Raw genomic sequence first — 119,803 nt, forward strand, 5'->3', positions numbered from 1 at the left:
ACAATTTGTTGTCGAGCGCAAATTATAGCGCTGCGAGTCAAAGCGGTAATTACTATTTTATGTAAGTGCGCGGGTTGCTCAAGTAATTCAAATTAAATGTGCTGCATTTGATTGTCTAACAGCAAATATAAATTTATTACCTCTGCCAAATGTCAAATTAATTGCTGCAATACCAAACCTTACAGTCTGCCCTCGCTGGCTAGAGTGCAGTTAATAAATTGCTGGGCAGCAGTAGCAACAGCACTGTGCACCAGTGCTGCCAGAATCTGCTAAGCTAAAATTGCTAGATTTGGTAAAAATAGTTGCTAAAAGTTTAACTAGTCTGCGATATTTTTGTTGCTTTGGCTTATCATAATAGTAGCTAGAAACAAGCTAAAATGAAAAGTTTTGAAGCGATATATTTCAAACAATAGCAAACTACGAATTTTTCGCTGTGATATAAAATATGTCTTGTCTTTTTAAACTTGTACGCACATACAAAAATCAAAGAGGCCGCCAATGTAATTTAAGGCAGCGCCGCCATCTTGGTTTTCACGCTCTCAGATGTCAAAGCGCTCTGAGCGAATAAAGGCATGAAGCGAAGCCTACTTTGGCAAGTAAAACAAAGACAGCAAGAGCTGTATACGATCAGCTGCTTATCTGTTCTTACACATGCGCACTTCCGAAACTCAAAGAGGCCGCCAACCAGTGTTGCCAGAATCTCCTAAGCAAACAAAATTGCTAGAAGCTGAGTTAAGTACAAGTTCCGATGTCTATTTAATCGTAAATAAAAAATATCTTCTCTTTTAAATGGTTGCTAAATTTGCTAATTTGTAGCTAATAGCATGGCAAATCTTCTTGACTGTTGCCAGAATTAGCAACTTAATTGCTAAACTGGCAGCACTGCTGAGCACTTTCGCTTTCAGTTAACTAATGCGAGAGGCGATAATCGAATTGGTGCTTGCCAGCGCTACAACAAATTATGCCAAGTGTGGCAGCTGTCATAATTTATTGGCTGAGCGCAATTAAAACATGCACATGGCATAATTTAGCGGCGTTAAAACTGTCGCAGGATCAACAGTCCACACACACACAGGCTAACACACATGTGAGCATAAATTGCAAACAGAAGCTGGGTCAACAAAATGGTCGAGGTGATAATTTGCAATTAGGTTTTGGGAGCTGTGGCAAAAAACGTGCTTGCACTCATACAAATTGCAGCTAAATTTTCAACGGTTGCAAGCCCTGTGGCTGTGGCCTTGTTGGTCAGCCACGTTAACAGAGCCAGAGCCAGAGCCAGAGCTATGGCCAGCGCGACAAATCGTTTGACTATGCTGGTCGTGTGTCGACGCCTATGCCTCTGTGTTTTGGCCCTGTCTTTAAACAGTTTTTTGGCCGACGTCATTACGTTAAATATTTTATGCGCCATTAAAAGTTTTTCTGCAAATTTTATGGCCGCTTTGCATATAAACATAATAAAAAGGAGTGTACCCAGAGCCGCCGCGCGGCAAGTTGGCGCTGCCTTCGACGCTGACGCTGACGCTGTGTCACGACTTGTGCAAATGACTGAGCCATCACCCAGGCAGCTCATAAAATATGCTTATATGCACACAAGCGTCTACCAATACATATGCATACTTCAATATACTTGTATATGTCTATTCAAAGTATTTTTGCCGACAACAAAGCGAAATGTTCAAAGTTTTCTTGAGTAGAAAAGAAGGCACGCAAGCCACGAAATAAGCACATCAAGCATATAACGGAAGCTGTCGATGGCTTTGTAACATTGTCAAAGCCAATAAACGCTTACAATAACAGTTCCAGGGCAGCAGCAACAATGAGGCCATGCAGAGCCCAATTGGTTGGCTAATATAATACACATGATGTGCTATTGTGTTGTGTGTTGCAAACTTATTTTAATGTTTGGCAGCCGAACAGACACAAATTAATTAAGCTGCTGTCAGATGTCAGCTGCCAGCTGTGTGGCAAAGTTTATTGTTTAAAATTCAAGTGTATTTCGCATTCGGCTTGTGCTTAATGTCATAAAAATTATTTTATATGCGTTTTGTTTGACGCCTTAAAAAAGTCAAAGATCTAACGCTAATTTTAAGCGCCTCTTAGGCTTACCACACACACCCATACACATGCCCCCATGCTGTGTGTTGAATTTCAATGCATACTCTTAGGCTCTACAATGCGGGACAGCAAAATAACATTCGTTTACCATTTCACATTTCACAAGGCCATCAGCTATACTTTTTTTTTTTGAAGTAGCTGTCTATGAGTTGTGGGGGAGATGCTGCTTAGGGCGGGTTGGTGCCTCACTAGGAATCACATGCGATTGGCATTTGACGCCAAAAATGCTGACGATGACGAGTTTTCTTGCTGCTGAGTTTTTTGTTTCAATTTTTGTTTGCTTGCTTTTGTTTTTTGCAGCACTTGCAAGTGGATTTATTTTGCAATGCCCCAACGGAATTTTAATGGATCGCTGACGCACCGCAGCTCTCCGCGCACGTGTCCTTAAAGCAGGCGCCTGTTTAAAATTTCACTCATGCGATGGCGCTGACGCTGGCGCTGGCGACTAAGGCGACTGCCGGCATTGCGTGAGCATTTGCGCTGCGTTCATTTCTTTTGTCGCGACATGTCGCAACGCGTCTCGTCTTGTTACGACTTGTTTCGTCTCCTTTTTGTGTGTGTGGCCTACGCTCGTCAGCATTTTGCAGCTGCTCGTGTTTGCTTTTTGTTAATTCGGCGCGGCGCTTCCTGTTTTTATTTTTTTTATTTACATTTCACTTTGGGCGCATAAAATGCTAAATTTAATTAGTCGTCTAGGTAAAAATGACATTTGAAATTACAAACAAAAAGAGCACTTGACAAAACTTCAGCTTGTTGGGAATGCTCTTCTAAAATTAATAAGCTAAAACGTTATTTTCATATCAAAAATTTACAAGTATTGAGTAAAGCAATAAATAACAAAGTTTAAAAAATTATAATTAAATTTAATTTTGTAGTAGAGCATTTATATTTCATTAGCAAATTATCTTTTAACATTTGTGTTGGCTTTCTTACAAATTTTAATTACCTGCACCTGCATTTCGCACAGATAAAATATATATAAAAATATATTTTAACATTTTTATGCGCTCATTAAACAGTTAGCTTACAAATTTTAATGACGGCTTAGCATTTTAGCAGCTTAACATAAGCGATAGCAAAAGACAATTATATTACACTAAACTTTAAAGAAACTGTACTAGGTGCATAGATATATTTTTTAAACAAATGCAGCAATCAATAAGTTAAAAACAGATACATCGAGTTTTGCGAAATATAAATACACTTTGTTGACAAGGTATCCGCAAAAACACAAAACCATCACTCACAAACAGCATACACCCAACAAAACAGCTAAGCGTCACAGCTCGTTTTCGCTGTAGCGTCACACGACGGCGCCGCTTCGTCGCAGCGAACGTTGTAGCCGTCAGCACGTGCACTCCCCTTCTATATTGAAAATTGAAAATTAAAAATATCCTAAGTTATTTGACCGATCGTTTTGAAAACTTGCACAATCTTCGAAAAGACTAGCAAATTTGTATTTTATTCAGATTTTTAAAAGAATTTCTAAATGCATTATATATTGTTTTTTTTGATTTGCGGGGAGGGGGGAGAAATAAAAAAAAAAATAAAAAATAAAAGCGTTCGGTTTGATAAGACACTATATATTACCAAATTGGTGCTCTATCTCTTAAAGAGTGCTGAGAAACATTGCTCAAACCATCCGACGACAGACGAGACAGACTGAACAGACGACATGGCTATAATCGACTCAGCTCGTCGAGCTGATTCAAGAATATATATACTTTAAATGGTCTGCCACGCCTCCTTCTCCCTGTTAAATATTTGAGCAACATCATAATACCCTTTTTCCATTTTTACAAAAAATGTCAAAAGTGTAATAAAAAACAATACATCGAGTTGCGATAAATAGTAATATTTTGGTGCTGGGCGCTTGGCAATTTAGCTTTACATATTGCTAGATATTTTTTCAAACTTCACACACACACACACGCACACACATGCACTCACATATGACATTGAGGCTTGAGCACCTGTTCAGCTAGCCTCAGAGCGCCCAGTAGCCACCCACCTCATTTTTCACTCCAACATCCATCACACATGTAGTTAAGCGCACCTAAATACATTTTTGCTAGAATAAACAAGCAACCTTGGGATGTTTACCATAAAAAGTAGGTAAACTTGAGTGCAAAAATTGCGTATGGAGCGAGTGAGTTAGCGAGCTCCCACACACACACATACAGCAAATGGTAAAATAAATGCACATAAAAATGTGAAAACGAATGCCAAGAGAGCGAGAGTGAGGCAGAGTGAGCTCTGACTGAATGAAATGAAATAAAAATAACAAGCAGCAAGAAAGAAAATGAACATAAGTTAAACAGAACGCACAGAGTACATAAACCGAACACTAAAGGGCTGCAGTAAGCATGCAGAGACGGGGGGGCTGTGGGCGGTGGGCGGGACCTTGCGGTCCAACGTCGAACACATTACAAGCAAAAGCACTTTTGACAAAAGCAGGCGCCAGCGAAAATAAACAAACAAATAACAAACGAAACAAAGACAAAATAGACAAGGCAAAGACGCAAGCGAAAGAGAAACGCGAGTGTGAGTGCGAGGCGTAGATTGTGTGGCAGATAGGCTGGTGCGTGTAAGCTAAAGGATTTCAAGGACCACAACATTAAGCAACAAGAATATAAAGAACTTGTGCATCAACAATACCAAAGGCAAATGGCAAAGCAGTTGAGCAGCGCGGCTTGAGAGCCAAGCACCGACCCCGGATGTCATTAAGGTGCCTGCCTATGTATGTGTATGTGTGTGTGCAGTGGAAATGAACTGCAACGCGTAAAGGAGAAGCAACAAATGCACGACTGAATGCTTCGTTGCGAAGACTGAACGCCAGCGGGGCGTGATGAGCAAAGAAACCAATTTGCCAGAGCAGTTAAACGGCAGTTCCTTGAAAACACAGTAAGGTCAACAAGAAGCGCACAGCGCAAAGAACTTGCTAAGAGAAAAATTCCAGAGAAGCCGAAATCAATTAAACCGCTGCTGTTGCCATTAGCATGCACGTCGAATATTAAAATATAGTCAAAACATAGCCAACAGCAATTGAACATTGATCGTAACAAATATAAAATAACGCAAGTAGCGCAAAAATTGAAACAGAAAAATTTTGTGTTACTATTGCATGCAAAAAAAATCTGAATAATCGGTCAATATAATCTTTATTAGATAGATTGGCAAGTAATATAAATAAATAAATAAATAAACAAACGAATTAGCTACAAAAAACTTGTATAAAATTATATTTGTGTGGTGAAACTGAAAACATTTAATATGTTTTCAAATAAGCACAACATTTATAAACATGCGCGATGGTAATATCAAGTATATGTAAAAATCAACAGAGCTAAAGCAACACACTGTTCATGGTTGAATCATTTTTGTATGAAAACAAAATATTGGAAAGGGCCAAGAGCCAAGTATAAAAATATTTGTATATACTTTGTATATGCTGTATAAATAAGACATTAAAATAATTAAACAGAGATAAAAATCAGTTTTAGAAATAAGCAATACATAAACCATTACGTTTATGTGCTTATATTGTTACTAAAATAAAAGTTATTATTAGGTTTACGCTAAAAGCCAACATGAAGCTGTTGCTTGATTTATATTTTCTATAACTGCTAGGCACATTTCTAAGGACTTTAACGATTTTCTAAGACTATTACTTAAGAGCTTTCCATTTGCAGAAGTTCATATTACCGACTTGGCCAGCGCTATCAACGAGCCCGTAAAGCGTAGAATCTGAAAAGGAAACTTCTTTGTTATAAAAACAATGCAAGGCAATTGAGAGCAAACTCCACCGAAGTAAGTGTAGGCAATGAGGGCGAGAAGAATGGTATCTTGATGACAAGCACACTCTGGGCACGAGCTACAAGCAGCAGCGTCATCTTCTGTATGCGCACACTATGAGCATACCAAGGGCTGTTGGCGGCGTGCACAGCCAGGTCCATGCACTGCCGATAATAGGAAACAATTAAGCTGTGTGTTTGGACCAAAACAGAGAGAGAACTTACCGCTTCAGTAATAAAAGTGCCGCCAATGCAGTACATAAAGATTTCCACAAGCACAGCGAGCGTATAGACGACATAGACGATGATGCCAACGCCAGAGAACTGAAAGATAAAAACGCTTAGACAACGTTTAAATAGAAGCAAACAAAAACAAGCAAACCATGAGCATGTCCACAATGCTAGTGCCAATAATCAAGCTGGAGGTAATAAAGTGGCCCAAGGTAATTTCGACCATGACACCAGACAAACGCTCTGTTAACTCGGCTACTTCATTGTGACGATCTATTAAGCGCTCCAGCTCGCGCACAACGCGCGCCTCTTCCTCCGGTGTGGCTTGTTGCTCAACAGGCTGCGAGCTTAGCAGCTCAACAACATCGACGCGTATGCCGCGCAGCAGCACCGACAGATATAGACAGAAGCCTAGAAACAGCCCATCACCACCGACATAACAAGAGACTGTGATGTAGCCATGCCAATGCACCAGCGCATAGATGAAAGGATAAATGGGCAGACGCAGCAGCGGCGCTGGAAACCTAAGAAGCAAATGTAAATGCTGCACTTTTTGAAGTTAAGTTAACTGACATCATTTTAAATGGCGTCTCGTAGATCCAGTTCTGGCCATTGGAGATGCGCAGCAGCGAGTCCCACATATGCCGTATAGTGTACGCCGTGCTCGTCCAAGTGCCAAACCAAAGCAGCAGCCAAGTCAAGCGCGTAGCCCAAGTAAAGCAAAGCCGTTTGTATTGCTGCTTGTTGGCCGAGCACTGCTGCTCGTTAAGCACTCGCACGCGTTTGATCAGCCAATCAAACTCCTCGCGATAATACCAAATGCACACCATTTTCAGCAGCGAGAGTATGCTCGAAGCCACTGGACACAATGCATCCAGTGCTGTAAATATATTTATTGGTATAAAGTGTATGCCATAACGCGCTTCGGCATAGCAGCCATAGGTCAATATAAAGAAGTTAACAAAGCTCCAGGCTCTGACTTTAAAGCTGCGCTCCTGCTCCGGATAAAAGCCTATCAAGCTAAGTCCAAATTTAGGCAGCAGGAAATAGTTTTTATCCAAAGGATAGGAGCTCTCTAGGAAGCGCGGCCACATGTCTACAGTTACTATTTGTGCTTATGCTGTTTACTTCGGCTTTTATAGCTGCCTAAACAGGCATTTTACATAATTGATAACCACTGTTAGTCCTTGCTTGGAGTTCAATAAGTTTATCAAGTTAGTCAGTCCATTACACAGGCGTGGGCGTGGTCAAAGCTCACGCTTGTAATTAAAACTCAATCAGTTTTGTTATCTAAGCCAGCTGGCAGTAAATATTCAATTAACTGCCAGTTTGGCCGTCAAATTGCCAAAGCAATTATTCATTAAATGAAAAATATTATAGAATTTTTATAGAATTTATAGAATTTTTGTTTATTTTCAACAAAGTTTATTCAAAAGTAAATAGTTTTTGCCTATCACACTAAAGTAAAATAAGTCATAGAACATCTTCAATTGCAAATCAGAGCTGCAATTTCAATAGCAAATTTCAAGGACAAAAAACTTTCCAATCAATATAAGCATTTAATTTAATTTATTATTATAATTAAGCTTAATTTGCGTTCTTTCTCTCACACACATTCGTTTAGCTTTTGCTTATTAGAAGCCAAAGCAAACTGACATTTTCGACTGCTGCAAGTGTTGCCAAGAAGATTGCACTTTGAATAAATATTTCATAAGTTGTTGCCTGCTTATGTGCGCATGTGTATGTGTTTGTCTGCCTGTGCATGTGTGTGCGTGTGTGTTGGCATGATTATGCAAGCTGCAGTTATTTGGTGAATGTGAGCAGACCAATAAATTAATTTAGCTGCAACGCTGGCACCCAGACAGAGAAGGGGGCGAAGCGGGTTGGCATTCCAGCTAACCAGCATTGCTGCCATGCCCCAAAGGCGTTGCAGGCTGCTAACAAGACAGCGATACTACAAATGTAAGAGTCAGAGCAGAAGGAGTGAAGTGTGCTGTGTGTGGAAAAGTGAAACAGAGCCTAGGCTGTTTGCTTGGCCTAGACACTAGCGTGCCGTCCTAGCTTAGCTGGACGGACCTGCTTTTTGCATAATTGATGGCTGCAGGTGTATTTGCTCTCAAATGAGGCATGTTAAACACATGCCTTTGACACGTACACACACACATACACATAAATACTCGATTCTATAGAACTAGAGCTTAGCCTAATGTTTAGCACATAAAGCAATCAATTTTTTGTTGTCAGCTAGGCAAGTTGATAAAATATAAATAAAAATTAAATTATACACAAATTTGCTTGCTCTTACACTCAACTGTTTAGTGAAGCAAAACGTAACTGACATAAATTTGTTGCGTATATAAATATCATTTAAAGTATATACTAAAATATTTTACACTAGCACCTGCATTCCAAGGACTTTGCGTCCAAACGTCCAAAACACACAACAAAGGCCATTTTTTTATTATTCGTGCCGTCCCGCACAAATGCGGCGCGCGTTCGTCTATTCAAATTGAAAAATTTACGTGTAAAAAATGCAAATTTATGCCATAAACACAATGAGTTTAATGTGCCTGATGCCAAGCCTTACCAGCCTAAAGGCCAACAACGTAAATAGGCACAGCAGCAGCAGCAGCAAAAAAGAAAAAAGGTGAAGAGCCAAACCTATGAGCTCCAGAGCTGGCCCATTGATGACTCGATTTGTAGGCCAAGCTGAAATAAAAAAATATATATGGATGTATAACCAACAGTTGCCAACTGGAAATTGGTGGTGAGGGGTAAACGTAGTTGGAAATTCTATTGACAAAATTATTGAACACGATGTGTGGGCGTTTGCTCGCATTATGCTTTAGGCTTTGGGGGCGTACACAGTTAGTTTGTCAAATGAATTTTTAATTGAAACTAAAACGGTTGTGCACAAAGCGAAAATTTAAACACAAGTTTAAATTGTTCAAATGTGATTTATAAACTGAAAAAGAGAATGTACAAATTGTTTACTTTAAAAGCAACTGATTTGCAGTATGATAAATAACTAAATACAACTAAATTCATTACAGCTGTATAAAAAATTATCAGAATATCACATAAACATTCGAATTATTTGTAATATATTATTATATATCAATCAATATATTATGAAATATTTATGAGCCACTGCTCAACTGAATTACGCCCAAGCAATAAACTTTGAAGCCACTAGCTCGAGACTATCAATGATGTATGTAATATTAAACTTATAATCATTTGCCTTTAATTTACGTAAGTTATCGTTATTTTTATGAAATATAAAATCAGCGAAAGATAACTTTCAACAACTGTAACTTGTGTGCAAATTACAATCGTAAATATATCATGTCTTAGCGTTGGCAGCTGATATGTCACGCACACATTTACAACACACACACACACACAATTAGACTTAATGGGCATACACAATTTATTATCTACCTCAAACTTATTGCTGGACCGAACGAGCTGAGCTTGAACTGAATGCATTTGTACGCCTTTGTGCTGGCGATAAACTTAATTTGAATAATAAATTACGTTGATATTTAATCAGCGCCAGTGCTCAGCGATAAAATGCAATGGCCTTTGGGACACACACTTGTGTCAGCCTGACATACAAACAGTCAATCATACATATACACATATATATATTGTATATAGCATGTGACATGCAGCTGATAATGGATAAGGCTGTGAGAGAGTGTCCTTTTGCCGCGAAGCTCTGGCACGCGCTGCCCATAAACTGCATAAAGTCATTATCGTTAAGCGGAATTTGTGTTAATCAGATAACAAAATTATGAACAATTAAGTCATTGCATGCGAATTGAAAATTTAAACGTACTCAGGCATCCTGACTGCAGTCGTCTGGCCATTAATGATGGCCATAACAATAGCTCAACGTTGACGGACACTGAAAGGCAAAGAGCAAACGCCTTGCTTTCACAATAACAAATGTAAATTAATGCTATAAACAATGTGTGTCATATTTTATTGAATGCGGCACATTAATGAATCGAAAGGCAGCAGCTACTGCTCTTACATTTATTCAAAATTAAATTTCGATTGCTCAACTGCCTTTTTACAACTAAAACAATATGCAATTGACAAATGCACAACAGAGTTATTAAAAGTCAAGTGTTGGCGATTACAGCCACAATTTGAAAACTCTCGCATAACACACAACGTGCCACACGCTCGGAAAAGTATGCAACATATGTTTGTGCTGCATATGTTTGATATGCATTTCATTAAATAAACAAAACTAAATGGCAAATGGCAGCCAACAGAAAATATACATATACAAACATGTAGAACCCACTTAGTTAAACAGTTCAAACTACAGACCAAGGTCGGGCGGCGACGCCTACAAAGGGAAGCGGACACAACTTAAGAGAGCGCGCGTTTTCTGACTGTTGCTGCACCATTTATCGTCGTATTGTATTTGTATATTCTGTACGCGTATATGATCTAATCTACTCTTACGACAATCGAGCAGTAAGCAACTTGCACTCGCGAGGCCATTGAACAGCGGTGTGAAGATAGAATATAAACTAATAAACTAAAAGTGAGAATCGGTTAGACGCAGAGACGAGCGTACAAAGTAAATACCAATATAAAGCTCTAGAGCGAGTTTAAATCGCATTCCATCTTGAAATGGTAACAAACTTAGCATGAGCTGATACTAGAACATGTCTTTGTAATTCATAATTGTCATAAAGACAATTTCTAGTGAAAACTTGTTGAGAGCCAGAGTGAGCAGAAGCTTAAAACTGCTAACACATATTCATCCGCTTGGTCATATAATTTAACAGCGACTCACACTAAAGTAATCTAGCACAATATTCCTCTAATAAGGAATATCTCACACAAGCAAGAGATCCACATGAAGAAAATCTGTTATAAGCAACTTCTTAATATCATGTGCTCAAACATTGAAGAGTGAGACACTTATTAGGTCTATTAAGATACGAACAGCATGCAAGAATAGCTGTCATAATATCTTGAATCATGAGCTTTTGAGATCACAATAACTAGTAATCTATAATGCGGACTAGTGCCTATGAGTAACGAGTGTCTTATATATAGCAAACTTTACAATTTATGTAAAAAATACTAGCAAAAACGGTGATATTAAATGAATAGTTGCCAAATTATGTAACATAGGGATGAAGATAGGCGTGGCAGAACCCTATAAAGTATATATATTCTGTGATCAGCTCGACGAGCGAGTCGAAATAAAAACACCTGCTCCGACCTGTCGTCTGCCGGCCGTCCGCCTCCCTCGTCCGTCACTTGATTCCTTCGACGCGCCGCGCAACTATATTAGAGCGAGTCACACCATATTGTAATACTTTATGTGGGGCGCCTTATTAGTCGAGTACATTCATCTCTTGCTTAATCTGTTATTTCCTTTCGTGCAAGTATCCTTTTCCCGCCGCGCTGACCAAATCGATATAAAAGAATCTATCTATATATATCGAGACCATGGAACAGCATAAATCGGCTAAAAGTGCGTGAATAATACTATCACAAAACTCTGACATATGGTCCAATGTGTGTTCTGACGGTGAGTGATATACACTATCAAAACATCAAAAAATCTTTAGAATTATTTTACATTGTCACATTTTCAATATTAGACATGCTGTGGTAGGTTAACATCTCGACTCAGCCGACTAACATAACCGTGCCCGACGCACGCCGCTCGCCTGTGCTGCACGTCAACCATAGCGAATAAACCGACCTGCGACGCCGTCCGCTGTTTTGTTTATGTGTTATGTGAGTGCATGTGCTGGTGCTGCTGATGCCCTAGTAACCAGTGTGTATTTGAAATATCGGGCTGCGTCCCAACTTAACATGACACAAATTGTTAAATTTACAAAGTCTAATTCTAAATTTAGAAGCAATCAAATTTGCATTACTGTAAATAAGCAATTCAAATGAGTTGCCAGCCTGGTCAGATAGCAGACCTCCAAACACGGCAATTAATTGCATTTAATGGCAAACGTAGTTAGAGCCCCAGACGAGAAAGAGCGGTAGGGTGCTGAAGCGCTTTAAGCAGATTTTTGCTTGCTTTCCACTGTGTGTGAGTTTGTCATGTGTTGCAAAATGTTGACAATGAAAATGATTATAGGTTTAGTGTGTGTGACGGGGAGGGGAGGCGGAGGCTAATAGAGGCAGGGAGCTGAGAAACGATGTCGTCTGCTGTTCGAAATTGCTGCGACGTGTAAATGTCGCTAATGTCGCCATGGAGGACGAGTATGGGAACAAGGACGTGGCTGTAGCTTTTGCCTAGATGACGTCGCCCGACGTTTTTGTTGCTATATCCTGGCCAGGTGTTTGAAGCTGTTGACATTGCTAAAAGCCAAACACCCACACATATATGTACATATATAGAGACACAAACGCATAGCTAGCCAGCATTACAGCACACATCGTTGGTCATAAGGTTAAGCTGTTTTCATAACACTCATACGCACACAGAAACAGACACACACACACATACGCAAGCAAGCGAGTAAAAAGTGCTGCAAATTAGATTTTTATGTTAATTAAAATGACACGCACATGTTGCAAATGCTCATTCAGAATGCCCTGCAAGCGGCTTTACAACATTTTCTGTCGCGCACAATGAAGCGCTTGCCCTAGATACTTAAACTCACATACGACAATCGCGAGCAGCTGTTGCCATCGCAGCTCAAAGCTGCTTTAACTCAAAGCAGCATCAAGTAACAATAATTGAAATACCCAAGTGGTCAACAGTCAGATCATATATTAGTGAACAGGATGATTGTTGCGTACGCAGCTTTTCTTTAATTTAGTGAACTGGATGACAGTTGCGTGCGCAGTTGAGTGTCATCAGTGCACTTAAGCTGAATGGCGATCTCTACATACGAACAGCTGTTTTCTGTTAGCACCCACCATTATTAAATTTACTGAGCGCCATGACACTTTTCATGCTTCATATTTATTGACAGTAACGATAAGCGCATGCGAATGAAGTATCAATCGAACTAAGCTTTCAATATGCTTTACCTAAAACGTTTCCATAATATGCTTAAATAACAAATCGTACCACACACACAGTAAAAACAATTTTCCATGCACACACTTACGCAGAGAAGTTGCCTCCATCAGCAGCAGCAGTAGCAATCCAAACACGCTCACTGTGTAAAAAGCAAGACAATTGCGATAAATGCGAGTGGAAATCAATGAAACTTTGCAATGCGCGTTGTGTGCATATTTTGCGAACACAACCTAGAGAGTGTAGAGAATAAAGATTGTCTGTCTGCTCGTCTGCCCGTCTGTCTGTGTGTGCTTTTTGACTACTTGCACACACATGCACACACACACACAGATAAGATAGATGGCAAGCAGTTTCAACATTTTGCGTGATAAATAAAATGTTTAAGCACACATTTCAAGCTATTGTGTAGATTCAACTCGGAAAGTGCATTTTTACTACAGTACGTGATGACAACGTAACTGAACGTAGCAGTAGCAGTAGCAGCAATTGCATGTTCTATTAAAGTTGCTACGTCTTGCAGGCCGTATGTGTTGAAAGATGTTTAATATTGATACGAAAAACTTGTCTGTAATTTAATATTTAAATACTTAAATGATGCTACAGGGCATTTGTTGCTCTTGTTTATTATCAAGTCATCTTGCCACACACATACATACTCAACACACTTGCATGCTCGTTTTGCAACGCTAATGAGCAAAATAATTAATGATGCCTTAGCGCTCTCTTCTGGGTGCTGTCGAAAATATTTTCCATGCCATTTGGCAAAACTTTCACTTGATGACTTGAAGTAGTTTTGCCCATACCCATACATACACACACACACACACACACACACACACACACATCTCTCTCTAACCCCGCTGCCTTAATAAGTAGTTAATTTCATAGTTTTGCAAACAGTTGCTGCTCTTGCGCGCACTTCCCGTTCCACGGCTTCTTGCTACATGTTTGCAACATAAAAGTTACAAAACAACATTGCAAACATGCCGTGCTGCTTACTCTACCATACCATCCTATATATAGAGGAATGTGTGTGGGTGTGTTACAGTTTTAGTCATTTTCATTTCATTATGAAGCGTATTGTTTTTTAAAAACTAGCAACATGCATCTAACTTTGCTGCATATGCAGCTTTCAACTTAATTTACGTTTTATAACTTTTGCAATAATTACAAGTTGCGTGCTTCTCTGACGAGAGCTTTATGTTTAGCTCAGGTATCAGGTTTTTAATATTTTCATATTAATTTTGTTTTTAGCAACAGTTTTTGCCGTCGCAAAAGTTTTATAGCACCCAATTACAGTTAACTGAACAACATGCTACAGTCAAAGCAGTAAGCGTGCGGAGTACGCTCTAAAAATTAAACAATTACGAATAAAGAATGAAAATTAAATGCTTAGATATAAGCGCATTTTGAATTGCGAGGCAGAGCGAGACACTACACGAACGTAAGTAAGTCAGCTTATAAATGATTAGCTAGTTAGCAGAGCTTATCACACATACAACTAAAAGATGGCAGTCATATATCAGGCAGACGCACATACTTAAGATCTGCTGAGATTTGCTTAAAGACTAGACAACACTGCGTATGCTTAACGCCAAGCTCTGGCAACGTAATCGCAACATGACAACAAGTAATGAGCTTTACCCACACCCACAGCCCATTCACACGGCTGCTGCTGGTGTCGCTCGTATTTGTTATTTTTGACATGGCTGCTGGGGAAAGGTGTGCGCTCGTTTCTTCTTAAATCATAGCCAAAGTAAACGCAGCACACACTTGGATTGGGATTGGGGATTGGGGATTGGGATTGAGACTGAGACTGGCACTGGGATTGCTGGCACGGGGATAAGCATCTGCACTTCATTTTTGCACTTTACGCCATGCCACTTGCAAGTCCTGCGCTACAATTTTATTACAAGCAACTTAAAACTCATCCGTATTCCTTGGCGCTCTCGTTTTCGCACTCTCTCTCTCTGTCTCCCTTACTCATGCTAAAGCTGACAACTTTGTTCTTGCGCTTGTTGGCAGTATCATGCTTGCGGCGCTTTCTTATTCTTATTCTTATTTATTTGCAATTGCAATAAGGACAGCGACGAGCTCCATCGTCGTCGTCATCATCATCCGGGCGCTCAGAGAGAGAGAACAACGACAACGACTCCTGTTCATCCTGCTGGTATTTATTCAAGTGTAAGCATCAAGCCTGTGCCGACGAATGCGATTTAAACTACTTACACACACACACATTTTCAATGGGCAAAGTTGCAAAGTGCCAAGTCCATTACGAGTTTTGTCCAGGATAACGCCAGCGCCCAAGACTCTTATGGCATTATGCCGCCTGTCTGCCAATCGGCATTAAAATCACAAAACACCATACGCCAGAGCTAAGCTACTCGCTCTCTTTCTACGGCCACCTGCCGACATTCTCGCAATCCTTTTGCTAAGTAATCTAAAAAGCAGTGCGATGATTGAAAACTTGCAAATGTAAGCTTGACAGAAAACAAATAACATTAAGCATTATTTGTGTACATAAAAATTAAGTCAAATATACAATAACTTCTTATAAAGTTAGATTTTTTGCACAACTTCATTGGCAGCCCTCGCTTAAGCAGCTGAAGTGGCCAGCGGCACTCAAAGAAAAATTGCAGCTAAATTGCAATAGCTCAACTGACTGCATGATTGACTCCCCTGACAAACTGACTAACTGTCTAATAGCCTGACGAACTGTCAGCCAGTGGCCTCTAATGATAAATAGCAGTCTCTACACACAGGTCGCCACTTGAAGATTTATGTGGCGCATCAATTGATGAGAGGGCGCACGCGGAGGCGACTCACTCATATCCACCCATTTGTTCACTACGTAATTTATAAATGAAGTATGCCTCGTCGCGAGCTGAAGCTTGGGCTGAGGCTGGGTGGGCACTTGAAATGTGCACCTGGCAGGCGACTAGAAAGTTTTTGTGCTAAAAGCTTAACGAACGTCTTGAGATTTGCAGTCACTTGATAGAGAGAGAGAGAGATAGAGAGAGAGAGAGCTCTGATTCATAATAAGTTACACTTGACATTTGAGTTGGCTTTAGCTTGAGTTGGGTCAGACTAAGGTCAAAAAGAATTGCATGTAAAATGAATTTAAAAAGCTTTAAATTTTGTTATAAATGTCTTTTGTTAATCGCTTTGCATATTAGTACAAAATTATGCTCAAACTCTGACACAATTTATTGCTTAAATATGTTTAAAATAAAGCGAGCTTAAATATAACGAGCTGCCAAATCGCAGTCTGGCAACTAAAAATTAAATTAAATGCAATGAACCATTAAAAGGCATATAATCATTGATCTTTTAATCAATTTACCGAGGCCAATAAAAACTGAACTGAAGGCACAAGCCAAAACGGATAGGGGCCATAAAACACTGAGCTCCCAAGTTTGCCGTTGGCTTCGCTGCAGATTAGTAAACTTTTAAATGCTTTTAATGCGGTTTTTATGACCACGTTGTCGGCCAGGTAGAAAGCAAAAGCGGACATTACAACGAAACGAAACGAATCCTAACCTAACGTTATGTTACGTATGAGTAATGAGAGTTTAGTGCCGCCGCATTGATTTTTAAGTTTACCTTTTACCTTCGACTCTGTCCAGCAGCAACTTAATTACGTGCGGGGTTAGGTGCCTGTCAAGATTGCAGCTGCAAACTTTGCCAACTTGCCGTACTCTCTTTCTCATATTTTTTAGTCCTATTTTTACAGTCGAGTATTGTTATGACATGTACCCGCGATAAGCAAAATGTCAGAGCAAGGGTCAAAGTTGCAGAGTACGACGATTGCAGTAGCAGCAGCAGCAGCAGCAGCCTTCTTGACTTGACTGCTGTCGCCCTCATTTGTCATTTAAATTGGAAAGGCCAAGCGCAAGTAAAAATAAAACTGCAAACACTTTATGTGCGCTCTATTGGCCTCACAGCTTCCATATTTGCATGCTTACTCTTTTTTTATTTTTATTATTTTGTGCTCTTTTTTGGTTTTTATCTTTGGGCGGCCCGCCTTACGTTTTGGGTTTCGGTTCCTGTTTTTGTTTCTGCAGCAGCCACGAACCGAAAAAGTTGAAGTGAAAAAGTTAAGCAATTAACAGGCTGATAACTTTCGGGCCTGTTCTCAATGCCGGCAGCCCCTCATCTCGTAGTCAAACGCATCTCGGGCCTGCCTCAAATCCCCGGCTAAGAGTTTTATGGCCAAAGGGTCGTTTTAGCCTACACATCAAGTGCAGAGTCCTATCCCCAATTGCTAAGCATCCCTTATTCGCCTCGCTACTTGCTTTTTATATGCTCATATGACATAATTGCGGCACGTAATTGGCCTGACAATTGCGGCAAGTACTTCCAAATGCTTCACTGCCCGCTTAAGTATGCTATGAAAATTGTTTGCTAGAGTCACAGTTCGCTTTTGTTGTTTAGCAATCATTCGTGTATACAACAAACTCCACACTCCAGCTGACAATTCAAATTGAGAATAGCTTTAAAAAATGCATATATATATATATATATATATATATTATATATTTTATATTTGTTAAATTGAAATTGAAGCATTGAAAGCATTGAATACTTTTGCCATTAAGCAAATATCTATTTATCTTAATTAGATTTCGCAAGCCTTGTCTGTTTAATTTCCAAGGCTAAGCCGCTGACCTTCAGTAACACATAATTGCTGAAATGTATCATAAACAGCTTATCTGACATTTTACACATTTTACTTTATTACTCAAGACAGAACGGCACAAGTCGCATTTTAAATATGCTAGCCAAATGTTAATTAAAAGCAGCTGTAAGTCGTATAAATTTGTAACTCACGATGTGTAAATTTAAATTTATGTAAAAATTGCTATTTTAGCAACATAAATATTCAAATGCAGCTTAGCTGTGCGCTGACAAGATGATAATGCCAGCTTGCAGTGTATATATAAACTTATATATAGAAAGTAGGAAAAAGAAAAACTGTCACTGCGTATCGTCGTGCTGGCCAAAAGCTGACAGGAATAAAGTGAAGTTGGTCATAAATTTTGGCTGTTACGCCAAGATGACTTCATAAAGCGACAATACGCAAAGCATAATGCTGAATGCACTGCTACTGCTGTGGGTGGTACATGGGTGGTGGGGCTCGGCTCAGTCTAGGAGCGCTGCTGGGCGCCGCAATGCAGAGCGGCAGGCAGGCAGGCAGGCAACAACAACAAAAATTGTTGTGTTTTGTGTCTGCTTGGCATTGTCGTTCCAGACGACGCTGATTTATGCATCGCAAAGCAGAGAAGAGCATCAGCTCAAGCAACGTGGCGGGGTGAGTGGGGGGATCTACTGCTAGATTGGGGCATGGCTGCTGTCTGGTGCCGTGTTTCGTGTATCGCGTATTTTTCGATTGCAATATTTTTGGCTGAACGCTTCTTGTGTGTGTGCTGCAGCGCAGCTTATTTTTACTTTGAAGACAAATATTGAACGTTCAGTTCACAGTGGCTCGGCCCCAGCTGAAGCCCAACTCCTCCTCGACTCTGTCTTCTGCAGTTGTTAGTCTCAACTCCAATGTACGCATGAAAGCATTGCAAGTCAGCAGTGAGAGCAGCAAACGAAAGCAGCGCAGAGAAATTGCGAAAGCAAAACGAACAGCAGCAGCAGCAAAGCGACCAACAACAAAGCGTTCATCCAAAAAAGATAGCAGCGGAAGTTGAAAAAAATTTAAAAATCATAATTTTCCAGCCACGAATTCTTAATACTCTAGTACAGCATATAGTTTGTTTAAAATTTGTATTAATTTAAATGCAATTTAAATTTTATCAGCACAACATTTTGGTACTTATCAACTCACTTTTTAAATCAAAAAAGAATGCAGCAATTTTTGCTAGGCAAAAAAATAAACATAAAGAAATCAGTAAATAAAAAAATTAATTATACTATATTTAGTTTTATATAAATATGAACTTAATTGAAATAAAAACTATAAGCACACACATTGCATTTAATTAAAATTTCAATTTCATATTTCAGCCAACAGTTTCGCTGATTAAGCCCACTGCAAGTGTAGAAAATTAAATATATATATGTAACATATGTGTGTGTGTGTGTGCCAAGGCCGCTGTAAGAGCCAAAGGAAAACGGAAGAGCAAGCAAAGAAGCGAGGGCTTACAAGCGCATTTCGATTATTGTTGATGTAATCATAATTTTTCATTTCGAAAGTAAACGATAGGGCTCCTCCCCACGCCCTCCGCCCCACTTGCCAACGCCGCCATTATAACATAAAGAATCGCCGAGAATTAAACGAAGTTTTTCATTTATTTACGCGAAACGCACGCTTTGCTTTTTAAACGGCGCGTCGATGATTAACGCAAGCAAACAGAGAACGAGAGCCAAGATAGCAAGGGACAATAACAACATCAACAAGCAGTGAAGCTATTGCAGCCCTGTCTGATGACTGACGACAGCGACGGCAGGGGATCAACAGAGATCCGGTAGCTCTACGCTGAGATTTCAGTCAAGGGATCCAGCATTGCGGTTGAAAGCCGCGGCTCCGACGTCTGTCTTGCATCATTAATTACAATTTGAGCTGCATACACACACGCCCGCGCCCTCTACGTTGCCAATTCGGGAGCCAGTCAAGGTGGAAATGGCAATGGCGGAAAAAAGGCGTTACATGCGCGAAAAAAAAACCAAATGGAAGCATCGTTCACAAACAGAGAGGCAGAGGCAGAGGCAGCACTGACATTTTAATTGCACTGTGTAATTTTCTTAATTAATCAACAAGCTCTTTTTGGTTTATTTTAAAGCAATCAAGTGTACCTTGAGCATTGATTTATGAAACAAGAAATATTTTATTATTTTTATTGATAATATAAAATCAACTGTCTACTAATTTAGCTAAACAGTAATTGAAACCGTTGAGGCCTTATGTGTGTAACGGTAATTACAAATACACACACACACACATTTGTAGCTGTGTAAACGTTAATTTTAATGCATATAGTCCTGCCGTGGTCAGCCGTTTGTTGCTTATCTCCAATAAAGCGAATATTATCTACGATAATGAGCAACGTAATTATGAGCTATGCAAATGAACTAATATAACACAGCAACATGTACATTTGTACACATGTACGTATGAGTAATGTTTGTGAGTGTGTGTGTGTGTGAGCAGTGGCTAAGTGTTAAAGCAATTACATTTGATAGCTTACCGACACTAATTTAAATAAACTTGACGCGTTACAAATCACTGCAAGCTTTTTTTCGTACGTTACGTATACGTAACAGAAATAATTGTATATAGAAGTAACAAATGCACACTGTCCTTGCATTTAATTGACAGTTGGAAAAAGAAATGCGAGCTTGGTAATATCAACTGGTAATTTGTTAGTTGCATGCAAACTTAACCTTAGAAAAGAGAGAAGTCAGCTTGCTTTGACTTCTTTGACTTTGAAATGCACTTTGTTTTAGCAACGACTCGTTATTGAGCAAGATTTAATGATAGATTTGATTTACAAGCTTATAATGTAACCTACATTTACTCAACTGCAGCATTTCCTTTTCTTAAATGCAAAAGTTAATAAGCCCATCATCAACCTGCTGCACTTTAATTGGCGATTTAATAGCCACTACAGAGAGATTCAACGCTTGCCTAAACTGTGTGACACTTTTAGAGTTTGTTTGCTCTCACTGCTGTCTTGGCTCGAATGTGAAAATGTGTACATTTCAATCTGTAAGGCTGTTCGTCGCAATGACAAGCTCATTACAACGGACTTGTCACCCACTGTAATTTGCAGTTCAATTACCTCACTAATATATTGTAGACACCCTACTCCTGACTTGGTACGTAGTAATTCGAATCCGTTAATTATTTTGACAGTCTTCTACCGGTGACAATGCTGTTATGCGTTAGTAACTACATAGACATACAATGCCGGGCATTTAAATAAGAACAATGATTGCTTGACTAAATTGTATTTTTATTTCATATTTTAAAATATAATATAAAATATAATAAGCTTTTAGCAAACAAAAACAATAAATAAATTCGATTATAAGTGATTTGAACAATTTTTAGAAGCAAACAAAATATATACAAGACATTAGCTTGTTATTAGACATTTATATTATTTTTAGGTTAGCCCTCTTCACATGCATGCCATTGTACGTGGGCCAATTCGAGCAGGTCAGTGTCCGTGTCCGTGGGCACATCAAACATGTATGAGTCGCCTCTCGTCTGTCTATCTTGATCCCTGACTCCGTCGACGTCTCGCATCACGTTGCTGTAAATGTAATTTGTGTAGCCATTTTGTCGAGCCACTGATTATGCCAACGAAATGGACGTGTCAACTTGCTTCCCACACCACCGCAACACCAAGCCGCGGTCCAATAAGCTACTCTATGGATTTCTGGTTATATACTTATCAACATCAACTTGAGTTTATTCATTGGAGAGAGGGGGCGGCTTACAACTATCTACAGAGTACAGAGCTGCGATGCGTCAGCAGTAATTCCACGAGTAGCCAGCATAATACCAGAACGTAGGCTGATATCGTGCACAACAACATCAGAGAGCACCTACGCCCCCAACGCCACCACTAGATATTACCCACGAGCTTGCCAGCACTAGCGCTGGCATTGAGAAAATCGCGACGTAGTGCGTTCCAATTGGGAGCAGCGTCGTCCTTAAGCAGCGTCCAGTTGGGCGAGGGCGCATCTGGTGAAAGCCAATTAAAGTCGGCGACGTCTGTGTAGTTGTTGTGCGCCTTGTTTAACCCGGACTGCGCATAGTCTGCCTCCAGCTCAGCATAGTCGTAGTTATACTCACCAATGCTGAACTGACGGCAATCTTCAATTATGGCACGGCAGGTGACGTGCAAATAAATACGCACATCCTTTGAGGAATGCAGACGCGCTTGCTGGCATGCCACAGCCAGAGTGCAGCTTTCCAGCTGCTCGCCAAAGAACGAACGCGACACGGGACCACAGAGCAGCGTGCATTGACTGGCGTTGGATATCTGCACAGAGCCAGGATGACCCTGCAGCTCCACGAAACATTTGTGTACATTGGAAATAGTTATATCCTGGCCATTAACCTGTTCGGCTGTCAGCAATATATGTGCATTTCGCCGATTGGCAATGGTCCAGCTAAAGTTACTTTGCTTCACGGACTTCTCGGGCGTATCCAGCTTGGCAATAGTTGGCGGCTGCTTAACCACCAGTTTTTTGGCACTAAAGCCGAACTTCTTTTTGGGCATGAGTCGCTGCCGAGCCTCATCATTAGCTGTGGTCAGCGCATTGAGCATGTTTTGGCACGATTTTATTTTAAAATCCGACAGAAACATGGTGGAGCTGGTTAAATACCGTTGCAGCTCTTGTATTTGCATTGTTATGTCTGCAAAATGCTTGCTGAGATCAGGTAATGGTGCATCGCCACTGTCCAGATGCACTGTATTGATGCGCTGTTCGACTTCGTAGGCGCGCTGGCCAAACGATTGTGCAAAGTAGTCCACGCCCTCATTCTGTACCGACTCCTTATTCCGTTGCTCCAGTTTGACATCCAAATAATTCTGGCGATCCTTGTTGCGCTTGTTCAAGCGCTCCAGCACAAAGTCTTTGCGCAAAGCTCCATCAATCATATCCTCGTTTTGTTGAGGTTCCATTTTTATGTGGGGGCTGTAAGCAAAAATGGTTAAAAATCAATGCAAGCTATTGACAATAAAATTATGCGTCATGCCATGGATTTATTCGCCTACTGCTGTAGCAAATGTAACAAAGCTAGCTAATTTAACTAAATATTAGCAGCAGTTGCATTTACTAAAGCAAGTTATTGCAAAATTAGGCAATTGTTATAAACGTTCAACAAACTTTTTACAGCTGCGTTTATAAATTTTACTTACAGCTTACACGAGTACTACAATTTCAGTTCGATGCTTTGTTTTTAATTTTCCACTTGTAAATATTTTGGGTTTTATGATTTCAATTGCTTTGTAAGTTTTACATATAATTTTTAGTTTATGTTTATTTTGTTTTGTTTTTTATGCGCATGCTGATTCAATGACATGCCACTGTTAAAACTCTAAAGTACACTGTTAGTTAACAGCGTAAACGCCTGAACAGCTGTTAGCAATTGCCAATCACGTGTTAACGTTAGCAAACTTATCGACAGGTAAGTGAAATTTGAATTTGAATTTAATGCAGCTCTTCTCTTATTTCTTCTTCATCTGCATCTTCATCGCTAGCTGTTGCTGTAGTCGTGGTGGTCATTGATATAGTGCTGGCTGCTGTAGCAGTTGTCGTTGAGTTGCCATGACGTCCTGAATTCCAAATCAAGTCAAAATCCAAGTCGCACTCTTTGGCTATCTTTTGCACTAGATCTCGGTCTATCAAAGCAGTGGCGCTCCAGGCAGGCTCCTTGACTGCCAACTCTTTTAGTGCACGTCCAGCTTCAGGATATTGCTTGGTATACACCAAAGCACGCACCAGCATGGCTAGTACATGACTGTGACGTATGGGCGGCAGCTCTGGCTTAACTATAAACAAAAAGAAAATATAGTCACTTACTTGCCTGTAGCACCTAAAATGGACTTACTCAATATGTTGCGGCAACCACCAATTACAGCCTGATTATCACCAGCACGTAGAGCCTGCTGCACTTCTAGAATACTTCTCACATCGCCAATGGTGCGTTGGAGTGTATTGTAGGCATGATGGGCATGGCTAAGCTGTTCCAAACATTTGGCTGCCTGTTGCATGGCCTCTAAAGCCTTTTCATAATCCTGATACTCTTCAATCTCCAGCTGCGCGCAGATGGCATAAAAGTTAGCCAACGAGTCAAACGCCTGTGCCTTGCTATAGAAACTAACAATATGCTTAAGCACTTGAGGATCACGTTGCCAGTCCAATGCCTGTAAGTAATTGGCAGCCATTATATAAATCTCACGCTGCCGTGACATGTTGGCAAAGAAAATGATTTTCTCCGTATTGCCCGACTTGAGCAACGACTTCATGGCGCGCAGCTTATCGCCAGCTTGTGTAAACTTTTTGGTTGCACTGTGGTAGTCGCCTTGCTGTTGCAGCAGTTCACCCAGTTGCACAAGCATACGCGAGCGCTTTTCCGGCTCAAAGTCCGCTTTGTCTGGTGTAAGCAGCTCGGCCAGCTGCTCGGTGACAGGCACACCCTGCTCCAAACAGATATTCAAAGCACGTTCCAGCTGCTTTGTCTTGGCCAGCAGCTGAACTGCCTTCTGATGCTGCTCAATGCTGCTAAAGAAATCCGCACAACGATGAATAAGTTCCACATCTGATTCAGCGCTCAGCTCCGTGGCAATAATCTCTAAGATGTCCGGCTGCTGAGATTCAAAAGCCATTTCCAGCGCCTTGTGTAACATGCCAGCGCGATGATAAAGTTCCACTGCCTGCTTGAAGCAGCCGCACTCCTCGAAATACGCAGCTGCTATAGCTTTGTCACGACTTCTCGCGCTGCTGGCCACCGTCCAGAGCTCCTTCTGCAAATCATTCTCCTTGCAAATGCGTATAGCATTGCTAAACGTTTGCGCGCGTGTATAAAACATTATGGCCTCCTGATGCTTGCCCAGCTGCTCATAGTGCCGTCCCAGATGATAGCAGGCGGCGCGATCGCCCGACTGACGCGCCAATGCATCCGCCTTGGCAATTTGTCCCAGATAGCAAAGAATCTTGACCTGCGAGAAGCAATCTTCAGCCTTGCTATAGACCGCCAAGGCAGCCTCCATGTCACCGGAGCTCTCCACATACTGAGCCCACCATCGCAGCAGCTGCGGATTACTGCTGGATTGTATATAACGCTTCATGGCCACTGGCTGCTCCAGCAGCAGTTGCGTTATATGCTGCACAGGATTTTGTGTTTGCTCCAAGCAGGCCAAAGCGCCTTTGATATCGCCGGATTGACGCAGTGCCTGCGCCTGTTGATAATACGCATGCTTCAGATGTATGCGATCCTCAGACTCAGCCAGCTGCAAAGCCTCATCCATTTGACCCGTTGACTGTAGCAGTTTGTTCAACAAGTCATAACGGTGACAGTTGCGATAAAGTTTCTTAGCCTGATCTAGCATGCCCAGCTCTATGGCCAAGACAGCCAGCTTAGCTTCTGGCTCCAAGTCCTCATCCTGCATAGCCTGACGTAAGGCGCGCACGGAACGCGCCTGCTGCAGCTGTCCCAGACACACCTTGGCCACGTCCAAACGCTGCGTATGCACACACATCTTGGCCAGATTCGTCCAGATAGTCTTGCTTTGTATAGCGCGCACACAGCGAAAGGCCAAATCCATTTGTCCCTCGGCCACATGCAGACTAAAGTTTAGCACCTGCCGCCGTGTGTTGGCATCACAATCCTTTAGATCCACGAAATCCTGCAGTGGTTGCTCCCGGAGCGTTTGCTGCTGCAGCAGCAACACGCTGGGTACACAAAGATTCAACAATTGCGCTGCTGCCGGCAACGGTTGTGTTTCCAGCAGCTGCAGCTTGCAGGGCGCTTGCTCCGTATAGAACATCAACAGCACCCTGGAGTCGACATAGTGACTGGGTTGACGCTGCTTGGGCTGCGATGGTAGCGCCAACATGGATTTGAGTTCAACGGCTAGCAAACGTGGCTCCTCGTTGTCCCAGCAGAGACGCACAGCCAGGCAGGATTTGCTGTTGGCTGGCGCTGCCTCCGACAATTCGTAGTCATAAAGCTGCTGACGCTCAAAGTTCCAGCAATAAATGCGCGCACTAGGCGTATAATTGCTATTGGCTATGACCAAGACCAAGTGGCTGCCCAGGCTGTTGCACTTGACCATTATGAATTCGCCAAAGTCATCAAAGATTTCATGACCACTCTTCGCTGGAAACAGCAACTTGGGCTCATGCCGGCTCACATCATAGACCTTGACATATCCCTGCATGGTGAAGACTGACAGATAACAGCTGCTCAAATCCATGCCTATAATCTTGCCTTCGTGATCGTTGCCTTGAAGCCGATGCAGCACCACGCCGCCCACGGAGTAGACCACAATGTCGCTGGCATTAAGACAAAAGATTTGCTGGTTTTGAATGCACAAGGACAGACATTCGGCAGGAAATGTTTGCAGCAGTTTCAGCTGCAGCGCTGGCGTTGCTTTAGCGTCTACACCAGATGCCTCAATAAGCTCATCAAATTCATCCAGCTGCGGCTCCAGTTTCTGCAAACTATAGCTGGATATCATGCGTCCATTGCTCACCACCAGGCATAGATCATTGAGCGCCATGGCGCTGACAGCAAAGTCCGTTTGTATGCGACTGACACGTCCGCTGCAGTGCGTCAGCTGCACGCTATTGGCAGTACTTTGCACAGCCCACAGCTGTCGCGTATGACAGGCCAACAGTGGCTGCTCCTTTAGCATAAAGACGCTTGACAAACAGTTGACCAGTATACAAGGCTTGGCCAGCTCATTGTAGCCCCAGGTGCAGCTCTTTATGGCTCCTTGGCGTGACAGCGAGGAAATGTTGCCCAGCTGCCAGGCTTCCTCAGGAGCAGCTACAAAGCAGCTTACCGCACGCTTCCAGGTATAAAGATTACCCAGATTGGTAGCTGCACATAAAGTTTGATTGCTGCTGCTGTAGGCCAGGCAGCTGAAAATCTCTTGGCGACTTTTGTTGTTGCTGCTGCTGCTGTTGCTGGTGCTTGGCTGGCTAAAAAAGTTGCTGCTGTTTGTGCTAGCGGTAGCCACAGCGCTGCCTACTGCATCCATCTTTAACAAGTAGTTATCGCTGCGTTCTATGTCCCAAATGCGCACACTCAAATCGCCTGTGATAATGGCCAAACTGTTGCCTGCCCAAGCAATAGCCCCCAGTTTGCCATTGCCGCGTCCGCTAAGCTTCACACGCTCCAGCTCTGTCAAAATGCCTGTCGATTCAACCAGATATAGCGTTATGGTAAGATCATCCAGCAAACACATTACTGCATCCCTAAAGTGTAATAAATTCTTTAAACATCAGCTTATACTCCCAGTCGTAACTTACTTCTTGGGATGCCAAAGCATCTGCACTATAGCCGCCTGTTGTGGTCCGCTCTTGAGTACTTCGGTGCAAGCTCCGCTCTGGTTAATATAATAGGCCACGCCCGTCTGCGTGCAGGCGTAAAAGCAATGATTATCCTTTACACCAGAATGTCCACGTGCCGCTGTGCGTGGCCGCCAATTGGTTAGAGTATCCAACGCCTGCTCATCGCCAGCTACAGCTGCCTTGGCCAAGCTGGCCATCTCCTCACGCACTTCGCTCTCCACAGTGCGGCGAAAGCAGATTAAGAGCAGCACCTCGCGCAAGTCATGCGAAAACATGGTCAGAAACTGATACTGTCCATCACAGCGCCAGCCTGTAACCAAGCCATTTGCATCTGCAGTAACCATGCGACCGCCCTGCTCGCTAAACTCCAAAAGCAATATGGCCGCCTTATGTGGACCGCTGACGCTGGCAAACTCACGATGTCCAGCAAACCAGACATGTATATCGCCGTGCTCCCAGCCAGTAGCCAGCAACGCCTTCTCTGGATGCCAACAGAGCGCAGTTGCCTGCGAGCTTGCATGCACGGGATATGTCACATCGCGTTGAGGTTCACCCTAAAAGACAATATTAGTATTTACACCACTTAATTTGACACCACTTACTGTATCCGCAAAGATTGTAACGCTGCCACCACGCTCTTGGCTGTATGAAGCCACTGCGAAAAGAGGCTCATTAGGATGCCAGCTGCTAATCGTGCTCACTGCATCCGAGTCCAAAAACTCGATTTTTGTATCAAAATATAGTGTCATGTTATCAAGAATGCATAAAAACAGCGACTGGCGGAAAAGTTAGCCATAACAAACAAATGTGTTGCCATGGTTAACAATTGTATATGTTTTTACTAAACATATGTAAAAAACCGTTACATTATTTTGCCTGTTATTACTTATCGATCTACGATTAATTTCTTGTATGCCTAAACATTTTGCTAGCAAATAAAATAGATATTTATTTATTACATTAATTTATTTATTTTATATAAAACTATTAATTGATTAAGCAGTAGCTTGTTTTGCTATTCAAAAGATCCACTAATTATCATGATGAAACCACAATAAGTGATACACAGAAGAAGCTATATACTCTTCTTCAAGAGACAATCCCAATGCATAATAATGCTGCCATAGCTCTCTGCCGTGCTTAAAACGCACACATGAAATACACTTTAGAGAGATTAACAAAGTTGTAGTGAAAAAAAATAGTATATGAATGTCACAGCAAAAATAAGCACATACAAATATCTCTAGATTTTATAATAGTAAATCTAGATATAGAGAGATAGCGCAAGTAAAGATTGGTATAAGAAATATAGCAATTTCAAGAATTCGTGCTATGCCATAAGACTGAATTCAAGTGTGGCAGACACGCTGTGCTTAGCACACGAGCTGAACTGAATCACAATTGTAATGGTAGGCTCGTGCTTGTATAATGGATCAGTCACGACACACCATCAACACATTTCTATTTGCTAAATTTTAAATTTACATCAACTAGCACAAACGCACTTTGATAGTATACATAACAAAACCACCAGGGCACGATTCAGTGCTCTATATCGTGAACGTCTTGCAACATCATGTGCCGCTAGCACAAGTCTTATCAACAGAAATATCTAATTTCTAACATTTTCGATATGCCTCATAAATATAACTATTGTGTTATTATGGTGTTTGTTGTTCTTTCTTCTTCAAATTAAGTTTGGCTTCATGGGCGTATTTGGTGGCTGCTGAAAGATCTCAGCCTCTCACTAGGAAAAAGCGGTCGCTAATATTAGTCTTGTCTTGCTGTTGTTTCTATCTTCTTAATGCCTGCCCATTATTGTTGGCGCATTCAGATTATATTGTGATAGATTATTTAAGCTGTGCTCGTCTATAACTCAGCAGTACCAGGAATTGGCTATCTCGCTAGACTGCTTAAGTTTCCCTGTCATCGGCTGAGTGGCGTTTTGCCATTTCCAATTTGCTGGTTAGTTCTTTTCCATTCTGATTTAATGGATCATGCTGTTAGCTCTCTGTATCTACGCTTGGTCAATATTCGCCTAGACCGTCAGCTAACTGTAAAATCAAAGATATGGCAGTGGACGGAGCCGGAACGTACTTCACACAGGTCTGGCCACACACACAGAGTGGCAGACAAAGCTATACCATGCTCTCTCTTGCTCGCAAAATTGGTGTGGCTACTTTAACGTGGTGTGCCCTACAATGGTCAGACCAGATCTTCTTTTTAGCACAGCACCAAATATAAAATATGCCTCAAGTACAAGTATTATCTCTTAATTAAGCAGATAAACAATTTTATCTTGATGTCCTTCGTCATATGCCTAGAAAGTGGTGAACTGTATTTGACATAATCTCACACGCTTCAACTTGTCCACTCAGGTGGCACGGCGATTAGTGTGTAGTTTGTGTTTGATCGCTGCGTGAATCATAGGATAGCGCCGGACTACTCTTCGTACCGTCACATTGTCGCTGTGCTAGCTTTGCTACTGCGCTCCTTGAACTTACGCCTGTGGATTGCTCTCACACTCCCGCTAGGAGGGTTCGTAAAGAATGGAACTATAAATATATTCTGTTTAGACATCGATATTATTGTTTATTTTGCAAATCTCTCAATATAAAATGTTAAACGTTCACAAATTAGTGTAATCGAATCCAGATAAATTTATAGTATTGATAAAAGGGCTTTAACAATGGCTATGTATTGTCTACGATTCGTTTTGAAAATGCACAAAGTTTCCAAATTAGTTGGCAGCGCTCTAGTAGGAGCAGCAGTCCGCAGCGGGAGTCTAAAGCTGTTGGCAGATGCGCCTGACACTATTGTGGTGGCCGAGCTATTTTTGAATACGTGAACCCAGCTGGCTCAAATTTGGGGTATTTGATGGGTGCGTCATTTGTGGGCGTAACGCGTCTTTGCTTGGAGCTGGTCACTCTAATAGATATAAGATTGCTGGTTTTATTGTTTGTGCTGTAGTGCAGGCGCCTTAGACATATGGGCTTGGCTGCTGTTATGTCTCCTCGCTCAACAAGGCCTGGTTTTGGCTCGTGATTGCACCTTATAGATTGGCGACTTTAAGCCTTGTGCAGGTTGCTGCTGGTTTCGGTTTTAGAGACCACGCTCGAATGAACTCTGAGATTTATGATAGAGAGACTGCAAAAAATCGTTCGCTCTAAGAGCACGAGACACTTGACGTCCATAGATGTGAATAGCTGCTGCTGGGCAGGCTTAGCTTGTGGCTGCTGTTGTTGCTGTGCAGGCTTGGCTTGTGGCTGCTGCTGTTGTTGTTGCTGCGCAGGCTTAGCTTGTGGCTGCTGTTGTTGTTGCTGCTGCTGGGCAGGCTTAGCTTGTGGCTGTTGTTTGGGTTTTTGTGCAGCATCTGGTTTCTTTGCATTGGCATTGGGAGCAGCTGCCGACTTAGGCGCTTGACCTGCGGGCTTAACTTGTTGTGGTTCAGCAACTGGCGCCGCTGGCTGTTGAGTCGGTTGTGCTGCAGGCATTTCTTCTAGTTTTTTCTCGGGCACAACTAGAGCTTCCTTTTGTGGCGGATTGGCCGGCTCAGCTGCTGGTGCCGCTTGTTTTGGTGGTGTCTTTTGCTTTGGTGCCGCCTGCTTTGGTGGCGTCTTTTGCTTGGGCGATGCCTGCTTTGGCTGTGGAGCTGCATCCAGTTTTTGCTCAATGGGCTTTGCTTCCTCTGGAGTTACTGGAGCAGTAGCAGCAACTGGTGTTGCCTCCTGCTTGGCAACAATAGCCTCTTTAACTTCGATTGGTGCAGCTGGCGGCGCAGCTGCTGGTAAAACGATCGCTTGTGCTGGCGTCTCTTTTTTTGGTTCTACGATCGCCTGCGGGGCTGGAGCTTGTGCAGGCTTGGGTGGCGACTGTTCTTTTTGCGCTGGAGCTACTGGCTCTGCTGACTTGGGAGGATCAGCAGCCACTATTTGCGCCAAGGTTTGGCCTCCAGCAATAGGTGCTCCCCAAGCGACGGGTGGTGCACTGGGCATAGCTACAGCTTTAGTGTCAACTGGTTTTGGTTGCTCCACAGGTTTTGCTTGCTCGATGGGCTTCGCTTGTTCCACTGGCTTTACTTCTACCACTGGCTTGGGTTGCTCCATTGCTTTCGGTTGCTCCACAGGTTTTGCTTGCTCGATGAGCTTCGGCTGTTGCTGTTGTTTGGATTGTTCCTGTTGCTTGGGTTGTTCCTTCTGTTTGTTTTGCTCTTTTGGTTTCTGTTGCTCCGCAGGCTTCTTTTGTTCCACTTGCTTGGGTTGCTCTTGCTGTTTAGACTGCTCGACAGGTTTTGCCTGCTCCACAGGTTTCGGCTGCTCCACAAGCTTTGGTGCCTCTACGGGTTTGGCTTGCGCCGCTTGATTTTGCTGCTTCACTTCAGGCTTGATCTCGTCCTGTTTTGTCTGCTCATTGTCATTCTTTTTACCTTGTTGTTTCTTCTGTTCTTGTGGCTGCTTAGTCTTTTGCTGATTTTCATTCTGTTTCGTTTGCTGCTCCTGTTTTTTATTTTGCTTGTTCTCCTGTTTGTTAGCTTTCTTGGTATTCTGTTGCTGCTCTGGTTTTTTGTTGCCTTTGAGCTGTTCCTGCTGCTTGTTGGCCTCCTGCTTGGCTACCTCATCAAAGTCACCCACCAGCGCCGGCACATCATCATCGTCATCGGCACCATTCTCTTGCGCCTTTTGATTGTTGGACATGGCGCTGGCATAGGCACGCAGTTGCACTACAGTCTCCTGCCCCAGCTGGGGCAGTATGTCTGGCAGCATTTCAACAACCTTCTTGGTTTCGCCATGACCAGTCACAGCAAAAGTGTTGGCCGACAGCGAAGCCTGCGCCTTGGGATTGTTAAAGTGGATGACCGTAAGATCATCTTTTATAATGTTGACCTCTTCAATGCCGGGTATGGTGCTCACAGAGAGTTTCTTTAGCGAGCTCTGCAGCTTCTTATCATCGGTGGCCGCCGTCTGGTGCATGACCTTCTTTTTACGACGGGGCGTGCCCTTGCCGCCAATGCGCACCTGCGCCTGCAAACGTTTCAGTTTCTCCACATTCATATTCGCTACAAAAAAAGCAGAAAAATAATTAATTATATATGTATATTAGATTACATAAAATCGGCAAGCAAGAAATTACCTCAGCTACGTTGTGACGATGTGCAACTCCACGGGCGAAATGGCAAAATGCGAGCTGCAGCAGTTGAGGCAAACGATCCACACACACCGAAACATAGGCAGCGCTGCTTTTATTAATATAACGCCTCTGCCTGCTTTATTTTTGTGTTTTGGTCTTTTTTGCATTTTTCGCCTCGCAAAACAAATAAAAATGTCCCGCAGAATTTTAAAAATAGATACGCCTCAGCTTCTGCTGCGTGTTTGTTTGAAAGTTTCTATTGCTGCTCGGCGTGTGGCGACTAAAGACGTTGCCACAGCGGCTGTTGAACTGTAACACGCGGAACAAAAATAGATACAAATCATATAAAAACTTGCCACACACTAAATGTGAAGCTTGCACCATTAAGTATATACATATAATATATATATGTACCAAGCATGACGCATAATTCAAGAGATACTTGCAAACATATGCATAATATATACTTATGCTAGTACAGTAAGCGCCAAACTGCTAGTGTCGCAAAAGTTCTTAGGATTGTAAATATAAACATTTTTCGTTTGTTAAATTTATCATAAGACTTATATACATATAGTTAAATATATATCTATATACAATTGTATACCTAGCAGCTACCTAAACTATGAATACATTGCTCTCTTTAGTGATAAACCAATCAAAAATTTCTTATAATAAACATACATATGTACATACATACGTATTAAATGTAGCCAAAGTCAAAGCAGCTTCTCATCTTTTGTCAGATCTGTAGCAAATTTGTAAACATTTTGCAATTCTGTATTGCCGCATATTTTGTGAATTTGTTTATGCATTTGCAGCTCATGCTGTATGTGTTGTTCCAATGATGTGAACTTTTTCTGTTCGGCCTCTAGCTCTTCCAGCATAGCCATGTTCTACAAATAAATATTATATATATACATATATAAATATTATCAAAAAAGCAGGCATTAGAATTAATATTTTTATAGCTTACCTGACTGAAGCGCTCTTTTAATTGCTGCAGCTCTGTCGATTTGTCCTGTTCCTGAGCGCTGCTTATTTTCTTCTCCACATCAAAATCTTTTATTTGCAGCACATGCGGCGGCACAGTAAAGGTGCGCTTGTCCAGTTTCCGCAGAGCATGGAGTTTAGGTTTGCAACACTTCAGCATTAGGCGCATCACTTCGTCCCTTTGTTGCATCAACAGCGCAGACGTAGCTGGCGTTTCAATTTTCTTTATTGTTGAGTCCACGGCACGACCAATAAGTGTTTGCACCAGCATTTCGCCTGGTAAAAAGAACAAAACAAATTAACGACACTGCAACGCAAAATAAACACAAACTGCTGCTTACGTTCAGCGGAAATTTGCTCGGACGTAAAGTTGAACAAATCCAAGCTGTATGCCAGCTGATTTAAGTCCATAATTTAAATAAAATTTCACAATTTCAGACTGTAAACAAAAGGACGCTAACAAATAATGCGGGTACGGTAAAAATTCAATTTATAATTAATCGAAGCGATAAGTCTGTTGTTATCGATTATTTACTGCGCAATATAAATAACTGTTACAGTCAAAACTAAGAATTAAATGACTTTATTATTTTTTAACATTTATAGTTTCAACAATTTAATGGCAAATAGAGACGCTTGCTTATCATTTAACAAAGCTATTTAAAAGAGATAAGCGGCACTCGATAGGTCAAGCAAGAAAATAGTGTGACCAGCGACAAGCAAAAAAATCAAAACAGTTCCGCTTTATAATTGTCACAAATGTTACTTCGAAAATGTTGCTACTCTGGCTCTTGGGCCATACGACGTGCATTTGCCACAAAGCAAGCACAAATATTGGTTCATCCAGAAATTAAATATGCGCTGGAGCAAAAGCATCCCATTGTGGCATTGGAATCGACAATAATCACGCATGGCATGCCGCTGCCTGAGAACGTGGAAACAGCGCTGCAAGTGGAGCAACAGGTGCGATCCCAAGGTGCTCTGCCGGCTACCATAGGCATCATAGACGGTTGCATTAAGGTGGGACTGACCAAAGAGGAGCTTACGGAGCTGGCACACAAACCGCGCGAGCATGTGATAAAATGTTCGCGCCGTGATCTGCCATATGTGGTGGCGAAGGCACAAAGCGGTGGCACTACAGTAGCAGCGACTATGTTGATAGCCGAACGTGTAGGCATCAAAATATTTGCCACTGGTGGCATAGGCGGTGTGCATCGCGAGGGGCATGTGACGCTTGATATATCAGCGGATCTTGTCGAGCTGGGACGCACGCCGGTAGCGGTCGTTTGCAGCGGAGTAAAGTCTATATTGGACATACCACGTACGCTGGAGGTTTTGGAGACGCAAGGCGTATGTGTAGCCAGCTACGATAGTCCGGGCGGCGTCTTTCCGGATTTCTATACGCGCAACAGTGGTTGCAAGGTTCCATATGAGCTGGCTAATCCAACAGAAGCTGCAGAGCTGTTGCAGGCCTGGCATGCGCTGCAGTTGCGAAGTGGCGTGCTCATCGGCGTGCCCATACCTGCAGAATATGCGGCGGATAAACACGCTATAGAGGCGGCTATAAAGGAAGCAAATTACGAGGCGCAGGCGCAAGGCATAAGCGGCAAGGAGGTGACTCCTTTTTTGCTGGCACGCATAGCCAAGTTAACCAAAGGACGCAGCTTGCAGTCGAATATAGCGTTGATTAAAAATAATGCTAAGGTGGCAGCGGAAATTGCTTGTGCGCTGGCCAAGATACAGCAGAAAGGACCAGGCAAAGCTGCCAACCGTACTACAAGCACAAAATCACAGCCTGTCGTTGTGGGTGCTTCAATATTAGATCTCAGCTTTAAGCTTAAAGAATCACGCGAGCTGCAGCTAGATGGTGCCACTTATTCCTCCGTCACGCAGCAAACACCTGGCGGCGTGGGACGGAATCTAGCCGAGGGCATTTACAAGCTTTATGGCAGTTGTCAGCTCATTTCCGCCGTGGGCAATGATCAGATGGGACAAATGCTACAGCAACTCATGCCTCAAGCATTGCAGCGCAGTTTTATAGTCGATGACTCCAGTTCCACGTCATTATGCTCTGTAATCTTTGATCACTATGGCGATTGTAAGCTTATATTGGGCAATATGGAGGTGCATGCTAGCATCACACCCGAGCAGCTGCTGGCACGCCAGGAGCTCATCAGCCAAGCCCCGCTGCTAATTATGGACAGCAACATTTCGGAGCAAAGCATGGCCTGCCTTTTGGAACTGGCACAGCGCTATAAGCTGCCTGTGTTCTTTGAGCCCACAGACATGTTTATTGCCGGCAAGCCCTTTCAGCTGCAGCCAGCGCTTACGCAGCAAATACGTTTGATTAGTCCCAATTTGCAAGAGCTGCGAACTATTGCGGCCAGCATAATGGGTCAGCAGTTGTCGTTGCCTTTAGAGTCGCAGTCGAAAGTGACGCAAGCCAAGTTGCTGCTGGAGCAAATACAAAGCCACTTTAACTGCATTATTGTCACTTTGGGCAATGAGGGCGTGCTGCTTAGCTGTCGCAGAGATGCTTTGGACGATGCGCGTCAGCTGTTGGAGCTCACACCCAGTCAAGAGCACACCGTACGCTTCTATGCTGCGCCCGAGGTGCACAACATAGTAAACGTCTCCGGTGCCGGCGATAGTTTTTGTGCTGGCTTCATCACCGCACTATTGAAGCATCATACGCTGGATGAATCTGTCGCTGCAGGCTTTGTAGCTGCCGAACGTGCTTTGCTCTCTGACTCTGCCGTGCCGCAGACGTATTTCCGTAATGCCGACGACTTTGAACACAACTTGAGACAAACTTTAAAGACGCTCCAGCAAAGCATTTAATCATTGTTTACTAATCAGGGGTTTTCACTTATTTTTATATATACGTTATACTAAAGCCATGTACATAGTAAGATGCAATGCATCAATGCGCCCAGCTGCAATGTTAACAATAAATGTGTGTTTACAATTTTATTATTTATATTTATTAAATATTGCATTTAAAAACTTACAGTTTAATGACCTTATCCTTGCCAGCGGAGGCCACACGGGAACCATCTGGCGCCCAGTCCACACCAAAGACTTCGTCAGCATGTCCAGGCAGCTCCTGTGCCAACTTTTTGGTTTGCACGCTCCAAACTAAGAAATATATAAAATAATAATATTATGGAATTAAATACAATAATTTCAAATGTTGACTCACCCTTTAATGTGGAATCCTTGCTGCCAGAAACAATCAGACGCGAGTCAGCTGACCAAGCTAACGTATAAACCGCCTGCACGTGTCCACGGAATGTAGCAATGAACTGACCATCATGAGCACGCCACAGTCGCACCGATTTGTCAAAGGAAGCGGATGCTATAAGCTTAACATCCGGCGAGTACTTGACATCGTTGACCACATTCTGATGGCCTGTCATGCGTTGCACGCATTTGTTCGCATTGTTGCGCCACAAGTAGAGTGTGTTGTCATCCGAGCAGGAAACAAGCGATTCCACTTCATCAGGACAAACAGCTTGATAGCGTTTTAAAGCAGCAGCACGCATATCCTCAGCTGAAAAAGATATTTCAATATAAATAAATGTTAAATTTTTCTAGTATTGCACTTACAGTTTTGATCTACCTGCGCCTGAGCCTCCTGGCGCGTATTTACTGGCTGAAAAGGTCCTGTGCGCAGCACATAGTCTGTGCTCAGCGCTATGTTGTTTACCCAATGTGCATGCCCAGAGAAGGTGCGACATAGAATGCCGTCGGCAGCACGCCACATTTTAACGCTGCGATCCTTAGAGGAGGTGTAGATAAGTCCCGTGCCGCCCCAGCGAACTGCAGTTACAGCATTTGTATGTCCTGCAATGTTGAACAGACACTGGCCCAACTTGACATCCCAAACGCGGCAGTCACCGTCGCTGCTTGCCGAAGCTAGCCTTCGACACTCAGGATTCAAATGATACGGCTCCCAGGCGAGACCATTGATGTGCTTCTTATGTCCGCTAAGATTGCGACCCACTTGTTTGCCGGTCTCCGGATCCCAAATAATAATGTTGCCAGCCTTGCAGGCACTGGCCAGTCGCTTGCCATCTGGTGACCAGGCAACGCACAGCACCCACTGCTTGTGTCCGCTGCAGGTGTAATGTGGTGTCTCGGTATTAAGATCCCACAGACGCACTGTCGTATCACCGCTGCCACTAGCTAAATGCCGACCATCTGGGCTAAAGTGTAGCGATACTATAGCCTCTGCATGGCCAGGCATGGAACTCGTGCATCTTGTCACCGGGCGCACTTTAAACACTGCCTGTGGCTGATACACTATGTCAATTACATTCTCAGTGTCTACTGTGCTAAGATCGAGCGTCTCCTCTAGTGACTTTTTAATTTCATCCTCGCCCACAAAGAACAGATAAGGTGTTGCCTCCTCGTTTTTAAGCAGCGCATTGCAAATGAGACCCAACTGCTGTGTTGTAATGCCAGCGGGCAAGTCTATGGGTGGTCCGGCTTCCTCCCCAGTATCGGATATCAGCCGTGCTTGGAGCGTGTGTGGCGTTACTTTTATTTCGGCTTCATTTTCTATTTTCTGCTTTTTGGCAAACATGTTGCTTGTGAAATTCAAATAACAACAAACCACACGTGCTCACGGCAGTGTTGGCAAATACAGCAATAATCGCATAACTATCGATATAAGGAGTTGCACAATGAGATTACACATTGTTTATGACGTCAGCAGCACTTCAATTATTCTAATATAAAATTAACTTCTGTAGGCAGGAAAGTCGTTTAAATTAAACACAATTCTTTTGAAACTCATCGCAATTGTTTATTTCGCAACAACTGACGCTAGACTGAAGAGACTTTTCCTACACTGCGACTTGTTTTTATTTGTATGTGTAGGTGGGAATGAGATTAAGAGTAGGTTGATAACGCGCGTAGTTAACGACTATTTGAACTGTTGTACATCTTAGCTTGAGAACATCTCATCTCACAATGCCATCTAGGGCAAACTGTTCCGCCCTAACTCCTTGTTGTCGATAAGAATTTAAAAATGAAACAACCAATGGATAGTAGCATATTAATAGCATTTATAGTTTCAGTTTTATGGTTTGAAATTTAGTTAGATACAAAATGATAATTGAAACATCAATGATTAACTTAGTTATAATTTAATGGCTTAAGCGAGCTATTGAAACCACAGTATAGCTTTCAGTTTGTAAACAAAAATTGTAGATTAAGAGTCTGGTATAAAATGTATAGACATTGCTTTTGATTTAAATCAATTGTATACATATAATCTGTGTTAGTATAATAAGGTTATTTTAAATTAGACGCACTCTAACAGTGCGATTAAACATATTAGTTAGAATTACATTATGGTATAACACTCTATGAGAAATTATTAATGCCGCTAAAAGATTGCAATTGTTAACATAGTTAGAACCGAGCACTAAATCATTCTACATAAGACACATACATAAATACTTATAGTTGCTAAAAATAGTAATTTGTTTACTTCTTTTTGAATTGAACCGCAGAGTTGTTCAATTTTGTCAAGGCTCTGCGCCATGTCAGATTAATAAACGTTAAAAATGTTTAGAAAAAGTGTAGAAAGAAATACTTTTCGACACATTTATATACATTATTTTTATGTTTTTTTTATAATACCTTTTTTTTATGTAATTTCCATTAAATTGTTTGATTTTAGTTTGCTTTAATTGTTGATCGTTTAGTTTGATTTGTATTGTTTAACTTGGTTTAAAGCGTTTCTTATTGCTTATCTATGAGAAGGAACATAGCACAATATTATGTTTGTTTTTTTATTGTATTTATGCATGTACGTTTGTATATATAAGTACTATATGTATGAAATTTCATTCAGTTTCAGCTTAAAGACTAAACAACATTTCAAACAAGTCACTATACGAGTTATGTTATGTTAAACTTTTACCATTAGCTTTTTTTTTGTTCTTTTTTTTGTGCTTTTGCTTTTCTAAATTTAGAATTCTTAGCATGATTGCAAAAGCGTTTTGTTTCATGTGTTGTAAATATGTAAGCTATAACAAATACAGATGCAAGCATGTATCTATGTAAACTCGTTAATGTTAGATTTGTATATTGCACAGTTTAATTGCAAATAGTATTGAAGTGATATTGATAGAGATAGAGTTGAGTGAGTGAGTGAGTAAGAGAGACAGAGAGAGCACATCAAGATTGTTTTGTTTAGCGAAAATAGCTTGAGAGTGGGTGGGTCGGGATTGGGCTTGGGCTTGGCGACTGTCAGATGTAAAAAATATATCATATGTATGTATAATATATAATATGTGTATGTATGTATATATATATATATATATATATATATATATATATAATATAAGTATATAAAGTTTTAGTTTAGTATCACACTAGTAGAGATAATGCGAAGAAGCCTGAGCTCTATACTGTTTCGGTGTCAGCTTGATCAGCTTGGGATTGAAGGCTCCCAATGCCGCTTCGTTTGTAGATGAGGCCGCTGGCGGAACTGTATGCGTGCGAAAGCGCGAACGCAGGAAATTTTGCATGGAGCGCAGCCGAATGATGGGCGCACAGGGCGATTGTCGTAGCGTATTATGGTTGAGCGCCCAATAGATGACCGGACTGATGGCCGAATAAAAGTAGCCTGTCATATAAAAATAATTACATATGAATTTATTAATCTCAAATGCTTCCTGAGTCAAAAGTATCGTAAATTACTGGATCGTTGCTGTATGAATGTATAATACCCATATTGATGAATACAGCAAAAAATAAAAACAATAAATAGAGGACCATGGAGAAGAGACCAACTGAGCGACGAGCTTGAAAGTTCAACAGGCAGACCCACAGTAATGTAGCAAATAGTGCAAAATTTAAAAATATATACGAATTTTCGCCATAAATTCCATTGACAGTTTTTTCATGAGCTGGAATGCCCTTGATATTCATAGCCGAGAACAAGACAGCATGGGAGAGCAGCACGTTGAAGAAAGGACTGCCAATGCAAGCGGCATATGCCATTCTTTCATAGCCCTGCATGGCCATGGCCACATTGGCTATCAAATCACTAATACCATTGGCCACTGGGCTGACCGCAACGCCCATAAAGTCAGGTGGTATTTCCAATATACTGCCAATTACGCCCATTATTACAGATATTTCGCTGGCAGTTTCAAAGATCAGGCACATGGAACCGGAAAGATTCATTATAGTAAACAGCCAGTGATATTTTGGTGGCACATTGGTGCGCGAGTGCAAGAAGACAACAATTGCTATTGGAACGGTCAATGAGCAAGAATATAGACCGTAGTAATAGGTTTCGAATATTCTATTATACCAAAGCGTTGTTTTGTCTCTGAAAATAAACGCCTGACCAACAATGAGCGTTATGGCTGGATTCAAAAAGATTTGCATGCAGTTGAGCAGCTTGCTCCAGCCGTGCTTGTCCAGTTCGTAGTCAACCAATGGTATATAAAGCACACATATGATTGTTACGGGTGCCTTGGCTATATAATATATACGTATAATCAAACTGGCTTTACTCCAATTATAAGCATCGATGGGATTAATGGCATCAAGAAAATCTCTGCAAATCCGATGGTTTTTAGGCACTGTGGGATTATAAAAAACATTTCGAGTGCCGTCCACGTCAACGCTATGTCGATGCCGAGCTCCCGTTTGTCTAGTTATAAATGTCAAACGACTTTTATTAGTGCTCTGGGAGTTGAAAAACCAATCTTCGGGTCTTTCTATTATTTCGAAATGCGCGTCCTCAGCATAGTAATTATATTTATTTCGTAATTTATCCAGTTTCTCCCTCAGCTCTGGTGTGTCTGGTTGATGCTTTAGCTCTTTAATTTTACGTTTCAGAGCTGCAAGCCATAAGCAAAATTAAGAACTAACTTTAGCTGCAACTAACAGTTACTACTTACACCTCAACGTAGCCCGCAGTAGGAACACATCAACGAAATTGACTATAAAATAAATGAAGTATACGCAAAACATGAGGATGCATTCAGTCATTTTGACTCTACCATCAGCATTAACAAAATATTCCAGCATCGACACACCCAATATAAAGAAGAGTAAGTCCCGCACTGTGGCATGCTGATTCATTTTAAATGGACTCATATAACAGATCAATCCACCAGTGAAGATTGTAACAAACAATGCCAGCGCCAATGTATTAGCCACTACTGGCTCTTTGTCGTCTATGGCCGATAAATCAGAAAACATATCCGGCGTACTGTTGCCAATCGCCAAGAAGGTGATACCAGCCAAATGCTCGTTCATGTGGCACATCCGTGAAAGCATCTTCAGTGCCGGACTGTAGTACTGATTGACCACAACGCCCAGAAATATAAGCAGCTCTACGCAAAACAGCAATAGTATGCTTATAAACACCAGCTCTTCGAATTTGTTCTTGCAGTTAAATTCACAGGACATTATTCTCATGTAGGGCACAAAGTTTGTGCCCGCTATGCAATTGGTGGCGTTCAATACAAACTCACAGCGGTCCTCGTATGGAAAGCCGGTGACCACAAAGCAGCTAACATTGTGAAAGAAACTATCGAACTCTCGATCCAATGCATTGGGCTCATAATTCTCATCCATGGTCAGATTTCAATGCTTAAAAATTTTGTTGTTTGCTCAAAGTAAAATAAACTAAATATAAATCAAATTTGTCAAACTAGAAAGAGAAAACTTTCAAAGTTTTCTGATATTCTAATCAGCCTAACGTACGAAGCAACGTTAAGGTAGCTCGACTTACCTAATAGTAGATGAAAGTAGACGGAAGTTTTGCTACAGTATTGCTTATAACCAAAGTTTTTGTAGAATATGCAGAAGACATGCGGTGACCAGCAGACGATGAAGATTAAGGCGGAAGCAATTAGCATGTTGGCCAAATGGCGACGCGAGCGCAGCGTTGAAGTCTGCGGCAGCGGTATGCCCGGAGTGGCAGGACCACGCCCAGCACGATGTATGCGCTGCCTTTGCGAGTGGGCACGAATCTCTCGCATAGCTCTGCATCATAGGATAAACACTTTATAAATTAAACCTTAACTTGCCACATTTGCATACCTGGGCGAGATAGGATTGCTGGAGCGATAGGAGCCTGGCTCAAGGGCAACATTAGCGCCTGCCACGCCGGGCTGTAGATTGTGCAACTGTATGTCACCCGGACTAACGGCGATCTGAGCACCACCATTGCCATTCGAAGTATCATCGGCTGTTGTGGCGCCACCGCAAGCTGCCTGCTGTGCATTGGCACAGCCCGTAACGATGACCATGTGCGTCTGGCGACGCAGTATGGGCATGGGCAGCGGCAACTCGCCATGCGCCGCCCGCGCTGTTAATGAGAGCGCACATAGCTTACGCCGCACGCCGTAATGATTCAGCAGCACGCCCACGCCGGGCAGCACAAACACCGCTATGGTGTGGAATAAAATAAAGGACATGAACATGGCATTGGCGCCCAGCTCCGAGGTGCAGCTAATGCTAACTGGATTGGGCGTAGTGCTGGTGCCGGCGCCCTTGATAATCACCGACTTGGCTATGATCTTGTAGGCAAAAAGAAACGGCGTGCTAATTGCGGCCGAGGCCAGCCAGCAGAGCATGGCCAGCGATACGTGCAGGTAACGTCGCTGTCGCAGCTGCGCCAGTCGTGGATGCTTGACGGTGGCATATCGATCCAATGAGAGCATAAAGAATGATATTGTGCTCGCTGCTACTGGCATCACCTGCAGAAATATATAAAGCAACTCAGTGAAATGTAATAAAACATTATCGAGAATTTAAATTAAAAGAATTAATTTATAAATAAAGTTCTATGTTATTAAAAAAATGCTAATGCTATTTTGTGATAAACAGTTTATTTCATATTTTTCTAATGCATTAATTTTCGCATAAACTGCTCACCTGAACATAGTGTATGAGCTTGCAGAGGAGAAGCGGCAAGGATCTGGTGCCCCGATTCATTGCAAGATTGAGTAGCGTAACCGGTGCCGATATGCCCGTGACCAGTAAGTCGGCAATGCAAACTGCCAGCAGCAAAGGATTTCGCAGACGCACCGACGACGCCGAGCATAGTGTTAGCACCAAAGTGGAATTGCCCACAACGCCGCCGAAAACGACCAGACCATAGCTAATGGCCAAGAGCAAAATAGTAAGCGATGGAATAGCATGCTCCGTATCGCCGCTGGCATCAATATCATAGGGACTAATTAGTGTAAAGTTTCCATAGTTATCATAGTCCAAGTCCTGGCCACCCAACTGCCCGCCAGCTGCAGGCTCAAAGCCAAAATTGTTGTTCGATAGCAGCGCATAGTTTATTTCGGTGGCAGCTACATCGCTATTAAGATCCAAGTTGCTATCGAATGTTGATTGCTGCTGCTGCTGCCGTCGGTATGTGTTTTCCCACCATTGCTGCAGGTTGTTGCTATTCATCCTTTTATGCTAACACTGGGCGTTGCCGATCGCTGTCGATGCGTTTGTCTGGGTGCCTCATTGCATACTAAAGGTGCCTGGGTGCTGGTGCTACGAAAAAAATGAGACAAACCAAGCAAAATAGAATAGAAAGAAAGGTAGGATGTAACAAAATGCCATCATCATCAGTCTTTTATACCCTGTACTTATTGGGCGTTAAGTATGCGTTGCTATATTTATAATTTATTTGTAATGAGAATTTTATATTTATCTGATTTAAAGAAATTAACTTAACTGTAAATTTACTTATTTGCTGCTAAATCTAATTTGGTGTCAAAGTAAACTTTTAGATATAAATATATGCTAATTAGTTTTACAAATAAATATATAAAGCTTACTGCTTTGCCATGCCTAAATTCCAGACTGCATATATACAGTATAAATGAAATATAATTTTAAATTTGTACTCAGTTAACTTTAAGCTTTAAAATTGCATAGGGTATATTTTGAACTAAACGTTAAATGCGCATTTCATCATGTTTTGTTTCAGCAAGGACATACAATGTTACACCCACAACCACATCCCACAAACACAAACACACACACACACTCCAACACATTTATATAAAAGTGCTTGCCTGACACTGACACTCATGCAATGCGAACAGGGCGCACTCAGAGATTAGTGCTGCGCTTCCTTCCGCCATTGCAGCATTTTAGCTGGAGCAAAATGAATGGCAACCTTGCACTTTGTGCCCTCAACAAACAACCACAAGGTTTGGCGCCAACCGCACCACAAGCCGCTTACACGAAAATATGAAAGCATCTCTGGAATTTCGAATGTAAAATTAGAATCACAGGAAAAAGCAACAAAATAGCCAAAGATACATCGTAAACTGCTGCTGTGTCCGCTGCAGAGAGCAAGAGCAAGAGCAATGCCAGCAGCTCTCTGCTCCTCACTTGCAGCACACAGATGGGAGCTGCTCCAAGCATATTTAAATGCTGGCTGCAATAAATGCAAGCAAGCCAAAACTACTATTAAAACTTTAATTGAAAACGTTATCAAAAGCCAAGCAAGCAAACTCATTAAGCGACCGCACTGTGGGTATTAAAACATGAAAATGCAAGCAGCAGCGTAAAGCGTAAATTAAATCTCTCTAGCCGGTAGCATGAGTCGCCCTGTGCTGCTGTTAAAGCAATGATTAAAATCCTGTGCCCAGCTGTGTGTGCGTGTGTGTGTGAAAAGCTTTGGCAGACAGCGCGACTTGCTTTGTATTTATGTGTACGTGTTGCGTGTATGTCTGTAATTTGTAATCGCTGTGTTAGACTATCTTTTGTAGGGCCGTGGACGACTGGAGCATTGCTTGAGCAGGTTTGTACATTTGGAACGTGACTATCATTTGCTGATTGCTCTGTTGTTTTTTGCTCTGCTGCTGCTTGCTGCTGGTGGTTGGTGGTGGGCCTCGCTGCCATTGTCCTGCGCAATTTGTGTATGTGTGTGTGAGCGTGTTTGTGATGTCAACGCCAACGCTTTTTGCCTTTTGCTTGATGTGTGTGACTGCTGCTCTGACGTTTGCCTAATCTGCTTAATTTGCGTTAATTTAATCGCTGCCTGGCAAAAATTATGCGACACTCGCTGTGCGCCTCAGTATATGCTTAAATTTATGTCCGCACTACGCTGCGTATGTGTAACGTGTGTGCGAGCGTAAATAACCTGTTGGTCTAGCCTTGCTCTAAATCCAAAAAATACCACATGCAGTTGCAAATTTTTCAGCTTGCTACTTTACTTGCTGTGGCTCATTGAAAATATATGAATTCGGATATCTATATTAATTTACGTCACTCAAATGTCAAAGGCAGGCAACAATAGTTTACACAATAGCCCAGGCCAAAGTCGCACCTGCCGCAATAACAGTGAAAGAGAGAGAGAGAGAAAGTGTAGCCTGAAACGGAAGATGGCCCATCAGCTTAAGAGCCAGGGCAAGTTTAGTGCTTGATAGAAAGAGAAGCATTCGATTGTTGTCAGCACCACCCTAATATCAAAACTGTCAGCCACAGGTGATTTAATAACATACATACATACACGCACACACATACACACATGCAAACACACACATACAAATACACTGAGCGTAAGCGAAGAAAACTTAATGCTCTTGTCGGCGATTTCTCGTTCGCTGCTTTTGTCTGTCCTTATTGATTTGGAAACTGTGTGTGTGTGTGTGTGTGTGCGGGTGTGTGTATGTGTGCGCGTGTCCAGGCGTCCTTCTTCAGCTGCCTCGTGCTGTGTGCTATAACACAAAAGGCACAAACAAACAAGTCTTTGTTGCTGCGTTGTCTTCACTGTCAAAAAAAATCCACAAAAAAATATGTACGAAGCATTTTCGGCAATAGCAAGTTCTTAGCCGAACAATGTAAAAAATGCGTGGGCTGAGACAAGAGCAAAGACATCACCCACCCGTACACACACACACACACACATACGCAATTCTTAGATTGGCCGTGTAAAAAAACGAAGCCACAATTAGTAACCATAAAAATGCGTGGCACAGCAAAAATGCCAAGTAAATATTCCAAAATTACAACAATAGCGACAACTGAACAACAACAACAACAAAAACTTAGCATACCAATTAGTGTTGTATCAAAAGGCGGTAACGACCAACACTCATACTAAAAGACAGTCATGATTGTGAATGTGTGGGTGTATATTTATTGATGCGCTGAATAATACGTAATAACTTACAATTTCTTTGTCTGTTGCTGTTGTGCGCTTCGTTGTCTGTTCTTTTGTAGTTTGTGTGTTGTAGCGACTGTTTGTTGGTTGCTTTGTTGTTTACTTTAGCGAAGGCACGGTATTTTACAGTTAGTACTATTTGCCGTTTTTTTTTTTATAATAATTTGTTATTGCAGCAAGCGCCTCCTCCTTGTCTTCGATGTTGTTGTTATGTTTATTTTATATCAAATACACTTTTAGCAAATATCTCGTTTTATAATTTTTATATATTGCATTTCATTAGTAAAATTGTTTTAAAAAATGTTTCTTTTTTTTTTTTTTTTGGCAAACAGTAAAAATATATTTGTGTTTTTATGCGTGCGTGTGCGTCTTATTGTGTGTGTATGTATGTATGTGTGTGGTGTGTGTGTATGTGTAAGTGTTGGGAAAAAATAAACTAAAATGAAACTCAATGTGCGGTGTGCAAAAATTGTTCCTCAATGGCGCACATAACACGTAAGGACTGCGGCGGAAGACTGTCCCGTGTAACGAGCGACAGTGAAAATTGTGCTGAAAACACAGCCAAAGTCAAATATCCAGAGAGAGAGAGAGAGAGAGAGAGAGAGAAAGAGAGAGCTCCGAAACTAAGGCAGAGAGTTCGAAGTTAAAAGTCGCGAGAGACGCCGACAGGCGCCAAAAAATAACCAAAAGCAGCAAGCAGAGCTTTGAGAGTGACGACGCGATACAGTGAAAGCTTTCTCCTGGCTGACCGCCGCTCAACTTTCGCTTTCATTCAGTTTTACAGGGCTCAGACTGGGCTATGATTGGCATTGTTTCTATTTTTAGCAGCAACGCATACAAAGCTGCTTTGGCATTACATATATTAAGTATTTAACTTATTACCCATTTAAAAAATTTTTTTTTTAAAGAAATGTTTTCTCTTTATTTAAATATTTTGTATATGATTAAAATGCATAATGTTTTTCAATAGTTGCAACTTGTATTGGATTTCTTCCGTTGTATACTCTGATTTTGTATATAATGTATATAATTTTTTGTTTTTAATATTTTATTAACTTATGCGCTTAATTATACAATGTAGTTGTTTGTGTGTGTGTTGTTTGTGAGTGTATTGTTTTTTTGTTTATAATGCTGTCTAAGGCAGACAATGCAATACTGTAAATCGTTAGACTTAACTAAGCGGCCATTAAAAAATGATATATCAGTATATTTAGGTATAGATAATTATGCGTTACGTTTGGAATAATGTTTGAAGGATACAAAATTTTAAGCCTAATTTGGGCGGCAATAAATAAAAGACAGTTGGTGTTACAAAATATATAAGCATGTATAAATAGAAAAAAATAAATTACGAAAACTAATTATCAAACTATTGTAATCGCAATATTTGATAAATACACAATAGATATTTGAGATACAATCATTGAGTGGAGTTGCATTGTAGAGAAAAAAAAGTTTAAACTTACGCAATAAAAAATGTTCATGAATTATTGATTTTCTTGCAATAAGTAGCAGCAGCGTTTCGTTGATCAGTTCACATATTTTGTTTGAAGTTAACTTCATTAAAGTTTCTATATAATAAGAGCAGTATTATTGTTGGCAGCGGTATACTTTTGTTGTTTTGTTTCTTGCTTGTGGATAGAGAAAGTGAGCAAAACGCCGATTATCTAATCATCAATAGTATATTCGGGCATTTTCTCATATTTCTGCTGAGTGCCTTCATGGCTAGTGTCCACAAGCAGAGCCGTATGGGAATAGCCCATGGCGACCTGAGGTATTTTAATGTTATCCATTTTTGGCACCTCCTTGGGTACCGTCGATGACTTCTGAAACTCGCCAATGCCCAGCTCACCAAATGTTGGCGAAGCACCCCAGGCAATGAGAGTATCATCTGCTGAAATCATAACTGACGTATTGGCGCATCCAATTGATGTGATGTTCCAACCTTAAGAAGAAAAAAGATAATGAATGCACTTACAAATTTATGAGATATTTTCTCAGCGCACTAACCTGCCAAGTCTTGCACCGGCTTGGGATACATGTTGGCCTCGCCTGTTTTCTTGTTCTGGCCGAAAAGATACAGCAGTCCCAGCTCATTGACAAGCAAACTAAAAGTGGAGCCACAGTAAACACTGCGACCGCCACGTCCCTGAGTGTCAAAGAATTTCATAAGACGCGGTACCATCTCATCTTTTGGCTCGGCATGGCCCAGTCGGCCAAAGCCTCCAAAGCCCCAGCTATAGACGCGTTTCTTGGAGTCAATCGCTACCTGTTAAAAAATATATTTAGCTTCATCACTTTTGGTTTTACTTTTGTCACTTACTGTGTGATTGTTGCCACAGGCAAAATCTACAATCTGCACACCATCCACGGGCGTCACATGTCCCTCCTTGCTCTTCTCAATATAGAGCACAACCTTTTTGGGCGAAGTCTCGAAATGGAATGACAGCTTGTTGGCATTCACAAAATACTTGGCATCCGTATTGTGGCCCAATTGGCCGTACTCCGGCAAGCCAAAAGTGTGCAAATTGCCTTTAATATCGAGTATAACAGAAAACTCTGCGCCACAACCAATGCGAATAATTGGCGGCCCACGATAGTTAATGGGTGTGGGTGTATTTATAATGGGATGAGTATTGCCCACGCCGCACTGTCCGGATTTGTTTTCACCGCAAGCGTACACCGTGCCGGTGTCGGTAAGAAAGAGAGTGTGATGTCTTCCACAGGCCGCCTGCACAGTGTTGAGTTGCTCCAGCGCTGGTATCAATGTAGGCTTCTCCACCAACTTAATGTCCGGGCTAAGACCCAGTTGTCCGCTAGGATTTCGACCAAAACCCAACGCTTTGCGATCCATATTGATAAGTATCGAGTGCGCAGCAGTCGGTCCACTTGCCACAGAACGATACTGCAATTTTAGTGGTTAACTAAGAGCCTAATTAATTGCATTCATGCTAAATCTTACCTTCTCATCTGTAAAGCGATGGAAACTGTACAGATTGGGGCGCACTTTGGTGACATTTTTGCGATCTCGTTTCCCAGTTAGATCCCAGGTCACCATGCCGGCCAAAAGCAGCTGGCCCGGTGTCTTTTCCAGTGTGGCCAGCAAGTCCTCGGGCAGTTTACTAGGCGGATCCAGATTATCGTGTGGTATCAGCACCTCCATTTGACTGGCAGCGTGTTGCTGTTGCGCCAAATCTTCATCGGAGTCCTCGCTAAACTCGTCCTCATAGTCAGACTCCTTCTTTTTGGGGCGACGTTTGTTGGGTCCAGCTCCGTTTCCACCTGACTTGCGCTTAGCCGACATATTTTGTTTCTCTTGCTTATCTGACTTAGTCTCTGTATCTGCAAAGAGGCAACACAATCGTTGAGTATCATAGCCAGAACCTGAATTTCCACGCACCAGAGCGTAGCCATTGCGGCTAGGGGTGAGTGCGTGATTCAAATATGTATATATTTTACCAAACAATATTATTACTACCAACCAAAGAGTTGGTAAATGTTTGAGCTGCCTTATTGAATTCTAATCAAGTTATTTTATTTGCATTAAAGATAAGCTTGTGTTTAATCATTAACATTAATTCTCATCTCTAGCTCTCACGCATTGTATACAACTGTGTGTGCTTGACATACACAACATGAAAATGTGTGTGTGGTAGTTTTGCAAGCAGGGAAAAACAAAATGAACGCCAACACAAAGCCGCCCGCTGCTCTGCTGACGGCGACTGCGACACTTTTGCTTTTTCGCAAAGAAACCAACACAAAATATCCATTGTATATTTAAGAACTTGCAAAAGCCACTAATAGATTATTATGCAGAGTTAAGCGCTGTTTAATTTCCAGCACAGTTCGAATTGAAAGGCGGCTTAAATTCGCATTTGAATGTTGGCGTCACTTTGCCAAAAACACACAAAGCAAATTTGGTTTGTAACTCTGTTTGTTAAAACTTAACTATGCTTAATTTTAAAAGATGACAATACTAATTGACTGCTTGACAAACTACTTTATATTAACTTACATTTCAAGCGTTTTAATTTACAACTTTTCGTACGCAATTTCCAATCCGCAAGCAGCAAAAACAACAAAACGAACGCAGTCACAATCAGCAGTGTGTACACACCTAACCCGGTAAAAATACACTAATAAATGCCAGCGCGTAAAACACAGTGTCATCCAAGCATTCATGGTAATAACGTAAACAGATACAATTGTAGTAAACATTTTTAGGCTACAAAACGAACTAAAATACAGTAAAAATGGATGATGATGACGTTGAAACTACACATTATTACCTAGAATGCGACGATGAGGACAATGTCGATTGGCACTGGAATACAAAGAGCACCAAGTTATTAGTGCAGCTTTATACAAAGCGTAGGTTTCGTTTTCGCGATCCAAAAGTACGGAAAGGTAACTTGTGGGCAGAAATAGTGCTTGAAATGCAAAGTGCCGGCTATAAGCGCATTAGCCAGGATATTTGCGATCGAAAATGGCGCAATATGAAAAAAACATATAGGACATGTCGAGAGGCTTTGCAAAAGAATGGACGCAAACGTATTGCTTGGGAATACTATGATGCCTTTAACGATTTATTTCAAGACGAAACTACTACCACATCGGATACAATAAGAGGCGACTCACAACCACAAAATATAGTGATATCAGATGCGCATGAAAACCCGAAAGAATCAGTCAAATTAACTGGGTATGAAGAGCAGTTGCTTAACTTAGAGCGCAGTAGAATTGCAGCAATAAGAGAACTGGGCAAGCGAATTGAAGAGTCAAATGCAATACAACAAGAGAGAAACGACTTGCTGCGAGAATATCTGTTGCAATTATAGCACATAATATATATGTTTTGATTTGTGAACATAAGGTATATTTAAAACACAGAATAAGTTGAACATAAATATAGATAATTTAAATGTAATTTTCATTGTATAATACGAAAAGTTTAATTTTAACAGCGCTCGCTAGAACTGTATAAGCGGCTGCTTGTGCCGTTGACGATATGCAATAATATCGGGCATAACATGTTCACGATAACGCTCATGATCTCGCTTAAAATCCTCTATGGCTTGGGCACATCGACGTTGTTGCTCGGCACGATCCCCCACATTGTTGTTGCTGATGGTTTGCAATGCTGCGGATCTGGCTGGTGCTACGGGCTGATCTTTGTAGAAAACGCTGTGGGGTGCTGCTCCTGATGCTGCTGCTGCAACTACTCCTGGCGCTTGTCGACGCGTCCCCTTTGGCGTTCTTTGTGGATTGTCACTACAATTGGCATTTTTATTATCTGCAACATTTAAAAGTTTATATCCTTGAGTAGGAAATATGCAGCAAATTTTTGTGACGATGTCGCAAATCGGCATTTTTCGAAAGAACAGACAAATGTGACTGTGATAAGCTTTGAGCTGCGAATAAATGCGAGTTCAATTAATCGAACGCTTAAAGCGCGGCAGCAGTCAATGACAAATTGTTGGTTATCTACTTTGCTTTTTAACGGTAACCTCAAAACAGCTGACGAATGACTAAAGCAACAGCTGACGTCATAGCGCTCAGATTTCCAATGCTTACCCATAAGTTGCTGATGCTCTTGCTGCTGCTTACTAGAGCCAAAGTAGCCAGGTATGAACGGCATGGGCGACATAACTACGCCGCCGCGAAGTCCATTGTCGTGTGGCAGTGGTGGCGCTGGTGCTGGGCGGTTAAAAGGATTCTGCCGTCGAGGTGGCGGCTTAGGTTTGCCCAGTGCATCCGACTCTATCGTCGTGTCAGGCACTTCTGCGGCAAAATACATTAACATGTTATAAAAACATATTTAATTAATTAACTAGCTCACTGTTTCTGGAGTCTTCGATCTCTTGGAGCTGCCGTTGCAGCTCTGCCACTATTATACGCTTGTAATCATAACCAGCACAGGTTAATGCCTTCATCCATGCTTCCATGATGTCTTGTGAGTCCGCACCTAGCACATACGTACGATTGCCATTAAATGCAATTTCAAAGCAATAGTTATCTGACTCCAGCTCATGGGACGACAGCTCTATGGTGCAGCCCTCTACTATAATTAGCCCCAGTGGTTCCTTGTCCAGGCGCGACTCAAAGTAAAACAGCAGGTTGCCTTTTAGTACAAAATAGCGACGTTGAAATGCTTTATTTATCTCGCCACGCTTGTTGAGAAAACCTGCAAGATTATTTATTAATAGATAAAGTAACAAAATAGTGTCAATATGTCAGAAATATTTGAATCATACGAACCTTCCATGTCAAATGGCGGCGTTCTTGCAAACACGCACAAGTTCTTTTCATTAATTTTCATAGTGACAAACTTTATTTGTTAAGAACGCCACAGGATTTGCAAAAACATTAGTAATTTGCTTTGTTTGTTATATTTTGGTCACCTGCATAAAAGCAAATACAAATACACGTACATATTTACAAACGCTTAGTAAACATATGACATCAAACAATGCTACCACACCGAAATTTAATAAGTAACTGTGACAGTGACATACATATTTACTGCCAGAGTTAAAAGTATTTTAATTTTTTAACTATTCCAAGTTATAATAATAGCTTTAATCTAAATCTACAAGAATTTCAATTTGAATGCTCCTAGATTTCAGTCAAATAATTTAAGTATTTATTAAAAATAATTTACTCGCTTAAAAAGTCACAGTTACATCTAACATAGTTCTCAAAAAAGCGTCCTGTATTTATTGATTTTTAGTTTGCTGTTTGTAAAGTAAATAAGAAACGATAATTGTGTCCATTTAACTAATTTTACATTTCTTAATAGCAGATAGAAGTGCTAAGATGTCGTACTTACTCACAGAAATTGCTCTGGAAATGCTGGGCTATAAATTCTACGATACCAATGGCGTTTTTCACTTGACAAACTTTCAAACACCAACTTGTGGCGCACCGCCGGAGCCCCCGCATCCGGAAGAGCCTTCATTGTTAGAATTCATAGAACAGGACAATGTTACTGAGATCGTTACAGAACACAATGAAAATGATTTACCGAAAGTGTCCTCAATTACAAGCGTTTCACTTCCGACAAATCGCGCCGAAGTTACTGTCAACAACGAGACACAGGGGGAAAATGAGACTAATGGACACGAAGAGATCCCTGCAGAATCTGTAAGCGTCAACGCTGCGTCTACGTCTGAAGAAGCCAGTACATCTGCCAGAGTCCCTATTCCACGACGCCCACCTGTAAAGGCGCTAGCGAAAATATTAAACTACGAGAGCTTCAATATACGTAATCAGATCACAGCCCGTCTAGAGAAAGCATTGAAGGATAAGGTGGCACCTTCACAGAACGACTTGGAGAATTGCTTTAGTATCGAAAAGCGTAAGCTTAAAGAAGACGTCCATACCATGACGACATTTCGAAAGTTTTTAGAGGACCGCTTGCAGCGTATGCAAAGGCGGCCCTATGATGTTTACGTAAGAACTTTTAATGGGGACTAGAGCAAGTTTATGTAATGTAATATTAAGCTACACCAAAAGTCTCATAGAAATAAGGAAATAAATATGCGCTGATCTGCACACAAATATTGGTATTATTGTCGTTGTTACAACTCGTTACTTATGAGTAATAGTGACTCATTACCCAATCTCGAGCAATACACTGTCATCCGTATAACATGTGAAGTTACTCGCAAAACACCTGAGTAAAGGTCGGTTGAGTTTTCGGACAAAAAATATAGATTACTCTAAATTATATTTTGTAAAACGTGCCTAATACAAATTTTCTTTATTTTTATTATTGCTTGTGTGCTTGGTGACAAGCAGGCTGCCAATCAGACGCCTTTATTGCGAACCGAACGAGTGAAAAGTACACTCGTACTCTCACTGCGACGACGACGACGACCGCGACATCACAACGCTTGCATAATGAAAATCTGGACGTCTGAGCATATATTCAACCACCCGTGGGAGACTGTCACACAGGCGGCATGGCGCAAATATCCCAATCCGATGACACCATCAATCATTGGCACGGATGTAGTGGAGCGTCAGGTTGTCAACGGTGTGCTGCATACACATCGGCTAGTGCAATCAAAATGGTATTTCCCCAAATGGACACACGCGCTGATTGGCACAGCCAAGACGTGTTTTGCTAGCGAGCGCTCAACGGTAGATCCGCAGCGCAAGCAAATGGTTTTAAAAACCAATAATCTCACATTTTGCCGGAACATCAGCGTGGATGAAGTGCTTTACTATGAACCACATCCCTCAGATGCGAGCAAGACGCTGCTGAAACAAGAAGCAACAGTAACTGTTTATGGAGTGCCACTCTCACACTACATGGAAGACTTGCTAACCTCAACAATAAGCTCAAACGCCGGCAAAGGGCGACAAGGCCTTGAGTGGGTCATTGGACTTATAAACACGGAGGTCAAAGGCATTGCCGAATCGGCAGCGCGGGGCACAGATGAACTTTTACACAATACACGGCGATCCATTGATGAGGTCACGGAGAGCGCGAGAAAGAGCATGGATGAAATCCATGTGCAGGCAGCGAAGGCGGCAAAAGCAATGCACATAACATAGAAGCTCGTGAGAACTGGAGTAGGAGCTGTTAGGTAGCGAATTATTAAGAGTTTAAATAGGTACGCTGATAATCAGCGTTAAAATGCACTAAATCACAACAAATACCAAAACGATAAACAACATCATCAACGACAGCAGCAATAACCTATAAGAAATTACAATATTCTCTTTGCAGTTTGCTTATATTTTGTTTTTGAACACTTTGACCTGCATACAAGCTATGTATATTTTGTAAAGCGATTTTTTAAAATAACTTTTCCATGGTTTATCATTAAGTATAGCGCTCGCTCGTTGTCAATTGAAGGCACGCGCATGAATTGTTGATTAGGGTCAGAATCCGATAAGCGCACTAGGAAACAGCAGCAGTTGCCATAATAGCAAGAGTTACGTCTCTAATTCATAAACAAAATATAGTTTGTAAACTGCATAATGCCGAAAAAATATTATATACATCCATAAAATATAGGAGCAACAAATAAATAGCAATTGCTCACCAAAAAAAAAAACTATCAAGTTCAAGTGGCTTTTATTATTATCTACTATACATATATACACGAGTAATTGCGTTCTTGGCGGAAGAACTATTTGCCTGACACTTGATGCAGTCGAATTAATTTGCATTATTTATAAATAAGAATAAAATGCATGCAGTGTAGGCGTGCTTTCACTTCCTGTATCCGCACGTGTGTTACTTCCTATGGTTTAAAAATTATCTGTATACATTTTTAACACTAATTATAGCTCATTTGTTTAGTTCAAGGGTATTAAACTAGTAAGTTTTGTTTATTAATAGCAAACACTTATGACGTCGTACACAAGGTGTTCACTTACTATACACACATGCATATAAACATATGCATATGTGTACGTCACGAAACAAAGCTATGAGCAAAGCAGTTAGCAACAGTAAATGAAGTTGTGAAAAAAATGTAACAAGTGTTGCTTTTTATGTAACAAATTGCATTATAAAGCAAGAGGTCTGTAATTTATATCATATGTATATTGCGTAAAATATTTTAAATATATTAAAATTACATATGTACATGCATATGTATTAAATGATTGTGAAGCTTTTACATTAAAGCTTTCGCAACAGCTGATTCGAAGCTTGCAAATGCGGAATGCTCTCAGCGAGAGTTGCTTTCTCTCTTTGTTTTTGTCGGCTTGCTACGCACGTGCGCACGTCTTTATTGTTTAATAAATATTAAACGAATTTAATTTAATCAATAACAATTGTGGGCTGTGGCAACAGGTTGCTGTGAGTATGTGTGCGAAAATATGTTTACATTGAGCGCTTATCTGCAGCTTCGTCTGCTACAAAAACAAATAAACATGTTGATGACGCCCAACGCAAACTGCAATTGCAACAAATTGTAACTTGAAGCTTCTATCTGCGGTTGATAACCCTGCTGAGCAGGTCCGATAATGTGGGATGTGCACACTTGGTTACCAACTGGCAGCGAGGCCAAGTCTCAGTTAGATTACAGCGCTCTAGGCGAACGCAAGTGCAAGTGGCTTTGCTCCAAATTCAAATTGACAAATTTTATTTGTAGGACAACATGACCATACTCCGTTACTATGACGCGCAGGCGTTCGATGCCGCCGAGGAGCAGCGCGTGCTGCAGCGTCTGAAGGCGTCGAATCAGCAGCTGGTGTCAGTGCGCATGGAGCGTTGCTATCATCTAGAGTACACGAAGCAGCAAAAGCATGAGCTGTCCTTGGAACAGCTTATGCGCTGGCTTATCAAGCAGCCGCTGCAAACGGTTGACAGTTTGGGTGAGCGTCCCACATTGCAGGCGCAGCAAGCGAATCAGCTGCTGCTGGAGATTGGACCACGCTTTAATTTCTCCACGGCGTACTCAACCAACTGCGTTAATATATTTCAAAACCTGGGCTACAGCGAGGTGCGACGCATGGAGAGCTCAACGCGTTACCTGCTGAGCTTTGCAGGCAATAAGCTGCCGTCTGGAGTGGAGCTCACTCAGTATGCCACACAGCTTGGAGATCGCATGACCGAGTGCCCGTATACGGCGGAGAATACGCCCGTAGAAAGCTTTGATGAGCAGCTGCCATTGCAGCAGGCTGCCTGGCACTATGTTCCAGTGCTGGAGCAAGGACGCTCAGCGCTGGAGCGTATCAATACCGAACTAGGCTTGGCCTTCACCGAATTTGACTTGGACTATTATTACGAGCTGTTTGCCCAAACCTTGAAGCGTAATCCCACTACGGTGGAGCTTTTCGACTGCGCTCAGAGCAACAGCGAGCATTCCAGGCATTGGTTCTTCCGCGGACGCATGATCCACGATGGCAAGGAGCTGCCCAAGTCTCTCATCAAGCTTATCATGGACACGCAAGCAAATACAAATCCAAATAATACAATTAAATTTAGTGATAACAGCAGCGCCATTGTGGGCTTTGAGCATGATGCTCTGCAGCCAAGTGTGGTGGGTGCGCCAAGCAAAATGGAACTGCAGCGCATGCAGTCGGATCTTATCTTTACTGCAGAGACGCATAATATGCCCACAGCAGTGGCACCTTTCAGTGGTGCCACCACCGGCACGGGCGGCAGACTGCGCGATGTCCAGGGCGTGGGCAGAGGTGGTCTGCCCATAGCAGGCACAGCCGGCTACTGCGTGGGCGCGCTGCATATTCCAGGTGAGTAGTTGGCATTAATTGTAAACTTTTATACGAATTCCATTTCCTGCCAGGCTATGCTCAGCCCTATGAGCCCACTGGACTCAAGTATCCCAGCTCATTTGCGCCGCCGCTTCAAGTGCTCATAGAGGCTAGCAATGGCGCCTCCGATTATGGCAACAAATTTGGTGAGCCGCTCATAGCTGGCTTCACTGTATCCTATGGACTGCCCAATGCTGCCGCTCCAAGCCAGCGTGAGGAGTTTGTCAAGCCTATAATGTTTAGCGGCGGCATGGGCACAATGCCAGCCAACATGCGACAGAAGTTGGATCCGCAACGTGGTCAGCTGCTAGCCAAGATTGGTGGACCTGTTTATCGCATTGGCGTGGGCGGCGGTGCAGCCAGTTCGGTGGAAGTGCAGGGCTCTGGCGATGCGGAGCTTGATTTCAATGCTGTACAGCGTGGTGATGCCGAAATGGAAAACAAACTGAATCGCGTAGTGCGCGCCTGCTTGGAGTTGGGCGATCGTAATCCCATATTGGCTATTCACGATCAAGGCGCTGGCGGCAATGGCAATGTGCTGAAGGAGCTAGTCGAGCCGGGTTTTGCGGGTGCCATAATATTCTCCAAGGAGTTTCAGCTGGGTGATCCAACTATAACTGCGCTGGAACTTTGGGGCGCCGAGTATCAAGAAAACAATGCCATACTTTGTCATCCGGATCAGCGTGCGCTGCTGGAACGCATTTGTGCACGTGAACGTTGCCCCATTAGCTTTGTGGGCGTGGTTACTGGTGATGGCAAGGTCACACTAGTGGAACAAGCAGCGCCAACAAATATGGCGCAAGCCCTGGAGCCACAAACACGTGCAAGTTATGGACCTGCACCCTTTGATTTGGAGTTGTGTCATGTGCTGGGTGATATGCCCAAGCGCAGCTATGTGCTAGATGCCATGCCTAATCCGCTAAAGCAACTGCAGCTACCCAAGGCCTTGCAGTTAACTGAGGCTCTGGAGCGCGTGCTCAGTCTCGTAGCCGTGGGCAGCAAACGTTTCCTCACCAACAAGGTGGATCGCTGTGTCAGCGGTTTGATTGCCCAGCAGCAGTGTGTGGGTCCATTGCAGGCGCCACTGTCGGATTACGCGCTGACCACAGTGTCGCACTTTAGTCATGCAGGCATTGCTAGCTCCATAGGCACGCAGCCCATCAAAGGTGAGTTGGAGATCTAGAAAGTTCTTAAAGCAATTATTAAAGTTGCCTTTTATTTTTCTAGGTCTGCTTAGTCCAGTGGCCATGGCTCACATGTGCGTTGCCGAAGCGCTGAGCAATCTGGTCTTTGTCAAGATTAGCGCGCTGGCGGACATCAAGTGCTCAGGCAATTGGATGTGGGCAGCCAAACTGCCAGGCGAGGGCTACAAAATGTATGAAGCTTGCCAAGCGCTGAGTGATCTTTTGCTGAAACTGCGCATAGGCATTGATGGTGGCAAGGATTCGCTGTCGATGGCTGCCAAGCTGGATGGTGAAGTCATCAAGTCACCAGGCACGCTTGTGCTGTCCACCTATGCACCCTGTCCGGATGTGCGCGTGCGCGTTACTCCAGACCTAAAGGGACCAGCACTTGGTCGTGCAACTGCGCTGCTTTGGATTACTACAGAGCGCAGTGCGCGCCTGGGTGGCTCATCATTGGCACAAGCTTATGCTCAACAGGGCGATTGCGTGCCGCAGCTGGATCAGCCGCAGTTGCTGGTTAAGGCTTTCGAGTTGACGCAGCAGCTGTTGGCTGAAGGTTGCCTGCATGCTGGACATGATGTGAGTGATGGTGGCTTGCTAGTCTGCCTGCTAGAAATGGCTATAGGCGGTCTAAGTGGTCTGGAGCTGCAGCTGGAGCAGGCGCTGGCGGGCATAGACAACTACGATGCTTGCAGCAAGCAAGTGGCTTGGATTGGTCGCGATGTGGCGTTGCTTTTTGCTGAGGAGTGCGGCTGGGTGCTGGAGCTGGACCACGACAAGCTGCAGCAAGTGCGTGCGCGCTTTGAAAAAGCAGGCGTGCCAAATTATTATTTGGGCCAGAGCGTCGGCTATGGCTTGGACAAGGCACAGGTGCATATCAAGCGTGGCGCCGAAGTGCTGCTTAATGAATCTCTGCGCAAGCTCTACAAGCAATGGGAACGCACCAGCTTTGAGCTGGAGAAGCTGCAGGCTTATGTCGAATGCGCGCAGTCTGAATTTGACAGCCTGGACTATCGTCAAGCGCCGCAGTACAAGATGCCAGCGAATCTTGAGGCGGAGCTCAAGCTGACACGCTGCTCCCAGACCATACGCGTCGCTGTGCTGCGCGAGGAAGGCGTCAATAGCGAACGCGAGATGATGGCCTGTCTGCTGCGCGCCAACTTCGAAGTGCATGATGTTACCATGTCGGATCTGCTAGCGGGTAAGTCAAGCACAAACACTCAAATTATATATTTATTTATTATTGAATCGCTTACAGGCAGCACAACGTTGTCACAATATCGTGGGCTCATCTTTCCGGGTGGCTTCAGCTATGCTGACACCTTGGGCTCTGCCAAGGGCTGGGCTGCAAATATTTTGCACAGCAAACTGTTGCAGCCACAATTTGAGGCATTCAAGCATCGGCAGGATGTGTTCTCCTTGGGCATTTGCAATGGTTGCCAGCTAATGACAATGATTGGCTTTGTGGGCAGCAGCAAGCAGCATGATTCGACGCCATTGCATCCGGAGTTGGCCTTGCTGCATAATCGCTCACAGCGCTTTGAGTGCCGCTGGTCTACGCTTAAGATACCACCAAATCGTTCTATAATGATGCAGTCCATGGAACATCTGGTTCTGGGCTGTTGGGTAGCTCATGGCGAGGGGCGCTTTGCTTTCCAGCACGAACAGCTGCTTGGCCAGCTGCAGGAGGAGCAATTGATTACGCTGCAGTATGTCGATGATGCCGGCGTGCCCACCGAACTCTATCCCATGAATCCCAATGGCAGTCCCAAAGGCATTGCAGGTCTCTGCTCAGCGGATGGACGCCATTTGGCGCTAATGCCGCATCCCGAGCGCTGTGGTGCCATGTACCAGTGGCCTTATGTGCCACCTGGTTACGTTGTGCCCAAAACTCTTGTCGAGAGTCCTTGGCAGCTCATGTTTAACAACGCCTACAAATGGTGTGCCAAACAATCGAAATAATTTCCAACTGACTTCCTTATTGCATTCCTAGTATACGCAACCCTTTTTTACTTTCCACTAAACATTTTTTTACATTTTTCGAATTTAAATTTATATACGAATATGAATTTTACAATAAATATATGTATATCAGAATATTTTGAATTATTTGATGCGTATTTTGAATTGAAATTTATTTTAGTTTTGCATTTCAGGTCTAGTTATGTGTATATTATTTATAACATTTATCTTTGGCAACTGGCACATAATTTATACAACACAAAAGTTTACAATCATAATAATAATAATTTCTGGTTTTTTGATATGTAAAGTTTCCAATACAATATTTAAGCATAAACAAGAGTAAACCTTTGCGGATATTTTTAGGATATGCACCAAAGTTAAACAACAACAAGAGAGTGTGGGTCACAAATATAGTTAGATCTAGGAGAGATGCAAACATCACATTGGTTATCATATAATAAATATTACATATATGCATATAGACTTAGTTGCCCAATAGAGGCCGCCGATCCGTAGTGCCGCGTTGGGTTGAGCTTTAGTTTTAATGTTATTTGGTTTTGTTGGAAGAAACAAATTGTAGATTAATAAAATGCAGCAATTAATCAATGACTAGTATAATACACACACAATCATTAACACCAATACATGAACAACATCAATAGTACGATCAACTAGACTCAATATTCACGTACATGGATGTGTGATACGTAGCCCGCTGAGCCGGTGTCATATTCAGATTGCCCTGATGCTTGCGATCGTAGGCCCAGATAGCGCAGGTAGCCAAGAGCGAAACTAAAAATATAATGCATATGTAAAATATAAAGCTTGTATATAACTATATAGCTTACTCATGAGGAACAGCATGAAGAAGAGCTGCAGCCAGAAGTGACTGCCGCCGCTGCTGTCGACTATCATGCCAGCCACTATGGTAACCACAGCGAGACCCAAGTTTTGCACAGATTGGCAGCTTAAAAATTAGAAAAAATTATATAAATTAACTTTAAGCAATAGTATATAAATGCTTACAATCCATAAGCTGTGCCCAGCTGATATTCCGGCACAATGAGCGCTACCAAAGGCCATAGACTGGCAGCCAGCATTGAATAGGACATGCCCATAACAGTCATGCCAATATAGGGATTAAGATGACTAAAGGTAAGCAGCACATGAGCCACCAGCGTTGCAATTGTAGCCACAAATACCCAAGTCACATTCCGTCCCACTCGATCAATGACAAAACCAAACAATGGCGAGGCTATGGCCGAGATCAAATACACAATTGAATTGACATTGTTGGCCTGATCAGGTGTCATTTGAAAATTGGAGATGAAAAATGCCTGACCCAAGGCAACAAATGGAAATATGGCCACATAGTAAGCAACGCAGACAACAGAAACCATCCAAAAGTCCAGCTTGAAGGAGACTATATCGCTTAGTTTGGCTATTTCACCGCCTGGATTATTATTGCGCTTGAGTATGCGCTCAGCGCGCTTGTCCATCCAGCCTGTAAATGTTAATACATAATTATATGGTAAACATAATATTAATAAATTAATTACCTAATATCAGCGTGCAGATTAGCGACATGACACAAGTGCCGGCGGCCAGGAACAAAGTGACGCCCAAACCAGTGTAGCCCTCATAGAATTTGGTTACATAGTCGTATAACGGTTGCATGCTCCAAAAATTGACTGTGCTGCCAAAACGTGCCACCGATAGCTGCAGTCCGAACACCATGTTCAGCTCCTTGCCTTTGAACCACAACACCGCATAACTGTTCTGAGCCACTGCCAAGGATTCTGCGCCAATGCCAAATACAAAGCGACCCAGTATCATCAACCAGAATTTTCCCATCAAGCCGCCAGTGGCAAAGATCAATTGACCCACCAGCACTATTAACATATAAATAATAGTGCCTAGACGTATGCCAAAGACACGATCGATGAGAAAGCCGCCAACAAAACAAAGCACTATGTTGGGCCAGGAGTAAATGCTATAAATGAATGTAAACTCGGTGGCATTCAAATGCAGCTCCTTCTGGAACACATCCTGCAGAGCGCCCGGATTATCATAGCAAAAATAGGAACCTAAACGTAAACAATACAATTAATTATTCATTTATTCAAACAACTTGTCATTGCAGTTAAGCTCACCAAAGCCCAGCAGGCACATAAATAACAAGGCGAGAAAACGATGCGGCATGCTGCTGGGATCACAGCAGCTCATCTTACGCGATTCTGGCACAGCGGCCATCTCCGTATCCCGTGTGCTGCGACGACGTACCACGGGCTTGGCCTCATCATCGCCGCTGCTGCTGGAAACCTCCACAATTGGTTGACGCTCCTGTCGTGACATTATTCTCAACACAAAGTCAAAAGTCAATTTGCCAAATGTCAAATGCAAGTTCTATATGTACGTGTATGTGTAAATATGTGTGGGTGTGCGTGTGAGGTGTGGGTAGTATGTTTTTGTGTGTGTGTTGACTTGGGCTATGACTTGGGATGTTTTTGTGCTTCTTTGGGCAGCCTGTGGCTGCGCGCTTTATTGTTGTTGCTTATCACTGGGCCACATCATGAAAGCTTTGTTGTTGTTTTGTTGTAGATTTATTGATTATTTCAATGCAAGTGCAGGCGCACTAAAAGCAACGGTAATTGGCGTAGCGTGGGTGAAGCGAAGTATTCAGCTTGAGTAGTTAATCTGCAATAAAGTGAAAATATTGTATAAGTACAAGCAGACTCACACACATGCATACATTTATTTATGAACTACATTGACAGGAATAGACAGATCTTGTGTGGGACTTTGCTTTTTCCTAATCAATTAAGTGCATGCATTGTGGGCGGCTTTAGTCAAGCATTAAGTGACTGACACCTGGTTTAAAATTTCATAAAGCGTTTCAGTCATTTGCGTATTGCAAATCAGCCAAACTGTTTACACTTCTATGTATGTACATGCATATACACACACACACACACATATATGTGAACATATGTAAATATTGGAATCTAAATTCCTTTTATCAACGCCAAAACACCCACGTCACATACAAACAATTAATCAGCAGCGCCTACTGACTAAACGTTTATTTTGAATTTATAATTAGGCGCGCGCTATATGATTTCAAAAAAACACTGCTTAAGTTACTGATAAGAATATACTATTCTTGTTATTGTTCTCAATTCACAACAAAAGCAGGCCACTGTGCGAATTATATATGCATGGTAGATATATATTCAAGTATGTGCCTGTTCAACAAGTAAGGGTTGTTTACAGCTGTTATAGTAGCCTCTTACCTGTTTTCCGCAAGCGGAAAAACCGAACTGCATATTTGTTATTTTAGCCCGCTACCACTTGGCCCAAATGGCCGTTGAAACGATACAAACATATCGATAGCTATCGCAGAAGCGAATTGCAACTCTGTGTATTATTATCAAAACAGATGTTTACACGTAGCAGTCATCACAATATTTATACGAGCAACAATTGAACGACTGCATCTGCATAAATAAAGAGAGCACCTACTGCAATACAACAATTAAATTTAAAAATACAAATTTAATTTCAGGCTTCGTGCCGTGCCTCGTGTAAACACACACAAACATAAACACGCACCCACACAGACACACATTGTTGTGCTATGAAATAATGTCGTCGCAACAGCGCAGATTTTTACGAAAACAAAACGTTTCAAACAAAAGTGCAAAACTATAAGCCAACACACACATCTATTTTTGTAATGCCCAACTAACAAGCATAATAATTGCAAACACTGAGAGGGCTAGAAGCTAGAGGTGAAATGGCTGCAATAAAGGTAAAATAATTTACATATGCAAATTTGTTGTGCATTAATTGCTTTAATGCGTTGTTTATTTATTTACAGAACATAACGCTGGGCATTTTGTATGGCCTGTGGGATAGCATACGAGGCATGACACTTATATTACACATAGACAATGAGGTTGCAACGCAAATGGCCGAGCAGGAGACACTGCGTCATTTGCGTCGATTGGACAGAGAACATCAGCGACAAACAGAGCGCTCACATTCACCAGTGCCTAGCTCAGCTGCTGATATGATACGAGCTGAGTACACTAAGCGTGCCCAAGAAGAAAACACGGATGAGCGTACGCTGGAGAAAATACTGAAAAAGCAGCCTGCGGACGAAGCCAAGCCACAGTGGTAGGTAAATGAAGTTATCATAAGTATGCCATGACTAATGTTCGTTTATGACGCATTTACAGCGAGAAGAAAATTGCAAAGAAACTATTCAAATGCTGCCTGCTCAATGGCGGCTTTACCTGGCTAAGCATTGTGCTCTTCGAGAACGTACTGCTGCCCACGTTGAAGTTTTGTCTAACCATTTTTTATGGTGCGCAATCTGACACGTTGCCTTATGTCTGGAGCTGGCTGCAGCCCATACTCTCGCTGCTGTTTGGCATGATGTGGGTGCTGCCCATATTTATGCTTTCGAAAATTGTCAGCTCGCTGTGGTTTGCCGATATTGCCAATGCGGCGTATCGTGTGCGCAAAGGAAGACCGCAGCTCATACCTGGCATTAGCAAGCTGGTGGCGGACTTTCTCTTCAGCATGGTTGTGCAAATGCTGTTTCTAGTGCAAAGTATGCTGGTGAATCTAGTGCCTCTAAAATATGTTGGTTCATCCCTGTGCTTTGTGCATCTATGCTTGCTATACTCACTGTATTCCTTTGAATACAAGTGGTTCAACATGGGCTGGGAGCTGCATAGACGCCTTACCTACATAGAAAAGAATTGGCCGTACTTTTTTGGATTCGGCATACCGCTCACGGTGCTGACCAACATGTCCAGCTCGGTGATTGTGAGCAGCTGTATATTTTCTATATTCTTTCCGCTTTTTATACTCAGCGGCAATGAGGCAAAGCCTATAGTAGATACCACGTAAGTAATCAATATATTTAACTGCCTGAGCTTCAAATAATATTTATCATGCTTCCAGCGAATTTTCTTTGCCTCTTTTTTCGCCTGTTGTGTTTATATCCAATCTATGCTTTGGCGGTAATCCCTGGAGCAAAACCAATCGCTTGCTGGCAGAGCAACGCAAACAGCTGGAGCAGCAGCATCGTCAGCGTCAGGAGCTGCTGATAAAGCAAAAGAAGCAGCAGCACTTGATGCAACAGCAGCGTTTGGCGCGTCGTGAGTCACATTCGCGTTCACAGACGCCGCAGCCGGATTCACCGCATTATCGTTATGCACAGCCGCCTGTGTTCGATGCGGCGCGTGTACGTGACTCTTCGGCCTCGTCGACGCACAGCTCTACGGCAAATACGCCCACTAGCTATAGACCTCCTTATTTTGGTGGCACCTCATTGCGAGGCAATATAACGCCGATGGTGCCTATACCTGTGGCTGGTTCACGCACAAGGCCTGTGGTACATCAGGAGTCGGGACCAGATGACTGGAATTTGTGAGATTTTCGTTCTTTTGTAACAATATATAGGCTTTATGCACATGTATATAGATAAGTATATATATTATGTGTATGTGGTAACGTACTACAACGAACTGTGTAACTTAAAGCCAATAAGATTTAGACCCTAAGCATGATGACAATGCTAGTCGCTAGTCAGCAGCGCGAACTAGCAGCTAATTATCTAATTCCTAGTTATAAGCATATCATACTGTTTCTACCCCAAAAAAAATTGCTACGTAATCATTAGCGTATTTTTTTTAGCAATAATTATTTCTGCGGGCAAAAGTTCAGCTAAGTATAATAAAAAAATATAACTTTTGTATTTTTATCAATTGCAGTGTTTGATATTTTTAGATTATGATTAAAGCTAGTTAATGAAAATGGACTTTACTATGCATTTAAATTGCTACAGTTATTTGTGATGTGATAAATTGTTTTTAAAATTAAAACAAATGACATGTTAATTTCAAGGGCTGTTCCCCGTTACTTCACTCCCAATCACAACTTTTGTGGTTTACCACAAATTAGCGACGGCTTGAACAATTGTCTGTGCATGGTCAGTGGGCATGTGCTGACAACTGATTATCACCAAGGAGACGCACATGTCCACACATTACGGCGCTTAAAAGGTTTTATTATCCTTTTCATCGAATGTCGCTGGCAGTTCTCAATTGTAGCTCCTGGCGTGCGGTTTAATGTGGTGCAACTAAACACAAAAAGCATTCTCAGAAATGTTCAACAATTGTTTCAAGACTTTAAAATTGTTATGGTTTTTATGGCCATTGCTATTAAGCTCACTACATTTGGAAATTGCAGCGCAAACTAGTCAAAATATTAATGTGTGTAAGTTGTCAATCGATCCATGTACTATATATATATATGCTATATGCCGACAAATGTGATGGGTTTGTATGTGTGTGTGCTTTGCATTGTATCTGATGTTAATCAGGGTCTTAGGTAAACTAATTAGGTTGAAAGTGCTAGGCAAACAAAGTCCAGGAACTGAATGGACATGTTTTGGTCTTGACTAAAATCAATATGTAAAAGAATGAGCTTTAGGTATGTGTTTATTTTCATTCGTATACGATTAAGTAAAAATTAAAATGTTGAGATCAAAAATAGATTTGAAATAAACCATATAAAATAAAGAGAAATTTAATATTATGCATATCTCAAAAAAATGAATTTGCTATAAGCATTGTATCTGATGTTAATCAGGGTCTTAGGTAAACTAATTAGGTTGAAAGTGCTAGGCAAACAAAGTCCAGGAACTGAATGGACATGTTTTGGTCTTGACTAAAATCAATATGTAAAAGAATGAGCTTTAGGTATGTGTTTATTTTCATTCGTATACGATTAAGTATGAAAGTTGAATGATAAGTATATAATACATAGACGATAGATAAATATATTATAGATAAATTATAAATGATAGTTAGATAATCGATAGATTGTATTTAAATGATAGTTAGATGATGATAAATAAATGATATATAGATGAAAATAGATAATATATATATATAGATTGCTTCAAGTAATATCATAACCTATTTCCCTTACAGTTTTTATTAACGAGGTGGACAATGAGCCGGCTGCCAAGGCTGTGGAAGTGGTGCTTACATATTTAAAGAAAAATTCAAACTACGGGCTATCGGTGCAGGTGGAGTCCATAGAGGCAAATAGAACGGATGCAAAAATACTGCTAGAAGCCAGTAGGTCAACAACTGACAAAATGTGAATGCAAATTGCATATTTTATATCTCTTTACAGTCTGCCAAAAATATTTATCCAGCATAGAGAAGAAACAAACACCACATTTGGTATTCGATACAACCAAATCAGGGGTAGCCTCGGAGACAGTAAAGAGTTTTACACAAGCCCTGGGTTTACCCACAATAAGCGCATCCTATGGTCAGGAGGGTGATCTGCGACAATGGCGCGACTTGGATGAGAGCAAACAAAAGTATCTTTTGCAGGTGATGCCGCCAGGCGACATAATACCCGAAGCAGTGCGCAGCATAGTAAAACATTTAAATATAACAAATGGTAATACTAATAGATAAATTGTTGAACTTAGTATTTAATTTAGTGCTAATTTAGCTGCCATCCTATATGACGATACTTTTGTCATGGATCACAAGTACAAGTCCTTGCTGCAGAATATACAAACACGTCATGTTATTACTGCCATTGCCAAGGATGGCAAACGCGAGCGTGAGGAGCAAATTGAAAAGCTGCGCAACTTGGATATAAATAATTTCTTTATACTGGGCAATCTGCAATCCATACGCATGGTGCTGGAGTCTGTGAAGCCGGCGTACTTTGAGCGTAACTTTGCCTGGCATGCAATTACCCAAAGCGAGGGCGAAGTGAGCAGTCAGCGTGATAATGCCACAATTATGTTTTTGAAACCCATGGCGTATACGCAATATCGTGATCGATTGGGCCTGCTACGCACCACATACAATTTAAATGAGGAGCCGCAACTGTCATCAGCCTTTTACTTTGACTTGGCATTGCGTAGCTTTCTAACCATCAAGTAAGTGCTGTAAAAATAAATTAAATTAAATAATTAATATCATATCGACATATCCATGAACATAATTGCAGCTAAAATTAATTTCCGGTTCACTTCTTACAGGGAAATGTTGCAATCTGGCGCGTGGCCTAAGGACATGGAATATTTGAAATGCGATGACTACCAGGGCGGCAATACACCTGAGCGGAATATTGATCTTCGACAATATTTTACACAGGTGTGTGTTTGGCTGCTTGTATTTATTTATTGATGTGTGTGTGCTGTCGCCAATTATGGTTAATTACTGTTTACAAAATGCGCTTCAAAGGTTAGCGAGCCAACATCATATGGCACGTTTGAGCTTGTCACGCAACCGCGTAAAGCATTTAATGGCTTCAGCTATATGAAATTTGAAATGGACATCAATGTGCTCCAGATACGTGGTGGTAGCTCTGTCAACAGCAAATCGATTGGCAGCTGGACAGCTGGTCTCGATTCGCCCCTGGTGGTCAAAGATGAGGAGCAAATGAAAAATCTAACTGCAGATACAGTATATCGCATATATACTGTAGTGGTAGGTGTACTAAATATTTCTTTCAACTACATACTCTTATTATTTACTCTTCGCTTACAGCAAGCTCCTTTTATTATGCGTGATGAGACCGCTCCCAAGGGCTACAAAGGCTACTGCATTGATTTGATTAATGAAATTGCTGCCATTGTGCATTTTGATTATGAAATTCAGGAGGTCGAGGACGGCAAGTTTGGCAACATGGATGAGAAGGGTGAATGGAATGGCATTATTAAAAAGCTTATAGACAAGCAGGCGGACATTGGTCTGGGCAGCATGTCTGTCATGGCAGAGCGTGAGATTGTCATAGATTTCACAGTGCCCTATTATGATCTTGTGGGAATTACAATTATGATGCAGCGTCCTAGTTCGCCTAGCTCTTTGTTTAAGTTTCTAACTGTGCTGGAGACAAACGTTTGGTTGTGCATCTTGGCTGCCTATTTCTTTACCAGCTTTCTCATGTGGATCTTTGATCGCTGGAGTCCTTACAGCTATCAAAACAATCGCGAAAAGTACAAGGATGATGAAGAGAAGCGCGAATTTAATTTGAAGGAGTGTCTTTGGTTTTGCATGACTTCACTGACGCCGCAGGGTGGTGGTGAGGCGCCCAAGAATCTGTCGGGACGATTAGTAGCTGCCACTTGGTGGCTCTTTGGGTGGGTTAACGCCTACTTTAATCTTAAAGATTTTATTTAATTTTTTTTTGGTGCTTAGTTTCATTATCATTGCCTCGTATACTGCCAATTTGGCTGCCTTCTTGACTGTCTCACGCTTGGACACGCCCGTCGAGTCCCTTGACGATCTTGCCAAGCAATATAAGATACTCTATGCTCCTTTGAATGGCTCTGCTGCCATGACTTACTTTGAGCGCATGGCCAACATTGAGCAAATGTTCTATGAAATCTGGAAGGATTTGTCGCTGAACGATTCGCTCACACCTCTGGAGCGTTCGAAGCTAGCCGTTTGGGATTATCCAGTGAGCGACAAGTACACCAAAATGTGGCAAGCCATGCAAGAGGCAGGTTTGCCTGCCACACTAGATGAGGCAGTTATACGAGTGAGAAACTCTACCACAGCAACTGGCTTTGCTTTTCTGGGTGATGCCACAGACATACGTTATCTGCAGCTGACCAATTGTGATCTACAGGTGGTGGGTGAAGAGTTCTCTCGCAAGCCTTATGCTATTGCCGTACAGCAAGGCTCACATCTAAAGGATCAGTTTAATAATGCGTAAGCCCGACAGCATAAATCACTAAACTTATAACTAATTATTTAATTTAATTGCTAGTATATTGACATTGCTCAACAAACGACAACTGGAGAAACTTAAGGAAAAGTGGTGGAAAAATGATGAAGCTCAGGCCACTTGCGAGAAGCCCGAGGATCAGTCTGATGGCATATCCATACAGAATATTGGCGGCGTCTTCATTGTCATCTTTGTGGGCATTGGCATGGCCTGCATTACTCTCGTCTTTGAATATTGGTGGTATCGCTATCGCAAGAATCCACGCATTATTGATGTGGTTGAGGCGAATTCGGATCGTGCCCTCAATGCTAAGGATGGTGAAAAGGTTTCGGATGGTGTCATCTTGGGTCATTCGGGCGAGAAGTTTGAGAAATCAAAGGCCGCATTGCGTCCACGTTTCAATCAATATCCGGCCACATTCAAGCCGCGTTTCTAGAGGACAGAAATATTAAGAAAATTGCACACAAAGGTCGTCTACGTCTAAAGCATTGAATAAATATGCAATATTTTTACACATTTTAATGCACATTTTGAGCAAACAATGTCTGAGTGTAAACTAATAAATAAAGGAATTTCAAAACTGAGCGCGCTTTATTGTGAATGGCCAGCTTTCGATTACATTTAACTATCGGGCACAATCTACTGTCTATCGAGCAAATGAGTAGCTGACTCACCAGCTGTTTTTCTTATTTAAATTATCTTGTTTTACTGCCGACACGCCAATTTATCAAATTCCTGCCTAACGTAAAGTACTCTGCGCAAAATGGCTGACAGTTCGGATGATGAATACTTGGCCACAGACTGGCTGCCATATAGTGAACGCGAAGACTGGAGCGACATAACGCCGCTGCCGCAAGATGATGGACCCAGTCCTGTGGTCTCCATAGCATATAGCCCCAAGTGTGAGTAACAATAGCTTTGCTTAAACTGTTGCTTCTATTTAAGGTGAATATATTTTAGTTCGCGAGGTGTTTGACTATGTGCGCGCCATTATTGCAAAGGGCGAGAAGTCTCAACGTGCCTTAGATCTGACTACAGAGGCGCTCCGGCTCAATCCGGCAAATTACACTGTGTGGCAATACAGGCGAGACATATTGCGTGCGATAGATGCCAATTTGCAAGATGAACTGGACTATTTGGATGAAGTAATAAAGCAAAATGCTAAAAATTATCAGGTTTGGCACCACAGGCGTGTAATTGTGGAGATGCTTAACTCTGGACAGTGGGAGCTGGAGTTGACGGAAAATGCGCTAGACAACGATGGCGATGCTAAGAACTATCATGCCTGGCAGCATCGCCAATGGGCCATACGCACTTTCAAGTAAGTTCAGCGTATATATAAAAAGCGTTGTGTCATTTTGAATTCATATGTTGTCTTGCTCACAGTCTGTATGATGATGAACTGGAGTTTGTGGATCGATTGATTTGCGCAGATCAGCGCAACAATTCAGCCTGGAATCAGCGTTTCTTTGTGCTTAAACACTTTGGCTTCACTCCTGAAGTTATACGACGTGAACTGGCCTATGCCATGGACCGCATACGTGTCATCAAAAACAATGAAAGCGCCTGGAATTTTATAGTGGGTGTGCTGCGTCAAAGCGAGAGCGGTAAACTTAATAGCTACCCCGAAGTGGGCCAGCTCAGCGAGGAACTCTACAATGCAGGCAATCGGTCGCCATACTTGATGGCATTTTTGATTGATTTCTACCAGGAGCAGGCACTGGAAGCCGCAGATGATGCAATGGCACAAAAGGTTTATACGCTATGCACTGAAATGGCCAACAAGCACGATGTTATACGTCGCAAGTACTGGCAATATGTTTCATCAAATTTAAAATCACAGCTGGACAAGTCTGCGGAGCAGCAAGAGCAAACGGCATAGTAAAAATTCAAAAATTGCATTTAAATTAGTTCTACAGTGTAGAATCTACACCATATTCATAGTTTTGCTTTTCCATTAAATACATACCTTAATTCCAAGCAATGTATAGTTAATTTGTATTAGCATCAACTCATGTACTCCCCGCTTTGTTTACCTTGCAGCTTTGCTTGTTTGTACACGTAATGTTCATTAACAATCAGCACTTAACTGCGAGGTTCCCATATCTAAAAAAAATACAATTGTTATCTAAAATATACCTGCAGTGAAAAACGTTTGGAGTTGTCTGCTGTCTCAATATTGGTATTTATTTAAATTTGCTGCTTTCAGTTTTTGTTTTGTTTTAGTTTTGAGTACATACTTTATAGCAGTTGTAATATATAACGTTTTTTTTATTTATTTTTCCTTTTTTTATTTGATTTGCTTGCGTATATTTTGAGATTTCAGAATGGAAAAATTTGTTGTTCATTCGGCAAAGATTAAATTAATTGCGGTTTTACATTTGCCCGTTAAGTACGTACTTATAATAAAGCAGAAGACATCTTTGGCGTGTTGTTTGTTTGCAGCTAATTTCTTTTTCAATATATTTAATTATAGGAGCAAAAATTATCGAGTAATTTTTTGCATAAGTTTAATAAAATTTCGTAATAATAAAATATATATTTGTGTAAGTTTTCTTTGTTTTTTTTTTCGTTCTTCTTGCATTGGGGGTATATATAAATTTGAAAAAGCCTATAAATCCAAAGTTTAGTTAATACAATATAGTATATACCTTAAAATCAAAGCATTAAAGTTTGTTTGGGCCAAGCACAATAGTTTAGCATGGAAGTTCAAATTAATGATGTTTCAAAAAAAGGAAAAAGTGGAGTTTTGATAAGTAGGAGTTAAGCTAAGTTGCGCCAGACCCAAATCGTAAAATATGATTGGTACCAAAACCGTAATATGCACTTTTTTAATATTAATACCTGTTCTGAGTTTTGCGTGGAGCCGTACATAGAGAGATAGAGAAATAGTTAGACAAAAGTATTTCTGCGTGTAGGTTGCTTCGTGTTAGTTCTTTAACAATTTGATATATAGAGCTAATATACATATATTGTATTTTGTTTTTTTGCTTTTTTTTTTTTTGTTTTTTAATATATGTTGTGTATATAATAATAGTTTTATAATAAATTTATGCGCTTCATTTTGTTTGTTCGCAATGTTCCATTTATGTTTTTATGCTTTGTGTGGATTTTCATATTTGTAAAAGCATTCTTAGCAAAAAATTAAAAAGTTACATATGGTATTTCATTTGGTTTGTTCACTTTTAAAATCTGACCTTTATAGTATGTAGGCAATTATTGTTAAGATTTTTTGTTAGGCTCGCTTTGTCCAAGCTATATATAAAATAAATCGTTTTGTTTATCTTTTTCTTGGTTCTCCTTCATTCAATCTATGAAAACACGCTGCGCTTAGTGTGAAGAAGCTTCATATACCTTCTATAAATATAAACGTACATACACCTATACCGATACCGATGTAAATACAATATATATAATTTCTTGTTGTCTGCTTGCTATTTGTTTAATATAATTGTTAAAAAATTAACGCTACCAACTGCCTGCTTAGTAGTTGACATACAAATATTTTTAGATATACACACACGCATATGAATAGCTATATGGGTGTGAGTGTGTGTGTGTGAGTGTTGTGTGTGTGGACGCTCCAAATCAATCTGTGAGTCTCTCAGTGTCTGCAGCTCTTGGAGCCGCTGACTATTTATCCTCGCCTATCCCCTCATCGGTTGTGGTCTTGCGCTCTCTAGCCTCTTCGTTGCTGATATCACATTTTTCAGCCAACATATCCTCGATGCCCTCATCGTCCACCGCCTGACTCTCGCCGGGAACATGCTTGCGCAACGACACCACCACGCACTCACCTTGGGGCAGCGGTGGAAACTTGGCATACGATGTATTACTTATGGTGCCCACTGTGCTGTCTTCATAACAATCGGGCGTCATGCGTACGCGGCAAGTCTCGAATGCCTTCTCATAGCCCAGCTTCGTATAGAGATTCCGGGACGCATCGTTCTGTGGACGTATGACAACGAAGGGTGTGTAGCCGCGCTCAATGACGAGCTGAGTCAACGCCTTGGCCAGGCGTATGCCATAGCTGAAAGCCAATGATATATATTTGATTAATTGTTAATACAGAATCAACTGAGAGCTCACCCCATGCGTCTATAATCTGGACGAGTTTGCATTGAAAACATAGCGCCATAGTATGAGTGCACCATCCAGGCGGCCAGCTCATTGGTATCCTTGCGAAAGATTCCTAAGCCTGGCAGCTTACGCACCAGTATATCAAACAGTTTGACGCATTCAATTTCATTGGCCGGATATAAATCGTGTATGCCCTGCACATTGTCCAGCGTCAGCAGACGCATCTCCGCATCATCTGGCAATGGCTCCAGCTCCAGATCCGTATTGAGCTTATTACATACATAGATATCACCGCTTAAACGCTCCATAAGCCCAAACTTCGAATAGAACTCATCCAGGCGATTCATAATAGCGATGTGCGTAAAGTTCAGGTACAATGGCTTCTGCCAATCTATAAGGACATCTTCGGTGCGCATCATATCGACATGCTCGATTTCTGCGGATGGACAAAATATGCCAAATGCTTGGTATATGTTGTTGTGCGGCTACATAAATGATAAGCAAGGATTAGTCTTAGGAAATTAATGGAGCTTAAAGTGAATTCAACTTACCGTAAGCGTGCATCCTGGAAAATGTAGAATTATGGGTTTCTCGGGCCAATCCTTAGCAACATAAAATTTAAAGTCCCAAATACGATCATTCAGGTACGTTTTTATGGTTTGATGAAACTGCAAAAAAACATGGAATTAATCAATCGAAAGAAAAAATATGCAAGAGAGTCAGTCAGAGTCAGAGTTCAGTCTGCACCAAGCCAATCATTCACACTCTGTCAGCTCTTGCAGCTAATTTTCTACTGCAGCGGTGGGCACCACTACAAACACATTTACAATAATTACTGGGAGCGCTGAGAGAAGTCAGAGCGAGGGCTTACCCAACGCTGTTCTACAGTATGAGTCACTAATTATTTTTGAAATAATTTAATATAATAATACTGATAAATATTCTAGTTTCCGCTGGATTATAAATGAAGGTTTCATACTATGTGCTGTGCTGATTTATAATAAATTATATTTGTCGCAAAATTGTATATGGTAATATATATATAAATGATATATGTATATAGGCAGACTCGCTCGATCGATTGATGTTGACCTGCTGACGAACTAACAGGCATGAACTGCAGCAGCAGCTGCTTGCACTAAGCCGAAGGCCATGGGCAAGGATTACACACACATACATGTAAGATAAAGAGATTAAGAGAACAACTGCTAAACTAACATAAGTTAGTTGTTCTCATGCTTTATATTGTGTTAAGCGAGAAGTTTAATTTGAGAGTTTACTTTGCTTGTTGATTAAGCTGGCTGCCTAACTAAATATTATTGCGCATGTTTTGTGTTATGCTCAAAATATTTAAATTTAATCTATTTAATCTTGGCTGTAAGAGTTGTTTTGACTGTGTGGCTGGCATTAAATTATTCAAGCCGAAAAATCGAAACTTTAACCAACAGCAACTTCAGTGCCGGCCAAATCCTTGTAGCTGTTGCCAAGCTATGCTGCCACCCTCCTCCACGCTGCGCCCCAACAATGCAACGAGTGAACAGCACAAAGCAAAATTGTGCCGCAGAGAAGCGTAGAGTGGGCGGTGTACATTTAAAATTGAATTGAAACGGGGCGTAAACAGCGCAAAAAGAGGTCAACATCAGCAATAGCAATAGCGCTGGCTTCTGAGATTGCATGACTTGTGGTCGGAGCCCCCATCGCCCATCCCTTTGCTGTAACTGTGACTCAAATTGCCTTGGCTTAGGTGGGGGGATTAGTTTCGATACTTGTAGCGCACATACCTTTAATGATTCCGGCAGATAGCGTTCTAATGTTACCAAAATTTCTGGAAGCTCTGATTCATGCACCAAACGAAAGTGTCTACCTTCAGGAATGATTTCCATTTCTGCAAAAGAAGCACGAGAGAGAAGAATTATAACAATGAAAAACATAAATACAATTAAATGCAGTTTACATATTTTCTGTTGTATTTTCATAATCTCGACTGGCTTACACAATTGTTGTTGCTACCTGCACCTGCAACACCAGGACACGTCACACTCTGGCTGCTGCTATCGTTGTCAAGGCCAAAGGCAATTGCTTGCATTAAAGTTGGACGATTCGTTGCTGTCAGTCAGACACTCTCAATTGTGCTGTGTGGACCAACAACAACAAATGTAGATAAGGTATAAAAGCATAGAGTGCAACCCCCCCTCATTGTCCTTTCAACCATTGTGCGCTTGTTCCACAGAATTCCTAAGGTAATTGACACTAGTCTTGACTATTTCACAGGTATGCAGAACAGAATGTTAGGTAGTTCATAATGGAATGTAATGTCTGCAGATGTTTGCAAGGCATTAATGAAACCGAATAATGATTTTGTTGTTGTTGTACAACTTATGAAAAAATTTGGATTCGAACTCGACATTCGAATGCTTCTCAAACAATCATCGAGTAATGTCAAATAATGCGAAAAAAAATATGAATTTTTCTTAAATCTACATAAATTTAAAATAAACCTTGTGGCCATAACAGTTAAGTTATTAATTTTAGTTAGGTTAACATATTTTTATTACTATACGAAACTAATATGCTAACGTTCAAAGCTTTTATACGTATACTTAATATATGTAAAGGACCTTTCATTTACTGCAGCAATAGCATGGTCGCCAGGCCAACTGAACAAAGCTATAGATATAATGAGAAAACTGACATCCATTCAATCAATTTAGTTGGAAGCCAATTTCATTTCCCTAATTAGCTTTTGGCTTAAGGACACTTGACGTAATCTTGGTGTCAACATGACTTTTATAAAATCAAAATACAATTTACTTAGTCAGTCATTTGCACTTTAACTTTTTGCTATAAGTAACATTTGCTACAAATAATGGACTGTTGGCTGTATGGTTGGTTGGATGGATTGATGAATTGATTGATTGCTGTTTAACTAGGTTACTATGACTATTTATTACAGCGATTTCTGCTGAAGCCCAACAAACAAGCCCCAATACTAATAACTGAAGTCAACGGGGTCGAGCGTGTTGAAATTAGTCTAAGTATTAGTCAATATACAATTGTGCAGCAATATACTATATTTTCATATATGTAGCTAGTTCTTTGAGTGTGTGTGTGTGTGTGTATGTGTGTGTGAGAGAGAGTACACGCAGACTCGATAAGATGTCTGCTCAGTGGGGAAATGCGCCTCAGACAGATGCACGTACAATTCATTGTAGAACAAAATCAATATTAAGCAATACTAATCTGATGTGAGCTCATGTTGTTAGACAGCTTAAGGTGGGCCACTGAGGTGGATGGGGCTGATTGCTGTGGCTAGTTAACAACTGTTTAGAGCATTGCTTTTGTTTTGCTCGCCAGCGCATTAAAAATACCGTGTTGACATTTCACACAGCGGCCGCCCCAGGGAGCCCACACACAATCCTCAGACAGAGACGCAGTCGCCCCCAGAGTGTCCCTACGGCAGCTATCCCCCAGCTATCTATATCTATAGCAAATCCATGCGCAATGTTCAATTGCAGCTAATTTTGTTGTTTCGCTCAATTAACAACATGCTCGCCTATTGATGCGTTAATGAAGAATATACCCTAAGGGCATTACTAATTCGTATATACGCTAAAAAAAATAAATATTATAGCAAAAAGTTAGCTCTTTTTGAAATTATTAACCAACTGTTGATTTTCAATTGCGTTTTTAGCTACAATTTTAATTGAGCTTTAAAAAATAATTGAATACTTGTAAATTCACTGAAGCAAATATTTAAAATTTCTTTATGCATATTTATAAAAGAACTTACATATATGGCTTATTAAGATTTTTGGCATTTGCTGATGTTTTAGGTTCATTTAATATTAGAAAATAATATAAGTTTGTCATAAGAAGAATGGAAAAAATATTTCACATTTTATATTTTGATGAAAAAGAATAGATAAATCATTATATATGTTTATTAAACAAAAAGAGAGTATATAATAAATATCTTGTTAGTGGTTAGTGGAATATTTTTCTAAGTGTAGTTTTATAAAATGTGTAAACATGAACATATTCACCAAAGAGTCTTTAAACGTATTTTTTGCTGAGCATGCTCAAGTTTATTTGATTTTATTTTCGTTATCTGTACCCTTCGCGAGGCTATATGGCTATATACTATATGCAGATGCATAGAAATCAGAAATCTGTTCATGGGCAGGCGGCGGCAATACTTGTGTGCACTAATTGACATGCACATGTGCCGCATTTTTAATAATTCGTAGCGTACAATTAAAAGGAAATGCAGAGAAATTGTAAAAGCATAAAAAAAGTTTAAATAATATATGTAAATTTAGATGAGCACTTACAAAAAGTATTAAATCCGTTGACCTTGTAAGAATATGTGTTGCTGTTGTTGTTTTTGCTGCTGCTGTTGCTTGTTTTGGCCAAAAGCAATACCAAAGTCTAAGCCGCACCTTATAAAGTTGAGCTCGATATTTTAATTAAAATATGTTTTGTCGAAAAATTTTTGTTTTTGGAAAAAGTGTGCAGTATGAAAATAATTTGTTTTATTTTTTATAGTTAAATTTAATATGCGAATCACAGATGCTCTTTTATATATTTTTTTTGCGAATTTTGTTTTAGTTATAAATATTTTCGTTATTTGCCTGGTGCTTTTCCTTGATAATTGTTGTTGTGTTTTATTTTTTTTTTATATTGTTGTTGTTGTTGTTGCTACGTTGGTTAGGCCTTTTATGAATGGAGGATGTCGGCAGGCAGCTGCGAGAAGAGCCTCGAAGAGTATTATAAAAAAAATATTAATTGAACGCTAGCGTTTCCCACGCGTATATATAATCCAGCTATAAGTATAATTGAAAGGTATTTTGGTAAGCGCTTAGCCTCCGTTGCACCTCCGCCACAGACAGGCCTAACCAGCAACCAGGCAAGCTCAATGCTCCGTTGAATTTCCTGTGTATATCGGTTCTATCGAGCAGATACAACACACACCAACAACAGGCGCTTGGCTAGTCCAGCATGACGGCTAAGGACGAAAGCGAGCTGCAGTTGTAGACTGTTCGATTGAAGTTGTAGCTGTAGCTAAAGCTCTGTTCCCTCGCTTTTGTTTATGAAATTTGCGATTTTATGCTGTCTGATGCTGCTGCTGCTGGATTTTAAAGGTTAAGTGTTTTTTTCGTTGCAATTTATGTATTTTCAGGAAAATTGATTTTCTGCGTTGTTCTACTGGCTTGGGTTGCTCCTTGCTCGAAATATTTGTGTTTGGTTAGTGTTCCGTCAGGCCCCAGACCCAAGGACGCAGCACTTGGACACACACACACGCGCACGCACACAGACACACCACGTTTTGTGAAAATATAATTTTATTCGGAAATTTCTTTTTTGCGGCCTCTGGCTCCGGTTTTCTGCTTATTTTTTTTGTTTTTCTTGTTTATCAATCTGGCAACTTTTATTTCTATGCTATGCGCTATTGTTGCTGCTGTTGTTGCAGCCTTCTTTGCAGATGCGATTCATTTCTATGCTGGCTGGTTGCCCGTTGTATACTCTCTCTTTCATGCTTGCGTGTGCGTTAGTATATATATATATACGAAAGCGTTCTGCTCGCATCCTTCTGGTGTCTAGTGTATGGACTGTGCTGATATTCGCGAATCTGCGATCTGAATCTGTTGAGTAGCTACTGAGAACATTCTCATATTCTGACTCTCAATTCAGGAGCAGCTAATGGTTGTTGTCGCACAATGTTTTCTGTATATGTATATTGTGCGCTGTGCATTCATCTCTCGCTCTTTCGAGTGTATGTAATTCGATACTCGGCAGCTGCAAGGTGGCAAGTGGACTTGTAAGTGGACCGAATTTTCTAGTGCCGCTGCTGATTCTTTTGGTGTTGTTGTTTATATACATGTTGGGCTTCGCTCGTAGTCGTTTTGTCTTGTGTTCTTCCTTGTTTTGTCCGGATATATCGCTCTGGATCCACTGGTCACTATCTTGAGTTATACTCTGAGCTCGTATAGTGACGGTATTTTATTACGTGTCATCCATAATTGCATGAAGCTTCCGATGATGTGGGAATATATTTTGGTATTTTTTTATTAGGTGTGATAATTAAATCTCTTCTGAGTCCTTAGGTCAACAGTACTTATGAAGAGCAGTCATCTTAAGGGAAAGATCACATTGGTTAAAACATTAAATTATGCTACCCCGAAGTCGGACCGCTCTTTGCTGGAGTCTTGCCTAAACTCTATCCTGCAATGAGCAATTGCAATGTGATCGCCCATACTTTAGATGGTCTAATTATTCTGATATTGGATATTTACTCGAGTTGTAGTAGCATGTGGTTAAGCTCGGCTTATAGATATTATTCACTTAAATTATAATTAATCACTCAATTGCAATTTTTTATTTATATTTATTTTTTTAACGCAGCAGCTGACGAAAGACTTGACTGAGATTAAATTCGCAGCGCATTTCATATTCGTTTTTACCTGTGCTTACTGCGTTTAAATTTGCGCGCACTCTTTTGCGCTGGCAGCTGCTCTCTGCCAAGAGAGAGAAAGTGTTTGCGAGAGAGCGCCGCATTGCATGCAGGAACAACAACAACAACAAGAGGCGTCTGAGCTGGAACAGGGAGGAAGTTTTGCTTCTTTTTAGTGAACATGGTTCGAAATGCTTAGCGCAACTGTACACTCTAAAAACAACAGCGAAACAATAAAAGCGACCAACAACAAAAGCGCAAAAGTGTGCGTTTCAAAGTACATTATACAAAACGCCAATAAGTATACGCCATGTTGGTTGCACACATACAAGCATATGTACATACACACATATGTACGTAAGTATTTGCATGTATATCGCCGGCGTCCAGTTGCCGCATGACCAAAGCGCTCACCTGCCTACGCTCTCTCCCACGCTTACTCTCTCTCCCACTCTCTCTCTCTCTCTCTTTCCTTGCCTGCGCTTTGCTCATGCTCATATGTTTTGTTTATGCCGCACAGCTGTGAGACAGCCGAAAATCATCATCAAGCTCTGCTTTCTTTGAATTATATGGATTCTGATGCTAAGTAGCTGCTGAATGGTGCTTAACGGATCAAGGTCGACGCTTGGCTAAGTTGACATTTTTATTGGCGTCAAGTGGCGACGCTTTAAACTATGCCAGTTACAGTTACAGTAATTAAAATAGACAAAGCAACAAACAACAACAATAAGCGCAAAATTGGGTGTTGCAGCTAAAGTTGGAGTTTTGGTAAATACTTTTTGCGGGCTTCCATGCAGCGTGAATCACGCAAGGGCCCCACAACACGCAAAATGAAATGACGCCATATACATACACACTCACATATACAGACATATGTACATACTATAGTTGTCTGTGTGCATATTCGTACTTAGTGCTGACAGTTTTCCACACGCGTGGTGTTGATCGTCTTTGTGGGAGTTGGGGTTGTTATAATAGATACGCGAATCGTTATTCGATGCGCTCATTTCCAAGGAAACTTTAGTCATAAAAAAAAAAGAAAAACTCAAGCGAAACATATAAAACAACACAACAGTTAAGCAAAGTTAGGCCTTCTTTATCAGGTGTTGTTGTCAGTTAGCAGCCTTGTGGCCCTTTACACTAGGCAAGGCCAAGCAGAAGCAGAGATGGGCTACTATTAAAATTTACAACTATAAATGGTCGCTTATTAAATTCGTTGGCATTGTTTGAGCCAAAAATATACATACTGTTTCGACTGCTTGGGGCCAAGCGGACATCAGTTGACAAAGTGCTTTGGGTCGACTTGGCGTTCAAGGTCGTGCTTTACTAGTTCTGGCATGAAGTTTTCTATGGCGCTGGCCTTTAATTAGCTCTGGCAAATAGTTCTGTTGTCGTCGTTGGTTTGTCCGGATAACTCATACGTAACGTTGTACGCCGTTTAGGGCAAAACGGAAGCAGGCAGGACGAATGGCTTTGTACGGTCAAAACGTGCATGCTAGGCACGTGTATCGACATTAAAGCCGGTAAAAGCTCAAAAGCCAGTTAATGTCAGGGTCAAAACCAGCAGGGCCGCATGCATGGGCCATTTTATTTAATTTTTAGTTGCCTATTATATTATATACATACATACACTGTAGTATATGCATAAATCAAAAACAAAAATGCGCAACGCAAGCAATGTACAGTTTTCATTGTAAACTGATTGTTCTTTGGCCTCACTTGCAATATCTTATTTATGCATGTATAATGTACCAACATCTGTATGAATTTATGTACATTGTGAGCCATTGACAGCGTCAACAGCTGCACTCTTTGGGGATAAACACACGTGTAACTGCCGGCACGCCAAATAAAATTGACCTTGACTTGGCGACAAGCAATTAGAGTTATTTTCATGAGAATTTGGGGACATGTTTATTTAACAACACACATGACAGCACCAAATGGTCCAAAATGCGGCATGAATAAAATATAAACACCAGCTGTTTATGTGAACGGCGCCAAAGCTATTAAATGCAAGCTCCTGGCCAATAGGCCTTCAAAAAATGCGCCTAGACATTCACAAGATGACTGCTACTCTATTTAGAACTGTGACTTTTCACAGGTATATTAAGTTATGACATTCGCTGCAAATCGTAACGTGCGCAGTTATATTGGGCAGTAATTTGTTGTACGCAGATTGTATATTTGTTTGCTATATCCAAGTACTTTGAACATTTCTAATGGTATACACCTGTTATTTTGAATTATAACGTATTTGACTTAAAAGCGATATCGATATCTTATCGCACGGATATTTTTAAAGATGACAACCCTACTTACAGTGCTCACTTGTGGTGGCATGACGAGTTACATGCCATCAGTATCGAGCTGTTGTTTTTTGTTTTTCCTGCTTTCCATCAGTTTTTATCTATTTCTCTCATTCTCTTATCATTCGCCAACCTGAACAGACGTGTGCGCTACTACTTTATATTGAAACATAAATTAATTGTTTTTATTATAAGTTTCGTTATCAACGAGTGGAGTAAAATCATAAAAATCAAACTAATAATAGCCACAAGGCAATATGTTTATTATTTATGTGTTTGCTCAATAGAACGGCAGACGTCGCGACGGTTGATTCTTTTCGCTTAAAGCTCTAATTTTGCCGAATAAAAAGCACAAAAAGACACAAGTTTTAATAAAAAACAGTCAGACAAATTATTAAAAGTGTAAATTTTAACGAAAAAACTACGTATTTTAGTGTTTATTGTGTTTGATAAGAATTTCGTGATTTCTTGTACATAATTGTAGTTGCATAACCTGTGGCCATAGTAATTGTAACAAGCGCCAAAAAAACAAAATTAACGCCAGACGGCGGCAATTAACAACAACAAAATTAAATTTGGTTTAACGCTACAAAACAAAGCCAAAACAAGAGCTAAAGTAAAAATTCCATTACGGTTAGCGGCTCTTGCCGCCGGGTAACGAAGCCCCCTGCCGGTCCAAAGGCCAAGTGCGACGTTTTTTCGCCCCAACTCCAAAACACTTGCTGCTGCTGCTGCCGAAGAAGGAAAAATAAAAATATAGAGACAGCAACTCGATAATGTCCCAAAATCGTGATACTTTAATACACTTGCTAGCCGGCGGGTAAGTGTGTGTTTTTATAAATAATATGTATGCATGTGTGTTGGTTCATTCAGATTTATAAGTTTTTGTTGTTATTGCGCCTTATCTGTGCAAGCTAGAAATATAAAAACCGGTTTGCTAGGCTCAAAACACGTCGCAATTCGCTTGAATATTATGCCTCCCCCTCCCCACCAACAGCAACAACAATTAGTCAATTGACCTGCAGTCAGTCGATGGGAAAGTTGGCAATGGCGCCAAAAATAAAAACAAAATAAGTTCAAATGAAAAGCGGACAAACAACACGTACAGCTGTATGTACATAGTATTTATTTATATACATATGTACATACATATGTAGGTGTAAATACAATCATTTGTGTGAGGAACATGCACGACCCACGTGCTCAGTTTATTTTGGTGCACGCTGCGCAAAAATAATTCAAGACAAAAGTCAGATCGTCAATTAAAACAACAGCAAGATAAGAAGCAGACAAGAAAACAAAAGCAAAACAAACAAGGCAAATTCATATGTATATTAAGTATGCGCCTTATGTGCAAAATATAAATTTTTTTGTGCGCTCAAACATTTAAATTGAAAGCGATACAGTAGTGAAATTTATACTGATTTGACATTAATTTAGCGCTGCCTTGATTACTTTTGATTTGTTCAACTGTTTAAAAATAAATTTATGAATGAGAATGTGCAATATTCGTCAAAAACTATCAGCGCAACAAGAGCAATAAACAAGCTTTAATTGTATCGTTATTGTTGTGGTTGGACCATCTGTTATTTTTAGCTTTGTAACTTAATTTGTTTTTGTTTTTTACGCTACATCAACAAATGCCAGGCATATCAATTCACTTTAGATGACAATAAAACAAACGATATAAGTGCAGCGCAACTGTAATTCAATGCCAAAACAACAAGCTAATGCAATTTTTGACGAACTGACAAGCTAAGCCAAGGAGAGTAAAAGAGAGAGGAAGGGAGCAAGAGAGCGAAAGCTGTTGGGTGTGTGAGTCGAGCCTCTTGTAGCGTGAAATGTAATTTGCAATTAAGTGCGGTGGGGGCTTGTTAGGTAGAGCTTTATAATTTGCAATTTATAGTAAACAACTGCGAATAACGTGGATAAATAAAATGCGTCGTAGTTGAGTTGAGAACGACTGTGACACACCGCTGGGTACAAAAGTAGTAGTACTAGCAAAAATAGTAGTAGCAGCAAAAGAGAGGAGAGAGCTTAGCTTGATACAGCTTCAGCTTGTGTAAGTAAGTGTGCGTGTGCTTCAAGCTAAATATAGAAGATAAAAGTTAGCTACGAGAATTTCTTTCGCATACACAGAGCGATAACTATAAACTAAATGCAATTTGCCGGCCGGCCAAGCATTGCTGGCTGGCGTTAATTTAAACAATGGCTATTGTTGAGAGCTCACGTTGCACACTATGTGCACAACTCACCTTCTGTACTGCTCTTTCGCCCTCTCTTGCTCTTTTTACCTCCACTGATTAGCCAACGACGCATTCTAATGTATTTCAAACGCTATCTCATGTGTTGACACACGTTACTATCGTTAGAACAACCTTGCAGCTAACTGTGCATGCATAGATAACACACACACACACATACAAATGTATTTACATGTGTGTGGCAAGTACGTCGTATAATCCATACATCGATATAAATAAACGAAGAAAATAAGAAAAATGACTGACATGCATCCAAATACGTTTTCAGGTTGACTGCGTAGCAAAAGCTAAAAACATAAGAAAACTCAACAGACAAATTGCATTTTTATATAACGTATACGTATGTATATTTTTGCTTAAGATGTTGCCTTTTATCAGAGGAGAAATCAAAATTGCAGCATTTATAGTGTAAACAAGTCTAGACAAATTTATGGTTAATTACAAATATATAATCTAATTGGGGATTTTTTCACAATTCCCAAATTCAAAGTAATTTATTTAAAAAAGTACCTTTACTTTTTGCTTCTTTTTCAATAGATTTTATATATTATTTGTATTAAGTAGTGTACTTACAATTCGTTGTTTACTCAACTACTTCATGCCTTGCTTTTGACGCGGTCTAAAGAGAGGGCAAACAAACTCTTTCTGGCACATTGACACAGTTGAAGGTGATTGCAACCATAACAACATGGCTAATGAGATTCATGCGCTATTCGAACGAAGAGGGGGGCTGAAGAGGGTGGAAAGCAACTGCAGCGTAGACAACAACATAGAAAACAAACAAACAAGCAACAACATTTCAAAGCTGGCCAATACAGATTATATAAGATTAAAATGTGTCTCTTTATAGAAAGCTATAGAGCTGTTGTGATTTATCTACCGTTAAGACATATGTGCAACAATATTGAGCCGTCAAGAAAATTTATTTTAAAGAAAAACATGTTTTGCTAGTTGCAGCGTTAAGGGAAATTTTTTTTTGGACATTAATAATTTTGCTGCCTGCATGTTTGAACTCACGTACGCATATTTTACAGTTGCTCTTGAAGTTCAGTAGTATCTATACTAAAAGTTTTTCTCCTTAGAGGGGCTTAAAAGAAAATAAATGAATTTTTTTCAAAAATATAGAAAGTTTAAGGTCTCAGAAAATCATACAAAAAATAATTGTTGCTATACAAATGTTTATTAAATATAAATTTTGAAATATAGAGCAAAATGTTGCACATTTTATATAAAATCTAAAATACTCTAACGAAGGTTATTCAAACGTTTTAATGATTTCAAAATTATGTCAAGGGCGCACGTCTTAGTGCGCTAGGAATTAATATTTAAACATACTATAAATAAATAGATTTATGCCAACCTATATATAAATGTGGCCAACTTAGCTACATATATGTTTATAATTTGGCACTTAAATTAAACAAGTTCTGAGCGTGCCAAGCGTAGAAGAAGAACATTTTATTTTCAAATTAAAATTATAGACAGGCTAGGTCGCGTGCCAAGTTCAATGAATGAGGAACTCATTAAATTAGCTACAGTGCTTAAAAAAAATGCAGTCAGCTAGCTTAAGTGCGCTAATTAGTTTAACAAACATTGCAAAATATTTTATCGCATTGCTACTATTGACCCAGAAAGCAGCAATATAGAAAACTTTCCATCAATTTCGTAATCAAAACAAAGAAATTAAAGTCTGCGCAACATTTGCAAACAAAATGCTGATAAGCTAACTCACTACCTCATTTTTATCAGGAGACACGAAATATTCACGGGAACCAAAAGTCGAGCGGCGAAGGTGACGCACCCAAAAAACACTTACACCTATCTATATACGCTATATATATTTTAAAGATGCTATGTTTGCTTATTTAGTTGTTGCTTTCTGGTTAGAGCAGCGCTAAATTTTCCATTCTTATCTAAAGGCACGAGCATCGCATAATGTGGCCAATGGCCATACAGTCAAAAAACAGCTCAATCGACCATTAACCGGTTGGGTTTATTAAATTCGCATACATATAGTATATATACTATATATATATGAAACGCGTGGAGGCCATTGTGCTAAAGATATGCATTTTTTGAAATTTAACAAGCAAACATTTCCGCCATTGACTGCAATTTTGAAATGCGAAATTCTTAGGCTAAAAATAATACTACATGAAAAAAATTATAATGTATTTTGAATAATACAGTAAACGTACGCAAAGTGAATTATACAAATTTTAGATGATTATTATAATTGAAAATTTTAATTATAAACTAATAAGATATATAGAAATTTCAATGGAATTGAGTTATTAATAGTTTAAATTTTATACTACAGAATTTGTCATTTGCTAATAATTTTATTTTAACTATATTTGTATCGTATAAAACTAGCCCACTTCAGTTGATAGCTACTACGATTATTTTTGTATAATTTAATCTTTCAAATGGATTTGTCATTTGTTAATATTTTCGCTCGCAACTCGTGCCGCTGATTAGTTAAGTAAATTGTCTGGCATTTTATTTAAATGCCTCATCAACTGATATATAATCTAAATAGAGAAGTGCATGCTAATAATAAAATTCAACAGATGCGTTTGCTTTTTAATAAACTCAATGTGATTTATGTAGCTGTCTCAACTCAATTGCTTAACAATTAATGATGGACTCATGTCCATATGGCGTGTTCTCTTTGACTTTGTCAGTTTGAACAGGTTTCAGTGCAATTATGTCACAACAGATTAACATTAAATCGAAGTAGCTATAATAGTGCGAGCGACATATGTACATACATATATAAAAGTAATGTGCATGCGAGTCAAGTGAGTCAAATGAGTGAAGTGATAAGCAGCGATGCCTGCTGCTGCGTCCGGCAAATAGCAATTCATTCGTAGACACAGGTTATCTATAGGATGGGTCAGCGTCAAGCCAGTGCAAACTGGTTTACCATTGGCCCCCAGTGTAATCAGTAAAAGATTTGTGAAATTGTTTATTTAGTTGCGACAATAACAATGCGACTCGACTCGAGTCGACTAGTTGGTAACTAAGGTATAACAGCTTAAGTTATAAATTTCAATATAAGAAATGCTAATCTTTGTTTTGTAGTTGAATGTACTTTTGTAGCCTTTATGACTCTTGTTGCAACAAAAGTCCCTTGTCTGTTGTTTTTACATCGATCAAACTTTGTCGTTGACGTCTTTTGTTGTTTATTGATTGCCGTATGAGCCACAAAGCTTACATAAAGCCATAAAATGATTTAAATAAATTTCATGTTGCTAGGCAATTAGCCAAAAAAAAAAATTGTAGCAAGCACTTGAGTCACGAGCTTATTATTTACATAGCTGATTAGAATTTTATTTGAATATCTATTCTTGGCTCTATTAAAAATTACGTATACGACTGCAATAAATTTATCCCCCAGCACTTTGTCTAAAGTGCACTTCTATCTATATCAATCAATTTGCATTTATTTTGATTACGACAAATGTTTTGCTGCTTTTGCTGCCACAATTTGCGCAGTTTGCAGCAATTTCCCATGAAGAGCAATTGAGTTATGCTAATGTTTATTGAAAAGCAAATATTTAGTTAAGTGTGCGTCAACATGTCTTTAGTTTATTTTTAGCTGCGCATATCTAAATTGTTATTGTTATTCTTTCTTATTTGCAGCTCCGCTGGCACTGTTGGCGCTGTGGTAACATGTCCTCTTGAAGTGGTGAAGACGCGTCTACAAAGCTCGACGGCATTTTTAACGCCGGCTGCGCGCATTGTTGAACCCGCTGGCGGGCCATCAAATGGTGGCGCCTCCGAGTTATTGCGGCCGGAACAACGACGTAAGCTAAGCACAACGATATTACGTAACAGATCACAGCCACAGGTGATTGGGGGTGTGCGTAGGGTAGTACCAAATTTTTACTTATTCTTTTACCGACATACCCATTTCAAATGCAGTTCATGCTTCACACACACACACACACACGCTTTAAATTTGAACTTGCCTCAAGCTGCAACTAATAATTGTTATTTGTTTATAGATCATGGCAATTTCGCATTGTGGCATCTCATCAAGCAGCACAAAGTCCATGAGCATTGTCCAGTGCCTGCGGTAAGTTTATATAAATATAATTATATAATTGTTGATTAATGCAAATTAAATCTATATAATCTTACAGGCATATTGTACAAAATGAAGGTCCACGCGCATTATTCAAGGGTCTGGGTCCTAATCTGGTGGGCGTGGCGCCCTCACGTGCCATTTATTTTTGCACCTACTCACAAACAAAGAATACGCTCAACAATTTGGGGTAAGACTAAATTGAATGCAAGAAATACAAGTAATGCCAGTCAGTTGCTAAAACAATTTGTTAATTAATTTGTAAATAACGCTTTTGTTATATCTAATATAATAAGGCATTGATAAGTCACAGTACTTTACAGAAATAATTTCTTTATATAAATGCCAAGTAATTTTAAAGCTTGCTTACATATTTGAGCTGCTTACTTGTTTTTTACTCTCTTTCCATTAATTGTTGTTTAAACTCAATACTTATCTCTGCTTTTTGCTTGCAGCTTGGTTGAGCGCGACTCTCCTCTAGTGCATATTATGAGCGCTGCTAGCGCTGGCTTTGTTGCATCCACTGCAACGAATCCCATTTGGTTTGTCAAGACGCGCATGCAGCTGGACTACAATTCCAAGGTGCAGATGACAGTGCGGCAGTGCATCGAGCGTGTTTATGCGCAAGGCGGCATTGCTGCCTTTTATAAAGGCATCACAGCTAGTTATTTTGGCATCTGCGAGACTATGGTGCACTTTGTTATATATGAGTTTATTAAATCCAAACTGGTAAGCCACATACCACAAGCTAGCGCCTGCTTTAGGCTAACAAGTTTCCATTTCTAGTTGGAGCAGCGCAATCAGCGGCATACGGACGAAAAGAGTTCACGTGATTTTGTCGAGTTCATGATGGCTGGCGCTGTATCGAAGACTATAGCTTCCTGCATTGCGTATCCACATGAAGTGGCACGCACTCGGCTGCGCGAGGAGGGCAACAAATATAATACGTTCTGGCAGACGCTGCATACTGTGTGGAAGGAAGAGGGACGCGCTGGACTGTATAGGTGGGAAAATAACATAAATTAGTTAGATATACATATTTGTGAAATTTATATCGCGCTTAATTTATTATAATGCGACACCCACGATTTTTGTACAGCGCTATATTTATAAATAGCTTGTTTTTGCGTCTTAGCTATTTACGTTTCTTTGTTTGTTTGTTTTGATTCTCTAATTGTATTAACAATAAGTTCTTAACTAATTTATTTTTCTTTTCGACAGAGGCTTGGCCACGCAGCTGGTGCGACAGATTCCCAACACAGCCATCATGATGGCCACCTATGAGGCAGTGGTGTATGTGCTAACGCGACGCTTTAACAACAAATCGAATGAGTTTTACGATTTCTAAGCCATAGCGGCGCTATATACATCTTTATCCTGCCCCCCGCCATCCCTGCAACTGCGGACTAGTTAACAAGCAAGGAAATTTAATCTGTGCATATGTAGCGAGTAGCAAACTGCTGCAATTTATTGTGTAAATTGTTTTTTTTTCTCTAGACGATTTAACCAACGAGCGCAAATTTTGAATTGTTTATCATTTGGTTAATTAGCTACTAAGGCAACGAACTCGAGAGACTTGTACCGTTAAACGTTGAACGCACGAAATAAGTTCTATGCTCTATCTACCAAAACTTTGTATATTTAGCAAGGCCAAAAACAAACAAATTCAGTTGAGACTTTTTCGCATCAAAATGTTATCAAAAATTTTGAAAAAAAAAAATTATCAAGGCTAATTAGTTAAAATTATTTTTTATATATATGAACATGAATATTTTGATAAATTCACTTGTAAATACTACAAATGTTTAGTATATTCCTATAAATATATATACACAGCATATTTAGGGCATGTTAGTCTGAGAGTGAGGAAAGGCGCTCGTCGTAGCTTATACTATATTTGATGTACATAAAAGTTTCATTATCATTAATTTATATCAAACTTTGCTTACTTAATTATTTTGTTAGCTGTAAGCGCAAATTGTTTATGTCATTAGTCAGTCATTAGGCCCAAAAAATAATGCCGCCATATATACATACATACACATACATCTATCTATTTTATATAGTTATTAAACATTACATCTTAATGATACACCGGTATGCACCATGGCTGCGTATACGTAATTTGTACTGTTGTGTTAAGTTTTCTCAAATGCGATATATATATTTAGTTACTATTTAAATATCATAATTAGTCTGGATACGTTGCTGTTTATTTAGTACATTAAAAAACAATCTAGTTGGTTAGTATATACACACACACACACATATGCCACTATAATTTATAGTGCCTTTAATTGTATTTTATTGATAACGAGCAAAAAACGAAGAAAAAACAACAATGTACTGTGAATATTCGATACACAATCTAATTGAATGGTGAAATCAATAAATACAATTTTTTGTTTAAAAATATATGTTTGTGAATTGTTTATTTTTAAATTTACGACGGTAGTCCAGCTTAATCTTCAAATCTTATCTGGGCAGCATTTGCAGACTATGAGTTTGAGATTATTTGCGCAAAGTCTAGCGTGTGTATTTCCTCCTGATTTGGCAATCGACATACATAATTTGTTGAATTCTATAAGCTCTTGACTTTTACAGTAGTCGTCTTACTGATATCAGAAAATGTAATGGCGAAAACAGCAGATATATGATTTGACCTTCACTGCCGCTTTATATTATCTAGTTCATTCACATCATAGTTTTTAGACGCTTGATATTAAACTTAAGGCAATACTTAACTTACTTCTTGGGCTAGACAAGACAACACTTTATGATAACAGGTAGACAGAACCACAAACTTAGTCAGTGCTGATACGGGAGCAATCGATCTTGACCTGGTGACGAACTATGCAGAACTGACCTGCAGCAGCTGCTTGCACTAAGCCAAAGGCCAAGGGCAAGCAACTACACATACGAACTAACAAACTAAGAGAGATAGAGAGCGTATGATAAACAAATTGTTATTAGAGTTACGTTGCTTGCTCTGAGCATATTTGAATAAGCGGGAGAGTCTGATTACCATACTTATACTTATAAAAATTCGTTTTTTTTTTATAAAATTACATTCGTTTAATACATTTTAAAACATTAAATAATTTTGAATCTTCGCGCGTCTACAGCATACACTCTGATAGAGATCTGGTCACACAGCTAAATGGGCTCGATAGCTTTAGCTTTGATATCGATCACAGCTAATAAGATTTGTTTACGTTGTTTACGTGGTTTGCTTTTGCTAAATAATATCAAACGAATTGTAATTAAACGCTAAATTTGTGAATAATTTGTTTATAATTTGCGTGTTATTACCAAGTATTAACTTAGTAACAAGTGCTTAAGTTTAAATACTGCGCATGCGCCACTTGTTTGGCTTCAACAATTAATTATTTAATATAACAACAACACACAAAAGCAAAAACTAACTTCACTTCCACACACAAACACACACCCCGAGACGCAAACACTTGGAATATACATTTACGGGCCATGCGTTAAACTGAGTGTGCGCAATGCTGCTCAGCGAGCTGCACTTTTGGACAACGCTGCAGGTGCGCATCAAGAGCAGCGACTTGGGCGCCTTTCACTACACGCACCAACGAGAGCTCTCGCAGGAGCTGCCGTCGCTGGCCAAGCGTGAGTACACCGAACGACGCAATGGACTGGCGGTGCTTAAGAACAGTCGCAAGGCGGCGGGCAGGCTAAAGGATAATTTGAAAAGGCTCGAGGATCTGCTGCGCACACATAAGCTGGTGCATTCGGAGTGGCAGGATGCGGCGCAGGTGTTGCTGCTCTTTGACAATGGCATCATTACACACATATGCGTTGACATATATACGGGCGACATGCTGCGCATGGTCTTTGACAAGTATCTAGTTGGGAAATTAGCTGCCGAGGTCATTACCGATGGTAAGTGTGTGTGTGTGTGAGTATAAAAATGTGTGTATGCGTGTGTTAGTTGGAGAAATTTGCATTTGTAACAACGCTGGCACTTTCCCACAACAACACAGCAAACAAGCGCATAATATATGCCACATGCAATTATTGTAATTTTTAATTAAACTGAACGCGCGCGCTTTCATGTTTTGTTTATACACTTTGTCTACTTGGTTTTGTTTTTTTGCAGCATTTTTTACACGCTCCCACATAGTCTTGGCCTACAATACCAATCAGCTGACGGTGGTGCATTTGCAGCGTCCCAACCAGCGTCCGTTGGGACCGGAGAAGATTGCCAACATGGATGCGCGCATATTTCATGTGATTATTCCAGGCGCCAGTGAGCGTAAATTAGCACGCCATCTAACGGTGAATGGCAGCTATGATTTATTTGTGGTATGGACACAATCCTCACAGAACGAGGTATACCCCTGGCGACCCACAGTACGCGATCAGGATCGCGCCAACATACATATATTCAAAATCAAAGGGTACGTTAAACTGCAGCATAAATAATAACTCTTATAAATCTACCGTACTTGCAGCATTGCAGCTGGAATCCTTGGCCATATTGCTGGTCAGAGAACGATCCACTTTGTGTTGACTTTTTGCGCAGCTCGGAGAATCAGCTAATTACGTTGGAACAGAAAGTATCGCGTAAGGGTGACATCAGCGCTGAGATCTGCTCCTATGAGCTTGCCACTGGCAAAATGCAACGCACTGCAATTACCTCCATTGCCATGGGCACACAAATCTGTTGCTTTGCATTCAGTCCGGATCAGGAGAAACTCTTTCTGGGCAGCATTGATCGCAACATTTGTCTGCATGATCTGGTGCTGCAGACCACGAAGTATGTCAATCAAATTGAACTTGTGCCCACACAATGCGCTTGGCACTGCGACTCGGCGCTACTTTGCGTGGCCAACGAGCGCTCCGTGCTGCAGTGCTTCGATCTGGCGCTGGCGCCCATAGGCAATCAGTTGCTTAGTGAGAATGTCACACCGGTCAGTCTGCTGGACTTGTCGCATTATTTTACAGCACAGCCAACTCTACTGAGCATTGCTTTCAGTGGGAAGCCGGACTTGGCTAACTTCACGCACAAATATGCACAAACAGATTGCTTGCTGCTTCTGTTGTACGAGCAGGGTCCGTTGGCTTGCATGCGTGTCTTTGGCGGCGCTGGCATGCGCGGCGATATACACAACTCTGGACTGACGGCGGATGTTATTGCGGACAAGTATCTGCGTCTGCAGCAGCCGGAGCGCGCAGTCAATGTGCTGGCCGCACTCAACTGGGAAACCTATGGCGCCATGTGCCTGATAACGCTGCATAAGATAGCCAACTATATATTCTTTGCCGGAGATCAGCGACGTGCGCGCATTGAGCTTATGGCCAGAGCTTTGAAGACATTTGCTCATACGCTTAGCGAGGATACCAAGGATGAGTTCAGCGATCAGGTCTATGATCTAAAGCGACGTTTCTGCTTTTTTCTGCTACGGAAAAATTTATTTAGTGAAGCCTTTGAAATGGCACAGGACATTGGGGATTATGATCTGTTTATGGATCTTTACAACTTGACCAAATGCATTGCCAGTCTGCGTGAGCTGGCCCAAGCTGCATTTGGCCAGGCGGCCGCCATAGTGCACGATGAGGAGCCAGAGCTTGCTATTGCACAACTGTGTGACTTGCGTCCGGATTCTGTCTGCTCGCAGTCCAGTTATTCCTCACCCAGTCAGCAGGCGTTGAAAAATTATGTGCCACCCTTGCCCTCGTTCAAGTCGAAGATATTTAATGCTGAAATGATTAAAATCAATATACCCAAGCCGGAACTGCGTCCTGTAATGCCGGAACTGCGCACCTCCAAGCTGAGCAGCGCTGCCACTGCCAGCTCCTTGGTGGCCCTGGCTATGAAAAGCGGTAGTCAGACATTAGTGAAACCGCCTAACCTGAATGGAAATGGCTGGTCGCATGATGTGCCAGATCAAACAGTGGGTCTGCCTTTGCCAAGCAGCAGTCAGCTGCGACCGTCTGGCTTGCATGAACTAGAACCTCAACCCATGCCGCTGCCGTCTTTAGCGCTAATGCCAACTCAAGCTGCGCCACCGCCTGCTTATCATCAGCCTAAGTTCTATCAGCATCCGCTTGTCTCGGGCAATATACCTGCCATGCTGCCGACGCTAAGCAATGAGGATCATCAAAAGCGTTTGCTTATGAAGAAACCCACTGCTTCCATACTCTCAAATCCAGCAGCAACGCCAGCCAATGGTGAAGCTGCTACGACGACTACAGTAAAAAGCGCGTCGGCTGAGAAAAACAAAGTGAAATTCTCGGACACCATACAAGTGGCCGTTGTACCGGTAAGGACTTGTGTTAACTCACATTATTACTTTATAAAATCACAACCTTTGTCTTACTAGGAAATACCACGCAAGGAGAAGCCGCTGCCGCCCAAACGTAATGGCTATTCACGTCCAGCAGCGCGGCATTTAAATCCACGCAAGGAGCTGGCTGATAGTCTGCCGCTTTGCCATCCCAATGATGAGTACTTAAAGGATTTTAATCCAATTACCACAAGTAAGTTTGTGCACTTCTACAGTTCTCGCAATTTAATATTTATGAACTGCTTTTGTAGATGTCAGCAAGCCTCCCTCACGACGACGCGAGGAGGATTCCAGTAATAACAAAACAGCAGCAAACAGCTCTTCAACTTCCTCCATTAAGGTGGTCCATTTTGGCGTTGTCTAAACAAATACTCTATAGTGCAATTAAAATAGTTTATATATTTATAGCTTAGTGTACGTCTTCCAATTGTAAACGTTGCCGTCCAGTTAAGTGCAAAGCTTTAAATAGAAACGTTTCTGCATAATTTTTTACTCAAAAAAAAAACTTGTATTATGCCAAAATTATTTCTTTTTTGTGGGGGTGGCGCCGCCCATGCGTTCTAGCTCAGTTTTAAGATCGAGCAGTTCTTTGTCAGGCACATAACGACGCTCATCATGGTCATCCGTATGCTCGGCAACTGTTAATTGTACACCTTCTGGTAGCGCTGCTTGCGCAATTCTTAAAAATTGTGGATACTGTGGCGCATCTACGTTGTTCAGTTGCAGATTGCGTTCGTAGGTGGTTAACTTGTAGTCGGCTTCAATGACTGTAGAGTTAGGTCGCAGACGTTGCACCTGTGTCTGCTGCGGCGGCAGGGCATAGCAGTCGGATACGTCCATGGCAAGGTATTCCGCGACACTATGCAGAAAGCGTTGATAGCTCTCGAGCAGTGGGTAGTCATAGCCTTTTATCTGTACGTTAAGGCACTCTATTTGTGGAAATTTCGGCTTCAGTGACTGCAACATATAAAAATCATAAGTATTTTTAATTATTTCATTAGTAAAATTTATAAACAACCTCCAGGTAGTCCGGCTCGTAAACAGAATAGCTGCTTGGTCGAGTTGCTGTGTATGTGGGCTTTGGCAGCAGCAGCGGGGCACGCAACGACAACAATAGTTTCTTTTAATTGTTATTTACTCGGCGCAACATTTTAGTAAAATTTAAAACAGTGTGCAGGTTATGTCACAAACAGCTGTTGCTCTGTTATGTGGTGGCAGGCTTTTCGATTTGAATTGGGAGTCGGCATCACTGCTGTTAACAAACTCGAATGCTTTAACAGTGACTTAACATAAGTAGAATTGTGCCGAAATAGTTGCAGGTGTTGATAAATTTGTATAATTAATAAATAAAACATTAAAATTAGCTTAAAATAATAGCAGCACAGTATCAAAATGGCACAAATGGATATGGAATTGAAGAAAGTAAGTGGCTAAACTTAAAAACGCAAATTGCAATGTGACTGTCTTACTCATGCTGTTGCTGCTTTTTTTTCTAACCCAAAAGGCATTTACTGAGATGCAAATAAACAAATTGGAGACAACGAAAAAGATCAATATGATTGACATGAAATGTGACATGGTCAAGACGGGAAAACACAAGTACACGTTAACTGAAAAGGGCACCAGCAATCTGACAGACGATACGAGGTAAATGCAAAGGAGTACATGAGGGATTGACTCAGTTTAATGTGTCTGCTTTATATATTTAAGGGTCTACTTATCTGTTGGCCGTATGTTTTTGTTAACCGACGTGCAGAACATGCGCGAGGAGCTGAAAGGCAAGCAGGAGAAATGTGATAAGGCCATTGAGCTGCTGGAGAAAAAGAAGGAATTTCTGCAAAAATCGCTTAAGGATCAAGAGGATGGCCTTCGTGAACTGGTGCAGCAGCGCAAGGACGCAGATGGAACAACTAAATAAGCATTTATTCCCCTTGAAATCAGTTGTCAGTTCTCAGTTTCGCATTTAAGACACAGCATGCGCTATTTATTTTCAACAAAATGGTCAAAATTAAAATTTGCATAACTTACAAACTCGTTACCCAAATTTCGTTCATGCTCCGGTCTAAAGCTGCATTTGTGTATGGGTAAGCAGGCAGTCAGCCAAGGCTCTACCACTTCTCCGGAGCAAAAGATCAGTTTGGAGTCAGTGCTCCTTTGCAAATTTCTTATGATTTTGGACATTTTAGTCATGCATTCCTCTGATAAAAAAGGTGGATCGGCTATAATTAAATCATAGCATTTGTGGTGTTCCAAGAGATAATCTGTAGTTGTATCCACTTCGTTAAAGTCATAAAGTACAAAATCGGATCCAAAGGCCGCAAATCTTTGATCATACTCAAAGATATTTACGTTGCTGTGTACATCTTTGATTGTCGGATACAGTGAGGGGCAGGAGAGCAAAGCTATACGAAAGTTTGTATGGTCCTTAGATTCCTTTACTATTTTGTCTACAGCCTGACCCATGGCAGCTTTCGTTGCTGCACTGTACCAAAACTGGCTAAGTTGCTACAAATAATAAAACTATAAGCGAATGCAATAACGAATTTGGCAAAACTTTACCCAATCCTCTTCGAACTGTGCATCCTTGCCGGTTTTGTGTTTCACTTGCTCTTCTTCTTCACGTTCACGCTGTGAGCGCTCCGATAGAAATTCGTTTAATATGGCTAGTGTATCCGCCGGCAAAGCAATTTCATCGTCCTCCATCATACAACGTGTTTTTGTTTATATTAATTTAACATGATGAATTGAGTTAACATAAACTGCATATTTACAGTAAGTTAACAGCTACTTTAAAAAAATGTAGTTCGATCTCATTACTTCTATCGTTATGTCATCGATATTTTTAAATTGCATAGCGCGCATCTCTAGCTACAATTGTGAATGAATTCTTAATTATTTTAATATTGAAACTCTATATTAACGCTGTGCGTTAGATAAATAACACTGGTAAGCTGAAAAAGCGCTTCACGTTGGTATTGAGTGTGTGTGAGTGTAGTGTAAAATAGTATAAATAATGTATGTTTGCACTGGTTTTAAATAAGCTGTTGCTTACTTTCTTTACACGATAAGCGCATTGGAAATGAGGAAGGAGGAGGGGCTCCACACACAAAATAAGAAAAAATAAATGAAAAGTGCGCTCTCAACGGTTAATAACCTAATTTGCCCTGATACTATATATGAATGTATATATGTATATGCATTATGCATGTCTGTGGGAAAAATATGCAGGTTGACAGTTTTGTTCTAGAATTGGCTGGCCGGCGATTTTATTTGTAAAAAAAAAAGAACTGAGGAAGTGTTTAATTTTGAATTTTACATGATTTGTGGAAGTAATGTACACATTGTACCTTGGAGTGTGCTTTATTGTTTTATGTGTGAATGAGTTCAACGCGGTCTAGCAAAATTAAAACACACCTTTTGGGCTTTTAAATTTAAGTGTGTTTATCTCTGACGTGTTCCTCGTGGTCTGACCCTGTGACGTCACATTAAGTGCGTGTACTTGACAAAATTTTCATCATATTAATTTAACCAATATAAGGCATACATTCAAATGCATATACAATATCCTTCACACGAGTCCTTCAGGCACATATTTAATGAGCAATTAGACTAAATAACTTGACCCAGTTTTATTCAAAAAGGACATTAAAACAAAATCAATAATTATATACTGCACTTGCTACAGCTGTCTCTCTTTTTGATTAAAACGTATTACTATTGACTAGCTGTTGCGCCGTCGTATTCATCAATAACTTTGCGCTCCCACTCTCTTTCTCGCTCTTCCCATCCACCATAGCTCTCTCGCGCGCCTGGCCACCTGTTTATCTAATACAGCGGTAACATTTTGATAATGTGTGCGTGTCTGTCTGTGTAGCTTTGTTGATATTTTGACGTGTAGTTTGTATTTCGTAACGACATGCACATTGCTGCTTACATTACGTTGCTTCTCATCGTAACGTAGTCTGTGTAATTGTAGTTAAGCTCTGGCTTAACAATTTACAGTTTGAGCTCGCTAAAAACAATACTCGACGCTTAATTGTTTTGCTTCATAAATTTAAACATTACAGTAAATTTAGTTTAATATAAATCTAAACTTTCGTTGCAAATTGCACAAAACTTTTGACTTTAATTGCAGCAAGTGAACTTAACGGCCTGAACCATACATTAACGCCACTTTTTGGCCAAGTCGTCTACGCCTTCATCGTTAAGTGTGTGTGTGTGTGTCTGCAACTTTCCATTCAACTGGTTTTTTTTATTTGTTTGTAGTCTCTTGTCTGTTGTCTTTATTTACCAACAACAACAATGTGTTTTTATGTGAATTTCAATTGAAAAAAGAAGCGAGCTTGTGCCATTTAAGGGACACTAAACTGACAGTCGGTGGCTTTAAATGTTGCTTTGTGGCCTAGTGCAGGTTTTTGCGAAGCCATAAGTAAAATAATTATTTACAGCTGCGACGTGTACTTTATGCATTTAAAATATATATTATTATATTTTAATTGCGCATGACGTGTTGCTTTGTTTTTAAACAAAATACTTGCTAGCTCATTGGCATAACGATTAGGCCAAATTTACTCAGGCCTGCAAATCGACGCTAAGTGCATTATCACAAAATTTATCAGCAAGCGACTCATAAATACTTACAACTGTATAAATAACTTTTCATCAGTCAACACATACATCAAATAAATTGTTTCAAAATTTCAACTCTCCTAACTCAACAATAAAATTGCGGCTTGTTGTCGTGGCCAATTGCCGGGCAGCTTATCAGACTGCCAACGATTAACTTGAACAATTGATAAGACGTCGCTATGTTTGCCACTGATAACAAGTATACAAACTTAACTAAATGGCTTAGTAAATGCGAAATTCATTCTCTACTTGCAGAAACAGTCATACCTTTGAGAAGAAAATGAGCGCGAGCACCGAACAGCCACCGCGCTTTGATAGCGCCAATGAGAACGCTACAAATGAGAACGCCACAAATGGTGGCACACAGCAGGGACAGCAAGATCAGCAGCAGCAGCAACAACAACCGCAGACACAAAACGCAGCAGCCAAATTGTTGCAACATTTTCAAACAAATCGCATTGATTCAGCACTTTGGGCGCTGCGCTTGCTCGTCATTTTGTTTACCATCAGCTATGTGTTGCCAATCTTCACGTAAGTGCATTGCATTGCATTCAATTTCAATTAACAATTATTAACGGCTTACTTGTGTTGCAGCTCACAGCAAAGCGCATTTAGCAAGGTGCTGTTGGCTAATGCGGCAATCTCTGCATTGCGTTTGCATCAACGTGTGCCTGCGTTTTCGTTTAGTCGCGAATTTCTGGCACGTTTGTTTGCCGAAGACTCGTGTCATTATATGATGTACTCGTTGATCTTCTTCAGCATTCGTCCCACATTGCTGGTGCTCATACCAGTGGCATTGTACTCTGTGCTGCATGCCTCAAGCTATTCGCTCAAGCTGTTGGATGTAAGCAAAAAGCAAATCGCAGTAGCTTATTTGATTAATATGTGTGATTTGTCTTGCAGCTAATCGGTCAGAACTCTTGGTGGGGTGCACGTTTCATCATCTCCATTGTGGAGTTCCAGGCTGCGAACATATTGAAGGCCACCGCTTTCTGCGAAATCTTCATTATGCCCTATGCCATTGTTATGACTTTCATGTAAGTCATCTTATCTGCTTATTGCTTTACATGTTCTTATGCTTAGCTGCTTATCTTATAGGAGCCACGCTGGTTTGATGACGCCCATCATGTACTATCACTACCTGGTCATGCGTTACAGCTCACGTCGCAATCCCTACCCACGCACCGCTTTCGCCGAGCTGCGCATCACCTTTGAGGCGCTCGCCGCCCGCTCACCACCCGCTATTGGCAAAGTCATACGCGGTGGCATTGGTTTCGTCAATCGCTTGGCGCCGCAGCCACAGCCTGCGCCCACACAGTAGACATGACAGCAGCAACAACAACAACAGCAACAATAAGAACAACAGCATAATAAGCTAAAGTTTAAGCCTATTTAAAAGAGTACGCACGAGTTTAGGGTTCATTTTACATTTTGCATTATTTCTTTAATAACTTGCTTATACATATTTTTCCAATTTCTCAATTCGCTTTTGTACATTTGCTTTTGTTGGGCATTTAGTTAAATTATTTTTATGTATTTTTTGCTCTCGTACATTGCACACAAAGTGTGCCCGGTTTTCAAATTAAATGCGCGTATTATTAAAATTAATTGCAAACAATTATAGTTTAATTTAATTGTATCCCTTGCATGTTTCATTCAAACGCAAATAATGTTGTTTTAGCATATAGAAATCGGGAAATACACATTAAGTACATATTGTATTGTATTGTTTGGCAACTGAAACTAATACATATTCAACAACAAATTTATATATTTTTATTAATGTATAAGAGAACAACAGACAAGCAAGTAAAATAAAATAAAACTACAATGGGTAATTGTTTTGTTTTAATTCGCAAATGTACTAAATTGGCTAACTCTATTAAAAGTATATTGAGATATTTAAGAAGCTTTATAAAATGAATTGGATAAATTAAAGTAGAAGTAGTGCAATTGTAAGAATGAATGTTTGAGTTGTATGTATGAATAAAAATTTCATTGAAGGCTTATCCTCATAGCGGTAGTTGCATTTTCAATAAATTAAGACTCCGCTGCTAGCGTTGTTTAATCACCAATAGTCCAGGCACTACTGACCCGTTCGTGATATCAGCTTATCAGCTCAAACATTTGCTAGCGAGAGCAGCGCTGCTCACGACTTTCGCTCGTATACGATCGATCGTTTGGCTGCTGTGGCCGATAGAGAGCGTCGCCGCTTTGTCTCTGAGAGTGGGTGGGTGAGCGTTCTGAATCGATGCAGTATGTGTTGCCCAAGTAGAAACTGAACCTGACTGTCTTCGCTGCTTAGCTAAACAAAAAGCATTGAAGTTACTTTCCCACATTGCATGTTTGTATTGACTATTGTATTTAAATCATTAAATATAATTTTCTTAATAACTTAATTATTGATTTGTAAAATAGTTCGAGAACAGTTTTAATAGTATTTAATATAAATATTTTTGAGCCTTGCCTTATATTAAAAGTTTTGCTTTAACGGCTTTGAATAACTTGCCGATTTTAATAAGCGATGGCTGAAATTCTAAACTGATTACATGAATTATAAGATTCTTTTTGGAAATTTTTTAATTTTGTTTACTAAAAGCCAATTTTTAAAAAAAACCATTAATGCAAGATAATTAGATTGAGCTGCTCAAGAGTATGCTGCTGTTATTTCTAAACAATAGATGGAGCTAGCTTATTCAAAGCCCTTAAAGGTATGCAATGTAATATGCAAATTTATGAAAATTCGTTAAAGTTTATAGCTGTCAAAGCAGCTAAATATAGTTAATGACGAGCGCTACTTATTTACTTATTTTCAGAAATGCCAAACAGTCATTTCCATTTACTACGCACACACATCAATTCCCAATGCTCCATAGTGACAAAGGCGTCGGAGCGCGGCAAAGGGGAAGGGGAGTGGCAGGCCTCGCAAGTAAATTAACCAATTTAACAACAATCTCTTTATGGGTGTGTGTGTGTGTGTGTGTGAGTACCAACCACCAACCAGCATTGTAACTACGTTTTTGGGGGAGAAGCTCCACTTGCCACTCCACTCTACTTCAACACCAATAAATGTATTTTGGCTTTTAGCATGTGAGCTGCTTCCGAATTTTCTCGTAGTTCATTGAACTCTGTCGCTTTTCTTGTGCTGCGCCAAAAACGAACTTTTCTTTCGATTGGCCTAGGGAGCGGGGAGTGCGCACTCACTTTCGTTTTTGGTGAGCTGCGCGGGCTTGCGGGGAAATTTCTGCTGCCAACGTTAGTGCTACAATATTTCTTTGGGGAAGGGTCTGCCACTGGGCGGTCATTCAACATGGCTATAGGCCATCCCCCAAGTTCCACTTCTTTCAGTTGCAGAGACTCATGTTAATGTTGATGTCGATGTATTCGAACGGGTCGGGTCGGGCTGGCGCTGGCGTTGATGGTTTCATGGGGTTCTTGAACTTTCACTACCGCCCGAGATTTTGCGGCGCTCGTTTTCGTTTTAGCTTTTTCGTATATCGAATACAAACAATGTGTGTGTAAATATATATATAAATCACTTGCATACATATATATGGACAACATAATTTTGGGTTAGGATTAGATTTCGTTTAATTTTTGATCGCTTTTCACGCTGCCGAGTTTAGCGTGAAGTGCTTTCTAACTAAAACAGATTGATTTGCAGCTTCCGCTTAAGCAGACGGCTGAACTTTTATGTATTCTAGATTTCAAAGAAATAGTAATCAATATCTTGAAAGCCATTTGCTAACTAAATTATATTTTATTTACTTAAGCTTGTGCTAAGGGCAGAAAACAAAGATCTTAAAGGCTATTTGCTACAAATTAAATAGTATTGAAGTTAGCAATCACTTTATGCGTTATTTAAATTAACTAACCTTAGGTGTAGTTTTCTTTTTATGAACATTTCATTTTAAATATTTATTTTAATTCATTCGACTCTGCATAGTCAACATAAAATAAACAAATAAATAATTCTGCTTAAATTTATTTTACCTATCGCGTCTTCTTCATGTCTCTATCACAGTCTAATTAAATCTTTATTAATGTTAACCACAAATGCAGAGCACACCACATGAAATAATCAAAAGAATTAATATCATGATCCCAAATGTGGGTCAAGCCAAGTCCAGCAACAGCACAGAAATCAAATTGAACATCAAGCGACATTATGTATTACATGTCATGTCAGATAGCAACCACCATGATTAGTTATGAGGTTTAACAACATTTGAAACTTTCGGGAGACGCATAAAATTCGAAGTAAGGCCGACGCGCAATAAAACTTTTGCTGACGGCGGCTGATTATGCATTTCCACCCTCTCGCTCTTGCTCTCGGCCCCAAGCCCACAAGTGACATCATGACAGCCCACAAACCCCCCTCACGCAACTAGAAAACAGTTGCATTCGTTGTCGAAGTACAAAAAAAAAAAAACAGATACTTATAGAATAGAAAATAACAAGAACGAGCGGGCAAAACAAATTAAATTAGATAGTGAAAGTAAAAGCACAACTGAAACATAAGCCCCCAGGTTTTTTTTTTTTTGGGGTTGTCCGCTCGCTGTTTCTCGCTTCCCAGCTTGCCAGCTCGCCGCCCAAGAGGTCTTTGAACTCCACTCCAAAAATGGGTCACGCAACTTTTTTTTGGTTTTTGGAAATTTCCCTGCCCGCGTCTAACGGTGCGATTGCTGCTGCTATTGTTTGAGTTGGTGGTGGGTCTTTTCTTCTAGAGAACATTCAAATCAATTTCAATTTCAATTGCATTGCGTAGTCGCTTGGAGTTTGCGCACTTTAAACAGCTGATTGAACTCGCGATGGGGGCAAACGGGAAATTTTTCAGCGGGGGGAGAGAACAAAGCGCTGCTATGTGCGCAGGTTTGGATTAGACTGAGGGTGAATTTAATTTGCTAAACAAAACTATTTATATTCGAAATACGCAATATAGTTTAAAATAAGAAAGAATAAAACAAATGATAGTAAAATAAATTAAAAATTTATAAGCATAAACATATTTCGACTTTTGTTTAGTTCATTGCATTCATTTTCTTTATGCTTTTATTTAATTTTATTGCTAGCCATATTTATTGTATTTTTAGTTATGAAATTAAATATTTTGCTATAAATATTACAAACTAAATTGTTTATTTAATTTTATACATTTTAGCTAAAAATATAACGCACTTAAGTTATAACTGCGCACCTCAAGTTTTTTTTTTATACTTATCGTTGCTCTCAACAAAATTACGCTCAACACTCTCCGCAAAGCATTTCAAATTGCCCTGCTCTCAAATGCCCAATAAAATGTCCCGCGTAAAATTTCCCACAGATTTTGCACTCAAATTGGTTTGCACTCAAATCGCATAAAACGCTCAACACACAAATTTCCCTCCAATTGAATTTCAGATGAGCATGACATAACCGGCTGGAAGTTTGTTTATTTGTGCGTGTGCGTGCGAGAGTGTTTATGTTTGTATGTGTTTGTGTGTGTGTGTCGTTTGTTTGTTGAATACAAGTGCAGTTTGTGTGGGCCAGTGACCTCAAGTAACGGTATCCATAGTATTAGATAAGTTTGTGAGCATTTTCCTTTGCTTCTTTCAGTTTATGCTTTCGTTTCATTTTTTCGGAGCCCCCCACCTGGGCAGCAATGTTTGTTATATGTTGTTGATGATCTTTCTTGTAAGCTTTCGATGTAATTTTGTAGTTGCAGGCACTTGAGTGTTGTTAAGATGGAACCTAAGCATTCCATGCTCTTGTCAATTTTCAAGTGGAAGCACAATTTATTGTTGAACTGCAGGAAACTCCCCAAAAAAGAATTAGGTTTATACCATTTGTTGATGGATAGCAGAAAGCTCTTTTATCTTCAATCTTTATTTTCAAGCTACAGCATCTATTATTTACGCTAAGCCGGCCGGTAAACCAAAACAAGGGAAATTCTAATTAAATGCAAACAAATGAATAATAAGAAAATTGTCTTTGCAAACTTCTAAGCGAAAGTTTGAGGGGGTTGCTTGCCCTCTTGCCAATTAAGCAAGTGATGCGCATGTCAATAGGCGTGCCACCCACCCTTGCTGTAGCCAAACACCACCCCTGGTAGCCGCAAGTTGAGAAATTTTTGTGTCAAGAAAGTGAAAAGAAAATTGCAAGGTCATTGAACTTGAGCGCATAAGCAAAAGCTAAGCCGGAAAACGCAGCCCAAACCCAAAAATCAACCCCAAAGACGCGCAACGAGGCAATTTCTTTGGGTTTTTTTTTGCTGTCGGGAAAAACATATGCGTAGTAGCGCTGTCTTGACACCGAGTTTTCGGGGGTGGCTATCCACACACCTTGAGAGTCCGAAGAAAGTACGAAGGTTCGCTGGGGGTGGCAATTTGACACACATCTGAGCATAAAAACAGATAAAAGCACGGAAATGAGAGCATTAAACGCGAACTGCCGATGCTAACCTTTTGCATTGCCTTAATATAATCAAAAGGGGTAGGCAGTACTATCTAAAATCATAAAATTTGTAATTTATGTTGTGGCCAGTTGATGTTTATAGCCCCCAAAAGTTTTGTATGCCACTTTCATTTAGATAAACAGCACTAAGTGCTAGGGTGGGAAATTTGATATCTTAACTTTGCACTTTGCTTTTATAAGTGTCTAAAAATCAAACTTAGAGCGCAGTCCTATAAATACCCTTGATGCTTCAACATTATAAAAAGTACAATAATAAAACTATTAAGCAAGCTAAGTAAAGATTTAGCGATAAGCTTATTACACATAAGCAATATACATTATATAAAGAAATACATTAATAGATGCTATTAATAGATTGTAAAATTACGTTTCAAACAAAATCTATTTACATTTCCCAATGCCTGCAGGCGCACCAAAGCAAAAGAGAACTGCGTGCATCCTGCGAGCCTGTCGCACTCATAAAGTGTGTCAAGCAATTGGCCTTATTTATTGGCCATGTAGTTTGAATGTAGTGTAGGCGCCCAGCAGCATGTGCTGTTTATATATAAATAATTTCTGCTTTTTATGGACATTTTGTTGTGGCGCAAATAGCGAAATACTGAGCACATATTTCACAGCTGTAAATAGAAATGAAAGTTATAAATACGCTTGTGCCAAATGCTTGCTAATCTCTGGCACAAGTTGTATTGTTTATAAATTTGTTATCAAAGTTAATTATAGACATGTGTGCTAAACACTGTAGTTGCGATAAATTGAAAGTCTATAGGTCGCTATAGCTTGCACCCACGGCAAGTTCGAAAGTTGCACATTGATTGTTATAATTGAAGATCACTGCACGTTGCACTTGAACTCAAACAAATGAGTCAGCAGCTAATTCTTTTGTTATGACAGAATTATATTTTAGCAACTTTATGCGTTGTCGCGTGATTTCAATTTACAAAAAACTTACCAACAGTTGCTTATCTTTGCAACTTTCAAAAATATATATAGGATGTACTATAATAAATCAAAGCAAACACAGTTGCTCATTATAACAAATTGTGTGATAACAACTTATTTTTTGTTGAACAACACGTTCCGGCCATTAATACAAGTCGTTTTTCCATTGGCAAACCGAAGCAAAATTTGCTACAAAATATAAATTGCATATTTTTTGTACAGAGCGTGTCATAAACAAAGCAAACTATTGCATTTAAAATACATATCTGACGTACAAACGCCGCGACACGTGTACGATCCACGATCGATCGGCTATAGCCCAACTGCCGGCTATAGATTACACTAGCGAAAGAGTGAGAGAGTGAGAGAGAGTGCAGAGTCAATGCACGACAACTTAGCCTTGCTGTTTGCCAAGGTCGCTCATAGACTTTGCCTATACTACATCAACAATTAATCGAGTGCACTCTTACAAAGTGACCACATTGTGAGCCATAAGCGACAACGACAACTCATAAATAGTAACAATCTTCTAGCAACGTTGTTTGAGCATTTACGTAAGCCCCCATGTGCCATAAACTGCCAATCAGCTTGCATGGGGGAAGCTTGTGTCAGATATTGCTAATACGCCATGTTAGCTTTTGATACAAATTGATCGACTGTTGGTTAAAAAAATTAAATGATTAGTCTGAAAATTTAATTAGCAGTCTTAATAGATCAAAACTAGTTTCAATAGAGCGGCGTGTAAAAATATTTGTTGAGCCTAATTTATTTGTTTTTTTAGGAAAATTTGTTTGGTTGAGTTAATAAATAAAGTACACTGCAATTTATAATTTAACTTGCGCTAGATTTTAGTAAAAAAATTGCTATCTGAAAATTAAATTAATCTTAATAAATCAAAACTAGTCAACAGCAGAACGTTAAAAATATTTGTAGAGCTCAATATATGTTTATAAAAATGTATATATATTTTTTAATTTATTTTAATTAATTTTAAATACTTTTGGTTAGCATTTTCACATACCTTTAGTATTAGTTGACATTAAATAAATTAAAAGTTCATAATAACACCAACACTAATACAGCAAAGTAAATTCCATTATCCGCTACAAAGTGTAAACTAAAAGTTGTCAACTAAACTAAACAAATTATGATCTATTCTCCGGGTATTTACACTAGCTACAAATGAAATACCAAAGTTTGATTTGTTAGCAGCTTAGACAATTTTAATAAATGCAGCAGAGCCGCAAGCGGAAGTCATATTTTGTTTAAACTAAAAAGCAATACATCTAGCACTATCAGCAGTGAAATTTATTTTAAACTCAAGTTAGATAAATACGTAATTGAATAACAGTTTAAAGTGATTTTCTTGCTGACAGTTGCTAAGAAATTGATGGCTAAACTTAAGTACATAATGTGTTATAGCCACAGTCAATAAAATTGAGCTGCGAGCAAGAAGAAATATTTTGTTATTGTTGTTGTTGTACTTAAAATAATTGAAAAGGCAAACACAACACTTGATGACTTCAGATACTTGCAATGTGAGCAGAACAACACGTTTAAAAATAACTGTAAACAGGCGAATGTAGCCTAAAATGTAAAGCCAAAAAAAATAATGTAAGTTAACTCACACACACACATACAGTCAGTTACCAATACCAATGCAGGCCACGCGCAACTGTAAAGCAAACAACAAAAATCAAACAACTACAGGAGGCAGCAGGCTATAAAAAGAGATTTCATATACATATGTACAAATGTATGTATGTATATGTATACATATTTACATAGTTGGCATTGTGCTAGGGCAAGAGAGGGAGAGAGCGAGAGCGAGAGTGAAAGAGAGGCAGCTAGAGCGACATGTGCATGCGATAAAATGCAACGTGTAATATATGGCTTGGAGGCAATGCAATTGTTTGCGAACTCTGCCTATGCTCAATACACTGACAACTGCAAGAGGCTATGCAATTGTTTTCAACGCACGTGCCTGCCTATACGAGCGGTCAATGAACCACAAACAGCAGCAGCAGCGACAGCAGCAGCAACACCAAGAAGAAGCAGAAGAGCGAGCGCACCCACCAAAATCGCAACAACAGCGACAGCGACTGCAGTGAAGAGCGCACAGCGCTCTACTATTGAGTGCAAGGTCTGTAACTTAAAGAGAGAGAGCGCGGCAGAGGGAGAGCGTCGCTCTCGCGCTTGTTTTTTTTTCTTTTTGCGCCATTGCCGCGTGTAATGCAGTTATTATTGACGCAGTCTGGCCGTCGACACTCCCTCTGTCTGATATGAATATAATGCTTCTGCTTCTTCTTCTCATTGTTGTCGCTTGGCTGCTGCATTATTTTTTTATTTTTATTTTATTGGCTTGTCTGTTTGTTTGTATTAAGAAGTTACAGTACTTAAAAGTAATTTGTTGTATTCATAAATATCACGAGCGCATGCAAATTTTTTAGCAACTTCATTAGCTAAACGCTTATTTACGATTTTTACTGCGATTATGCAACAGCAAAAATTGCAGCCTGCTATAAATTATTTCAACTTAAATGCAATTTACTAAATTTTGTATGGATTGTCATTTATGACTTTGTTGAAGCTTAAAGTGCTTGCGGTATATTATTATATTCGATATGTCTGGATTATAAAAAATGCAGCTTTGCCTTAAATTAAAAGAAAATATTTAATTATACAAAATTGCAAAATAAAATATTAGCGACTAGTGCTTGAGAATTTATGTATTTGATTCGAAACGTTAATTAAATACACTAGATATGCTCTTTGTTTTTATTTTTTTGAGTACTATATTCTTTATCGCTTTAACTTAGAATAAACCAAAGCGTTATAAACGTTTTTAAATTTAAGGAAAAGATACTACAGTATTAGAATTATTCAAAATTAAAAGATACAATGCTTGAGTCTTTATCAAACAACTGACTTGAGCTTGAGTACTTCATATTTAAGTCTTAAAACTAATTCCGGCATTTTTTAATACGGGGTAATGTAAAGACAACTTGTCATATTTGTAATCATTCTATACACAAGTCATCTTTAAATGTAAATTAACCTCATTGGAGAATCTCATTGTTTTTGTTTTCGTTTGTAAATCGCCTCATCATGCTACATTTGTAATCATAAATATGCTTGTAATCTAGTAATTACAATAAATTGCTTGTTCCCAGCTTGTTGGAATTACTGAATATTAAAATGCACTAACAATAAATGGCTATGGCACTGGCATTGAATATTGTTTTATATGATAAACAAGTGGCGCATTTAAGCTATTCATATATTTTTTTTTTATACGATTCGCTGGCAGCGCACAAGTATTTGTTGAGCTCTCTACATACGTTGGGTATACAAATAGACTTTAATTACAATAACAGCAATTACAAATAGTTGAAGAAAGGCAAAATAAACTGCAATCTTGTGGCGGCGGCTGTTCAAGTGTCTGTTAACTAGAATGTAGCACGCAAATTGTGGCATAGTTAATAAATTATGCAAGCGGATGACGACCCCACAGGCCACTTCAAAAGTAATACGTAGACGTATACACAATGTTGCGTATACGTAATGTAACGTAGCACAGCGATCGCTGTGTTATCATTGTATAAATAAAGCTGTCTAAGAAACAATGTAAACAGTAGTTGGAACATTGGATACTCCAAGTAGTTCTCGCTGATAATCAAAGGCAACAAATTTGTTTCAAAACTTATTTTTTGTTAGGCACGTACTTATGTATATATACGCATTGGTCTGGCTATGATATAATAGATAAATAGGCAGATAAGATAGCGCATAAAATGTCGCAATAATTTGCGAATTTCTTATAAAACAAAAAAGTAAACCCTGCGCCCTTTTGATTTACAATGTTCTGTGTGCTTATCAATGTGGTCAACACATTAGGCCACTATCTATGACCTTAGCACGCACTCAGCGGCACACGTGATGTCAATTAAACTGATTCACATTTGAAACTGCAACAGGCCCCACTCGGCGTGGGTAATTTTGAAGTTCTACGAAAGTGTTGCAAATATATTTTTGCGTCAAAGCCCAAGCATGCAGAGCGGAAGTGTGCCAAAGGGTACGAAATGGAATGGAACACGCTTTGTGGTGAAATTGAGATAAGCGTTTAAGCAAAAGATAATTCTAATGATGAAATTACAAAATGTGTCATAAAAATAACAAAAAAAAAGAAATAGAATGAATTTGTTAATAGCAAGTAGCAAAAAAAATATTTTAAAAATTTTAAAACAATAATTAATTCAGCATATTTGACTGTTGATAAATAAAATAATTAAAAGCTACTGACAAGTTAAATTTAATTTTATTAGGTAAGCTACAGCAAAATTGAATCTATAAAAAAAGTTTCGAAAATTTTAAAACAATAGATCGATTTGAAACAAAATAATTAAGTACATATTTATATATTTAATAAATACTTGCACATTTTTGTTAAAATAATAAAACACTTAAAAAGTATTTTAAGAAACTACGAAAAATTGTAGAATTAATGTATAAATAATATTTTTAATTATTTTTAAGTAAATATGTATTAAGTTAAAGTGATGAATAAAATAAAAACAAATGCCAAAACAATTTTAAGAAGCTTCGATAATTTTAGAACTAACATAAAATTAATATTTTCAATTATTGTTTAGTAATTATGTATTTATTAAATATTTCTAAATTTTTGTATGTTCAAGTGATGAATTAAATAAATAAAAACAATTGCCAAGATCTATTTAATTTCAAGGATGTTGCTGCTGGCTACAGGAAGCTTAAAGCAGCTGAAGCTTCGCATTGACCACAACCGTTACGAACTCCGGAGCAAGCCGAACGAGTTCACGACGACGACGAGTCATGAACATATATAAGTATAAAGTTGCACATGTGCGTGTGCAGCAAGTGTCGAAAACTGTGGCACAACCTCCAGTGGCCAGTTGTTGAAAACTGTTGCATTGCCGCCACGCGGGCAACATGCTGCTGCCACGAGTGTTGCTGCTGCTGCTGCTGCGACGTTGCGCGTTGCCCTTTGCAACCGACAGCGCGTTGCAGACATTTTTGGTTTGGGTTGAAATTCTACTGTTCACGTTTTTTTTTCGGCTCGCTGCTGTTTGTGTTGGTGTTGGTCGTTGCCAGAAAAGGGATGAAGCTTCAATTTATTGCAACGTTCAGAGGCAGCGGCGTCGACTGCAGCGACTGAGGCAGCGGAAATGCTCAAAAGCTTTGCATTGGTTTCTTCTGCTGCTTTCTTCTGCTGCATTTATTCATAATGCTTGCTTAATTTTTTACGCCGAAAACGTTTATTTATGCGCAATAATTTTCATTTTTATACTGTTGTCGACTATAAATGTTGGACAGCAACAAAAGAAATACGAGGTCAATACACTGGCAATGGCAAATAATGAGTGCATTAAGTGGGAAGCAGGACCAAAAGCAGCAGCAGCGACTGTTGCAACAGCAGCAGCAGACATGAGCTATAAACTGCAAGAGGTCATTGACTTGTTGACAGCCGAATAAATGAAAATATTTTTATATACGCTTAAACGATCTTTAAATTAGAAATTTAGCTAACTACATACGTCACTAGCAAAAAAAAAAGCTGAAAAAACACAGCAACATGATAACAACAACAACAACTGTTCAAATATCAACAACATCAACTGTGATAAGCAGTCAAAGCTTTTATAACAACAACAACAATACAGGCAACAATACAAACGCCGACGACAACATTTTGTTTTTTTTTTATACGTATGCGTGTAGATATCATAATAAAAATTTTATTGAGTAAGTTGAGCGTTTGTCGCTCGCTGTTGCTGTCGCTGCGTCGCTGTCGACGCCAACGCAACAATGAGCATTGCCGAAATAAAAAATAACAAAGCAACAACAGCACAAAAATTCGTTGCGCCTGCAGAAAGAATAAAAATTTGCCTTTGCTTTTTGGTAGCTTCAGCAGCAGCAGCAGCTGCTGCCTCAAATGCCGGCTCACACACACACACACACACGCACAAGCACACACATACTGGCAAACGCAAAAAGCTTCGTTTGTATGCCTCTCATACTTGCACACGAGTCGCTTTCATTCTTCAGCTTGTCGCAGTCGCAGTCGCAGTCGCAGTCACGGCCGCCGTCGCTGCCGCTGTCGTTGTTCACTGTCAGCTGCGCAGTCAGGTTGGACTGCGCTGCCGGCGCGTTGTTCTCGGCAAATATTGAAATGGCCTGAGCCGCCATTTTCGTATTTCTCAGCGAGCTGGCGACGCGTCAACAACACAAGAATATAGAACTTTCGAAAAATTATAATTAAAAGCTTTTAATTGTGCAAAAACAAAAAGCTGCTTGCAACAAATATTAAATAAAACAATTAGCCAAGTAAATGCAAATGCATAACGTTATTTGATCTCCTGTTTGCCTTAAAACAACAAAAAAAAGTGCAATTCTTAATTAATAATGTGTGTGTCTCGTTTTTTTTTTCGCTTAATAACTAAAGACTGATTAGAGAAACTGTTTTAGCATAACAAATTACAAGCTAAAGCAAAAATAATACATAACAAAGGTGTAAGCGTGTGTGTGTGTATAAAGTATATATAGAAATATATAGTATATAACCTAGGTCAATATTGTTTATAGTGGCGACGGAATGTGCGCAGCAACAAAGCTCTAATAACTACAACAACAACAACAATCACTTTGCTGCGCAGCTATAAGCTACGCATAAAGAAATAATCAAAAGCAACAAAGATAATAAATAAGAGACTCACACACACACATACAGCGCAGCAGCTAAACGTATGTTACGGAAATTCGCAACAACAACAACAAGCTAAAATTAAACTTGAAATTAATAAATTCTATAAGGCATTGGGCATTAGACGTCAGCAGCGACGGCAATAGCGACTAAAGCTCAAAGCAGCGCCCACACACCCACACACACACACACACACAAGCAAGAGCTACGTATTTTACATAAAAGCACAAACCGCAATTATAAAACGAGCGAGCGCGCTCTCTCGTTCTGCCGCTCTCTCGCTCTCTTTCTCTTGCTGCTTCTATTGCGATTAAGAACCAAGCAACGCGCCGCTGTCAACTGTGCTCGTGTTTTTTCTTATACGATTCCAATATCAGACCGCAACGATCGCTACGTTCGCTTAGTCGTTAACGCTGTCCGGAACGTTGCGTCGCGCAACTTTAACTTTGTTCGCCCTACGCTCTCGAGTTGTTTTGTGTCTCTAACGGACTTTAAAATCCAAATCAAGTGCGGGCCGGGCGTCTTACAACACACACAGAGCCAGAGCCAGAGCCAGCAGCAAAAGCAACAGTGTGAAAGTTCTATAAACACTTGTCGTTTGCCAATATACGCGTTTGGACGTTTCACTGACGATAACAAGTGTTTTCTAAAAAAAAAAATTATATATATTAAGTAAGAGCTTTGCTTGGAATTCGCATAATTTTGGAAATTGCTTGCGGGAATTGCTTTCAACACTAGCAACATTATTGTGGATTTCTCAAGAATTTATGGTAAGTTGTTATATTTATAAATATTTTAATTTAATTTTGGCAATTAATAATAATTAATCAACTAACTTAAGTACAATTGTTATGCATTTTTGAAGAGCTCAGCTAATTTGCTTAAGCAAACTCATTGTGACAGCCACTAAATTACGCATACGCCTCGCTGACACTATAAAATTAATATCAACACTACTGACTGACTGACTGATGTTTATCTATTTCAACGATTAATGCAATATCACCACCCACTTGCTTAGCCTATCTCAATGCTGTCTCCTGATGACTCAAGGCAAATGCCAAAAACCCAAAGCAATCGCCTGGGCTGAGTCATCATGACCTAATGGGCTTTTAGTCTATTTCGGTTCTAACTATTTAAAACACTCGACTTTGATAATGATCAATCGAAGGGGTTCCCTAATGACTCATGACTCAAGCCACGCGCATGAGTCATGAGGATCAGTCCATAAATGATTTATAATAGCAACTGATAAACTGATTGCCAATTATTATATTTTAATTATTGTTACAATAATCGATTTTCAACCGATTGCCAAATTTTTGTACTTGCTCAATTTCCTTTGCTATAAACTTATTTGTGCTTTCTTCGCTTTTTTATCTATTTGCTAATTTTGTGTCTGAAGGTCAGTAACAGCGTCAAAAGCGTGCAAAACAATAATAAAAATCAAGCAGCCAACACGAAATACGAAATAAAATATCAAATTCTTGTCGCCTAGTTAATCTTGGTAATTGAAATTACGGCTCTATGTGCACCGGAAATTGCGTACAGCCGAAAAGTTATATAAAAAATGCTCTCAAAAATAAAAAATAAATAGCTATGCTATCTCAACAAGATTCAATACTTGCGTGCACTGCGAAAAAATAAAAGCTAATTAAAGCAGAATCGAATTCATATTTTAATAACAAATTCTTATGTTACTAATAAATAGTTAATGTAATATTTTCTTTGAGTGTCTTTTATGCTTATCACTCAAATCAGATAGTCTTGACTCTAGACTTTGGGGTGGGGATACGTGGGTTAACTTTTTGTCGTAGCTGCATTCATTCACGTTCCACCTGCAGTTATCAGTGGCTGATGTCTGATTCTTATCAACTTTTGATATTTAAATATATCGTGTGGTATTCGATTTTGCTAGCGCTCTTTTTTTATGAATGGCTCGTGCTGAAAGTTATTTTTTATGGACGGCTCTGTTGATAGGGCGAAAACATTGATAGTAAATAAATTTATAAGTGGCGATGGTGCGCTGATAATAAGGAGAAGTGCAAAAATAAAGCATAAAAGAATGAAAGTTACAAGTTAACTTAAGTTAGAGCTTCCCGGTTCGATAACTAAATTATGGCTTTCAATATAAACTTTGTACCATTGTTAAGCTGCAAACAAACAATTTGTTAACAACTGGCAATAAAAATCGTAAATGTACAGCTGTTTAATTGAAAGCGAAAATTAAGCAGTTAAGCTTTAAAAAATATCAAAATACAAAATAAAAACATAAATGCTTATCAGTCGAGCGAATTCCAAGAGTTAACTTTTCAAATGTATAATAATTATAAATGTTATACATAAATGGAATATCTCGTTGTTGTTGTTGTTGTGCCGAACCCTTTGCCTACCCCATTAAATTTTGTATTGCAGCAACGAAAATCAGTTGAATGTATCTGACGGATACATACAGCTAACAGATTAATTCTAACGCAAAAAGCCGGTTCGCAGACATGCGTAGACCTTCGCTTCACTGCTGTGTATGTGTGTGTGTGTATGTGTGTGTAAGCTAAGCCAACCCCTCGTTGCTGCCTCGATCCGCCATCGCTCTTGCTCTCGCGCCCTCTCTCTTGCTTTTTAGCTTATTCGTTAGAATCTTTTTCTGTAGTTTTGTTCTTGTGGCTATTCTTTCAAGTTCTTTTGCTTGTTTATATGCTTAGCACACACACACACATGTATACACACGAGGTTTTATTTCACATATGTATAAGCACAAATTTTCTTTATAAAAAATAAATAACATTTTGTTGACCTTGGCTAACAAGTTTCTGTATATTGGGCATACACGCAAATCCTATACTATATAGCTATATATACACAGTTATATACTATATAGTAGCTAGTTGTCGTTTCTTTGTTCTAATTGCCAATTCTGACTAAACAGCGCTGAGTTGTTCCTGTTGTCGTCATTCTATTGGTTTTCAATTTGATTCACACTGTGCACTGTGGTCAGGTTTTTATTTCTTCATGAATTGTGAAATTGTTGATTATATTCTCTTTTATTTGTCTTGTCGCTAACGTCGCATAAATATTATGTATTTATTTTTTCGCAGAAATCATAAGTTCCCCGCAGTTCGCTATAAGAGTTTAGTTTGTATATTTATTTAGCGATTAGCTAAAGAAGTTTGCGCCGCGTTGCCGTTTTGTAGATCTTGACAAAATAGTAATTCATATTTTGCGCTGCTTGGCCGCCATTTTATTGATTGATATCCTATACACATATGAGAAGCCCTATACTATAGCCAAACTGCAATGCTGCAACGCTTTGCTGCAGCGCTGCCGACGTCGACGCCAGCACAATCAAAAAAAATTACAGCAAGCGAAGCCAAGAGCATTAAATGTTTGCCAAGTTCAAGGACAGTTGCAGCGGCTGCGTCGTCGGCGTCAGTTTTTGACGCAAGCAGTTGGCTGTACGCGTTGCCGACTGCATTCGCCAAGCTTTTGCTCTCTCACACTCTTACGCTCTCACTCTTTTGTTATGGGCTTTCGTTTGCTTGCATTTGTTATGCGCATTTCATTTTGTTTTTTTTTTGATTGGCAACGCACTCTGTGTTCACTGTACCGAACTTCATTTGAAGGCCACAGCGCTGCTGCCGCTGCCGCTGCTGCTGCTGCTGCTGTTTGCTCGAAAATTCAAGTTCAGGGCGCAGCTGTAGCTGTTGCTTGGCAGCTGTCTGTCTCTTTCTAATGTAATTAGCATTTGCACACTAAATGCAATTTGTTCTTTTTGCTTTTTTTGCTTGCTTGCCAAAGCAATCATTTCTGTAGTCAAATAATTTGTGTGTGTTTATTTAAAAAGCTATCAATTTCTACCAAATGGACTGTTGCTTTCTCTTTCTAATGCAATACGTCAAACAACCTGTAAAACGAGTTTTGCCAAAAACAAAAAATGTTTGCAGCAAACCTGTATCAAATATAAAAGCAAGAAAAAAAGGATTGACTTGCAGCAATGGAAACTTTTTGCGCATTTTGTAGCTTCCTGCACTTAAATTCAATTGACATCCTACCAACCAAATTTAGCAGCTTAGTCATAATATTATTTCCAGCTTACCGGAAGCTCAAGCCCCCAGCACTTCTTGCTGAAAACTCACACTTGTCTGATTTATCTTATTTTTATACATTTTTCAAATGCACTTTGCAGGCAACACACCCTTTTTTTTTGCAATAATTTTTGACATTAAATTTTGTTTACTTGTTTACATATTTTATAAGCAACCAACACACATACTATATACAAAATAAACATCTCTTCCCTCATTGTCGTCGCGTTTCCCCCAAGCATACAAAGAAGAAATAAAAATTCGGCACGTAAAAAAAAAACACTTGTCTCTCTTTTTTTTTGTTTTTGCGCGTTGTCTTTGCCACGCTCATGTACTCGTATTATTTTTATATTTTGAGGTTTTCACAAAAATTTTTGTGCTTGTTGTTGTTATTCTTTGGTTGCAGTGCTGGTTGCGATCCAGGCGTCAATACGATCCCCCAGTCTGGGCAGCAGCTGAAGTTTCGACTCCAAAAGCGTCGGGGCTTCGCATTTCTTTACACACAGCCAAACAAACAAACATACATACAAATATATATATACAATACATGCATATGTATGTATCAGCGTAAGCTTTTGGTAGGTTGTTGACCCTTTTTGTTTGTCGAGCGCGGAATGAGGTTGCTTTTGTAGTCGCTTAGACTGGCGCTGAGCGCAGCGATACTTTTTTTTGGGTTTTCTTGTTGTCAGCAAGCGAGTCAAATATAAAATTTTGTAATTTTATGTTTTCGTAATCAGCAAATTATTTAACTAGCGCTTAAGCAAGCGCAAATGTAA

At 40.3% G+C, this 119,803-nt stretch overlaps 24 protein-coding genes across 34 annotated transcripts; 10 read left to right on the forward strand and 14 right to left on the reverse strand.

Moving 5' to 3' along the window:
* Positions 1 to 5,751: 5,751 nt before the first annotated feature.
* LOC108605067 (odorant receptor 24a) lies at positions 5,752 to 7,234 on the reverse strand. Its single transcript, XM_017995071.1, has 5 exons — positions 6,714 to 7,234; positions 6,292 to 6,664; positions 6,135 to 6,233; positions 5,922 to 6,074; positions 5,752 to 5,862 (listed from the first exon to the last, which is right to left on the reverse strand). Exons 1-5 carry the CDS (start codon positions 7,232 to 7,234, stop codon positions 5,812 to 5,814), a joined length of 1,197 nt encoding a protein of 398 aa, XP_017850560.1. The 3' UTR covers positions 5,752 to 5,811.
* A 13,973-nt stretch (positions 7,235 to 21,207) lies between these two features.
* LOC108594520 (tubulin-specific chaperone C) lies at positions 21,208 to 23,117 on the reverse strand. The gene is made up of 2 exons (XM_017979724.2): positions 23,055 to 23,117; positions 21,208 to 22,830 (listed from the first exon to the last, which is right to left on the reverse strand). The coding sequence occupies exon 2, from the start codon at positions 22,815 to 22,817 to the stop codon at positions 21,753 to 21,755; it is 1,065 nt and encodes a 354-aa protein (XP_017835213.1). The 5' UTR covers positions 22,818 to 22,830; positions 23,055 to 23,117; the 3' UTR covers positions 21,208 to 21,752.
* Positions 23,118 to 23,346: 229 nt separating this feature from the next.
* LOC108594519 (intraflagellar transport protein 140 homolog) lies at positions 23,347 to 27,965 on the reverse strand. Its single transcript, XM_017979723.2, has 4 exons — positions 27,819 to 27,965; positions 27,175 to 27,770; positions 23,747 to 27,120; positions 23,347 to 23,687 (listed from the first exon to the last, which is right to left on the reverse strand). The coding sequence occupies exons 1-4, from the start codon at positions 27,963 to 27,965 to the stop codon at positions 23,347 to 23,349; spliced, it is 4,458 nt and encodes a 1,485-aa protein (XP_017835212.2).
* A 2,064-nt stretch (positions 27,966 to 30,029) lies between these two features.
* Positions 30,030 to 32,447, reverse strand: LOC108608390 (pollen-specific leucine-rich repeat extensin-like protein 1). Its single transcript, XM_033293834.1, has 3 exons — positions 32,347 to 32,447; positions 30,475 to 32,272; positions 30,030 to 30,144 (listed from the first exon to the last, which is right to left on the reverse strand). Exons 2-3 carry the CDS (start codon positions 32,265 to 32,267, stop codon positions 30,030 to 30,032), a joined length of 1,908 nt encoding a protein of 635 aa, XP_033149725.1. The 5' UTR covers positions 32,268 to 32,272; positions 32,347 to 32,447.
* Positions 32,448 to 32,522: 75 nt separating this feature from the next.
* LOC108608391 lies at positions 32,523 to 33,786 on the reverse strand. 3 transcript variants are annotated; one of them, XM_017999746.2, is made up of 4 exons: positions 33,678 to 33,786; positions 33,320 to 33,612; positions 33,044 to 33,239; positions 32,523 to 32,652 (listed from the first exon to the last, which is right to left on the reverse strand). In XM_017999746.2, exons 1-3 carry the CDS (start codon positions 33,745 to 33,747, stop codon positions 33,063 to 33,065), a joined length of 540 nt encoding a protein of 179 aa, XP_017855235.1. In that variant the 5' UTR covers positions 33,748 to 33,786; the 3' UTR covers positions 32,523 to 32,652; positions 33,044 to 33,062. The 3 variants fall into 3 exon arrangements, with proteins under 3 accessions (XP_017855235.1, XP_017855234.1, XP_017855232.1); XM_017999745.2 differs by having other exon boundaries at positions 33,040 to 33,239; XM_017999743.2 differs by lacking the exon at positions 32,523 to 32,652 and having other exon boundaries at positions 32,957 to 33,239.
* A 305-nt stretch (positions 33,787 to 34,091) lies between these two features.
* LOC108594327 (pseudouridine-metabolizing bifunctional protein C1861.05) lies at positions 34,092 to 36,177 on the forward strand. The gene has a single exon (XM_017979477.2). The coding sequence runs from the start codon at positions 34,096 to 34,098 to the stop codon at positions 36,175 to 36,177; it is 2,082 nt and encodes a 693-aa protein (XP_017834966.2). The 5' UTR covers positions 34,092 to 34,095.
* A 34-nt stretch (positions 36,178 to 36,211) lies between these two features.
* Positions 36,212 to 37,962, reverse strand: LOC108594328 (protein Notchless). Its single transcript, XM_017979478.2, has 4 exons — positions 36,946 to 37,962; positions 36,539 to 36,889; positions 36,348 to 36,474; positions 36,212 to 36,272 (listed from the first exon to the last, which is right to left on the reverse strand). Exons 1-4 carry the CDS (start codon positions 37,922 to 37,924, stop codon positions 36,260 to 36,262), a joined length of 1,470 nt encoding a protein of 489 aa, XP_017834967.1. The 5' UTR covers positions 37,925 to 37,962; the 3' UTR covers positions 36,212 to 36,259.
* A 1,750-nt stretch (positions 37,963 to 39,712) lies between these two features.
* On the reverse strand, positions 39,713 to 46,769 carry LOC108608487 (alpha-2A adrenergic receptor). The gene is made up of 5 exons (XM_017999883.2): positions 46,508 to 46,769; positions 43,255 to 43,872; positions 42,418 to 43,076; positions 42,107 to 42,360; positions 39,713 to 39,979 (listed from the first exon to the last, which is right to left on the reverse strand). Exons 2-5 carry the CDS (start codon positions 43,780 to 43,782, stop codon positions 39,726 to 39,728), a joined length of 1,695 nt encoding a protein of 564 aa, XP_017855372.2. The 5' UTR covers positions 43,783 to 43,872; positions 46,508 to 46,769; the 3' UTR covers positions 39,713 to 39,725.
* Positions 40,011 to 42,026, reverse strand: LOC108608486 (mitochondrial sodium/calcium exchanger protein-like). Its single transcript, XM_017999882.2, has 2 exons — positions 41,268 to 42,026; positions 40,011 to 41,207 (listed from the first exon to the last, which is right to left on the reverse strand). Exons 1-2 carry the CDS (start codon positions 41,947 to 41,949, stop codon positions 40,018 to 40,020), a joined length of 1,872 nt encoding a protein of 623 aa, XP_017855371.1. The 5' UTR covers positions 41,950 to 42,026; the 3' UTR covers positions 40,011 to 40,017.
* Positions 46,770 to 47,931: 1,162 nt separating the features above from the next.
* LOC108608570 (protein RCC2 homolog) lies at positions 47,932 to 50,616 on the reverse strand. Its single transcript, XM_018000001.2, has 5 exons — positions 50,514 to 50,616; positions 49,461 to 49,840; positions 48,822 to 49,403; positions 48,509 to 48,767; positions 47,932 to 48,443 (listed from the first exon to the last, which is right to left on the reverse strand). The coding sequence occupies exons 2-5, from the start codon at positions 49,800 to 49,802 to the stop codon at positions 48,166 to 48,168; spliced, it is 1,461 nt and encodes a 486-aa protein (XP_017855490.1). The 5' UTR covers positions 49,803 to 49,840; positions 50,514 to 50,616; the 3' UTR covers positions 47,932 to 48,165.
* Positions 50,617 to 51,372: 756 nt separating this feature from the next.
* LOC108608571 (sesquipedalian-1) lies at positions 51,373 to 52,996 on the reverse strand. Of its 3 annotated transcripts, none has more exons than XM_017979311.2 (4): positions 52,757 to 52,995; positions 52,338 to 52,682; positions 52,073 to 52,276; positions 51,373 to 51,791 (listed from the first exon to the last, which is right to left on the reverse strand). In XM_017979311.2, exons 1-4 carry the CDS (start codon positions 52,815 to 52,817, stop codon positions 51,469 to 51,471), a joined length of 933 nt encoding a protein of 310 aa, XP_017834800.2. In that variant the 5' UTR covers positions 52,818 to 52,995; the 3' UTR covers positions 51,373 to 51,468. The 3 variants fall into 3 exon arrangements, with proteins under 3 accessions (XP_017834800.2, XP_017855491.2, XP_017834801.1); XM_018000002.2 differs by having other exon boundaries at positions 52,073 to 52,279; positions 52,757 to 52,993; XM_017979312.1 differs by having other exon boundaries at positions 51,623 to 51,769; positions 52,073 to 52,279; positions 52,757 to 52,996.
* Positions 52,997 to 53,150: 154 nt separating this feature from the next.
* Positions 53,151 to 55,561, forward strand: LOC108594432 (protein slowmo). 3 transcript variants are annotated; one of them, XR_001914991.2, is made up of 3 exons: positions 53,151 to 53,243; positions 53,301 to 54,183; positions 54,299 to 54,400. XR_001914991.2 is itself a non-coding variant. In XM_017979606.2 (2 exons), exon 2 carries the CDS (start codon positions 54,401 to 54,403, stop codon positions 55,058 to 55,060), a length of 660 nt encoding a protein of 219 aa, XP_017835095.1. In that variant the 5' UTR covers positions 54,116 to 54,183; positions 54,299 to 54,400; the 3' UTR covers positions 55,061 to 55,561. The 3 variants fall into 3 exon arrangements, 1 of the variants encoding a protein (XP_017835095.1); XR_001914992.2 differs by having other exon boundaries at positions 53,169 to 53,243; positions 53,298 to 54,183; XM_017979606.2 differs by lacking the exon at positions 53,151 to 53,243 and having other exon boundaries at positions 54,116 to 54,183; positions 54,299 to 55,561.
* Positions 55,562 to 56,551: 990 nt separating this feature from the next.
* Positions 56,552 to 60,982, forward strand: LOC108608357 (phosphoribosylformylglycinamidine synthase). The gene is made up of 4 exons (XM_017999704.2): positions 56,552 to 57,715; positions 57,769 to 58,902; positions 58,964 to 60,121; positions 60,179 to 60,982. The coding sequence occupies exons 1-4, from the start codon at positions 56,620 to 56,622 to the stop codon at positions 60,880 to 60,882; spliced, it is 4,092 nt and encodes a 1,363-aa protein (XP_017855193.1). The 5' UTR covers positions 56,552 to 56,619; the 3' UTR covers positions 60,883 to 60,982.
* Positions 60,983 to 61,040: 58 nt separating this feature from the next.
* On the reverse strand, positions 61,041 to 64,225 carry LOC108597398 (major facilitator superfamily domain-containing protein 1). Of its 2 annotated transcripts, none has more exons than XM_017983939.1 (7): positions 64,179 to 64,225; positions 63,039 to 63,582; positions 62,445 to 62,972; positions 61,912 to 62,389; positions 61,734 to 61,852; positions 61,578 to 61,677; positions 61,041 to 61,418 (listed from the first exon to the last, which is right to left on the reverse strand). In XM_017983939.1, the coding sequence occupies exons 2-7, from the start codon at positions 63,238 to 63,240 to the stop codon at positions 61,370 to 61,372; spliced, it is 1,476 nt and encodes a 491-aa protein (XP_017839428.1). In that variant the 5' UTR covers positions 63,241 to 63,582; positions 64,179 to 64,225; the 3' UTR covers positions 61,041 to 61,369. The 2 variants fall into 2 exon arrangements, with proteins under 2 accessions (XP_017839428.1, XP_017839437.1); XM_017983948.1 differs by having other exon boundaries at positions 61,511 to 61,677.
* A 124-nt stretch (positions 64,226 to 64,349) lies between these two features.
* On the forward strand, positions 64,350 to 66,665 carry LOC108598203 (etoposide-induced protein 2.4). The gene is made up of 4 exons (XM_017984823.2): positions 64,350 to 64,696; positions 64,766 to 65,064; positions 65,127 to 65,801; positions 65,860 to 66,665. Exons 1-4 carry the CDS (start codon positions 64,682 to 64,684, stop codon positions 66,329 to 66,331), a joined length of 1,461 nt encoding a protein of 486 aa, XP_017840312.1. The 5' UTR covers positions 64,350 to 64,681; the 3' UTR covers positions 66,332 to 66,665.
* Positions 66,666 to 67,062: 397 nt separating this feature from the next.
* LOC108597410 (ionotropic receptor 25a) lies at positions 67,063 to 71,224 on the forward strand. The gene is made up of 9 exons (XM_017983961.1): positions 67,063 to 67,176; positions 67,896 to 68,045; positions 68,104 to 68,379; positions 68,434 to 68,872; positions 68,975 to 69,089; positions 69,180 to 69,425; positions 69,486 to 70,078; positions 70,137 to 70,652; positions 70,711 to 71,224. The coding sequence occupies exons 1-9, from the start codon at positions 67,065 to 67,067 to the stop codon at positions 71,102 to 71,104; spliced, it is 2,841 nt and encodes a 946-aa protein (XP_017839450.1). The 5' UTR covers positions 67,063 to 67,064; the 3' UTR covers positions 71,105 to 71,224.
* A 109-nt stretch (positions 71,225 to 71,333) lies between these two features.
* LOC108608517 (protein farnesyltransferase/geranylgeranyltransferase type-1 subunit alpha) lies at positions 71,334 to 73,187 on the forward strand. Its single transcript, XM_017999920.2, has 3 exons — positions 71,334 to 71,570; positions 71,629 to 71,989; positions 72,055 to 73,187. Exons 1-3 carry the CDS (start codon positions 71,432 to 71,434, stop codon positions 72,548 to 72,550), a joined length of 996 nt encoding a protein of 331 aa, XP_017855409.1. The 5' UTR covers positions 71,334 to 71,431; the 3' UTR covers positions 72,551 to 73,187.
* Positions 73,188 to 73,696: 509 nt separating this feature from the next.
* Positions 73,697 to 79,254, reverse strand: LOC108608516. 2 transcript variants are annotated; one of them, XM_017999918.2, is made up of 5 exons: positions 79,080 to 79,254; positions 76,530 to 76,633; positions 75,300 to 75,416; positions 74,758 to 75,233; positions 74,302 to 74,698 (listed from the first exon to the last, which is right to left on the reverse strand). In XM_017999918.2, exons 2-5 carry the CDS (start codon positions 76,629 to 76,631, stop codon positions 74,302 to 74,304), a joined length of 1,092 nt encoding a protein of 363 aa, XP_017855407.2. In that variant the 5' UTR covers positions 76,632 to 76,633; positions 79,080 to 79,254. The 2 variants fall into 2 exon arrangements, with proteins under 2 accessions (XP_017855408.2, XP_017855407.2); XM_017999919.2 differs by lacking the exon at positions 79,080 to 79,254 and having other exon boundaries at positions 73,697 to 74,698; positions 76,530 to 76,631.
* Positions 79,255 to 83,641: 4,387 nt separating this feature from the next.
* Positions 83,642 to 91,440, forward strand: LOC108594458 (mitochondrial carrier protein Rim2). Of its 2 annotated transcripts, none has more exons than XM_017979635.2 (7): positions 83,642 to 84,328; positions 89,421 to 89,649; positions 89,786 to 89,856; positions 89,924 to 90,055; positions 90,321 to 90,594; positions 90,652 to 90,869; positions 91,087 to 91,440. In XM_017979635.2, exons 1-7 carry the CDS (start codon positions 84,285 to 84,287, stop codon positions 91,211 to 91,213), a joined length of 1,095 nt encoding a protein of 364 aa, XP_017835124.1. In that variant the 5' UTR covers positions 83,642 to 84,284; the 3' UTR covers positions 91,214 to 91,440. The 2 variants fall into 2 exon arrangements, with proteins under 2 accessions (XP_017835124.1, XP_017835125.1); XM_017979636.2 differs by having other exon boundaries at positions 89,421 to 89,628.
* Positions 91,441 to 93,348: 1,908 nt separating this feature from the next.
* Positions 93,349 to 96,562, forward strand: LOC108608440 (WD repeat-containing and planar cell polarity effector protein fritz). The gene is made up of 5 exons (XM_033294891.1): positions 93,349 to 93,774; positions 93,992 to 94,296; positions 94,347 to 96,158; positions 96,219 to 96,375; positions 96,434 to 96,562. Exons 1-5 carry the CDS (start codon positions 93,378 to 93,380, stop codon positions 96,544 to 96,546), a joined length of 2,784 nt encoding a protein of 927 aa, XP_033150782.1. The 5' UTR covers positions 93,349 to 93,377; the 3' UTR covers positions 96,547 to 96,562.
* Positions 96,563 to 96,588: 26 nt separating this feature from the next.
* On the reverse strand, positions 96,589 to 97,429 carry LOC108608442 (39S ribosomal protein L48, mitochondrial). Its single transcript, XM_033293859.1, has 3 exons — positions 97,374 to 97,429; positions 97,201 to 97,291; positions 96,589 to 97,139 (listed from the first exon to the last, which is right to left on the reverse strand). Exons 1-3 carry the CDS (start codon positions 97,427 to 97,429, stop codon positions 96,705 to 96,707), a joined length of 582 nt encoding a protein of 193 aa, XP_033149750.1. The 3' UTR covers positions 96,589 to 96,704.
* A 145-nt stretch (positions 97,430 to 97,574) lies between these two features.
* On the forward strand, positions 97,575 to 98,213 carry LOC108608443 (prefoldin subunit 1). Its single transcript, XM_017999819.2, has 3 exons — positions 97,575 to 97,604; positions 97,687 to 97,829; positions 97,893 to 98,213. Exons 1-3 carry the CDS (start codon positions 97,575 to 97,577, stop codon positions 98,098 to 98,100), a joined length of 381 nt encoding a protein of 126 aa, XP_017855308.1. The 3' UTR covers positions 98,101 to 98,213.
* LOC108608441 (protein-lysine N-methyltransferase CG9154) lies at positions 98,139 to 98,896 on the reverse strand. Its single transcript, XM_017999816.2, has 2 exons — positions 98,742 to 98,896; positions 98,139 to 98,687 (listed from the first exon to the last, which is right to left on the reverse strand). Exons 1-2 carry the CDS (start codon positions 98,886 to 98,888, stop codon positions 98,163 to 98,165), a joined length of 672 nt encoding a protein of 223 aa, XP_017855305.1. The 5' UTR covers positions 98,889 to 98,896; the 3' UTR covers positions 98,139 to 98,162.
* A 186-nt stretch (positions 98,897 to 99,082) lies between these two features.
* LOC108599300 (Krueppel homolog 2) lies at positions 99,083 to 102,624 on the forward strand. Of its 2 annotated transcripts, none has more exons than XM_017986113.2 (5): positions 99,083 to 99,128; positions 101,067 to 101,342; positions 101,406 to 101,655; positions 101,715 to 101,848; positions 101,910 to 102,624. In XM_017986113.2, the coding sequence occupies exons 2-5, from the start codon at positions 101,092 to 101,094 to the stop codon at positions 102,130 to 102,132; spliced, it is 858 nt and encodes a 285-aa protein (XP_017841602.1). In that variant the 5' UTR covers positions 99,083 to 99,128; positions 101,067 to 101,091; the 3' UTR covers positions 102,133 to 102,624. The 2 variants fall into 2 exon arrangements, with proteins under 2 accessions (XP_017841602.1, XP_017841594.1); XM_017986105.2 differs by lacking the exon at positions 99,083 to 99,128 and adding an exon at positions 100,863 to 101,010.
* The last annotated feature ends 17,179 nt before the right edge of the window (positions 102,625 to 119,803 follow it).

The sequence above is a fragment of the Drosophila busckii genome, chromosome 2L (genome assembly GCF_011750605.1).
Source record: "Drosophila busckii strain San Diego stock center, stock number 13000-0081.31 chromosome 2L, ASM1175060v1, whole genome shotgun sequence".
NCBI classification, from domain to species: Eukaryota; Metazoa; Arthropoda; class Insecta; order Diptera; family Drosophilidae; genus Drosophila; species Drosophila busckii.

Excerpts from the sequence above, each read along its gene's own strand:
- LOC108608390 (XM_033293834.1), bottom strand. The coding sequence starts at position 32,267 with ATGAATGTGGAGAAACTGAAACGTTTGCAGGCGCAGGTGCGCATTGGC. Across the intron at positions 30,145-30,474 it reads CAACAGCAGCAGCCACAAGC|AGTGACCAGCTCCAAGCAAA; the intron begins CAAGCCTGCACA and ends TATATCTATTAG.
- LOC108608571 (XM_018000002.2), bottom strand. The coding sequence starts at position 52,817 with ATGAAAATTAATGAAAAGAACTTGTGCGTGTTTGCAAGAACGCCGCCA. Across the intron at positions 52,280-52,337 it reads GATCGAAGACTCCAGAAACA|AAGTGCCTGACACGACGATA; the intron begins GTGAGCTAGTTA and ends ATTTTGCCGCAG. Across the intron at positions 51,792-52,072 it reads AGAGCATCAGCAACTTATGG|ATAATAAAAATGCCAATTGT; the intron begins GTAAGCATTGGA and ends TAAATGTTGCAG.
- LOC108605067 (XM_017995071.1), bottom strand. The coding sequence starts at position 7,234 with ATGTGGCCGCGCTTCCTAGAGAGCTCCTATCCTTTGGATAAAAACTAT. Across the intron at positions 6,665-6,713 it reads GAGACGCCATTTAAAATGAT|GTTTCCAGCGCCGCTGCTGC; the intron begins GTCAGTTAACTT and ends TTTGCTTCTTAG. Across the intron at positions 6,234-6,291 it reads GCATTGTGGACATGCTCATG|TTCTCTGGCGTTGGCATCAT; the intron begins GTTTGCTTGTTT and ends TTTATCTTTCAG.
- LOC108599300 (XM_017986105.2), top strand. The coding sequence starts at position 100,991 with ATGTTTGCCACTGATAACAA. Across the intron at positions 101,011-101,066 it reads ATGTTTGCCACTGATAACAA|AAACAGTCATACCTTTGAGA; the intron begins GTATACAAACTT and ends CTCTACTTGCAG. Across the intron at positions 101,343-101,405 it reads TATGTGTTGCCAATCTTCAC|CTCACAGCAAAGCGCATTTA; the intron begins GTAAGTGCATTG and ends CTTGTGTTGCAG.
- LOC108598203 (XM_017984823.2), top strand. Across the intron at positions 65,065-65,126 it reads GACGAAGCCAAGCCACAGTG|CGAGAAGAAAATTGCAAAGA; the intron begins GTAGGTAAATGA and ends ACGCATTTACAG. Across the intron at positions 65,802-65,859 it reads AAGCCTATAGTAGATACCAC|CGAATTTTCTTTGCCTCTTT; the intron begins GTAAGTAATCAA and ends TCATGCTTCCAG.
- LOC108594458 (XM_017979635.2), top strand. The coding sequence starts at position 84,285 with ATGTCCCAAAATCGTGATACTTTAATACACTTGCTAGCCGGCGG. Across the intron at positions 84,329-89,420 it reads ATACACTTGCTAGCCGGCGG|CTCCGCTGGCACTGTTGGCG; the intron begins GTAAGTGTGTGT and ends TCTTATTTGCAG. Across the intron at positions 90,056-90,320 it reads AATACGCTCAACAATTTGGG|CTTGGTTGAGCGCGACTCTC; the intron begins GTAAGACTAAAT and ends TTTTGCTTGCAG.
- LOC108608486 (XM_017999882.2), bottom strand. The coding sequence starts at position 41,949 with ATGGATGAGAATTATGAGCCCAATGCATTGGATCGAGAGTTCGATAGT. Across the intron at positions 41,208-41,267 it reads ACTGCGGGCTACGTTGAGGT|CTCTGAAACGTAAAATTAAA; the intron begins GTAAGTAGTAAC and ends TATGGCTTGCAG.
- LOC108597410 (XM_017983961.1), top strand. The coding sequence starts at position 67,065 with ATGTTCAACAATTGTTTCAAGACTTTAAAATTGTTATGGTTTTTATGG. Across the intron at positions 68,046-68,103 it reads AAAAATACTGCTAGAAGCCA|TCTGCCAAAAATATTTATCC; the intron begins GTAGGTCAACAA and ends ATCTCTTTACAG. Across the intron at positions 70,653-70,710 it reads AAGGATCAGTTTAATAATGC|TATATTGACATTGCTCAACA; the intron begins GTAAGCCCGACA and ends TTTAATTGCTAG.
- LOC108608357 (XM_017999704.2), top strand. The coding sequence starts at position 56,620 with ATGACCATACTCCGTTACTATGACGCGCAGGCGTTCGATGCCGCCGAG. Across the intron at positions 57,716-57,768 it reads GGGCGCGCTGCATATTCCAG|GCTATGCTCAGCCCTATGAG; the intron begins GTGAGTAGTTGG and ends ATTTCCTGCCAG. Across the intron at positions 58,903-58,963 it reads AGGCACGCAGCCCATCAAAG|GTCTGCTTAGTCCAGTGGCC; the intron begins GTGAGTTGGAGA and ends TTATTTTTCTAG.
- LOC108608441 (XM_017999816.2), bottom strand. The coding sequence starts at position 98,888 with ATGATGGAGGACGATGAAATTGCTTTGCCGGCGGATACACTAGCCATA. Across the intron at positions 98,688-98,741 it reads CACAGTTCGAAGAGGATTGG|CAACTTAGCCAGTTTTGGTA; the intron begins GTAAAGTTTTGC and ends TATTATTTGTAG.
- LOC108608391 (XM_017999746.2), bottom strand. The coding sequence starts at position 33,747 with ATGGACTTAAATCAGCTGGCATACAGCTTGGATTTGTTCAACTTTACG. Across the intron at positions 33,613-33,677 it reads CGAGCAAATTTCCGCTGAAC|GCGAAATGCTGGTGCAAACA; the intron begins GTAAGCAGCAGT and ends TCTTTTTACCAG. Across the intron at positions 33,240-33,319 it reads TAAAAGAGCGCTTCAGTCAG|AACATGGCTATGCTGGAAGA; the intron begins GTAAGCTATAAA and ends ATTTATTTGTAG.
- LOC108594432 (XM_017979606.2), top strand. The coding sequence starts at position 54,401 with ATGAAAATCTGGACGTCTGAGCATATATTCAACCACCCGTGGGAGACT.
- LOC108608440 (XM_033294891.1), top strand. The coding sequence starts at position 93,378 with ATGCTGCTCAGCGAGCTGCACTTTTGGACAACGCTGCAGGTGCGCATC. Across the intron at positions 93,775-93,991 it reads TGCCGAGGTCATTACCGATG|CATTTTTTACACGCTCCCAC; the intron begins GTAAGTGTGTGT and ends GTTTTTTTGCAG. Across the intron at positions 96,376-96,433 it reads TTTTAATCCAATTACCACAA|ATGTCAGCAAGCCTCCCTCA; the intron begins GTAAGTTTGTGC and ends CTGCTTTTGTAG.
- LOC108594519 (XM_017979723.2), bottom strand. The coding sequence starts at position 27,965 with ATGACACTATATTTTGATACAAAAATCGAGTTTTTGGACTCGGATGCA. Across the intron at positions 27,121-27,174 it reads ATGCTTTGGCATCCCAAGAA|GGATGCAGTAATGTGTTTGC; the intron begins GTAAGTTACGAC and ends ATTACACTTTAG. Across the intron at positions 23,688-23,746 it reads TGGTTGCCGCAACATATTGA|TTAAGCCAGAGCTGCCGCCC; the intron begins GTAAGTCCATTT and ends TTTTGTTTATAG.
- LOC108608442 (XM_033293859.1), bottom strand. The coding sequence starts at position 97,429 with ATGCCGACTCCCAATTCAAATCGAAAAGCCTGCCACCACATAACAGAG. Across the intron at positions 97,292-97,373 it reads CACATAACAGAGCAACAGCT|GTCGTTGCGTGCCCCGCTGC; the intron begins GTTTGTGACATA and ends GAAACTATTGTT. Across the intron at positions 97,140-97,200 it reads ACGAGCCGGACTACCTGGAG|TCACTGAAGCCGAAATTTCC; the intron begins GTTGTTTATAAA and ends TATATGTTGCAG.
- LOC108594520 (XM_017979724.2), bottom strand. The coding sequence starts at position 22,817 with ATGGAACCTCAACAAAACGAGGATATGATTGATGGAGCTTTGCGCAAA.
- LOC108597398 (XM_017983939.1), bottom strand. The coding sequence starts at position 63,240 with ATGTCACGACAGGAGCGTCAACCAATTGTGGAGGTTTCCAGCAGCAGC. Across the intron at positions 62,973-63,038 it reads TATGTGCCTGCTGGGCTTTG|GTTCCTATTTTTGCTATGAT; the intron begins GTGAGCTTAACT and ends GTTTACGTTTAG. Across the intron at positions 62,390-62,444 it reads AATCTGCACGCTGATATTAG|GCTGGATGGACAAGCGCGCT; the intron begins GTAATTAATTTA and ends TAACATTTACAG.
- LOC108608487 (XM_017999883.2), bottom strand. The coding sequence starts at position 43,782 with ATGAATAGCAACAACCTGCAGCAATGGTGGGAAAACACATACCGACGG. Across the intron at positions 42,361-42,417 it reads AGCAATCCTATCTCGCCCAG|AGCTATGCGAGAGATTCGTG; the intron begins GTATGCAAATGT and ends CCTATGATGCAG. Across the intron at positions 39,980-42,106 it reads CTACTTTCATCTACTATTAG|GCTACTTTTATTCGGCCATC; the intron begins GTAAGTCGAGCT and ends TTTATATGACAG.
- LOC108594328 (XM_017979478.2), bottom strand. The coding sequence starts at position 37,924 with ATGTTTGCCAAAAAGCAGAAAATAGAAAATGAAGCCGAAATAAAAGTA. Across the intron at positions 36,890-36,945 it reads GGCGCAGGTAGATCAAAACT|CTGAGGATATGCGTGCTGCT; the intron begins GTAAGTGCAATA and ends TATCTTTTTCAG. Across the intron at positions 36,475-36,538 it reads CAAGGATTCCACATTAAAGG|TTTGGAGCGTGCAAACCAAA; the intron begins GTGAGTCAACAT and ends TATATTTCTTAG.
- LOC108608516 (XM_017999919.2), bottom strand. The coding sequence starts at position 76,631 with ATGGAAATCATTCCTGAAGGTAGACACTTTCGTTTGGTGCATGAATCA. Across the intron at positions 75,234-75,299 it reads TTCCAGGATGCACGCTTACG|CCGCACAACAACATATACCA; the intron begins GTAAGTTGAATT and ends TCATTTATGTAG. Across the intron at positions 74,699-74,757 it reads CCAGATTATAGACGCATGGG|CTATGGCATACGCCTGGCCA; the intron begins GTGAGCTCTCAG and ends ATTGGCTTTCAG.
- LOC108608517 (XM_017999920.2), top strand. The coding sequence starts at position 71,432 with ATGGCTGACAGTTCGGATGATGAATACTTGGCCACAGACTGGCTGCCA. Across the intron at positions 71,571-71,628 it reads CATAGCATATAGCCCCAAGT|TTCGCGAGGTGTTTGACTAT; the intron begins GTGAGTAACAAT and ends AATATATTTTAG. Across the intron at positions 71,990-72,054 it reads TGGGCCATACGCACTTTCAA|TCTGTATGATGATGAACTGG; the intron begins GTAAGTTCAGCG and ends TCTTGCTCACAG.
- LOC108608443 (XM_017999819.2), top strand. The coding sequence starts at position 97,575 with ATGGCACAAATGGATATGGAATTGAAGAAA. Across the intron at positions 97,605-97,686 it reads TGGATATGGAATTGAAGAAA|GCATTTACTGAGATGCAAAT; the intron begins GTAAGTGGCTAA and ends CTAACCCAAAAG. Across the intron at positions 97,830-97,892 it reads AATCTGACAGACGATACGAG|GGTCTACTTATCTGTTGGCC; the intron begins GTAAATGCAAAG and ends TATATATTTAAG.
- LOC108608570 (XM_018000001.2), bottom strand. The coding sequence starts at position 49,802 with ATGTCGGCTAAGCGCAAGTCAGGTGGAAACGGAGCTGGACCCAACAAA. Across the intron at positions 49,404-49,460 it reads ATCGCTTTACAGATGAGAAG|TATCGTTCTGTGGCAAGTGG; the intron begins GTAAGATTTAGC and ends CTAAAATTGCAG. Across the intron at positions 48,444-48,508 it reads GCCGGTGCAAGACTTGGCAG|GTTGGAACATCACATCAATT; the intron begins GTTAGTGCGCTG and ends TTTCTTCTTAAG.
- LOC108594327 (XM_017979477.2), top strand. The coding sequence starts at position 34,096 with ATGTTACTTCGAAAATGTTGCTACTCTGGCTCTTGGGCCATACGACGT.